The sequence below is a fragment of the Patella vulgata genome, chromosome 2, assembly GCF_932274485.2.
Source record: "Patella vulgata chromosome 2, xgPatVulg1.2, whole genome shotgun sequence".
NCBI classification, from domain to species: Eukaryota; Metazoa; Mollusca; class Gastropoda; family Patellidae; genus Patella; species Patella vulgata.
This window is the reverse complement of record NC_065880.2, coordinates 20,781,508-20,902,655: the sequence shown is the minus strand read 5'-3', so window position 1 is coordinate 20,902,655 and position 121,148 is coordinate 20,781,508. Positions and strand designations below refer to the sequence as shown.

The 121,148-nt window shown below is 33.3% G+C and overlaps 4 protein-coding genes across 18 annotated transcripts; all 4 read right to left on the bottom strand.

Moving 5' to 3' along the window:
* Positions 1 to 2,264: 2,264 nt before the first annotated feature.
* Positions 2,265 to 5,742, bottom strand: LOC126811887 (toll-like receptor 4). The gene is made up of 2 exons (XM_050537915.2): positions 5,605 to 5,742; positions 2,265 to 4,551 (listed from the first exon to the last, which is right to left on the bottom strand). The coding sequence occupies exon 2, from the start codon at positions 4,549 to 4,551 to the stop codon at positions 2,455 to 2,457; it is 2,097 nt and encodes a 698-aa protein (XP_050393872.1). The 5' UTR covers positions 5,605 to 5,742; the 3' UTR covers positions 2,265 to 2,454.
* Positions 5,743 to 11,015: 5,273 nt separating this feature from the next.
* On the bottom strand, positions 11,016 to 11,792 carry LOC126809662 (leucine-rich repeat-containing protein 15-like; the record flags this gene model as incomplete). The annotated part of the gene is made up of 2 exons (XM_050534331.1): positions 11,631 to 11,792; positions 11,016 to 11,381 (listed from the first exon to the last, which is right to left on the bottom strand). Coding segments are annotated over exons 1-2 (528 nt in total), but the record flags the coding sequence as incomplete, so codon positions are not given.
* A 1,194-nt stretch (positions 11,793 to 12,986) lies between these two features.
* Positions 12,987 to 13,605, bottom strand: LOC126809663 (toll-like receptor 4). The gene has a single exon (XM_050534332.2). The coding sequence runs from the start codon at positions 13,566 to 13,568 to the stop codon at positions 12,987 to 12,989; it is 582 nt and encodes a 193-aa protein (XP_050390289.2). The 5' UTR covers positions 13,569 to 13,605.
* Positions 13,606 to 18,607: 5,002 nt separating this feature from the next.
* Positions 18,608 to 119,233, bottom strand: LOC126811891 (calcium/calmodulin-dependent protein kinase type II subunit delta). Of its 15 annotated transcripts, none has more exons than XM_050537923.1 (20): positions 119,102 to 119,233; positions 118,668 to 118,762; positions 102,297 to 102,356; positions 77,979 to 78,033; positions 70,860 to 70,925; positions 64,272 to 64,344; positions 59,418 to 59,520; positions 58,016 to 58,099; positions 57,560 to 57,654; positions 57,180 to 57,302; positions 55,620 to 55,703; positions 49,661 to 49,703; positions 38,926 to 38,970; positions 35,328 to 35,408; positions 34,096 to 34,113; positions 32,215 to 32,290; positions 31,596 to 31,690; positions 28,474 to 28,542; positions 23,921 to 24,035; positions 18,608 to 22,334 (listed from the first exon to the last, which is right to left on the bottom strand). In XM_050537923.1, exons 1-20 carry the CDS (start codon positions 119,164 to 119,166, stop codon positions 22,214 to 22,216), a joined length of 1,566 nt encoding a protein of 521 aa, XP_050393880.1. In that variant the 5' UTR covers positions 119,167 to 119,233; the 3' UTR covers positions 18,608 to 22,213. The 15 variants fall into 15 exon arrangements, with proteins under 15 accessions (XP_050393880.1, XP_050393879.1, XP_050393881.1 ...); XM_050537922.1 differs by lacking the exon at positions 64,272 to 64,344 and adding an exon at positions 62,182 to 62,254; XM_050537924.1 differs by lacking the exon at positions 64,272 to 64,344 and adding an exon at positions 62,182 to 62,254 and having other exon boundaries at positions 55,620 to 55,700.
* Between the last annotated feature and the right edge of the window lie 1,915 nt (positions 119,234 to 121,148).

The window sequence follows — 121,148 nt, the reverse complement described above, 5'->3', positions numbered from 1 at the left end:
CATAGCACACTGTATGGCGTATGCCCGTCTTCATTAGCCCAGATGGAGTAAAATAGTTTTCATTTTAACGACTAGACTGTCGATAGTGAAACTCAAAATCATATAAAAACTAATAAAATGAGCCAAAGCAGTGACGTCTAGTCACTTTAATAGAAAATCCACGTGTAGCCCTTCTCGTACCACGTTATCGATGCATGTTTTTCAAACTCTGTGAATGTTGATCAGAACTCGCTTGAATATCAACATTATTTGCAGATCGTAGATTGCGGACGGGTTTTTCAAAGTTATTTTGTTCACGTTTTGACATTCAGAGAGAGAGAGAAAGAGTATAACGTCCACTCGACATAAAGTAGTTCATTTCGGGACTAACATGTGGTTCAATTTTATTTCAATAATTCGATTGCGCCTAGGGGTCTTTAGCAGTGGAACCCGGGGAAATCCCACGAGGCTGGACAGGCAACCCTACTCCTTGTCACGTAAAAGCGGAGAATCGAAACCACGACATTGACTCAATGACACACTTTCTGATACAACGCGCACAGCTCTAACTCCGCCCAGAATGATGCAATTAACTGAAAATTTAAACATTCCCTTTTACATTATCTATTTTTGTAGCTATTATAGCGAGAACTGTCAGCTCTTTATCTAAATCTTACATATTACATCTTTAAGGTGACCTATAAATAATGTTTATTCAATGAAATCCTTTAATTATATAAGGGTGTTGAAAGGGATATCATATACAGAGGAAAGATTTCATCTGATATAGTTTTTATTTAAAGATAGTTACTATTATAATCATGGTTGTTTAAGTCTGCTGCGACCATATCTATTTCCCTAACGGTAGATACCCCAAATTCCGACAACAAAATGGAAGAGGACCAATCATCTATAAAATGGTACGAAGTTGGTAAAAATCTGCCTTGTTTAATTGTTTATAGTCAAAGCGTTCAAAGTTCCTTAAAGTCGCTTGTTTTTATCTTTTTGGCCACTGCAGTTCTAATATTTGTCCCCATACATTTTCTGGTTATTTAGTTGGGTGTAAATTATCTTGGACTTCGGTTTGAAGGTTGGTTTTTATAAGAATACGACTCGCTGAATTCAATGAGATTGGGTATCCCCCACCCCTAAAGGTGACGGCGAATTCGCCAGAAAGTCAAATTCAAAATGGGGCCCCTTTTTGAGAAAAAAAATCACAAAGTCCCCTATATGGTTTGATCAGCCTGCCTCCTTTAAACATAAAATAAAAAATTGAAGTATGAAAACATAGTTGCTGCAATATGTCATTGTTGTCCAATAGGAAAATCTTTCTGAAATAACATTCACGTGACATAATTGCCAATGGTTATGATTTATTTATCCTTGACAAAGTTCATGTACCAAATTTTCCTGTTGACATGATTTCGTTTTCCTGTTAACGTGATTGTGTTTTCCTCGAAAAACAACAAGATGCGATCGTGGGAATACCCAGAAACCAAATTCAAATGCTGAATAATTTGTGTGTTTATATGGAAGGAGTAGAAGGCTACAACCGAACAATATATACTTCAACACAGAATTTGTGTAAATAGATTCTAATCCCCTTTGCCATTTTATGAACAGTGTTTGGTCTCTGTTAAAAGAACTTGAACTCTTTAACATATTTCAATTTTAGTTTAATTTTGGTTTCCCGTTTTACTTTGTAATAAATGTTAAAAGACATGAAACGAAATGGGGTTTAACGTCTTACTTGCACCATACAGTGTGCTGTAAGGGTAATATTGCTCGGAAAGTGGCGCTACGGCCTACTGTTCTGTTCCGACTTGGCTAATGAAGATGGGCATACGTCATGCAGTGTGCAAGAGAAAACAAATTTGACCGGACACAGGCGCTACACCCTACTCTTATATCGAATTCCAACGGCAAAGGGATCTGTTACGTGCACGCCAATATTTACACGGTGCCTCGGGTTTTCGTTGCCAGGCCCTATGTCCTGCTCCACTGACAAGGGGGAACCACACCGGAAAATGACGATGAACTTTGTGGGCCAACACCGGACCTCCAGGTCTTACTCACTGAGCCAGCACGGCTCTCTGCACCATAAAAAAGGAGAATCCAAGTTGGGAAATGCTTATAAACTTTCTTGGTCAACACCCCGCTGAAACCCCCTGGTTGGTGGCGGGCCAGCAACATACCGACTGAGTCACCATGAATATTGAGATATAAGAAACACAAGCAGATATTTAATGAATAAAATATAAAATTTATAAAACACAAAATGTAAATTTAACCCAAAATATAATTTCATATTTTATATACAGTATAATAAAGCAGATATTTAATGAAGAAAATTCGCAAAACACAAAATATACATTTAACTAATAGTTTCACATTTTATATACAGTATAATAAGCAGCGAACAAATGCCACACTAACTCTTTTATAATCCACTTTTGTATTTAGAGGATTGGCGATCTATAGACATTGAATCGCCCTTGAAAAATTATCCCAAAATATATCCATCTCCTCTGAATCATCGTCTGTATTAGGATATTCAATATAAGTATGTGATTTGATCTGATACATGACAGTTGATGGTATTTTATCATATTTAATATGTTTATATAATAATATTAATAACACATCTCGTCCAGTATGTTGACTTTCCATATCTGCCATATTCATTTCATACAGACACCAGTAACTTTTAATAAAATCTGGACTCATAACAAGAACTGTCTTTCTACTCGTCTTAACAGCAGTAACTATACCTTCAGCAATCGGCAAGGAAGGAAGAAAATCTCTGTTATGAAGACAAAGTTTCAATCCAGCTTCTTCTTCAACTTTTAATCTCATTGTTTGATCCACAAATAATCTGGCATCTTCCGAATAGGAAATAAAGGCATCAAATTCAAAGACGTCATGATGGAAATTCAACCTTCTGGAACTTTTGGCTGCATAATACAAATATCGTAATTTCCATCTAAATTTGTAGAAAATAGCCAAAAAAACAAAACTTAAAACCAAAATTGTTGCAAATAAACAAGACATTATCTGATCCATTACAGTGTCACATTTTTGGGATAACTTAGTGAAAATTAAATTCGACTGATTGAAATATATCGGGGTTCCGTCTGTGAAAATACACAAATACTGTTCAAAGTATTGAAACTGCACATAAGGTGTTGAATTAAGCCATTTGAGGAAAGCTAAATTTCTGCAATTACAAAATAACGGGTTTTCTCTGAGGTCAATAGTTAAATTTCCACTTTTCTTGCCAACTTTTTCTAGTTCGTTCATAAACTCAGAGCTAAACCATTGAATATGATTGAAAGTAAAATTTATATATTTGAGATGGTTCATGTGTTGAAGAGATATGAATAGATTTTCGCTACGTATTAAATTTCTACTCAGATCCAATACCTGACAGTTTTTTAAACCCTTGAATATTTTTTCGGGTAAGTATATTAAATAGGTTTCTTTCAGATTCAGATATTGTAATTTATTCAGTGTTTCAAATACCGAACCGTTCTTGTCACCAGCTATCACGATTTGTAAACTATTTTGAGCCATATCTAATGTTTCCAAGGAAGAAAAATTCGAAAAGAAATCCGAATTTATCCAGAAACAAAGGTTTTGAGAAAGATCTAAATGGCGAATATTTTCGACATTTAATACGGGTCCCTCCCACTTTGACAAGATATTGCCCCTCAAGGAGACATTTTGAATAGAGTTTGTACCAAGATCAATTTTAGTAACATAGTAGGCGAGAGCTGAAAATTTCATATTTAAAATTTTCAGGTTAGGAGGAAAGCGTAGCTTTTCTTTATCAGAGTTGGTAGATGTATCACATGCCTCCTGAATAAGCACCCAATCCATTAAAGGTATAGTACTATAAATGTTTGGTTCCTGCAAATTGCCACTCAAATCCAATTCTTCTAAGTTTATAAGATGAGCAACATCTGCCAAATACTGTCCTATGGTAAATCTATTGTTTTTTGCTGAAACCTTTTCAATTGATTGTGGTAAATATTGAAGTGCACCGGGTTCAAAAATTTCGATTCGGTTATTGTTAACATGAATCTCTTTAAGCCTGGTTTGGTTAAGATGTTGGAGCATTTCTTTAGAAATGCAAACACATACGGCATAAGGATGAACTAAACTGTTTGCTATAAGAACTCGGAGAGATGTCAGTCCATTCATTGCGATACCCAATGAGTAAAATCCTAACTCCGTGTTCTCACTAATGTCTAATGTGTCTAATAATTTTAAATTAATTAATGAAGTGCTTCCAATACTCGATATCTGACAAGACGAGATGTTGAGATATGTTAAGTTGTAAAATCTGGTAAAGTTATCTATAATGTTGTATAAACTGTTATTCGCCATGATTAAATGATTGGTCCAATCGGGTATATCTGAAGAAATATTTGTTAAACCTCTGCTGGAACAGTTAGCTATGAAGACACCATTTTCTTCCCGACAATCACACGGTCCACAACGATGTCCAGAAATACCATGTACCCCAAGATGCAACACGGTTATAATTAATACAAATGATTTCAAGCCCATCTGAAAATAAAATCAAATTAAATTTCAATGTATTGATATAGTTAATGAATTTCTATATCGTGCTTAACAAAACGCCATTATCAATTTCAGCAAGATTAATTTTTACCTCGTATTCAAAAATCTTAGCCCAAAATGGATCTTTACCTATAAGGATCAATTAACAGCTGACGACCAGTGAAGATAAGGGGGTGGGGGTAACCCCGAAAAGGAAGGTGCATACCGATAGAATAGACTCTATCGCGTTCACAGGATTTTGGGTAAAGGGGGGTAACACTGAAAGGGAAGGCTGAATATAGAGAGGGTTCTTCATCTCATGACCCCGATACTTCACACCAAATTTGGAAAAAATATAGATTGGAATCGACCTCTCGTGTCCCAAATGCTGCAGGCCATTCTTTGGGGGAATAAAAATGCGTTACAAACTGTAGCTTCTGTCCGTTCAAAAGGTTTTCGTCAAAATGAGTGGGGTTGGGTAATTCTGGAACGGACGGGCGCGGAACGCCGAATATTGAAAGACTTCGTCATGAACCTCACGCTGAATTGGAAAATCATTCTGATAAACTGTCAGGCCCAAAGGCAGGGTTAGGACCAAAAACCCCTATCCCCACCCCACTGACAGACGAGGTATATTTTACCACCTCCCCCAATTAGCTTGGAGATGCCGACTGCGAGAAAAATATATCATCATTTGGATAGCATATTTAGAACACATAAGTGCGAAAAAGATTATTTTTCAATCGATTATAGATCGTTTGACAAATCCACGAGCCAGAAGCATGCTACAAACACCACAACAAACAAATAAAATGGGATTTAGCATCCTATCGCTCTGCACCGACTGGGCTAATGAACAAACTAACAAACTGCCATTTGTATTATTTTGAAATATGACTACAGTTGTTTTTAGATGTTTTTAAATATATTTTTGATTCATGGTCCCCTATTATCTGAAAGTGTAGGAAAAAGTATTTGTGGTATCTAATTTTGATAAATATTATATAAAATAATCTTTCGTTTTGTCAGATATTTATTTTACCCATAAACACGACTTACCGTGAATATCAGCAGGAAATAGATCCTTTCATACAGTTGATTTGAGGTCGGTGTAATTACAGCTTGCTTGTTGTTACGCTTTGTGAAGGTTTGAAATATTTCCTTTGCATATAAATTTGTTTATAAAAGGGAAATAGTACGTCCTGACGTAAGATGAATGCACTTACACCTTACAATAATTTAAATTTAAAGACCGTTTCAACTCGCCATGTTGACAATGTTGAATTCATCATTTTAATGCGATGGCTCAATCAATAGCGTTTTATGTTGAGTTTAAGCCGAACCCTGCAGCAGATCACACATTAAAGTGATGCAAATAGTACATTAAAGGGCGTATAGCTCCATTCGTTGGAACCTTAAAATATACAAAAAGGGTTTTAAAAGCACATATTAATGTAATATGAATATAGAGTGATTTTCATTTTATTGTTATTTCTAATCAACGGAATTCGGTTACTTAAACAGTCCAAATTGAACGGCAGGTATTTGCGCTTGCATAATTCATTCTACACGTTATTTATTTTTTAATTTATGAATATTGGCCAATTTTAATTACTTCTGCAATTGCAATATCATGTGTGATAGCGCCTGAAGCCAAAGAGTACACGTAATCGTGTATTGAATTTAAAATGTACTCTTAAATGTTGGATGTGAGGATCCCATATTTGAACGGTGAAATAACAACATTAAAGGGCTAAATCGCTAATATTTGGGACCTAGAAACTGACACAAATGGGTCGCAAGGTATATAATAATGTAATATGAATGTATATAAACTGATATACATTCAATCATTTCCGATTTTACTCTAATTTCAAATCAGTTATGTTCGACGAAATACGCCAGAAATCTCAATCGAATGGCAATCTCTAGCATCTGGTTAATCCACTCTACACCGATAGTATTTATTGCGCATGCTCTCTAGATAAGAATATGCCATCACTGTTTAACATGACTTGTAGAATATGTCTAGCCTCGTTCTTCGAGTCCGTTGTTACAAATGGCATTGAAACGCATTATGATACACGATTCGTGTAACACTGGTAAAATGTTTATTTTGTCTTAAATATTGGATTTTAGAAGCCCATCTTTTCCCGCTAAGACTTTGAGTTAGAGACTTGGCTACTTTAATATTGATTGAAATAGACCAATATTGAATTCTAATTCGTGTTTCAAACATTATAGATAATATTGGATTAGAGGTTCAGCTTCTTTAAGTCTCAGACTAAAACATTTTGTTGTTAAAGCGGCGCATACACGATCAACTATATTTTCAACTGTATTGTCAATATTTTATATTGTCAATTACATTGATCGCGTTTGATGATATTGAGGCAATCAAAATATTTAGATTTTTTATTATGGATCGGCAACACTTGCACAATTGTGATAGATAGGCGCTGCGTCGGAGAAATTGCATCGCGCATTTGTCATTTCCGGAGATGAAATGATCCCGGGTTTTTTTCACTACTATTGTCAATAATATTGATATCGTGCATGGGCACCCAAAATCGGTCAGTTATATTGAGCAATATAATTGATCGTGTATGGGTCGCTGAATATGAATGGTACAAAGGGTAGAGGAATGATCATTTAATACATATCTTTTTTGGGGGGTCTTACTTTATTCGGGTCAAAACATGTGTCGAATGCGTATACGGGCTATAAATTATAAGGAAAACACAACGTTGCATCTGTGTACATTAAACAATAGATAGTAAAAACATCCTGTTACTAACTTTGGCAGTCACGTTATGTGATATTTAGGAAATATATTGCATACAATATGCAATACAATAGGCAAAAATTGACAATAAAGAACTCATAACGCGTGTGCATTACAACATATTGAAATTGTCGCCCTTTAAATTGTTCCTATGGCGATGCTCCATTATCAGCCCGGAACGTCCTGAATTGACAGAATTGCAATCGAGTTACGCGGAATTCAGTACTGTCACAGTTCCGTCATTTCCGACAAGGGAGGGTGTGTGAGTAGAATCGTGATGTAATTAAGCTAAACGCATCTATTTCAGCTGTCCTGGTTGGTTGAGCAAAATTACTTATGCACTCTACGCATTTCAGATTTTTATTTTAAATGGCGAGTAATTGAAATAAGTCTTTTGATCGGTGTAAACAATCGAAAGAAAAAAAACAGAACTAAATAGCGGTACAATGTTAATTCGACTTCCTAGACACGGGTTGCGTTGGTTACTGTTGATGATTTAAAAATGTCACATGAACCAGTTGTCTATGTTCGATACGCCGTATTACACACAGTGGACCTGAATCACGCCTGCTTGACAAACTGTTAATACCATTAAATTTTTCTCCCTTACCTGCTGCCTCTTCTACTTTCATTGTCGAGACATAGGCGTACGAGCTGGAGGTGGGAGTGCAGGCTCCACGCAGTGGGGCAAAACAATTTTTGTCTGGCGATCATCAAATTTTTGGGGCACTGGTTAAATGATGAAAACAAATTTCAATGGATATAAAAGGAATAATGTGAAAATTATTCCATCCCTCAAAATGTAGTGCGCGAAATCCAGGAGCCTTCCTGACTATTGTCGACGAGGAGTGAGTGGGGATGTGGGAGGGGGCGGAGGGGGTTCTCTCCATTCAGACTCGAAAACTTTTAAAAGATACCTGGTCTATAACGTCATGTTGTCGTATATTTGCTAAAACAGAGAAACTGAGATTTAGCACAACATTCGACATACCAAATGATGTAATAATAATCATATGTACACAATTTTAAGCATGCAGGCAACAATAACCGTGACCATCATACGCCTAAATATCAAAAGAAGAAAACCTTTTCATCACATAAACTATTCGTTATTTTTTTTTTCAATAGCCCAAATCATGTTGAACTGGATTCAAACGGATATCCTGACGATGACGAGAGCCAAAAGCGGAATGAGGTCGTGTCGGAGCCCAACGGCGCGAAGGCTGGGGCAGGTGGCTTATAGTTTTTAATTCACCAATTTTGCCAAAAATGTGGACTGACAGAACTCGATACTGACAGGTACCCACATTCAGAAAAGTCTAAGCGAACAGTCCCACACAATAGACAAGGCTCAATAAATGATGGTTCATTTTTTTTTATCCAATTCCACTGAACCAACATGTATTCAAAATGATCATCGATCAGTGATGTAGTTTTACCATTTTCAATGGTGGTCACTTTTATATTTCAATCAAAGTGGAAATGGGTCGTTCATTTTTTATGCTTAAAGGATGGGATGGGGGTTGGTTGGGGATATTCGCGGCTGATCGAATGTTTTCCTATATCAGTTGATCTGTTACGATATTGATAACGAGTAGATTGAAAGGTCTGTATTACAGGGGTGGGTTCTAAGAAATGGAAACGGGCTAGAAAATCCCACTGGAAACTATCTCTTTACCGTTTAATCAAAGGCCATTTCATAACAGACCTATAAAAATCTTCGTTGGTCCGCACCATTAGTTCACGATGTGCAGGCGATTTTTGACCTGAAGCACTGGGTGATCAAGTGGGTATTTTATGCTAATCCTTATAAAAATACACCTGTATGCATATCCAATCGTCCTAGAGTGGACAGAGGGATGAGGTGTTTGTTGCTTGTACATTAGACATACGACTTAAATATTTCAAATCCCTGCGGGCACTTCGAAAGTTGTTCTAGCAATGTAATATTTGCATCATGGACATATCTATATAATGGACATATCTATAAAAGACAATAGGGTCTCAAAGTGACATAGAAGGAAGAAACGCCACCATGATATTGTTTTGGTGAGATCTTAAATCTTCGTTTCTGATATGATAGTAAAAAATAATGCAACACTTTTATGAAAGAGAATACATGAAATGAATTTTAATCAATATTGTTTCTACAATAACTTTGTGTATCGGTATAAAGCACAACAAATTGAGCTGTTGGTTAGCGAAATATAATAGCGAATATAATATTACTAATATTAGCGAAGAAATAATTACACTATGCGATTGCCAGAAATATTGTAATGTGAAGAATGATTCGTGAAACACTGTTCACGTTTTTTGATCTGAAACAAGACTCTCTACACACACATCATGAATAAAACCCCAAAAAAAGCGCTACAGATGTTAGTATACTACATACATAAATTTTACAAATAATGAAACAAATACCCTTATAAGGCCTGCTCTGTTCAATAAGCAATGTCATCTTTTTGCTACACATCTTCTGTTCAATATGCAATTTTATAACTTTATGTATTGTTACTTGCAATTTCTCTACATATCAAATTTCCTGGAATTGTGTGACTATTCATAAGAAATGATTATGAGTTCTAGATCACGTATTTATAAGATTTTACTGTTCGTTTTTGACCAAGTATAAGCAGGAAAGCCAAAGGAAATTTGTAGTGACATATCAATTAATTTTCAAGTTATTGTCCTTGTTATCGAAACCTGTCATTATCTTTTGGTGAGATTTATAGATTTTTTTTTAATTTAAGTAGATGGGACAACCTTTATGGTCGGTGCGTTTTTATTATGATTTAATTGCCTTAGAAAAATTATCCCAAAATGTAACCATCGCGTCTGAATCATTGTCCTCATCAGGATATTCAATATAAGTATGTGATTTAATCTGATACATGACAGTTGGTGGTATTTTATCATATTTAATATGTTTATATAATAATATTAATAACACATCTCGTCCAGTATGTTGACTTTCCATATCTGCCATATTCATTTCATACAGACACCAGTAACTTTTAATAAAATCTGGACTCATAACAAGAATTGTTTTTCTACTCGACTTAACAGCAGTAATTATACCTTCAGCAATTGGTAATGAAGGAAGAAAATCTCTGTTATGAAGACAAAGTTTTAATCCAGCTTCTTCTTCAACTTTTAATCTCATTGTTTGATCTACAAATAATCTGGCATCTTCCGAATAGGAAATAAAGGCATCAAATTCAAAACTGTCATCACTTCCAGGTAATTGTCCTGTCTTTGCAGAACTTCTGGCTGCATAATATAAATAACGTAATTTCCACCTACATCTATAGGCGATTGACCCAATAATAAAACTAACGATTAAAATGACAGAAGAGCAAGCCGTGAATATTTCACTAAAATGACTATCGCAAAACCTTGAAAGGTCCCCCAAAATCTGTTCAGGTTGGTTGAGATATACCCTTGTACCGTTTGAATAATCACATGCATATTGGTGTATATTGTTAAACTGAACATACTGTGGGTGTAATAACCAACGTAGAAACTGAAGATTATCACATGTACAAGCTAAAGGGTTATTTGAAAGATCAATTGTCAAACTACCACTTCTCTTACCAGCTTCCTCGAGTTCCTTTCTAAATGTAGAAACCAACCACCCAAAAGTATTGTTGGAAAAGTCTATATAATGTAGATCATTCATAATTCTCAAATCTAAAATCATATCACGGATAATATTCCGACTCAGGTTTAGATGCTGTAAACTTGATAAGCCTGTAAATATTTTACTTGGCAACCATATTAAATTATTTTTGATTAAATTTAGATGAGTTAAATTATTTAGTGGTCTAAAAATAGATCCATTTTTATCATTATACAGCACCCATTGTAAGTTATTATACGACATATCCAATTTTTTAAGTGAGCGGAGATGTTTAAAGAAGTCGGTGTTAATGTGGTGGCAATAGTTATTACTTAGATCTAACTTAGTAATTGATTCTACTCCTTCCACGGGACCGTTCCATTTGCTTAAAACATTGCCTTTAAGATTAACTTCTTGAAGTGAATTCTTGTAAAGAACCAATGATGAAATAGAATAAGACAAACCTTGAAATCTTACTTTTAATACTTTAAGATTAGGAGGCAATGGGATGAGCATGATATGAGGTTGCATGGGTGATTTTTCTTCTAAATTGTAATAATGGAAACTTTGACAATGTTTTTCAATTAAATCAAAGTCTGTCCATGGTAAATCGAAAGACGGATATGTTTCGAAGTATCCACTTATATCCAATTCTTCCAGATTTATTAGGTTAACGACATCCAACATGTATGGTCCGATTTCGAATCTATTATTTCTTGCAAAGACGATTGTCAACGATGAAGGTAGCAATAAAAGCGCACCGGGTTCAAAAATTTCAATTCTGTCATTGTTAATTTCAATTACTTCCAGCCTTGTTTGACTGAAATGTTTAAGCATCTGTTTTGAAATACAAACGCATACAGCGTGTGGATGAACTATACTGCTAGCCCTGAGGATTCTTAATGGCGTATGTCGAAGACCAAACATTGCTTGTCCTAAAGTTTGAAAACCCAAGTTGTGATTTTGACATAAGTCCAATGTGTGTATGTTCCCTAACATGGCAAATCCATCCATTTCGATTGTTGAGATGTTACATGAAGACAAATCAAGTAGTCTTAGCTTGTAGAATTTGGCAAATGTATGGTTTTTGATGTGGTCTAAATTGTTGTTTCTCATGATAAGGTGAGATATATTATCAGGTATATTATATGGTATTTCAGTCAAACGCAGACTTGTACAGTTGGCTGTTAAATTTTTACAGTCACATGGTTTACAACATAAACACATTGTCTGTGATATCATCAAGCCTATCGTGATCAGTACTGGCGACGAAAAGCACCTATGTATCTGAAATGACAAGGCATAGTGTTGATTTTTGTATGAAGACAATCTTTCTTTTTTGTTTAAAACTTTACGTCTGTAGATAAAGAAAGTGTTGAGACATAACAAATTTTGTGCTCCACTGTCGACATGAGTGAAACTAAAATTAGCAAACTTTCATTTAATCTTTGAAAACGAAAATGTAATCTTTTAAAGCGTGCGACGTCACTACTAATCGGAATATCACATCGGATCAACGTCTTTCTATATCTTACTCTGATATAAATCAAAGAGGTCCAGCTACTTTAAGAATTTATCTCGTAAGCTTAACTTACCATGTTGATATATCGGTGAGTAACCTGACGCTGGAAACCAAATATCCAAACTAAGCTTTTTCTCAAGAGATGACAATAAAATATTTTCTGCTAATTTAGTATTAACCAATGATCTGTAACCCTAAAGTTATCCTGGTTGTAATGAGATAACTATTAAGATAACCATTAAAGCTCTTCTTACAGAATTAGATATGTATTTATACAAAGATTATTATTGTAATTTTTATAATAAATGGCATTGATTTTGAATATTTGATACAGGTTTTTTTTTTCTTAATCTAAACTTTAGATATAAAAGTACAACAGAATGTGTTCGCCATGGGTTTTATATAAGTCTAAACGAGTGTTTAGTTCGCGTTAGTGCATAAATCAAAGGGCACTGCGATAGGGGCATCCTTTATACAAAACAATCTTGTGGTATGCATATATATGTTTATTAAGATGTAATTGCCCTTGAAAAATTATCCCAAAATGTAACCATCGCGTCTGAATCACTGTCCTCATCAGGATATTCAATATAAGTATGTGATTTAATCTGATACATGACAGTTGATGGTATTTTATCATATTTAATATGTTTATAAAATAATATTAATAACACATCTCGTCCAGTATGTTGACTTTCCATATCTGCCATATTCATTTCATACAGACACCAGTAACTTATAATAAAATCTGGACTCATAACAAGAATTGTTTTTCTACTCGACTTAACAGCAATAATTATACCTTCAGCGATCGGTAAGGAAGGAAGAAAATCTCTATTATGAAGACAAAGTTTTAAACCAGCGTTTTCCTCAACTTCTAATCTCATTGTGTGATCCACAAATAATCTGGCATCATCAGAATAGGAAATAAAGGCATCATATTCATACACCACATCATTTCCATGGTGTATTTTGTTCGAACGCCTGGCTGAATAATATAAATAACGTAATTTCCATCTAAATCTGTACAAAACAGACCCAGTAAGAAAGCTTAAAATAGTCACTGCTGAAGAAACAGAGGTAATTATCATGCCGATTTTGCTTTGAAAACTTTCGAAAATTCTTCAAAAATACGAGTAGACTGATTAAGATAAACAGTTGTGCCATTTGTAAAAACGCACTGATAGTTTTCAACATTATGAAATTTTAAATGTTCTCTTTTCACTAATAACCACTGTAGAAAATCGAAATTTACACAAGTACAATACAATGGATTTCTCGTAAGATCAACTGTCAGGTGGCCGCCTTTTTTGCCTGACGCATCGAGAACTTCCCGGAACTGCGGACCGAACCATTGAAGACCGTTATAAGATAAATCTAGGTACGTCAAGTTATCAATACCGTCCAGAAGAATATAAAAGTTGGAGCTACTTAGTAAGTTTAAGCTTATATTCAATACTCGGCAGTTCTTTAGCCCATCAAAAACATTCCTGGGCAAATGCAAGAGGTCATTTTTAACCAGGCTAAGATGGGTCACGCTACGGAGGTGCTTTAAAAAAGAAAGATTCCCGTTTCCTATGACTCGCTGTAAATTATTATAAGACAGATCTAATTTTTGCAGTGACGTAAAATTGACAAAGAAGTCCGCCGTAACAAAGTGACAAAAATTGTAAGAGATATCTAATGTTTGTATGTTGTTAACACCACTTACGGGTCCTTCCAATCTGGATAAAACATTCCGTGAAAGATGAACGTGTCTTAAAGAATTGTGACCGAGTTCCAGTTTCGTTATTCGAAAAGCCTTTTCAGCAAAATCCACACGCAGAGTTATGAGGTTTGGTGATAAATGAAAAGGAAGCTGACTAACAGGAAGCGAAGGCCTATATTGGTGTAAGTGGTCGCCACAATCTTCATCTGCTATACTTGCCCAATTTAAAATGGCTTCGGGTATATCCAGTTCTGGGGAATCTAAATTGTCACTTAAATCAAGATCTTCGAGATTTGTCAAGTTAGCAACATCTTTTAAGTAAGGTCCTATAGTAAATCGATTGTTTTGGGCCTTCACGGTTTTTAAAGTAGAAGGTAAAAACTGAAGTGCACCTGGTTCAAAAATCTCTATACGATTATAGTTGACGTGAATTTCTTGTATTTTGGTCTGATTAAAGTATTTCAACATTTGTTTAGAAATACAAACACACACAGCATATGTAGAAACTATACTGTTGGCAATAAGAACTCGGAGGCCCGTGTTTTGGAGGCCAAACATTGCATTGCCTAGTGCTTGAAAACCCATGTTCTGGTTATGGCTCAATATTAATTTATCCAATTTGTAGAGCCTGGCAAATCCATTGGTTTCAATTTTAGTGATGTTACATAAAGATAGATCAAGATGTGTTAGGTTGTAGAATTTTCCAAAGGTATGGTTATGAATATGATATAAACTGTTATTCCTTAGAATAAGATGAGTCGTATCATTCGGTATTTTGTTAGGAATCTTTCTTAATCCAAGACTTGTACAATTTACAATCAACTTATGGTCTTTTTCAAGGCAATGACAAGGCGGGCAAGTCAACTTCATTTTGGTAGCCGACACAAGCACCAGCACCATGATCCAAATAGTTGGCATTAGAACCTATAGAAATAAATGACCATATAAAGATTATATATAAAATATATGCAGCCAGTAAAGTATATTGTAGAGTCAAAATTAATGATAACATAAATATAGACCAGATTATATCCACGACAGTCGATTACAATTTCGGAAAAGGTTTTAACCTAGTACACGAAAATTAATTAGAAATAAAGACAGTGACCGAAGGTCGTATGCCCCTTTATATCAATGCTTTATACTTACAGTCATATTGTATAATGCAGCAAGTCCCAATAAATTCGCTTATGTTTGATACATTCTACTAGATTATGGTATAAAATGGGTTTTTTAACAAGTATTTATATGGGTGTTAGTTTGTTTTATAACAGGATAATAAATAAAATTACATCGTGATAAGGGACAAGGAAAAAAAGTAAAAACGAGGATGATCCGTGCTCCATTCATATAGCTATATTTAAGAGCCACGAACCTAGCTTAAGACGTTGAGATATACCGATGTTTGTTTTTGGTTTTTTTATCTACAATCGGATGCCTTTAGTTTCAACTAGCAAACTCAAAATGTACCATCTTAAAAAAAAGAGATAATTTTATACCATTAGGACTAATTTAACATACTTCAAATCAAATTTCGCTTATCTGCAAATATGTGCCAGACTGCCAGTTAAGTTAATCAAACTGTGTTTTAACCGACTAGGAAAAGGACATTCATAATTACGGTGCATTACCCATGACCTTGTCTAAGTCGAGCATTTGATTGGCAGTTGTACACAACATAGACTTCGCCCCGCGTTCATAACGTCAATCAGGGGCCGTAATATCGGATAAATCGGATAAAAATTGTGACCTCTAGAAGAACCACAAGCGAAGAGCGCGATTTTTCGTACAATCAGGGGTCATAATTTAGGAAGGTAAGATCTTTGGGACATAAACATGCATTCCAAGTTTCATCAAAATCGGATGAAAATTGTGACCTCTAGAGAGTCCACAACCTTGCTTTTTACACTATCTGCGTACAAAGGGCGGCCCTTTTATCCGGCAGTTATGGTCCGATTTTCACGAAATTCGAACTCAACGATCATTAGGGTGTAACGTGATATACTAAAACGGTTTTTTAAATCGGATAAAAATTGTGACCGCTAGAGGGGCCACAAGCTAAAAATGATTTTTCGTACAATCAGGGTCCATAAATCAGGACGTTACGATCCGATATGAGAGAATATCGGCAGGATCCAAGATCATCGGGTTAAAAACATGCATTTCAAGTTTCATCAAAATCGGATCAAAATTGTGACCTCTACAGTGATCCACATGCTAAAAACGTGATTTTTCGTAAAATCAGAGGCCATAATCCATGAAGTTATGGTCCGATACATGCCAATATCGAAACGAACCGAGATCTTTGGGAGACAGACCTATATTTCAAGTTTCGTCAATCGGATTAAAATTATGACCTGTAGAGTGTCCACAAACTGTGGACGGACAGGGGCGACGATAATATACGTCCGCATTAAAATGTGGGCGTATGAAAATGGCATGTATCCTTGGACATTCAAGAATATTGTAGCCTATGATGAAACCATGCAAAAGAGTTCAAAATCAATTTACCACTTTAACAGATATTACAACTGTCGTCGACCATTGCTAAGCTGAAAGTATATGAATTGTACTTATTTAACGGAGCTAAATCGCTAATATTTGGGACCTACAAATTGACACAAATGGGTCGCAACTACTCGCAACGTATATAATAATGTAATATGAATGTAAATAAACTGATTTACATTCAATCGTTTCCGTTTTTACTCTAATATCAAAGCAGTTATGTTCGGCGAAATACGTCGCTTGTTTTGTCTTAAATATTGGATATCAGAAGCCCATCTTTTCCCAATTTTAATTAAAATTGACAAATTATTCGTGTTTTCATTGTCGAAGGTTTTGGGCGATATTGAGTTAAGAGACTTAGCTGCTTTAAAGCACGAAGATAGCAAAAATTAGATCTACGTTTGATGGTTACTAAACAGTCAAAATTCGCCACACTGATTTAAAAGTTCCTAAAAGGGGAACAAGTAAGTTCCTGCATGTAAACAGATCAATGCCATTCCGAAGGAGGTTTCAATGATGATGATGCACAGCTTATTTCAAATTCAAAGGACGATTTAGGAGGTTAATGTTATTCGAAATAAAAGAAGGCCGCAGCGCCGCTATCCAAGCAAAAAAATCACAGTACAGCACACTATGGCACTGGTCTTCATGGTAGTTTTCCCCATTTTCAGTCCACCCCTGTTAGAAGGTAACATTGCAACAGCTTGTCTATTTTCAATAATTATAACATGCGCTTGTTCGCTGGAGCTTTGTTGTAACTACTCCTAAATGAAATGGGTTTAATGTCCTACTGTTTTGCTCCGACTGGGCTAATGAAGACAGACATATGCCATACAGTGTACTATGAGGGAAATTTTGCGCAGGCAGTGGCACTTCAACTCTTTGATATAGGTCGATTTTAGTTTAATTTTGGTTTCCCGTTTTACTTTGTAATAAATGTTAAATGACATGAAACGAATGGGGTTTAACGTCTTATTTGCGTCATATAGTGTGCTGTGAGGGTAATATTGTTCAGAAAGTGGCACTACAGCCTACTGTTCTGTTCCGACTTGGCTAATGAAGATGAGCATATGCCATATAGTGTGCTATGAGAAAAAATGTGACCTGACACCGGCGCTACGCCCTACTCTTATATCGAATTCCAACTGCCAAGGCATCTTTTATGTGCACGCCAATGTATACACGGGACCTCTGTTTTTCGTCACTTCCGAATGACTAGACAGCTGTCCTTGTTAGGACCTCCATCCTGCACCACTGACAAGGGGAAACCGCGTCGGAAAAAACACCACTCCTAAGTCTTTTGACCCCCCAACAAGATAGTCAAATAAAAAAAAATCAATTCCGCCAAAGATTCAAGATCAATGATACACGGAACCTCTGTTTTTCGTCACTTCCGAACGACTAGACAGCTGTCCTTGTTAGGACCTCCATCCTGCACCACTGACAAGAGGAAACCGTGTCGGAAAAACCACCACTCCTAACTCTTTTGACACCCCAACAAGATAGTCAAGAGAAAACAATCATTTCCTCCAAAGATTCATGGTCAATGGCAATTTGATTAAAACACAGTTCCTATTTCATTTCTTATAGTTCAAAGTTTCGTTTTACTTTGTCTTCACAACACTAGGATCTGGAAGAGTTGTTATACGACAGACTTTCTGGTTGATGTGAGGAATTAGCCAATGAAACGGTCTGTTATGCAAGTTCTTGGCATACAGTGCACAGAACTGTGGATAACCCACTAGAAACGTCAACGCTGATTATCAATGTCTGACATCACAGGGTCAAAAGCCTCTCATATGACCCCTGACGCGACCTCCCACTACAACTGGTCAGATCTTCATGTAGTAGAGGCCATCGAAAGTATAACCCAATCTAATCAAAAAAGATTTAAAAAGTCAACTTGAAGTAAGGGAAATTTTATACACTTTTTTATTTTAAAAGATAAAAGGGACAACATATTGAAAGCACTACATTACTTCTTCCTGGAAGAAAGTTTGGAGTGTCAAATGTATTTCTATTACATGTAAAAAGACAAAGGTGTGTATGTTAAAATATACCATAACGATGCTCCAATCCATTTGCTTGAAAGTAGTCTAATTGTTATGCTCTCTTCAAATAAGAAATCAAATTATACACATCTTTTATTATTAGATCAAGGTTTAATTTTGTTAAGAGAACTTTGGTTGGACATCATTTTGACAATCAACATTTCACAACAACAGATTTTTAAGGGTGACATATTAATTCTGTGCAAGAAGAAATGTTTTAACACCACAATCACAAAAAAATTCACATGATCTTGAAAAGGCAAAAATTAAATATGGACAAATTGATTTAAAATAGTATTCTAGAATGAGGAGTTAAAAATGTAAAATGTTTTTATATGACAAATAAATAAGACTACAGAAAAAACAATATACAAGTGCTGTAGTGCTGTACACTTCTTGCACTTGTAGTTCATAGTTATAGTCCCTTTTCACATCAAGGAATTAATAAATCTTAAAAAGAGGCACAGATAAAACAATACCAGTGATTAATTTATAAAACCTGTTGTGAAGGGCAACATGTACATTGACACTGAAAAAATATTTGATCAAAATAATGGATAATAATTCCAAACAAAACACTAAGACATTTCATTGTGTGGGTGTGTGAGTGTATATATATTTATATATATATATATATATATATTAACTTAAGCAAATATAATATATTTCCAGTCTTGGACAAAAATAGATACAATCAAATGTTACACTACACAAAGGAAAATTGCATTAAAAATATAAATTATATTTATAAATCCTCCATGGTTTAAAATTGGGAATATTTTGTTAAACTAATTATTTAAAAAGGTTTATTAAAATTACTATTATAAAGAATTTCTGATGCAATTTTTGTCTTTAGACACAAGGGGTGTACAGTATATATATTCAGGAAACACAAGGTTTTTATTATCAAAATGAATAGAAATATTATGCATAAGGAAACTGATTATGCTAAAGTTGCTAAGAGAGGTTGGTTTGCATGATGACCTCCTCTTCTACTTTATCATTAACTATCTTTTTAATTAGTATATATCATTTACATATATCACCAACAGTCTAGTTACAAAGATGATGGGAATGTATGATGTGGTAACTTCAAACCAATTTAATTTCTCAACACCCTTCTTTAGTAACACTGGCAAAGAACACAGAAATGATTAAACAAACTCTTTACACAATCCTCAAAATAGTAAATAGTTCATACAAATAAATAGCTAAGCTCTTATTTAAATCATCGGGTTTACTGGGTTTCACAAAGGACAACTATTTTATATTAAATTATATGGAATTGAAGTACAGTCATATTCAACTTGGTTTAAAATCATTTCATGGATTGCTAAGGACATAGTTTGCTACGTTTTGCAGAGTGGCAAAGGAAAGACATATTTGTGAAACATCAAACTGCTTTAGATTTAGTTGTATGGTTTACCATATCAGACAAAACTTGTATGTCAGGTATTATATGGCATAGAACTAAATCTAATGCTATTAGGTTTAATATAAAGATGGCTTTAGCATTACTGTGTACTGTTTTCTCTAAATCACAGCAAAGTGCGGACAAAATCGACTAAAAAAAACCCCACATAAACCAACCCACCCTTTAACTTCAACTCTTCAATCCATTTCAGTTATCATATGATATCTAAACAAATATTTCCTCTAACCTTATGTCATACTCATGTAATCAACTTCCTTATTGAATCACAAGATTTGCTGATACATGTATTAAATTTACTAATTTTCTTTTTTTTTTTATATAAATCTGTGCTATTGCTATATATTGTAGTCAAAGTAACAATATTTACAATCACTTTGGTATAATACTGCTACAAAATATATATATCTGGGGAGCTGATTTTATGGGGAAAATTGTCAGATATTTTGTTGCTCTTTTGGTTAGAAGTACATATCAATCACTAAAGCTTAACAGAACAGAACTATCCAGAGAATTCTTTATGTATATGAAGAAAAGCTAAATAAAATAACAAACAATAATGGTAAATAAATACCACTTCTATACATTGTATTTCCTTTTAATTAAATAATTATTAATCTATTATGTATATACATGCATAATAAATAGTAAAAGTAGATTATATTCATAATTGATTTAAATAACAACTCCAGTCTCCAATTCATATTGTACTGGCATTTCTGTTTTAAATGGCAGTTGATATTCATTTATAAGGAATACTTCAATGTATATCAGTAATACAACCATTTATTAACAATATCATATTAGTTATAAGTATATAGAATATTTCATTTTATTATAATGGTTTGAGTTTCCTCTCTAAAATTTCTAATTAATCCTTAATCTTTGTGCTAAGATTGCATAAATTATATGAAAGTTTGGCATCTTAAATCATATTCAGCTAAAATTTATGTCTAGACTAGAGTACATTGCCAAAATAATGAATCTAATTAAAATATTAATAATTTTTTTTTTTCTTTTCTTTTTTTTTTAAAAGGAAAAATAGAATAATATAAAACATAAATCTTGCAGATCAAGAAAGAGAGAAAAAAAACCTTGTTAGATACCAATATTTCTATGTGACGGGTAGCATTAAAAATGAGAATGATTTAATGAATGAACAGTAATGCTAGCAAAATGCTGCCCAAATACTGCAATATATGAGCTTGTATATATAAAATATCTAGAACACATGTATATCATATTGATATACTTTCAAGGAACAGTTATTAATAGATTGACTAGTTCATATATATATATATTTTTCTATATATATAAACTAATGTGGTTTAGTTAATACACCTTTTAATTATATGTGTATAATATATAACAAAAGAAAAAAATAGATTTGATATAAAGCACTAGGTTTATCAGCGAATTTATCTATTTTTTGAAAAATATCAATTTCCATTTTCAGTTGATATACGCCTATTGCACTGACTAATTAGAATTAATGAGAGGATTTCAAATAGGACAAAATATAGAAAATATACAACAGCTACATGTATGAATAGCAGAAAATACAAAAAAAATGTGGACAATCACTTATCAAATATGGTAGCACAAATACCATGTGCCCAGTACAATTCTTTCCATGCACCTTTATACAGGATTTAAAACAGTGCATTATAACCCTTACTTCATCTTTCCCATACACTGAGCATTTATCTACCTACCATCACTGAACCTGTGTCATTATTCAATATTTATCATTACCACATAATATAATGCCAACTGTCCCCAAATCAGCTTAAAGTATAAAGTTGATTGCTGTTAATTCTCATAAAATTATTAAGAGGTCTGTACCCCTCCTGCATCAAAACCTCGATCCTGAGCCAGGACTGTGGATGCCTTTTGGCACTGAAATTGTTCTTAAAATAAGATGGAATAAAAATGTGTGTACAACAAACCATGCAGAAGAGGTCAGCTGTAAACAGCCAAAAGGCAGAATGCCTAAAGCTAAAAAAAAATTCCCAAAAGTAATAATTGGCTAAATTTCTATTTAGAATGTGGTGTTGAAGCACTTCCTGAACGATGAAAATGGACATTTTGCCATTTATTATCTTTCCTTTGCCATACTCTGGTTTCTTCAGATTGCATTGTCACGGGAAGGCCATTTCTGTAAATAAAAGAAAAAGCTAATGTCCCCCGCCGCAATCCCAAAATAAATAGATGACAAATATTAATTAATTGCACATTTATCTTTTTGAAAAGTATCGAGCAATCAAACTGATTGTCTATACTTAGTACCTGGTAGTCAAGGTAATGGTATAATGAAATTATACACCAAGTTTCATCATTCTCACTATTTAAGTTATCATGTCCAAAAGAATCAACCAATCAAAATGCTTATCTATGCTTAGCCTAAGCAGAAAACACTCATCTTCTAAATCTATCAAGGCATTCACCTAATAAACACCTTCAACCAAGTTTGAACATTCTAATAGTCCCATTTTAATAGTCCCCTGCTTTACTCGAAAGGTGACAAAAAGAAAAATTGAGTGAGTGAATGCAAGCTATAGGCTAAAATCAACTAACATGTGTCACGTCTTTAAAGAGAACCAACGGCTGCCAGGCATGATACGCCCACATTTTGCAAGAGATCGATAGAGAACAAGCTAAAAACAAACAGGATTTTTTGTACTATCAGGGGCAATAATCCAGAAAGTTATGGTCTGAAATGCACAAATATCAAAAGGGGCTGAGATCTTTGGGATATAAAGATATGTTTTAAGTTTCATCAAACTCTGATAAAAATTGTGACCTCTAGAGGTTCCACAACCTTCGTAGCAATCTTTTACACAATTTGGGTACAAAGAGCGGCCATTTTGTCAGGCAGTTTAATTTTGATTTTCCCAAAATTTGAATTCAACCTTCATTATGGTGGAATGGTGATATATCCAAACGGTTTTTAAAATCGGAAAAAAAAATTGTGACCTCGAGAGAATCCGCAATCAAACAATCAGGAGCCATAATCCAGGAAGTTACGGAACCAAGATCTTAGTGTGTAATGGTGATAGATTCACAAGTTTTTTTTAAATCAGATAAAAATTGTGACCTCTACATGGACTGCAAGCTAAAAACATAATTTTTTGTACATTCAAGGGCCATCATTCAGGAAGATACAATCCAATACGTGCGAATATTGACAGGAACCAAGATCTTTGGGTTATAAACATGTATTTCAAATTTCATCAAAATCAGATAAAAATTGTGACCTCTAGAGGGTCCACAACCTTGATATTGATATACCGATTTGGGCCGATTTTCACGAAATTCGAACTCTACCATCTTTAGGGTGTAACGGTGATATATTGAAACGTTTGTTTAAATAGGATAAAAATCATGACCTGTATAGGGTCTTCAAGCTAAAAACATGATTTTGCGTACAATCAGGGGCCACAATTCAGGAAGTTACAGTCCGATATGCGCAAATATCGAAAGGAACCGAGATCTTAGGGTTATAAACTTACATTTCAGTTTCAACACGATCGGATAAAAATTGTGACCTCTATAGGGTCCACAAGCTAAAAACGCGATTTTTCGTACAATCAGGGGCCATAATCCATGTGGACGGACGGACAGGGGCGACGACAATATATGTCCACATGAATATGTGGGTGTATAAAAATTCTGTGATACCATGTTGATCAGAAAAAGCATGTACATTTCTCCATTTCATATAAAATTTAATAATAACTTTACCTGTCAATGTATTGTGTAAGTCGAACATATGCAATACATGCAGAATCATCACCAAGTAAATGTACATGAGGATTCACCATGCTTGTATTCACAGCCTTATTATTTTTAGACAGCACTGAAATAGATAATGCATGAGCAATGAGAACTGAAACATATAAAAAAAAGATATCTAAATAACATAGTATAATCAATTATCTATACAATTAATCATAATGAAATTTTAGTTCTGACATTCGAACAATCTCAAAATGTTTAGAAATTACAAAGTTTTCAAACATTTATCCATATTTGGTCAGTCTGTTGATACCAACACGTCTTTAATCGCCTATTTACAGGTTGGATGAAAGGATGAATTTGTATGATTTCTTGTGTTAAATGATGGCAAGGGGAGTATCCTGTAAGACAGAATCACATAGTGGTCCCTAGGAAATACAAGAGACAAAACAGCCATTATTTATTATCATTAATTAAAACACTTTTAGTATTGTTACTAATACAAAAGGATAAATCATCTGTGACTAACAATCAATGTTTTAGCTCTAAGATACCAGGAGCTACTTGTGATGGGTCACCTAAATTTGCATTAAATCTATTAAAGATATATTTCTGTGATTGTACGTCAAGATCATATATATATCACCATAAATACTGCGGAAATATATTTGCCACTAAAAATAGACCTTTTGGGGTACTTGAAGAGAAGGTTATTTTAACAATCTTAAAAATTTAATACATATGTAGCCACGAACCAAGAGGGATGGCACTACATGAAAATTTATGCAAGTATTAAGATATCACTGGTAGACTTATGGTGATGTTCTGTAATGGGCCTGCAATCATATTTCTAGCGTGAACATAAATCCAAGAATTCCAAGAAAAATGTTTGCAAGATTCCGGGCTTTTTGAAAATCATCATAATTGTCAAGTAAATACTATATTCTAACAATTCTGAAGTTGGCATAAAATTAAATATTGGTGAAAACACCCGATGCCTTCATCCTTGGCAAAGAATTGAGTATTGGGTTAAATTTTGATATAAACAAAAATGCTGAAAACATAGACAAGGGAAATCCATTAACAGTTTATGAAAAATATCAATAACTATTGATAACAATATTTAGTTTAAACAATTTACCGGTATTTGATAAACCAAATAGAATTTAACAACAGACAAGGGCCAACATACAGTAAGTTCTCCCCCAAAATCATTTCTACTATAATATCTGTAAACCTTTATTTCAGTTAGGAGGCTAAAGTTCTAACAAATATTTAAACCGAAACAAACCATCTATAAATATTTAGTTTCCTCACTAAAATAGATATATGGCCAAAACTAAATAATACTGTAATGGGGAGTGACAATAATGTAATGAAGAGAAAAGAAATCAAATGGGGTTTAATGTTTTACCTTACTGTTCTGGAAAAACCCAGATAATGATGATGAGCATACACCATGCATTACAATTCTTTTTTTTTCTTTCTTTTTTTGGGGGTGGGGGTTGCAATATACATGTACAGCTAGTATTCCTGCTTTCCATGCAAGTGTCATCAGTGCAAGTGAGACACGGTCACTCAGAAAAGGGTTGGCTCACTTACTGTGAGGTCCAGGGTTTGATACTATTCCAGTGTGGTTTCCCCTTGTAAGTGGTGAAGGATGTAGGGCTCAGTGAGTACACAAGTACACAAAGCCGTCGCATAAATTCACTCATACTGAACAGTACACTGTGCCTCAATTCACGCCACATGGCTAATTGTTTACATCACGAGGTTTGATTGACAGCTTGCAAGTGACATGTATTTCATCTGCTTCAATGTTTTTGTGCTTGCTGACAGTGTTTTTCACCATAAACAGATCAAAATTATGGGCATGTGAGACATATAATATAGTGCATTTTCGCACATAATGTCGAACTGAACGTCTTTTTCTTTTTTCTTCCATTTCCTCTTGAGAATGACTGGGCTCGAAGTTTATACGGCATTACCTCTTCATCGAATAAATGAAGACAACAATTTATTCTGGAATATTACTGACGTGAACTTCAAGCTGGTACGTGAATTAAATATGGAAAATTTCAAAAGGTCGTTATTTTTGTGGTAAACACATAGGCCTACATTAAAATACGACATTTTCCATAACAAATTGCCAAGAATTATTTTTGTTGAAATCTAGTTATGTTAAAAGGGATGGAAGCTTATAATTAACAAATTTTCTACTAGGACCTCATTCGACCCAATTCTGAACAGTTCGTTTTAAAATGGATTAAGAACCCAGCATTATAGATCTATATTTCGTTTCATATACTTTCGATGACCTCTACTACATGAAGACCTGACCAGTTGTAGCAGGAGGACGTGTCTGAGGTCATACGAGCGGCTTTTGACCCTATGATAATCAGACATTTGATTAACCAATCAGTATTGATGTTTCTAGTCGGTTACCCACAGTTCCATGCAACTCACGCCAAAAACTCGCCGTAACAGACCGTTTCATTGGCAACATCCAGAACGCGGGTTATATAAGAACTCTTCCAGATCCTAGTGTAGTAAAGACAAGAAAAAAACAAAATTTTGAACTATAAAGAAACGACACAAAATCAAAATTTTTTGCCAAGGATGAAGGCATCAGTTGCTTTTGCCAATATTTAATTTTATGCCAACTTCAGAATTATTAGTATAACTATAGCCTTTACTTGACAATTGTGGCCATTTTCATTAGGTCCTAAATCGTGTTATTGCAAACAATTTTTTTGGAACTCTTGGATTTGTGTTCCTGGTGTGATAAGCTTTCCAAGAATGTATAGTTTGCTTAGCTACGAGGACCATGTAGCAGAATTGCATTTCTAAGCAAGCTAGAAATTTTGGCTGCAAGCCTAAAATAATCAATTTGTTTTATTTATTGTTGTATTAAAATCATGTCCATAATTTTTATCTTTTCTGGTCAATAAAAATATATTATACATACAAATTGGTTAAGTGGAATAATTAGTTAACATGTGCTCAAGTGAACATATCTTTATCAGTGTTTTAGCTTTACTTATATCACAGGAATCTGACCTTCTATCTGTATATATATGCATACACCATGTCGTACCAGACAATATATAATAAAAAAACAACAGGAATGCAATGCCTGTTGAAAACTCGATCTTACCTGCTCTCGCTTCGGCTCGGTTTTTTTCAACAATTCGTAATGTCAGGCAACCAAACTTCTGTCAATTCACACAGATATGTTTTTTCTTCAATCTAGTCGTTTTGATTTGCATAAATACTCTGACAAAACGATATCATCGCCACTTGTTTCCAATATTTACAGCGTTTTCGTCCATTTTCATTTTGTCACGGCCGCCATGCGCTGACGTCACACAAATAGACGCATTCGACAGACCTCGGTTTTTTTGTTGCTGGGGTTGAGGGATTCTACCGATATTCGCCGAATATGTATAGACGTTTCACTGATGCATGAGACGACCCTACTCCTTATTATGTGTTAATCATTCGGCCATTTTAGAAGTTTGGTTGCCTGACATTACGAATTGTTGAAAAAAAACGAGCCGAAGCGAGAGCAGGTAAGATCGAGTTTTCAACAGGCATTGCATGCCTGTTGCTTTTTATTATATATTGTCTGGTACGACATGGTGTATGCATATATATATACGGATAGAAGGTCAGATTCCTGTGCTTATATTCAACTAACAACAAACTATACAATTTCCGAAACATTCCACAAGATGCTATTTGTACATGCAATGCTATAGAAGACATTATTATTGGCCAAAATTTTACCTAGCATACATAGGTGACTTTATGGGTATTATTTCTCGTTTTTCTATTTGTTTATAAAATTCAAATAATCTATACTCTCTAAGGTGTCAAACTTTTATTTACACATCTCACAATTTCACTAAAATGTTATGGTATCAGTTTTCATTCAAATAATAAAATGATTAATAATCAAATTTAATGTTGACTCAAAAAACTTTGGCAAGACCTTGAAAGAATGTTAAATGTAGAGGTGACAATAATATATTGCTGGCTAGATACAAGACAAAATTCAAAACAAATTTATATACTTCCGAGGGAGAGAATCTGTACAAACTATATTTTACAAACTAAATGAAGATTTTAAGACACAAGACAACACTAAAACATAATGAAAGGGCAGAAATAAAAGATAAAGTTAAAGCCCCCGATCACCTATAAAATTTCATCAACTAGCTTATAATATTTTGGCTAATTATAACATCACAATACATATATTTGTACTAACCAATATCTTAAATTAAGATTGTGTTAAAAAAAAAAAAAAAAATCTCATTGCAAATTTGACCCAGTTCAATCTACTTTCCCATGTAAAAACAACAATAAACACTGAATAACAAAAATAGTTAAGAGTCAAGTACATAAACAAAAGTAAACAACTAAGGGAATATACTAAAGGTGAAAATTAGAGGAGAACTAACATCACAGTACAACGTCCAAGGAAATACTGGTTCTCAGACACTACACTTATTGTGTCATTAATTGGGGAAGAGAACAAGATATTAAAATAATACCCGTAGCATGACGAGAAAAAGTGTTGTCACTCTTCGGGAGGTACTGAGCCACTCCAGCAGTACAAGCTCCTAATAAGGAAAAAGCATTCCCAAAAACTATATAAATATCATAATATCACTCAAAAACTAAGGATAGATTTTCAAAGATAAAGTTATGTCTATGATTATATTACTATATGAATATTACACGATTAATTATCTACATATTATTAAGGATGGGTTTAATACAATCATTAAATATATTACAGACTGGATACTATATGATAATGAAGTTTGGTATTTATATGAAGTACAACATCAGAAATACATGTATATTATCTAACATACATATATCTATATAGGTGCCAAGACAATACTGCAAAGTGTTTGAACTGAATCTACTATATAACCTCCATATTTACATACAACTATTTTATATCTATATACAAAGTGGATACAATTTACATGGGTAGACATGATGGAGTGGCAATTTTCTACACTAATTTAAACTAAAAACATTTACTTATTCTACATTCCAAGAAGTGGGAAATACTCTGACATATATCTTCTAGACCAATCTACTAACAGAAATAATTCTATCCTGTAGGAGAGTGTCTGAGAACACAATTTACCCTCAATATTTAATTCTGGAAGCAACATAATAGAACAACTAAAAGATTTGAAGACCATGTCCCATACATTGCACAGTGAAGTAATTATAAAGTTTTGTGTACACTTTGATACATACAATTATATAATATTCATAAAGCTAAAAGGACAGTAGCTACAGTACACTTAAATTCTTCAGAATTCACCAATTGTATCTAAATTAATAATAGTTATTTCATGAGGAGAAACTTACTTAGTTTAAAATGGAAATCTAACTCTATTGGAAAAAAAACAAACAAAATGTGTTTTTGAAATTTCCATTCAAAAGGCAAATTACGCCAAATTGTTCACATACCGGTACATCTCATAAGTCAGAAATATGTACAAGTACATGGAAAGACATGGAGCATGGGCTGGCTTGTATGAATATTTTTATATATTTGAGTTTAAGACACATAAAATTCTAAAGAAAGTAAATTTTATATGGCAACAGCTCTTAATTTGTGCACCAACATGTTTTTAAAAACAAAAGTATTTTTGATTCTGTATAGTCATCTACTTGTAAGTTTCTCTAAAGCAAAAATTTGAACAGATTTTAAAAAAACTTTTTGACAAAAATTAAGAATGCCACATATAATAATTCTAACTGGAAAATTTTAAAGGGCAAATCAAGATATATAAATGAAAAATGCATGAAATGCAAAGCATTTTCATAACTGTCCAAAGACATAGTTGAAACACCAAAACAAGTTGATAGTTGTATGTATCAGAGTATAACATTGTTATTAGCAAAATAATAATGAGACATTACAACATTAAAAGAGTTACATGGTCTGCCATTTTAAACAAGAACCAATAATGGAAGAAGCCACATACGCACACAAATATATATGTATAACCATTTCGTTTCTCATCAATTCTTGGCTTCAATAATAAGAAGGGAAATAACTCTAATGTTGTAGTTCACTCAGACAGACCATTAGCTTTTAAATAATCAATAACCCATAAAACTAAAAGCTACTTCTACCAACTAATACAAATGAAAAAAAAAACAACAAAAAAACTAAATGCTCTACAAAAGAAATTGGAATAGAAATCAAGGGTATAAGATGCATGTATAGCAGTATTACAAGAAATGATGGTTATTTGTGTTATTCAACTTATAAATTTACTGATATTTTGATCAATCAAATCAAGTTATAGCAGTATATATTATGCTCGGGTTAGAGAGTCAATTCACTAAAACATGCAGTAGTGCTTCAGATAAAGGGCATAAGAATTCCAAATGTTTCTTCAATTATACGAACGCAGCAGATTCAGTTGCATTCTGTAATTATAACCTGCTGAACACTCAAACCTTAACCCAGAATTAAACTTTAACAAATACATAGATTATGTTTTAGCTTTCCATTGTATAGTCTGTTCAGTCTTGTAATTATTCCTATTTCAAGTATATTTTTTGGATCACCTAGTGGTAATAGAATAAAATGGGGTTTAACATGCTACTTTTCTGCACAAACAGGGCATAAGTCATGTAGATAGAAATTTTGAGCCGACAGCAGTGTTTCTGCATACTCTTCCTTAAATTCCATCTGTCAAGGGTTTCAACTAGAAAATGTGTCGATCTCTGTGATCCGTCCTATCCCTCCATCCTGCACCAATGAAAAGAGGGAAAACCAGCCTGGAAAATCCTGAGGACCTTTTTCTGCCAACATTTGGATTGAACCCGGACCCTTTTGGTCTGTGAGCTAGGGCTACACCCACTGAGCCATGATGGCTCTCAAGCTAAGTAGTATACCGTAGAGTAACAATATTGTAAAAGCATTTTTACCCTTTATCTTGAGCACTGTATTATGTGAGACATAAAAGTGACAAAGCAACTGAAATAACTTTCAAAATGTCAGGATTTCTCATTAATAAATACATTAGCTTATTTCGATTCAAATTTAAACAAAATGTAAATACTCCAACAAGCTTTGATATTCTACTTTTAGTCAAATATTGGACAATTTGTTGATTGGATATAGTCTGATGTGCTAACATATAATTTTATTTACATGTATTTTGTGAACTGTCAATTCAGACTTTGTTGTGAAGTGGCCATTAGCTCTTCAGCTATCAAATATTTGCAAAAAAACAAGAATTAAGTCAACTTGCACAATCACGTTTTCTCTTTAAAAAATGAAAATACATGAAACACATCAAATATAATCAAATCAACTTCTTCAATATATGCATATAGGATAATATACTTATTCCAGAAACCTGACATTTATAATCCAACAGACAATAAAGAAAGTAATTGTTAAACAGGCACATGCTTTTATGATATGATGATTATTATTAAGACATAAACACAGTAATAAAAATTTGATATATATGTAAAACTATATGGATGATTTTAAATATTACATAATTACAATCTAGTCTTAATAAAGCTCTTTATTAATAAGAAATTAGAACTGAAAAAATTAAAGTTATGAGCAAATTTAAACATTAACAAAGGGTGTTTTTTAAAAGTTAAATATACTTACCATGATCAAAATAGAATTTATGGAAGTCCATACCAACAATAAGATTTCCTAGTGCTTCAGGTTCAAAGCTGGTCAAATTAGGATCTATCAATTTTCTGAAATCATAGGATAAATGCATCAAGAAAGTTTCCTTTGAGTTTGACCCATCTAATTTAATGCAAAGCTATTTTTATAACAATTACAAGCATGTATACAAAATGAGATAATAGGGAAAAGATTTCATTACTATTATTGTTATGTGGTCAGACAAATAAAGATGGCTTTTTTTGATCAATCTGTTTTTAATAAGGGTACTTATGATTATTTTGACAAAGTTGAATTTTGACCATATCCAGTTTTATATTGTCTGCAGGGAATGCCAATTGTTTTGTGAAATTTGCAATTCACAATATCTTGGTAAATACTGAACAGAAATGAACCATTTTTGACTGATATTTCTTTCCAAGATTCAATTTTAATAATATAGTAGTTTTCTAGGAATCTACAATCCCTCAAATGATGTACCGGCCGGTACAAGACATCCTCCTTTATTTAGACAAACCAAATATCTGTGGGAGACAAACAAACACCAAATATTTATGCTCTTAAAGGGATAAGTAAGTTTTAAATGTAAACTTACGTATAAGTATCATAATCACCACCAGTTATAGCTTGTAACAATTGTTCTGTTAATTTAACTATTTCTTGTTTTCGACCTGAAAAAGGTGTTAACATGAGAATTACCAAATTAAGAGATCAGAAAAGTCCTTTTTTGTAATATTTATATATGTAAGTGTACTTTTATTCCATTATTATTATATTATCTGGGTTCTATCTTGTATTTTGGGGGCAAAAAATAGTATTTCTATATTTTCTTCAAAATTAACCTGAAAATAGATAAACATTTCCTTGGGTACATTTTAGTTCAGGAATGATAGTTTGTACATTTCTGTCAGTGGCTGAAGAATAAAAAGCTGATTAATGCCAATAGAACTCATCTTCTCAAGCAGGATTATACCAGATCCCAACAAAAACAAAAGTCCTGCAATAATTTGTTCTTTGCAAGACAACCTATTATACTTCTTCCATCTGGTCAAATAAAATCATTAGACTTAAGCGCCTGTAGTCATTATCATTCCTTTAATGCTGCTGACATCAATAAATCAATGATGGTAGAGATTACATAGAGTAAATATCCCATGGAAGGTTATTAGCTCTACAGCAGATATTTCTATTGATGTCAATTTAACACTTCTAATAGTTTGTTTTTCTCTACAAACAATGATTTAGTTTATAGTTTTGCTTTGTTCCATAAAAATATTACTAGCAGAATTATTTGAAATCAACTAAAATAAATGTGTTGTTTCCAAACTCCAGCTTCTCAATACAAGACACAATAAAACAAAACTGACCATTTAACAAAGTTAGTTCACAAAATTCAGATTAGTTAATTTGCTAATGTTTTAATCAGAAAAAGCGGAATTATATGGTACATGATATACACCACTTGTCAGGTAACTAAATCCATAAAATTAAAAAAAAAACCAAGAACTATTAGCCATGCAGATCAAACAACTACTGTTCAAGGGATTTCTGACAATTACATGTACTGCCCCTTTATATTTATTCATGCAAACATTATTATCTGATTACTCATTTCATGATCAAACTCAAATCAGCTTAAACAAAACCAAAGCTCTTTTTATATGCTATTTTACAATTTTTCTCAATCTGAATAAAATAGTTTGTTTTTTGTTTGTTTTTTTTTGGGGGGGGGGGGGGCACGGTTCAAGAGGTCATACCAGCGGCTTTTGACCCTATGATGTCAAATATTTGATTAACCAATCAGCATTGATTTTCTAGTGGATTAGCCACAGTTCCGTGCACCTGACGGCAAAAGCTGGCAGTAACAGACCATTTCATTGGCTACTCCCTCACATCATCCAGAACATGTCAATGATAACAACTCTTCCAGATCCTACTGTAGTAAAGACAAGCAAAACAAAATTTTGTACTATAAAAAATGAAACGAAATAGGATCTGTGTTTTTTAAAATATGATTGAATTTTGCTTGAAACTACAAAACTGTGATCAATATAAAGAGTTTTCACATACTTTAAAATTATTCAACTTGACCCTACTTAGGATAACCTTGATAACTTTAAATTCAATTTAAAAGAAGTTATTGTTTATTCCTTAAACACATATATCTTTTAAAAAATGAGGGGACGGGGAGGGGGGGGGGGCAAAATTTTGTTTTAATACAAATGAAACAGCAAAAATGAATGCAATATACTAATTGTGAACAGCATGGCACCACAGCAAACAGAAATACACAAAGTCATAGTAAGGGGTAGTAGCCCATGAGACTATATGATGTGATTCTGATAAATAAAACTGTGACTTTTAACTGATTGATTATGAAAATGAAGTAAGCATAGTTTGACTGGCTGTGTCTTGCTAGATGTGATTATATTGGAGGTAGGTCCTACTTGTCATCACACCACAAACCTATACTCACATTCTATTTCTGGTTTGCCTGATACAAGTAGGAATACATTAGTTTCATTTATTCTATATCCTTGTATTTCATATAAATGGTAACATTCAATATTCTAAAATCCATCACAATAGTATAATAAATATCAGCTTCCGTTTTACATATAGAGATCAAGAAATTATTGTGAGCACAAAATTAACACATTAATTTTAATATGCATTTTTATTCTTTGCATGAAGTAGATAATCAGTGGTATTGTCGAGCATGACACACACCTCAAAATCAGATGATGGGTTAATCAATGTCTTTGATAAACATGTCATTATCTAGCTGGTGTTTTATGTATGTTAAATTAGAAAAACTGACTTATTTAAGACGAAAGTAGGCTACGGAGGATTCTATTAATTTTAATACATGTATGCCAACACCCTTAGTATCTCAGTGAACAATAAGATAGGTTGCCAGGCAACGAAACATACACCCACAGCAGCTAAGTTGTCCGAGCAGTCAACAAGGGTTGTTGCATATTTTTTCTTTTGTCAGTAAAGAAAACTTTTACAATGTATGAAAATCTTATGAGTAATAACCCATTAAGTAATTATCACAAATCATTAGAATTTGTTTCAATTGTTTGTCTCATGACCTTGAACAATTTATATTAACTTTAGCCTCTAGAGCATTCACAAGATTTTTCAAAGTGGCAGTAATTATCGGAAATCTTTGAAAATAAACAGGATTCTTCATCTCATGATCTTTAACACTGTGTATAAATTTAAAGACAATTGGATATCAACTTTAGCCTCTAAAGCGACCACAAGATATATCAAAGTGATCAAGGGCCATATAATAAAAAGAGAGCCACTCAAAGCATGGAAATATGCCCACCTGCAGCTACGTTTCAAAACCAAAAGGCAAATCTCTATCTTGCTCACAAGTTTTTTGAAAATTAACAGGGTTCATCCATTCTGATATTAAGACTTCACATTAAAAATCTCTTAAAAACTGTAGTCTTTATCGCATTTGTTCTCTCAGAAAGACAGAGGGGATAACTCTGGAACAAAATGACGTAGAACACTGATAATCGATAGAAATCATCTTTTTAAGCTTTGCAATAGTCACATCCAATTGGGAAAATATCAGTCAAAAACTTTTGCATATATCACTGTAGACTGCGGATGGGCGGACATTGGAGATGACTATATATGCCCAAACTAGGTGTGGCACATAAAAAGTAATGTATTGTTTATACATACCTTTAGTATCTTCGTCTTCTATTGTACTACTGTCTGTTGATTCTTTTATAGCATCATTTTTCTTAACATTCAGACTACGACCTACAAATATATATCATAAGTATTACATTGAATGAAAAATTATATCCCCTTATTTTTTCATAACCATTACCTTAGATGCATGTACCTACAGAGTTTTCACAATGTATTAATATTACAGAATGTACGGTACATAAATTCATTATCCTGTTTTCCATTTCTAGTTTACATGTAGCTTCATTACAGCAATCAAAAAATCAGTAATTAGTATTGTCACTAAAATGATATCTAGTATGGTTAAAAAATCTAATCATTACATGAGAGACCAACATATAAGCATATTACCGGTACATGTGAATCAAAAGCTTATACTCCTAAATATGCAATAACATTTGATTTGATGAATCAGCTACCTTTAGTTTCCATTAATTTCACATGTAGAAAAAAAAATACACCCCCATCCCCAGCCCACCTTCACATAATCACAATATAAAAGGAAAAGAAATGGTCTGACATTAGAATTTTTGTGCGTGTTTAATATAGATAGATCCGTCTAGTATCAGTACCAATGAAAACAGAATACTAATTCAAAATTAAATAAACCATGATTGTTCTTAATAATTACCAAAGAATTCATAAATTTCAGACCCAAGGAATTATTATTTACCATTGCCTTCTTGTTTCGCAATGAGACCTGCATAGTTTTTATTCAAGTCAACTGATTCTAATTATTCAATGCTTCATCTACATGTATTTACATTCATGTGTTTAGGAACTAGTTCACATCATACAAATACTTATTGCTATGCTTTGGTATTTGCTTTACTTTCTCTTTTTCCATACTAGACAATTCTGAGTTATCCTTCTTCAAACACACAGTATTTTAAAACAAAACTCCCCCCAAATTACTGAGCTCAGTGTGTTCACATTACTGTATCATAATGGAACGACAATCTTGCATCAAAATCAGCACACAACCAAATTCTTGTTTTTCATGGAATTGACTGACTCGGTTACAAATTCTTAATAAACATTGCTAACACAACTTTTTGTGTTTTATGTTATCAACTAAATTTGTCTCTTGGTACAAGTGACTAAGAATTGAAATAGAAAAAAATCTAACAAAGAATTAAGGCGCAGTAATAGGAAAAGTAATAACAGAAAAATCTTTTAGCATATAAAGCATTAAAATATTTGAATATAATACTAATGAATTAAATAATAAATCAATATACATGTATCAATAGTTACTCTTCGGTATATCTATTTGATATATAAAACTGATATCAACACAGATATATGATTACCTTTCTTGTAGTAAGCATTTAACAATGGTTTATAGTTGATGTTTTGTCTAACAGTAAGAAAATGGTACTCCATGTTTTTGCTCATAGAATTAATTTCCTTCTTTAACATAAGATTAGACTAAGTGATAATAAGTGATAGATGGGTATAAATGATCAAATTAACACAACAAAAGATTCCTAAAAAGCCCGGTTATGTTCTATATCTACAGTAACAGTTCTACACATGCATTTTGTTCAATAAAATCAACTGCCACTGCCACTACATTATATCAATCATTCTTAGAAATCCATATCCTTTTTCTTGTTTATAGCCTAAAATAAAATTAGTTGTGTCAAGGCTTTAAAGTTGTGTTTTAAAATGTTGTAGAATAATGCTGATAATAACTTTAAGATCAATATAGATCTAATGATGAATCTGTATAAAAGTACTCGCTGCCTTTAAGCTCAATAATCAGGTAGATTATTGACAAGTCAAGCTTCTACAATATGACCATACCACGATAATTACAACCTTTTCGCAGCCGTCAACAGTCCTTATAGAAAAAAAATCCCTCTAATATTAGAAGACCGATATATTTGTAAGGAAGGAAAAATAGAAAACCAGATAATTTTAATGTGTGTGCAGTAAACCATATCTCATGTCATCAAAAAACCAAATATACTTCATTTCAGATTTGCATGAAAAGTTAGTATAAAATGAAATGAAAAATATCATTTTTTTTTATTGGATGACGATTGCAGTTACAAAGATAGGTTGCCAGACAGCAAAACATACACCCACAGCAGATATATTGTCCGAGTAGTCAACAAGGGTTATCACATATTATATCTTTTGTAGGTAATGGGGGGCATTTACCTGACAATTTCATACAGATCAAATTATAATTTTTGTCCTCTGAGGGTTCACAAGGTACTACAAACTGAACAAGGGCCTTAACTCTGGAAGTAATAAACAGAAATTGATGAAATTTGACAGCCTTTTTCTTCTTACTAATTTAAATAATGCACATACATTTCATACATATCGGATAATGATTTGTTCAAGCATTCATATTGTTCACCAAAGTGAAACAATGGCCATAACTCTAGACGTAATGAACGGAAATTGCTGAAATTCAACAGACATCTTCATTTCACTAATCTAAAGGATGCACTTAAATTCGTACCGATGCGATGATCATTTTTGACGTTAGAGCGTTCACAAGGTGCAATAAAGTGAAACACAGGCTATAACCCCAAAAGAGATAAAGGGAATTTATTGACATTAAATAGGCTTCTTCATCTCACTAATGTCAACAACATATATCAATTTGAAAACAATAAAATGATAAATGTAGTCTGTAGAGTGTTCAAAAGAAATGGTGGACGGACGGACGGGGGAGACAACATTATACGATCACATTTCCATGTGGGTATATAAAAATGCCCCAAATGGTTAAGTTGTCATACTGCCATCATTCCAGAAGTCCTTGAGAAATGCGTTTCTGAACATTAGGCCCAATTGGTAATTTTCGACATTCCACAAGAATTAAAATTTGCCAGAGAAAATCCACAGGGTTAGGCAGGTGATCCTACTCTGTAACATTTTAGACCATAGGCCCTATTTACAACCAGAAATTAATGTATCATCACAACCATTATGAACCTCATAAAAAAAGTTACCTATACAGTGTCATACTGACTTTCTTTACAGACCAAACAAGTTTCTACATTAAAGAGAGATACTGCTAAGAATTAATATATAATATTTTCAACTCATTAAAGGGGCATTATGTAAGATTTAGATAAAGAGCTGGCCGTTCTCGCTATAATATTTCAAAATGAGATAATATAAATATAATCGAATATAATCGAAAATTTCTTTTTAATTACTTTATTTTGAGCAACGCTATCAATGGTTGTAGTTTTGACAAGATGTGTGCATTAATCGCAACTACCGTACTGGTCATCTGACTTCTCCATTTTTCAATTAAATCATTAAATGGCCAAACTGTTCTAATCTACTTGAAATCTGTGTCATATTTAAGGCTCAAAGAAAGACCTGCAATAGGCAGATTTAGCTCTTACATAATATGCCTGTTTAATTAAATTTGTATTTTATAATTTAATATTTAAATTCTCAGCAGTGGTCTCTTTTAGTTTCTACAGATCAACTACGAAACTGGAAAGCTTATATAACACATTAAAGGTTTTCCATTGTTAAAATGCAGGAAAGGTCAAAGAACTTTCACCAACCAAAACCACCCCACACATCGCAAAACAAGTACCACTACCTGCTTGTTGTGCTCCATTACCAGTTTGCTGAGCACCACCATGACCTAAACAAAACCATTAACAGTTCATATTGCATCCAATTCTTATTAATCTTTTTTTTTATAATAAATGAAAAGCATTAAGTTAGAGACATATACAGATCACAATTCTATGGAATACAATTACTGCTTATGACTGAGCAAGGTTTTGAATAGGTTTTCTAGTCATTATCAAGCAGTAATTGTATTCCATAGAATTGTGACCTGTATAGTCCAGTTCAATTACTAAATGCCATTGAAACAATTTAAGTTAGAGATGGTCTGTGTATCAGTTCCTGATGTGTATTATTATGTGTATGTCTTTATATTATAGTAATGCATAATTAGTTCATCATCACAGCTTCAAAATTTATATCTGCTGTCATTTAATACTGCTGAACTCACAAGTCAGTGATATCATGGTGTAAAATACTAAACTAATTAATCTACAAGATATTCCACTAGATACAACTGGTTATGAATTTCGATTCCGATGATGAGCACTCAGTAAAGTTAACTGGTGTTTATCATTGTAGAACATGATTTTGGAATTCATTTTACATGTAGGATCAGAACATTGAGCCACCCGACCTACACTTTATAATGGATCCAGTAGACGTGGTACAAGGGTTAATCAGCGAACTGGATGTATGAGATGTGTTGTTGACGTTTGGGAAAGTAGGACGAGGGGAAATGTGTAGGGAGTGAAGTGCCGTAAAGGGATAGTTAGATGTATTATGAATGGTTAGAGTGGCTGTGGTGTTATGGTGAAATACTATGCCGCCACCGTAACACCACAGCTTTATCATTTGTTAGACAGGAGTGATGTAATGGGTGTCAACAACTGGGTATGCTGGTACCGTCGCAACGTAGCCTTGAAATATATATTGTGGGGGGGAGGGGCGGAAACGGAAAAATATACAATGTTGACAGTATGTGCCAGGCATGAGGCTGCGCAGACCGAGCGGCAGCTCGATAGGGAGTGTGTGGGAGGGTCACCCTCATAAAAATTTTTTTTTTTAAATTTCAGTTTTCTGTAAGCAGTGAAAACACTATTTTGGCATTGTTTGCGGGGTTAAACCTAAAAATCACATTAATACACCTATTGCACGATATTGTGAAACTAGCTGACGAAGACAGCTCGGGCGGCGATTGTTCGACTCGGGGCTGCTCTGTCAGTATCTAACAAACGCATTTAGTTCGCGTACAACTTTTAAAAACCGAATGTCAGTATGGTATTTCTCACATAATTGGTTATCGCAAAAACAGAGTAAACTGAAAGCGAGTAATCTCGACTCAAACCTATAGTCTATAGCCTACTTACTACACCGTCACTAGGCTTCCTATATTATTGTTTGTGGACGGTTTACTACTCAGTGATAAGCCTGCGCCGCAAAAAGAGGTCTCGCCTTTTATTATTAGTATAATGACTTCCTCATGTGCGGTAGGTTAGTTTGCTTCTAAAAACACTGTTTTCCGTTCCAAAAAATACAAAAGTAATTTTCTACCAGATGACCATGGTTCTTTTCACTGAGACTAGATAATTTCTCTCGGTGTAAGGATATAGCTATGGATAAGTTCATACAAGGTCAATAAATCCGCGGTCACTTCGGGTCACACTGTTGAGAAAATAAACCGATGGGTTTGTTTAGTAGCAAATCGAGCGTGAATCAACTGAGTTTGTACTGAAAAATTTTTGAGTGATATGTATGAACTGTCTTCACACATTCGGTTTATAATTAGCGATACACAGGTACAGTGGCAAGTGTTGTACTTCACAGACTGTTTACCTCGGAACTACCTCCGCACGAAATCCCCGATTTGGGTACTTGTTAAGAAATAGTACCTGTGCGCATGCCAGTAAAAAAAACCTAAGAGTTCGCGCATAAAAATGCCCGAACGTACCAGGCGACAGGTTATCCAGTAACTATTTACAAACTTCTCCTGTTGATAAAATTAACATATTGTGACATAAATGTATAGCTAAGCTGCCTGAAATTGTCTACAGTATTTTGGTTAGATACCTGCTATATGAAAAGAGTCTTTGTATATTAACCATTGCAAACTGTTGGTTGTGGTGATTAGAAGGTTATGTACAGAATATGCGACATTTTCGTGTGATTTATAAGAAGTTTTTGTTGAAATATAAAGTTTACCAATTTACGGTACTAAACAGGAAATGACAATTGTATATGTTTTAATAATTTCAATGTCTGTTACAGAGAATATTTGTTCATTCTAGCAAGAAGGGTGGCAAGGAAAGCCTCAAATTTATGGGGAATATTACTGTTAATAGCATCAATAACCCACGCTACAGGTCACAGTAAGTGATTGGAGTATTTGTGCTCCAGACAACATTGACCTTTTTGTATCAAGCTGACAATGTACAATATAAAAATGCATGTAAACCAAAACTAAAAGAACTTTTGACAGTATAATACGATCTAATCTAAAACAATATGAGACTATAACAAAGACATGGTTTGGGAGTTAGCAGAAGCTCTCTGTATACCATTTCAAGGCCTATTAAAACTTTATGAATTTTTTGATATCTATAGAAAATATTCATCATCGTAAAAAGAAGTTTTTGATATTGTACTTACTACTATGACTGGGCTGCATTAGATAGTAATTAGTAAGTTAATGAAGTAGTTAATACTTTCTTATTTATTTTGGTAATTGTGTTAATGTCTTTGATTATAATCCTGTGTATGTTTTCATGCCATCCTACCATATAACATTGCTAGGTTCTTTGATCTTATATTGACTGTCACTTATATATTACATATGTATGACAAACGATAACAATTCCAATACAATCTACATAAAAACTTATAGCATGTTAGTTTAACATAGGGTGGGTATTACAGAAAAGTCTGATGCACATTAGCATTTTTATATTCTAACAATTAATTATTGGATAAGCTCAAGTGTTGACATTAAAACATACTATACAGGAATATAACTCTGCTTCAAATATCTAAATATTTTAAGTCACAAAAAGCTTCTAAAATAGATAAATAGAAGAACTATGACAGAGCTTCTACTCTTATCATTCTTGCTTTTTAGTATTATTGGAATTTTCAACTCATATACTATGTTAGATTACTACCGAAAATAAAAATCAATAATATTAAAGAATATATAGATGGTGTTTAATTTGAATTTTTGATATGATAAAATAAGTACCCAAAAACCGAACTATATTTTCCTTTCTTGAAATGTAATTTATACACATGTAAGGTGAGTTATGTATATGTTACATGTGTATGTTAAGTTACATTACATGTGTATGTTATGTTATTGTTTTGTATATGCTATGTACATGTTATATTTATGAATATGTTATGAATGTTATATATGTATGCTGTGTATGTAAGTTATGTTAAATACATAAAAGGATTAATTGATATTAATTAAAACAAGAACCAAACTGTTATTAAATACACATATTGGTCAAGCAATTAAAAATTATATATAATCCAAGCCACCAGTAAAAGTAATATAGAAAATAGATACTAAAAAAATATATCCATAAAATTATGGAATTTTTAACTTGTGATATAAAATATTTATATAACTATAATACATCAAAAATAGATTATACTGAGCAGACCAGCAAGTATGATTCCCTTTTAATGAGGCATATGTGGAAAAAACTAAATACATGCTATAGAGAATAAAATTAAAAGAAAAAAGTGTTAAATAAACAAAATGTGAAAGAGACAGTCTTACCTTTATTTACTATAACCACACAGAGAGCACAAAAGAGAAACAACAAGTATACAAATTATCAACTACACATGTACCACAATTCAGTGCTTGGATAATAGTAAAAACAAAATAAGTTAAGAACAAGAGAAAAAAAAAAGAAGATATTGTGGAGAAAGGACAGATCTGAACAAGAGAATCTTTTAAAATGTGTGACAAGAGGTATAAGAAGCCAACAGTGAGACAGATGTCTGCGGCTGCAATCCCAAAACAAATAGATGACGCATATTACTTTATTGCACATTTATCTTTTTGAAAAGTATAGAGCAATTAAACTGATTATCTATACTTAGTCCAAGCAAAAAATATTTTGAAGTACCTGGTAGTGAAACTATACACTAAGTTTCTTCACTCTCCATCAGTTAAAATCAAAGTTATTTTGTCCCAAAGTATCAACCAATGAAATTGCTTAGCTCTGCTTCGCTTTGGCAGAAAATGTTAATCATTGAACTCAGTCAAGACTCAGTCACCTAATGAACATCTACACCAAGTTTAAAAAAAAACAACACTTCAATTAAAAGCTGAGTTATGTTACAAAGTCTTGACCAATCAATTTGCTTATCGCTACTTTGCCTAAGCAGAAAATTCTCATCATCGAACTTAGTCAAGGTATTTTTTTTTTTTCTTGATAAGTCAAGGTATTGATATAATGAATCTATACTCTTGAGTTTCATCACTCTCACACAATTAGAACCAAAGTTATCTTGTTTCAAAGTCTCAACCAATCAAATTACTTATCTCTGCTTAGCCTTAGAGAAAAATGTGCATGATCTAACACTGTCAAGGCATTCACCTAATAAACACCTACACCAAGTTTGAACATTCTACCTCAATTAGAATGAAGTCGCTACTTAGCCAGAGCAGTAATTGCTCTTCATCGAACTTAGTCAAGGTATTTATGTAATGAATAATGAAAATATTCACAAAGTTTCATCATTCTCACTCAATTAAAATCAAAGTTATCGAGATCCAAAGTCTGGACGATTCAAATTGCCTATCGCTCTGCTTACCCTGAGCAGAAAATGCTCATTATCGAACTTAATCAAGGTATTTATGTAATGAAACTATACACCAAATTTCATCACACTCACCAAAGTTATTGTGTTCCAAAGCATCGACCAATCAAATTGTTTATCTCTGCTTACCCTAAGCAGAAATGCTCATCAAGGCATTCACCTAATAAACACCTACACCAAGTTTGAACATTCTATCTCAATTATTGAACTTTGTCAATTGATGCAATGAAAGCTGACAGATGGACGGGCTGACCCAAACTAAATTATTTTGTAATGATGTAAATGTACTAATGTAGGGATGTGTACAGAAATAAAGGAAAGGGTGTCAACAACATCTACCAGTAGAGGAAATACATTGTTGCTATGACACAAACATTATTAATGCCAATAAACACATTAGGGTACTAGGGAACCAGTCGGTTTCCATAGAAAAATTTTGCTTAATTAAAATCCAGTTCAAATATTTTGAGGTCATATTTGACTAGTACAGAAATAAAGAGTTCTTGCCCTTGCAAAATTCAAATAGATTACATAATATGCATAAGACACTAACTATACTCATAATCCTGTTTGCAAAGTATGAATTCAATCTTTCAAAATCTTTAATTCTGAATATAATAAAGGAAATTATTATTGAAAATCAAATATGGGTTTTCCATTCAACAGAACAGTCAATCAATATAAATTTCAGAAAAATTGGTTAATACTTTTTTTTTTTTTTTATAAGCAATATTTTTATTCAGATTTCTATCTGAATAGGGATTGGGGAACAGGCATAGCCTATATTAAACCCTTCTCCCTGTCAGATATAGATACATGTATTTACATAAAGAAACATACAATGTACAAGTGCAGTTATTTTACAGTGAGTGTGTTATAGTTGTCTCTGGAATGGATTTACAGTTTAGTAATAGGCAAATAATGTACAAGTGAAAATATATTTACAATGAATGGTTATAATTGTCCCTCGAATCGTCTGGTGATTTCAAAAAACGAGTGAACAGTTTTAATACTTGCAGCCTCTTAAGTGCTAACAAGATTTCATAACAATCATTGGAAGTTATGGTTATTGAAAATTAATCCAGTTCTTCTTTTATTAGGATAGACACCCACTATAAGTTTCAGAACATAGGTTAGTATGTTGATCAGCAACCAATACATAAAATGCTCACTATAGGACTTACTAGGGTTCATAATCATTTTTGAAATGAACTGGCCAGAATTGGATCAAATGAGGTCCAGGTAGGAAATAGGGTAATGATAAACTTCTATTCCCTTTAATATAACCAGACTTCAACAAAAATAATTCTTCGTAATTTGTTATGGTGAATGTTGTTATAACGTATTTGATTACCACAAAAATAATGAGAAATAGGTATACATTTTGGAAAATTTTCCATTTTTAATTCATGTACTGGCTTCAGTAATATTCTTGAATAAATTACTGTTTTCATTTATTCAATGGATAAAGCTAAACGTTCGTGTATAGTTCATTGGTCGATAAAAATTAGGATTTTTCTACTACTGCCATTATCAGAAATTTATTAAATTTTTATATTATAAACTTGGTTAAACCATACATATTAAATTTGAAAAAAAAAGCAATTGAAATTACCTACAGTGACTTACGTTCCAACTATATCGGACCTTATACAGCAGCACATGTATATCCATGCTGTTCAAAATTCAGACAACTAAACAAAATACTTGCTGGTCAAACTACGGGTATCTATTTTTGTGTTTGATATATCAAGAATATTTGATTGACTTTTCTCTATTACCTTTTACAACAATACAGTTATAGTAACCCAGTTATTTATGTGGATGCATATGCATGCTGTTGTAGAATATTACCTTAGATATTTGACTAATAATGTAATAAATCGGCTTTCTACTTTCTGATCAGGGATGCAATTTCAAAATTTTGCATGTCAGACATTTCTAGTTGGGGTTAACAGAGTCCAGAATTATGTCACTAGAAGTTGTCCACTTCAGGAAATAAGGTCAATAAGTTTACATTCCCATTAATTGACTTCAACTAGAAACATTTCTTATGCAGCATATCATGTTCCGAACAATGCTTATGATTAGAACAAACCAACGGTTGCCAGGCAAGATACGCCCACATTTTGAGAGAGATGGATAGAACCCAAGCTAAAAACAAATGGTCTGAAATGCGCAAATATCGAAAGGGACTGAAATCTTAGCGATATAAAGATATATTTTAAGTTTCATAAAAATTGTGTTTTCTAGAGGGTCCACAACCTATCTATTACATACTTTTACACAATTTGTGTACAAAGAGCGATCATTTCGTTACGATTTTCACGAAATTCAAACTCTGCCTTCATTATGGTGGAATAGTGATCTTTGGGTGATAACCTATATTTCAAGTTTCGTCAAACTCAGATAAAAACTGTGACCTGTAGAGTGTCCACAAAAAAATTGTGGACGTCTGGACAGACAGGGGCAACAGCATAATACGTTCACATGAAAATATATGTAGGCGTATAAAAATTAGGTGCTCCTTGTAATTTTTCATATTTAATTCCCGTACTGGCTTTAACTTTACGTCAGTAATATTCCTCAATAATTACCTGCCTTTGTTTGTACTATAGAAAACAAAATCGAAACATTAGTGATAAAAATAGTTCATGATATCGAAACATTGTTTTCTTCTTTATACTTGTTAAAAGGCATATCCAACTTCCACGTATTATCACGTCTGTTATTGGCCTATGTGACCTTTTACATATAAATCATGCCAAAATCAACCATTTACTAGTTTCGTAGTAAGCAATACTTTACATGGTAAATGTTTATTTAAATGTGACAGTGAGATTGCTGGAAAGTGCCACTTTCATTATGGAAAATAAGTTAAAGTTGTTTATTAATAGCTAATAATGGGCAACGATTTGTATGGATACATTTTGTGTATATGTACAGAATAATTTGTTGTCAGTGAATGGAAAATGCTTAAAATATTGTGTAATGGCAAATGGGTTGCCAGGTGGGACCACGTGGCAATTCTTACAAAAAAATAGTTACAAATAAAAATTGTGTGACAGCACAGAACTTGGAAGTGGAAACAGCGGACCCAAGGGTTTCAGGATCATCACGTTTATGCCTGGTAAAGGATTGGGCAGTAGATAATAATTGTAGCATTTTGAAAGTTATGACTGTCCATTCATTATGGGTGTTATATACTAAGAGGATATGTGACATCTAGGACTAGTTTCTATATGCTGTTGGCTGACATCAAGGAGATTAAAATGTCCGACAATGGAGAAGCCACAAGGTAATCACAAAGATTAATTTTTTAATCACTCTTATTGGATTGATAAATAGTCTGACGATTGAAAAATCGCGTGGGAACATATCTGGAATATACAGGCCAAGTAGCATTCCTGTTTCTGATACAAGGCACGCACCAATTTTGACCTTGGATATATTTGTCTTATATTCTACTAAAGGTAGGCAGTACAGAAAAATTGTAATGTTGATGTTAACTTTTCAATTTTGATACTCTTCAGGTCTCTGATTTTGAGTTGAGGTATTGTTAAAGTTGCAATGTACAACATTGCAATGTTGAATCTCAGGCCAAAAATGGTTCGATTACGGTCAGTATTTACAAAAATATGACGAAATGAAAATTTGCAGCTTATACTAAGTAATGTAGGATATAGTCAATACAAGTCAGTCCCAACTATGATTTCGCTGAAATCATTTGATGGGCCTTTTTTTTTTTAAATACAAGTGTAGTTGAGCCAGGAGATTGTCTACCATAGATGTTCTGATTTTGTTTTCTTACTTAAGTGTTAAACAACCAATTAGAGTAAACGTTTGTGTGGATTAAGGGCATTGCGATGTCTACCCTATGGTAATTTTACAATTAATTTTATATTATTTTTCAAACTCTGTTCCACATAAATTTAGTATGATCATTAAATAGACATCTGAAGCTGTGATTTAAGTCATAGTTTGGGGACATATCTTTTCTGGATTTAGAGATATTAAATTTTGAAATCGGCTTAAAAATACCCAATTTTCGTCATAAATCTAAAAAGTTCTCAGTCTTGCATGATCAGAATTAAATAATTTTTGGCATGCAAATAGCTAAGCTAGTGTTTAATAAAATTACGAGAGTGTTTTTTCATGGTGCCATTAATAATGCCAAAATTCCAGAAAATCCAAAAATTTCATAGGTCGTTATGTAAACTGGTCTGAAATAAAATCTATTTCATATAATCTCCATTAGTCCCATAGAAATGTTCCCCCGAGTGTAAGCTTCAATTTGATGCCAAGTTTGTTAAAATCGGTTGAGTAGAACTTGTATTTTTTTCATCGTTTTCATTGGTTACAAAAAAAGGTCCTTTCAAATCGTGATGTATTCGTGTAATAAATAATACTATTTGTATAAAAATTAGACAAAATATCCTGAATTAGCAATGAGTAGACTTTGCCGCTCCTGTCTGTGTAGTTTATGAAAAATAATATGAGATCTTTGTCCCACAAAATAAAGAAAACGAATGGAGCCATTTTTTCGTTATTGGCATCTGTCAAAAAGACTGGTTATTCGAGATCGAATGAATTCCCCCCATGTCTAGTTTCTGTGTATCAGAAATGACCAAAACCAGGCTACAGAAGCATATTTCTATGCAGAAACAAAGAAAGACGAGCTACTATACTTATCGAAACTTTCAAAACAAATTTGGATACTATTTTTAGATCAACCAAGGTCAGGGATTTCCTCCCTTTGACCAACAATCCTGACCCATCAGGCGAAGTGAACATTTCTTTCTGTTGACTATTTGTGTTTTAAGGGGAAAAGGAGACAGGTACTAAAGTAACTCTGAGAAATAGTTTGACAAGTTAGTGCGAATCTTAAACATAGCAACACCCTTAAACTGTGAAAAATTTGACGTCTGATAAAATCAAAATGACGTTCATCTACCCTATATAGCCATAAAATCATTAAAGAGCGAGCCCAAAAGTAAAACTATTGAACTGAGAATGATGAAATTTTTGTCATAATTTTATTTGTACTGCCCTGGGCCTACTCATTTATCAACACTAACAAGACTTTTTGTTCATTTCACTCATACTTCACCTGCTGGATGAGTGATTTCTTTAGTCAACAAAGTCGGATAAAGCACAAAAGCTTCTTAAATGCAGTTTATTATAACAATTGTCCTGTTAAAGCTATATTCCCTTGAAGATAATGATTTCATGTAAAACAGGTTCAGATTATTTATCTAGACATATTCCTTAAACATACATTATGCAAGAGCTAAATCTGCCTATTGCAGGTCTGTCTTTAGGCCTGAAATGTTATCTAAATTATTAATTAGACATTAATTTATCCAGACTATAATTAACTCTAGATTTCATCGCTAGCCTGCGATATTTACTGGATTATGATCCCATTTGCTGCTCAACTTTCATTCATGATTTAATCATGAAATGGATAATCGGGACTATGTTTTTTATAGTATCGACTTTAGTAATGATGATCGAGGCTATGTCGAAATTTCAATTGCTTAATTCTCGGTTGAAAGTGGATCAATTGGACTGAAATTTTCAGCAAATTGCCTTTACATTATCTAGTTTTTAACTATTATAGTGAGAATTGCCAGCTCTTTATTTAATCTCCCATAATGTATCTTTATAGAACTAGAATAATAAAGTTTAAAGAAGCAAGTAACAACTCAGCATATATGTAAAACCAAAAATGCATAATTGGTCACTACAATTTCTAGATCTTTTTATCTGAAAGGCCTTTAATTGTTCATAGTTGAAAACGTTTTGAAAGTATGTCCTGGAGAATCCCCTTAGTTTGAAACCTATGCATGTAATACACAGGGAATGCTGCTTTAAATATTTCAAGTTAGTTTCTAAAGAAAAAAATTATTAACATATCCTGTACTTACTTGAAAAATTTCTTGTTGCCAGCATTGTGGTTAAGATGGCACCCTGGAAAATAAAATGGGATTATGTTAATAAAGACCACACTGAAACAAGGCATAAATCATCAACAAAAACAAATAACCATTTCTATACACTCAGACTAATATGTCGTCTCTCCACGTCATCAACTTTGAGGTTTTTATTTTATCAAAACTAAGATTGTTTGGATAGGAGTATGTTTATTAAAATTCCAATTTGGTGGTGGGGGGGATGATTTTGACCCTTTTACTGAAACTCTGCATGTGAGTGTTTTTGTTACTTCTTTCCAAACTTGCTGGGGTTGTTAGGCTAATAATCATTAGAAGGAACTCAATGAAAATTCAGACTTTCACATTAATTTTATGTGTAGTTATTGTCCCTGAAAAAATGAAAATCATCCTTGAAAATGTCTACTTTGATATTGTGCTGTTTTTTTGGAATCTCCAATAATAAATAACATCCAATATTAAACATACATTATGCAAGAGCTAGATCTGCCTATTGCAGTTCTTTCTTTAGGTCTGAAACTTTTTTCTAAATTATTAATTAGACATTAATTAACTTATCCAGGCCATAATCAACTCTTGATGGCATCAGATTTCTCCGATATTAAATAGATTAGAACAGTTCAGCCATATTTTGATTTAAGCTAAAAATGGAGGAGCAAGACTTAGCTTCGAACAAACAGTACGGTGGAAGAAAATTATTGCACACGTCTTGTCAAATCTTCAAAGGCTAATATCTTCACTCACAATGGAGTAATTTGAATGAAATTTTCAAATTATTCATTTTACATTATCTATTTTCGAACTATTATAGAAAGAATGGCTAGCTCTTTATCTAAATGCTACATAATGTATCTTTAATGGTGGGTGTATTTTTGTTGCCTTGAAATGTTACTTTTTACTTTATTTTATTCCGACACTATATAAGATATAACAATTTCTTTACTGGTCATTTTATCTCTACAATTTCTTATTTGAGTCACTGGATATAGTCTTTTTTATTGGCCAAATAAACAGTCATGTCAGTTCAGTTGCTAACAAATTAACTTATGGTTTATTTTTAATTCTTTCCGATGATATTTATTTCGGATGTGTTGCTGACTTTTTTGGATTGAAAGTCTAGAAAGTTCCAAACTGACAGAATTGCAATTGACCGACATGGAATTTAATCTGGTCATAGACCTGTGGTGTGAGCAGAATCTTATTCAAGCAGAACAAACATATTTCAGCTGTTTTATAGTTGGTAGAGATACATACGCCTGAAATCCTATTTTTCTTTACTCGACTGTCGTAATTTGTGAGCCTAAGATAATTCAATTATGGAACAAACGTTCATTTTAGTCATGTTCTAATATGGGTACTATGAAACTATCCCTGATACAAATACAATTATCACTAGTGACAGATATAAAAATATTACCCATTAACATGCCTCAAATGTGATGACAATTGATGTATGATGTAGATACATGTCACCGTTAGTCACGAGACAGTACTATTTTATCTTGGGAATCAAACACAACACAATGTTTATTAATATTAAAGAAATATAAATGGGTCACACTTTTCGCTAAGTTAAAAATACACAGCATTTATTAAGAACTTAATTATTAGTTGTTTGATTAATTAATAATTTATGCAGACCTGGAAATTAGGATTTTTCTAGATGATTGACATTCATGTACAACCCGACCTGTACAATGAGTTTCAGAGTTCAATTAATCCGCTTTTAATGATACTGTCATATGTATCAAATTCACAGAGTTTTGTTTGAGTATTATATAAAGTTGTCAAAATTTGTTTAAATTCTTTCTGTTAGATCAATCATTTATATATTTACCGTTCCCATTCCAGTAGCACACACTTATTACCATGTGCTCTATAGAAAACACAATGACCTGATAATTTTGAGTTGTAATACAAAAACTTTGAAATGAAGATAAATATTTAATTATCCATGGCTTACTTCTCACATTTATTGGTTTTAGATTTTTAGGGCATTACGGACTACAGAAATGTGACGTATATCCTAAAGATTAATAACTAAATAACTAACTTCACTGCTAGCGACACTAGGACCCCCTAGAATATCGTTGTGTATAATAAGACCAACCATATATACACAACATTTTAGCAGTATGTGGAATTATCAATATTGCTACACAATAGCACTGGAATATGTAATTTTCTTAATTTTTCGGTAAGCAAGTTAACTAATCTCTAGGTTTTATTTGTACAATTTCCACAAGACCGTAATACCACTATAAAAAACTTATAATGCATTTTTCTCCTAACACATAGGTTGTTGAGGTTTTACGTAATTTCTATACTGTTTTTATTTAATATGACAGTTGGTTGGATTAGAACAGCAGTACTCCATATCAATTGCCTTTTTTTCGAAGATCATAATAATCTTGTTTACATTGTGCGTGACTGTAACAGCAGTCAACGGCTTTGTTCTAGAAAATTCTTATGACAAGTAGACCATATGTGGGTGTTCAAATAGTGATTGACTAAGAATGGACAGCTTCACACCACTGATAAGATTCCCACATATCAATTAAAGTAGCCAAGTCTCTAACTCAATATCATCCAAAATCTTCGACATTGAAAACACAAATTATTTGTCAATTTAAATCAACATTGGTGTTGTGACCTTACGGAGAAAAGATGGGCTTGTAATATCCAATAATTAAGACAAAATAAACATTTTACTGTTGGTACACGAATGGTGCATTTCAGTGCCATTTTTAACAAGGGACTCGTAGAAAGAGGCTAGATATTTTCCACAAGTCATGTCAATCGGTGACGCCATATTCTTATCTGGAGAGCATGTGCAATAAATACTATCAGTATAGAGTGGAATAACTAGACGCTAGAGATTTCCATTCGATTGAGACTTCTGGCGTATTTCGCCGAACATAACTGATTAGAAATTGCAATAAAAACAGAAACGATTGAATGTAAATCAGTTTATATACATTCACATTACATTATTATATGCGTTGCGACCAATTTGTGTCAATTTCTAGATCCAAAATATTAGCGATTTAGCTCCTTTAACTTCTATTGTTCTACTACCAGACACTCATCATTAATTATCAACACAACACTCAGTATAATCTGTTGACGACTATGTACACAACTCTATGACACCAATCATGAGATTATGTGGCTTCCATACGTGCGCATTATTCTGCACTGGCCGTACAATTTTATAGTTACATAGTGGAGGTCGATCATAGCCATGTTTGAAAATTGGGTTTAGAAAAAAGGGCTTTTTTCCGGCGTGCAAAATGACCGATGGTTCAGATCTAGTTCCAGTCATTTTCTATAGCCCTCGGTCCAGACTGGCATATATGACCAGCGTGGAACCATGCTCTAGAGGGTCCACAATCTTGATACCATATTTTTACACTATGGGGCGGGCATTTATGGTCCGACTTTCACAAAATTTGAACTCAACTAAGTTACGATCTGATATGCGCAAAAATCGAAAGGAAACGAGATCTTTGGGTTATAAACATGCATTTCAAGTTTTATCAAAATCGGATGAAAATTGTGACCTCTACAGGGTCCACAAGCTAAAAACGTGACTTTTCGTTCAATCAGGGGCCTTAATCCATGAAGTTTTGATCCGATACGCGCCAATATCGAAAGGAACTGAGAACTTTTGAAGATAAAGCTATATTTCAAGTTTCGTCAAAATCAAATAAGAATTGTGACCTATAGTGTCCAATTAAATTATAGATGGACGACTGGACGGACAGGGGCGCAACAATATGTATCCACATGAAAATGTTGGCATATAAACATAATGGTTAGGGGCCTCTTAATTACATATAAGTGGGGCCTTAGTCTAACCACCTTACTAAAACTGACCTACATGTAAACTCTTGATGAATAGAAAATATACACATATACCATATAGCTTCTGAAGTAACTGACATATCATTATGTCTATAAATAAATCCAAGATGAACTTGGAACTATACATATACCTGAACACATTCTCAATGTTATTACTTTTCCATTTTCCTAACTAACAATATTACCAACCTCTTTTTCATCTTTGTGAACGTTATAGAAAATGACCAGGTCACATATGTACATGATGACCTTTGCTAAAACAGCTGAGGTGATAAAAATAAGAAAATAAATGAAATAAGAACATAGGCACCACATCCTCCTCTATCCTCTCTGTATACATACTTAGCATTTAGTCTTACTGTAGGTTAGCATATTGTAAGCCTACACTGTACAGCAGAAATTGGCAACCTATCGATGACTAACTCTCTTACAATGTAACACACGTATGCTGCCATTACTACAGCCAATACATGTTCTGTATGTACAAAATATTTATATAATAATGATAATCACAACAGGTAGATCATTGATCAGATTTCTATTTACTCATGTTTCATGGGAAACAGTTAAACAATGCACATTAATTTCCCTGGGTTATTGATTACATAAAAAGCTCAGATTTTATTTAAGTTACACAGTATGAAATTATAGCGTAAATCAATTGTACATTTATTTCCATCAATATTACAATATCCAATAACAACCCAATCAATTAGTTAATTATAAATACAGGTATTTCTGTTTAATTTACGATTTTAAAAGACAAACTGTTTTCAAGCACAATGTCATTTCAAATTTTCAAAAACATCATCCTACCTATATCCAATGCCATCTGTTCATTCATCCGACAATCAATTCTTGCGACAGGCAAGATATTTTTTCAAAATTAATTTCTTGCCCTTTCAAAGTACTCTTTGACAAAGAAACTTTATTGGAACAAATCTTGACAAGATTCACACAGACAGTATTTATAACAAGGTACAATTTCCAATATTTGTGCAATCAAGATGCCCCACACTCGCAAAAGAAATACAAAGCAGAAAATTACAATTTAACACTTGTTTATTCAGGGTTACATTGTCCCATCACCAATAAATAATTGTGACCAACAGACACAACAATCACTGGGATAACTAAGAGGGGAAGGAAGATTCTTAATTCTGGGTTTTAAATAAATTTCATATCTATAGAATGCTTTTACAAACTTTCAAAGTCAAAATATGACTGAAAAGAGAACTTGAAATTTATGGTTCGAAAATCTTCATTGTAACCTAATGAACAATCACAATTCGATATTAGTTTTATAAATATTAGGTTGAAATATGTGTGGACCCTGGTTATTTATTACTAAATAGGTCTAATATATACAGTACATGTAGTACACACTATTGAAATATATGTTCCTTTACATGAATTTGAGGAGTAAACAATTTGAAGTCAATAGGATTATAACAAGAATTTTAATAGTTATCAAAGTTATCAAGTAATTATCAGAAATTGTTGAGCATCAAAAAGGTTCTTCATCTCTTGAAAACACACATTAAGTATAACTGAATGTTCAATTTAACTTCTGGTGCATATACACAAGATTTTAAAAAATAATCAAGGGCAATAACTAAGAAAGGAATTATCGGAAATCACTGAACATAAAAGAATGGGTTTAAATTTCAAGTCAATTGGATAGATTTTACAAAAATATCAAAGGGGATAACTCTGATAATAATTATTACAAATTGTACGATGAAAAATATATACAAATTATGCTCTTAGAACCGACAGTTAGCATGCACTCTCATGGAGACATAAATAATATTCTCTACCGGATATTTATTTTAGCAATGTGTCAACTGAAAATATTGATGTCACTGGTAACAGCCAAATAAATAGATGGCACTCATTAACTGGTTGCACATTCATCTTTTTGCTTAATCTGAGAAGAAAATGCTCATTATCTAATTTTTTCAAGGTAATGATTTAAAGAAACTATACACAAAGTTCCATATTCCTCTCAATCAATTGTACTGAACTCTTAGAAGTCTCATTAAAACCTTATTTAATTTGGTCTTACCTTTAGTTTTCTTCTTGCATTAAATTTCTTTAAACAATCAACAGTTTCTTGGCGGTGTACTACAGAGGCAACTCTTTCACGCTGCTGAAAAAGGTAATTGTGCAACATCGTATTAAGATATTATACATGGACCTAAAAAAAACGTAAATGCTCTCAAATCGCCATAATCTCCATTTCAACACCTATATGAATAAAATCACAATAAAAATCCAAAATTAGTCCTATGAACAATGTAGACTTTTCCTGTAAATCCACTTCATTGAAACCACAATATCTTTATAGATGCTGTCCTCTGAATATATTCAATACATAATCATTATGTAGTTGGTGTTCATGTGATCAGTTATATACAATTACTTTTGATACCTAAATCAAATGCTAGATAGAAAGTTAATGAATACACATTATTAATATAACTGATATACAGGAGATCATTTTAACACAAACACATACACTAGTGTAATTTGATCAGTCTCCTGATCATTACTTTCCGTTAAGTCATATTTTCTGTTTCCATTATAAACCAATATAAACTGTTATTATAATCATTCTAACAATATAAGTTGGTTTTATAATTATATTGAGAAAAAGTAATTCCTATTGACCAAAGACAGTTAACAGGGGCATGATTATTTTGCTTCAAGTTAAAGAACTCATAAATAGAAAACTGTTTCAAGCAGTAACATATTGGGTTAGATAGGCACTTGACATTTTAAACAATGAATTTAGTTCTGCTGATGCTCTTATCAATGAGTATAAGATGTGATAATCAATCACTATAATGTTGCCTGTAACTAGGTACATGAAGTCTTTTTCACCCAATTCAAATTTCTAGCAATTATAATAATATAATATAGTTTTGTATGAATGTCAAATTGCCCATCCTCTAAATAGCCTATAAGATATGGTCCTGTATAGCTGCAAGGAAAATAAAATGAAATGGGGTTTAACATTCTAAATTAAGTCACATGGGAGGAGCGTGGTACATGTATGTTTATTTCGGATCTAATTTATATAATTTCATGACAACGTTTCCAAAATATAAATAACAGTCACCCTAGTGTTACATGTGGTAGGTGACTTTCAAGTGTACTAAGATTTTAAAAATGAAGGATAAAACTCTGATGTACGTCTGACTTCGAATTTTCACTCAGGTATTCAAACTTGCAGACATATAACATCACAACATAATATAACAGTCTGTCTTCAGACTCTTTATAAACAAAAATCTGGAAGTTTCAAAAATAATATAATATTAATAAATCTGGAATGGAAAAAAGGCTTGTTAGATGGATTTCTACTGAAACATGTCTAGTATAAAACCAAATCAAATCAAAAATGAATCAAATTACCAGGTAGGATGTTTTATATATATATATATAAAAAAGGAAGATAATGTACATTATTATTCTGAGATTGATTTTTGTCTGGAGAACATGCAATGTGGCCACAAAAAATAAGTATTTCAATGGACATATGGATGAGAAGAAGATAAAATTAAAGTATACAATACCTGCAATATGTTCTTTACCACACATATCAAAAGAATACAATACTTACACATATCCAGGGGTGTTTTAGTGCTTCTGATGCATTGATACGTTTTGCAGGATTGACTGTGAGCATACTGTTGATAAGGTTTTTGGCCTCAGGAGTGACTGTGTCCCATTCTGGAGAGGGATACTAAGAAAGAGACAACCAGACAGTATATACATGTGGATCACCGACCAGGTGCCCATTAACTCCAAAATTGTCCATACTATCAACACAAATTTCTTAACATGGGGATTTGCTATATTCATTTCAGATCAATTCTTAATGCAGCTGGCACATTCAGTCTGTTTTTCACAAAATAAACATAAGGTGTAATGGGTGATATATCATACTTCAGAGCTTTTGCATCCTTGCAATTATATATATCATGAGATTATGATACTTACATCATATGCTCCTGATTTAATCTGAGCATAAAGCCTATGTTGATCTTCATCCCAAAAGGGTGGATACCCGACCAGCAGAATGTACAATATAACCCCTGAAAAAAAAAAAAAGTGCTGTGATAAATATTGAAAAATATATATGAAATATTCAAAACATTAGTAATATAAATCTTAATCAATTTTAGTGAGAACATAATTTTCAGTTTGTGCTTCATTTTACAATATCTCCAAATGTTTTTTTGTACATAAATGTTAAAAGTTATGCTATGTTACATAAAAAAAAATGTAGTAGGATTAAAAACTTTGAAGAAGATAACCATGTGTACGTGTACTGCATCTACAAAGGTGGTAAATGCAATCAAAAATAAACCAGTTACTTCCCTTTGCTCTCTAAGCTTCGACAGGTTTCATATGTGTATAAATTTTAGAGTCAAGAATTTGTAGCATTCTACATACCACATGCCCAAATATCTACAGGTTTTCCATAAGGGTCCTTTCGTAAAACTTCTGGCGATAAATACCCTGGTGTGCCAGCAAAGCCTGTTAAAAAATATTTGTATCCTGTTATAAGTTATATATATATATTTTGTATTCTATTTTTTGTCTTATCACTTCAGTATTAAATTTTACTGGTCTTCAGACATTTCAAATGTAGGCTTATTACAGACAATGACATTAAAGAATTAAGACAGTTAAAGCATAAATGATAAAGTATACTTATGACATTCGTTTTAAATATATATCTACATTAAAGATACATTAGTTAAGAGTTTAATAAAGAGTTGGTCATTCTTGCTATAATAATTCAAAAATAGATGATGAAAAATGAAAATATTGAAAATTTCATTCAAATTACTTCAAGTGTCACTGACAAATCAATACCAATATTTTCAAAATGAAATGATTTTCAAAAAACTGTTTGGGTAATATTGTCTGTTATATTACATGAATAAATGTTTTTTTTAAAAAATAGATTTATAATCCACATTATTTCTAAAGAAAGATGGGAAAATGCCAGATAACCCACAACCTATATGTTCCAGCTGGAATTCAGCTATACCACCTGTAATAGTGCACTCTTTATTATGCATTAATACCCATAGTCTAATATGAAATGAGTTGTTCTCCAATCATTATCAGTGGAAGGTCATGGTCCCAAATATTTTAGCACCTTCCCACAAAATCCCGACATGAATACTGCCTATAGCTCACATAAATATTTGAATTTTTAGATTCTAAAACTATTCTAATTGAATTCCTGTCTTTAGTTAAAACTAATGGGAAACATTTAATTCTATTAATTAAATAAAAGCAACATATTCAAACATAAGTAAACAGATACCTGGAACTAACAATTTGAAAGATTCACAGTTTATAAAAAAACTGAAAATGAACCAAAATGGCCCTAAAATTGTTTTTGAGTACATGATTCTGACGTTAATAAATGTTTCAAGCTGGTTGGGTTAGGCGGATCCAAGTCAGAAATCTGATATAACAGGCTTTGATGATTACATTGTCCTGTATAATGTTGAACCATATGAAGCTTTCTATATTAAAGATAGGCACTTAAAAAAAGTTAAAATATGCTAGGTTCCCACTATCAGTCACGATTTGTGCTGCGATTGAAATCGTGGTTTTAAACGTGGAGTAATTGTGGTGATCATACCAGGTCTTACCATATAATGAGGTCATTCGTAGCAATCGTGTTGATCGCATAAAAATGTATCGAACGTATCTGTACATACCAGATCGTGGACTCAATAGGGACAATTCTATCGCAACACAACGCACGACTGTGGGAACCTATATAGCAATACAACAGTTACATAACATGGATAAGGATATACAGAAAACATACCAAACCATGCCTGTTGATCCCCTTGTACTTCAATAGCTAATCCAAAGTCAGCAAGTTTGACAGCAGCACCCTTAGCCTTACTAGCCAACAGCAAATTTTCTGGCTGTAAAAGATATCAAAAAAAGTTAACCCTACAGTTCTTATGACAGTACCCATTCCTTTCAGGAATAGAAAAAAAATCTATACCATTCTAATTAAATAATCATTTAGTCTTAACGACCAAATTTACATCTCAAAGTATGCTATTGTAATTGATGAAGTGGAAATAATCGCCTGAAGCTGTTTGTGAATGAAGGGTAAAAAATGAGATTGTTGAAATTTAATTAGTTTTATCAGGTTGATTCATAAAGATGTGCTTGAATGATTTCTCGCTTATCATTCATGACTTACTACTCGTGAAAAGCTTATTAATCAATAATATGTAAGATTATTAATATACAAATGTGTTTCAAAATGATGGCAAGTACCTGACTACTAAAAGCCAATATAGTTTTCATTATAGTTTTATATATCATTTACCTACAGGCAGAGGTTGATTTCTGAAACTGAATAATGATAACATTTTTAGGGGGATAATTTCTTATCTTACTAAATTAAAGCCATTTTTATTATAACCAAAATAACTATTCACAAATTCCTTTTTGTGCCAAAAAAATGATTCCCTCTTACATTAGCACAAACTTAGTATAGACTTAGCTTGTCAATCTTAACATGTTTGTTGATCGATTGTATTTAGGGAAACAAATGTTAAGAGCACATCTAAATTTCAGCTGTAATTACAAAAGACACCTACAGACACTATGTATCAGCTTCAAAAAATGGCAACATGTAATTGATAAAAAGCTTACAGCACTAGACATTAGAGAAGTAGCCTAGAGATCTTCTTTGAAGTGATAGGAGGAACTAAAGAGAAACGATTCTTAGAGCCTTAAGATGTCTTTCACAAGAAAAATTCACTTATGTAATGAAAATTCATGCTTTTGGTAAAAGCCACGTACCCGTTACATACTGAACAATTTTAAATAACCAAGTTTCTTCTAAATTTGTACCTAAAAAGGCCCTTGTCAACTTTCCTGATGACAATGTCATAATATCTAAATGTGCAAAATTGATATCAAGTGTTTTTTTGATAAAATTTATGAACTGCAAAATTCAACTGGAGATTATTTTAATATTTGAAGGTAGATGGAACTGCATATGAAATTAATTTCATAACTTTCAGCTCATCCAATTATTCGGTCTTACATTGATATCATGGGCTGCCAGAGTTGAATAGAATGGGCTGTATGTATCATGGTATGGCACACCTGACAAATGATCAAAAACACCTAAAATATTCTCATTCTTTTTACCCCCTCTATAGAAGGTACACTGAAATGACTTCAAACATCTTCAATAATGTGTGCATTTCACATGCATCTTTTGATAAATATTCACTGACAATTTTGGCAGTACTGCTACTTTTTTTTGTACACCACTTGAAGATATATTTTGAAATGCAATGTTCAGTATGTTGTGGTATTATCCCATTCATTTTAACCTCTGTCCTCTTCATTAAAACAGTAACGCCTTTTGTAAAGCCAAGAAAGCAGATTTGCCTGCATTCTGGATTATACAATTACAAATGCCTAATTTAACCTTGCCTCTTTAATATTCTAGTCACAATTCTACATGGTTTCCAACTTAACCATATAAATAAACCAGACTCTATTCACATTTGGTCTAGACATGTTATAAGAGGTTATATGATTGGGTCTATACAAGCTGATGAATTCCAACACTATTGATCTTTCCTTGAAACTAATTTAGGTTCACACAGTGTCTAATGTTTTCATTAGATGATAAACTAGTACGATCAATCTATTATTGTTTTCTCTTTAGTAGTGATTACCATCCAAATACTGTTGCACACATTCAGTGACTCTAAACAAAACAATATCTGTGTCAAAAATAATTTGGGATTTCCCATTAAGATAATCAAGAATAGATGCTTCTTCAAAGAACAAATTACTTTCTGGGAATCTTAATGATACTATTCTGAAATTATCTCTAATTATTTCACCATCTAGATGCAAACATTAAGTGTAATTTCCATTTTCTTCAGCCATGTGGGAAATGTTACAGAAGTAAATTCAGGAATAGCTCTTTTCCATTGCTTAGAAATTTAATGAGAATGGATTACAATAGGGGTTTTATACAGCAAAAAGACACTTACATGAAATGAAGAACGAGATTAAACTATATGTATAAAATACCGTATTTCTTTTTTTTTTTACACAACCAAACTTAGCTTTTCTAATTCAAAGATTAATTACACAAGAATCCTATTTAATATAAAGATTATTTGCTGAAGAACAAGTTATTGAATGTAACTTAGATAACTGCTTTGTTCTTTACTGATCTTATCTGAAAGAATGATTCTTACAGTTAACATAAAATCCAGTTTGGTCAATATTTTTTTCCAGGCTGCACATTGATAGCAACTTCTAACAATCTAAGAAATACACTATTATTCTAACAATTATCCTACATAACTACAGATGAGGCCATTCAACTTCAATTAGACTAGCATTCTGTTTCAAAATACGCACAAGTTAGTAACGTGTGAACATTCAGACGTTTTTTGCAATTCTGGATAAATTAATGTTTGTTAATATTAATAACAACACAACAAGCGAGAATTGAAGTTGAACTGTCTCTGATCCACAAATAGCATACACCTAGCCATTTCCACTTACCATAATCGAGTACATGGTTAACTTACCTTAAGATCTCGATGAACAATACCATGTTGATGACAATAATTAACACTCTCTAATATTTGCTGCATGCAGTGACTGAAATGTAACAGGTAAAACAACACATGAGCAAAGCTGATTATAGTAGCTACAAGTAGACACAGTTTTACACAACTACAGAACTACAGTTCATCTCCTGTTTCGTGCACTAGTAGACAGAAAGGGGTGAGCAATTAAGGCATGGAAGCTGCATCAGACCAATGTTATGATTTCATACCTAGATGCTACATTATTAGTTGCTAGTAGTGATATTTAAATGTTTTAGATAGTTTGAATTCATTTCAAATGAAAGTACATGGTTTTAGTATAATTCTGTAAGATGCATGCAGCACAGAAATTGTATCTTTCTTATAATAACAACCTTTCAAATCAATGTTTTAGGGTCAACTATAATACTCCAAATTCCATTGGTTCTATTAATGTAATCTAATCCATATTCATTTTAATGGAAATTAGAATTAATTGTGTGGACTTGATGCAAAATAGGTTTACATTTTAAAAAAGCAGTCCTGTTTGGGGCTTACTGACAGTGGAAGAAAGCTAGTGCCAAGCCACAAGGTTAGGGTGGTTATCCTATTCTTTGTTATATACAATTTTGGAATGAAACTCCTCATTGCAGTGGTCAGAGATAGACAGATTGATCACTGCAATACAATGGGATAAGATTTGATCAAGGCAGACCTTTCTGCTTTACCTCCCAATTCCCACTGTTTGTTCACTGGGAATGGATACCAGGCCCAAAAGGTACACCTTTGTTAGCCCCTTCCTCTGGTATCTCTGGTTTTACAAACAAAAGAGACGAAGAAAAGTACCAACAGAACCTGTGGGTTCCTGAGAATATTAAATTAATTGTTCAGTTTTGCATGACTAACTTTATATTTTCATGGTTATGTACTAATGTTGAGTTGTGTGTTTTTGTCCAATAATGAAATGGAAAGGTTTACATATTGTTGGTAGGAAAGTTAACAAATGAACTCAAGACAGAAGCTATTGGAAAGTTTTTGTTCAGAGCTCAATATATAAATGTAATGTGGCAATAATTCTAACCTATAGGAATCAATCTTTTCCCAGTTGAGATAAATTTTTATGAACAAATTTTAAACTTTTGTTTAATTCTGTCACATACAAATATTTTGATAAATTTATTATTATTATTATTCAAGACATGTTCCATTGGAGTTATCTAGGTTAACTATAGTACGATTTAGGCCGATATTTTTGAAAGTAAGACAATTTATGAAAAACAAAAATAAAATAGGCTGAAAGTGATTAAAAGGCTTACAATAAATAAAACATATAGCATAGATATCCTATCCTGTCATCTGCACCATTGGTAGTTTAAAGGTCAGAGTACATAAAGAGATACTATGAAACTGTTGCATAGGCTACCATACTCACAATGGATGTAATTGTAGATTTGAAATAAAATAGGATTCCCCAATCATTAATATGTGTTTTATCAACAAATATAGTTCTCAGTAGCTTGGATATAGTCTCCACTTAAAGAACAAATCATTAACTGTAAGTTCTGTGGTGATTGAATGCATATAAAATTTATTGCACAAAATTATGCACATGTATTAGAATATAATTTAGCTTCAGGTTGGCTGTCTTTTCAAACAATATAGTTTGTATCAAATGTATTTGGGTTTCTTGATATTAACGAAACTTCTGTTCATGGTAGGCTACATACATGTATAGCCAAATAACGTAAAATATAAACCGATCCGTTATAATTTTAACATAACCATGTTGCTACATGATGTATGCAGAGTTTTCACTAAATGCCTAAATTAGTTAATGAATTTCAGAAGTATCATATTGTAAAAGATACAATGACTGCACTGTAGACTGTCTCAATTTCAATAATTCAAACACTGCTGATATCAATACAATTTATAGATTCAACAAACTGGTTATGTAATTTGAGTTAAATAAAAAATATACAATTATATAGCACCCTAAGACAACAACATGCAGCTTTAAGGCCTAATATTTTACAGAAATCACAGTATTTTAGCCAAGTGCATAGCCAAACATTGCAGCAGAAACCCACCTTTAAATCTCGATGAATAACAACGTATTGATGACAGTGGTTTACCCCTTCTAGAATTTGTTGTATACAGTGACTGAAATTGCGAACAAGTTACACAGAAGGGGAGCAATACACATACATGGTTGCTTGAAGGAACTATGGCTGTTCAATAAAGCCAAATGGCATTGAACTAGATATTTTCACTGCTTAGAACTGCTTTTAGCCAAATCCTGATCGAAGCCATTACAATGCTCATCTATTGGCTATATAAATTTTATTAATATTTTGTTCTTCCCTTTAACATGCAAATAAGTCATTGATATAACACTCTTTTAAGAAATGTGACACTGTTATAAAGAAGTGTAAATTAATATAAATTGAAAATTCAGCACTAACGGACAGCCAAAGAAAAAGATGGATGGAGATATTTTTAAATAAATGTTCAATAATGATTCATCTTTCATAAGTCTCAATTTCTATCCTGTGACAGGATATTAGCTTCTCAGACAAATAGCCTGTAATCTTGAGTAATAAAACTTATTTTTTCCTGATGATCCTTGAGCTAAATATACAAACACTGAGGTTATTTACAGTATGGCAAAATAAGGGAAGAGTTCCAATTTTAACAATACAAATTAACTTAAAAGGCACTGAATCCATCTGTATAGGTAGAGAATTATAGAAAATATATAATACGCAATATTATGAATTGCACTGTTAATGTGTACCGACTGTTTGTTATTCTTACAATTTTCCGATAAAAATATGAAGCTTGACATTGATTTGATACACTATACATCTACCACATTCATAGATTTCATATCATCTGATTAAAATGGTGCTTCAGAAAAAGAATATATTAGGTCAATGTAACCATGTTTTGAACTTATTAGAAGTAGTGCATTACTTTGTTTCTTGATCCGTTACATAAATCGACATATCTTTAACCCAAAAATTTCAATTCTAGATCTGGAAAACTAGATAATGTAAAGGGAATTTGCTGATAATTTCAGTCAAATTGATCCACTCTGAACTGAAAATTTAACGATTGAATTTTGGGCCTAGCCTCGATCATCATTACTTAAGACAGTACGATAAAAACATAGTCTTTATTATCCATTTTCTTATTTAATCATGAATGAGTGTAGAGCAGCCGGTCGGATAATAAAGACATGAAAGTTGATTATGGTCTGGATAAGTTAATTAATGTCTAATTAATAATTTAGATAACATTTCAGGCCTAAAGAAAGACCTGCAATTGGCAGATTTAGCTCTTGCATAATCTATGTTTAATATTGGATGTTTATTGGAGATAACAAAAAAACAACACAATATCAAAGTAGACCCGCAAATGACATATGGAGAGTAATGTAAAAACCCATATTAATAATACTGAAAAACTACATTGGTAGCTGTGCTTCTTTTCAAGGGAATACAAATTTGAAACTTTGTCTTCTAGTTTTATTGCAAATATGATTGATCTCCCGATGAGATTTATGCCATATAAAGTTTTATCACATTCAGATAAAAATTCTGATCTCTGGAGGATTCACAACCTTGTATTACACACATTTACACTACTTGCGTACAAGGAGAGGCTATTTTGTCAGGCAGTAATGGTCTGATTGTGACGAAATTCGAAATCAACCATCACCAGGGTGGAAAAGTGATATAATTAAACGATTTTTAAAATCAGATAAATATAGGTTGCCAGGCAACGAAACATACGCCCACAGCAACTAATTCGTCCGGGCAGTCAACAAGGGTTGTCGCATATTTTTACTTTTTTCGGTAATGAAACATTTATAATACCCTAAAATCTGATTAAGAGCAACAACTCACGAAGTAATTATCAGAAAACTATTAGAATTTGTTCGGTTTTTATAAAGTTCTGCCCCATGCTAACATTTTGTATGCAAAGCTTTTAATATCATGGATTTAACTGTTCAAGTCATAAAAATTCATTGAAATCAATATACTTGTTCGTCTCAAGATATTAAACTCTGTGTATCAATCTGAAGTCAATCAGATGATAACTTTAGCCTTTAGAGCGTCACAAGATTTTGCAAAGTGATCAAGGGCCATAACTTTGGCAGTAATTATCGGAAATCGTTGAAAATCAATAGGAATCTTCGTCTCATGACCTCAAACACTGTGTATAAATTTAAACTCAATCGGATATTAACTTTAGCCTCTAGAGCATCCACAAGATTTTTTAAAGTGATCAAGGGCCATAACTCTGGCAGTAATTATCGGAAATTGCTGAAAATCAATAGGCTTCTTCGTCTCATGACCTCAAACACTGTGAATAAATTGAAAGTCAATTGGATATTAACTTTGGCCTCTAGAGCGTCCACAAGATTTTTCAAAGTGATCAAGGGCCATAACTCTGGCAGTAATTATCAGAAATCGCTAAAAACCAATAGGCTTCATCATCTTATGACCTTAAACACTGTGTATAAATTTAATGTCAATCGAATATTAACTTTGGCTTCTAGAGCATCCACAAGATTTTTTAAAGTCATCAAGGGCCATAACACTGGCAGTAATTATCAGAAATCGCTAAAAACCAATAGGCTTCATCATCTTATGACCTTAAACACTGTGAATAAATTTAATGTCAATCGGATATTAACTTTAGCCTCTAGAGCATCCACAAGATTTTTTGAAGTGATCAAGGGCCATAACACTGGCAGTAATTATCGGAAATCGTTGAAAATCAATAGGTTTCCTCGTCTCATGACCTTAAACATTGTGTATAAATTTAAAGTCAATCGGATATTAACTTTGGCCTTTAGAGCATCCACAAGATTTTTTGAAGTGATCAAGGGCCATAACTCTGGCAGTAATTATCGGAAATCGCTGAAAATCAATAGGCTTTTTCGTCTCATGACCTTAAACACTGTGTATAAATTTAAAGTCAATCGGATATTAACTTTGGCCTTTAGAGCGTCCACAAGCAATTGTGGACGCCGGACCGACGGACGGACGGGGGCGACGACAATATACGACCACATTTCAATGTGGGCGTATAAAAATTGTGACCTATAGAGAGACCACAAAGGAACCGAGATCTTTGGGACATAAACACATTTGTTAAGTTTCATCAAAATTGGATCAAAATTGTGACCTCTAAAGGGTCCTTAATACCTTGATATTAAATACTTTAACACTATTTGCGTACCGGTACATAGAGTGGCCATTTTGTCTGGCAGTTTTGGTCTGATTTTCATGAAATTCAAACTGGTGTTACTGTTACGGTGATATATTTGAATGATTTTTTAAATCGGATAAAAATTGTGACCTCTAGCTAAAAACGTGATTTTTCATACAATCAGGGGCCCTAATCCATGAAGTTATGGTCCGATACATGCCAACATGGGACATAAACCTATATTTCAAGTTTCGTCAAAATTGGATAAAAATTGTGACCTGTAGAGTGTCCACAAACAAATTGCGGACGGATATCCGGATGGACAGAAGCGACAACAATATATGTCCACAAGAAAATGTGGGTGTATAAAAAAATAATCCCTTTTGAGAAGGCTTATTTTCAAATAAATTTAAGATAAAAAGAAACCCATATAGAAACATTGTTTTAATGAAATATCACTGTGTTGGGTAAATACATTGTAAATATTCCAGGTTGATGCATTGTGTGATTCAAGTGCTGTACTTTATGAAGAACTGAAAATTTTAACTGTGTTGTACTAACTATTATCTATTTACCTTGGATTCTGGAGATCATAGAGGGGTGGGGGTGGGGGGTCTATATTATACAAGGACTTTTTCATTACTCTACTTTATTTTAATGAGTATTTGAATTTAATTATACAAATTCATATTGTGGTAGAAATTAACATATCAAAGTTAATTTATTCCATCTCATTACACTAGATATTGAATATATGATATATTTACAGCTGCAGGTAATCATGCCATGTGATACGGTTTTAACTGTTGCTTTTGTAAATTCAGATACAAATAATACTTTAAGGGTCCTGCAATATTTAACCGAAAAGCAAAAACATTTTAATTGTTTCTTCATTCAACTTGAAGAAATGTACTTGCATGCTCTAATCCAGTGCAATTCCAATTATTTGCAATGGAGTCATTTCTCCCCCAGTGAAGTAAATAAAATATCAATCAACCGGGACTGTCATGACTCTTGAAATTTGGGAGGGCATGAGCACTTACTCAGTTGAATATAGTAATTATCATTTTTTAATTATTTAACATACCGGTACAGGGTTTAGTATGCTGCTCTTTGTTTAAGTTGATTTTGGCTAGTTGAAATTGAAAATGTGAAACAAATACTATATATGTTAATTTACTTTTAAAAATATCACAATTTGAGATCCTGCAGTAAACTAAATACTGCATTGCATTCTTCGATATGAATAAAGTTCGCTACAGCTGAAATTTATGGCTCATAATATTGGGAGGTTTATAGATATTCTCAAAATAGTTTATGGAGGTTAGAGCACTTGTGTCCAATTGTGTATTGAATGACCAAATAAATGTTACTATGATTAATACCAGTGTTGGGATCCTCCCAAAAATTTTGTCAGACATTTTTACCGAAAATAAAAGGGTCATAACTCTTATCATTATTTAAGTAGGCAGCTTCAGACCCCAATTAAAAATCATGTGTCAACAAAATATTCAAATATGTACGTAATAAAAAAATAGATGCACCTCATTATTTTTCATATATAATTCCCGTATGATATTCAAATTTATGTCAGTAATATTTTTACAAAATTATGTGTTGTCGTAATACGAAAGAATGAAAGCATGCCGACTCGAACCTGTTTCAGATTTTTTTGGCAGTAACTACTTACAGTATTCCAATATTTGTCGACATTTCTTTTTTTAAAAACGTAAAGCCTATTCAAAATATTATTATAAATCTGAGAATATGGCATCAAAATAGAATCCTTTCTCCGACATCAGTCTGGTCGAGATTGTCACATTTCCATCTCTTAATTTCACGTTTCACGCGAGATTTCTACTTTCGTTTCAGTTATTGTATTATAACCACGTGCTTGCATTGTCTAGTATTTATCGGTTATGTGTGTGGGTGTGCTTTATTTAAAGCTACGTTCCCAGAAAAGTATTTATCAGGTGGTTATTTCCAATAAAAGTATGGCAATTTTGGTATATATGGAAAGTAGAAATATCCAATCTTACTAGAAAAATACTGGATTCCCTTAAAAAAAACTCATGGAGCTCATATAGCCTGACGATTAGGAGTGACTGCACGCGTGACGTCGAAGGTTGCATGCAGAGATTGAGCTCTCGATGTACATTTTGATAAACTTTATGAAGAATTAGATGTACAACACTTTTTGAGATAAAAATCATGGAAAAAGACGTGGGTAGTGGATAATCCGAAAATTTAATTAGGCTTAGATATTTGTAATAAATAGTGATTAAAGACACCATCGTCTTGTGTATGCAATTAATTCTCCTCCGACTTCGCTTGTGTTGATAGGTTCCGAGAGAGGTAAGTTATGTGACACAAATATGACCTCTTTTGATCGATTTTTTATAGCCAGGGTATTCCCTGACAATTGTAATGTTTTGAGAAGGATTTAAAGCAAAATTATGATAAATTAATTAGTTTGAATAGGTTTTTAGTCCAAATATATCATCAAATCACCCAGTTTGTACCTGGGATTGTATATTTAACGCCGCTTCCACCAATGTGATATCGCAGACAAGTTATCGCATATATTGATTTAGGGTGTTATACTCTTACAATACTTGACATCTATGACTAGTTTTTACATATTGTCGGCTCACAACAATGCAATTAAAATGTCTGACAATGGAGAAACCACACGGTAATTAAAATTATTAGATTAAAATTATAATAGTCCGACAAAGGGGAAGCAATGACTTCTGTTTAAGATTAGATTGATGAATTGTCCGACAAAGGATTAAGTCAGTCAATTAAGGCAGATTAAGTTGTTTATCAAGGTAGGTGTACGGTATAACACGATAAATACATTGATCACTTAATTACCTAATCAATACACTCAGTACACTATATTAATTTTGGAATTTTGAATATTGTTCACCACATCTTGATGTCCGATTGGGCATATTCCCCGGTCGTACAAATTAGGACGTTTGGAAAATAGCATCTGACATGTCCAGAATACGGGCGAAATCCCATCACTGATCAATACTCCGTGTTAACTTTCTATTAATTGATGGAAAAGAAAAATAACCCCAGAAAATGTAGCCATGAGCTGTCACTGCACATGCATATAAGTTATATGTACATGTACATGTACATAGGTTTATGCAAACACAAAGTGACTACTACTAATCAACTGCATCTCCAACTCCTCTGGACGTTTAAATTTATCGCACACTAAATTAGAATAAATGATTCTCGGATCCTTTCATACAGAATTAACCAGTCTTATTAACTGTAATATATCTACTGGTATATGTAGGATGTCTCCTTCAATGTAACCTGTGTCAATGAAATAGTATTTTCCTTAGAAAATCAAGAAACAGTCATTTTCTAGTAATGATAATAAGAACAGAGTATTACTACAACAAAAGAAGTACAAGCAATCATAAAATACTAACCTAGCATCTGCTTCACTGTAAAATTCCCTAGCAACTATATCTTCAAACAATTCACCACCTGTAACTCTAATAAAAGAAAGAAACAATACCAGAATAAAATCTTTGAATTTGAAATCTCTTAGTCTGTAATTGTGATATATTCACATGTTTTTTTTAAATCGGATAAAAGTTGTGACCTCTACAGGGACCTCAAGCCAAAAATGCGATTTTTCGTACAATCAGGGGCCATAATTCAGGAAGTTATGATCCGATATGCATGAATATCGCAAGGAACCAAGATCATTGGGTTATAAACATATATTTCAAGTTTCATTTAAATCGGATCAAAATTGTGACCTCTAGAGGGTCAGCAACGTTGATATACCAGATGTTATACACTATTTGCGTACAAGGGCGACCATTTTGTCTGGAAGTTTTGGCCCAATTTTAATGAAATTCGAAGTCAACCAAAATTACTGTGTAACAGTGATATGTTTGAACGTTTTTTAAATCGGATAAAGCTAAAAACCCTATTTTTTGTACTATCAGGGGCCATAATTCGGGAAGTTAGAATCCGATATGCGCGAATATCGACAGGAACCAAGATCGTTGGGTTATAAACTTACTATACAAGTTTCAACAAAATCGGATAAAAATTGTGACCTCTTTACAATCAGGGGCAATAATCCATGATAAACCTATATTTCAAGTTTCGTTGAATTCGGATAAAAATTGTGACCTGTAGAGTGTCCACAACGGATGGACGGACGGACAGGGGCGTCAACAATATACATCCACATGAAAATGTGGGCTTATAAAAATATCTTGCTAATTCAAAGTTAACAAAGGATGTCAAAATTTTCAAAATGAAAGCCTTGGTCACAAGCCTTAGTTATATAAAACACTGTAATTAAAGAATTCAAGAGTTACATGTAATATTTCAACTCTTAGTTAAATAATTAAATCTTTCCATATTAACATAACACTACATGTACATAATTATTTAGTGTATATAATTTAAAAAAAAAAAGCCTGATGTCCCCCGCCGAAATCTCCAAATAAATAGATGACACATATTAATTAATCACACATTTATTTTTTTCAAAAGTATTGAGCAATCAAACTGATTATCAACTATACACTAAGTTTCATCACTCTCTATCAGATAGAATCAAAGTTATTTTGTCTAAAAGCATCGACCAAGGTAATTGCTTATCTCTGCTTAGCTTTAGCTCGATATGTTAATCATTGTACTCAGTCAAGACAAACATCTACATCAAGTTTAAACATTCTACCTCAATTAGAAGCAGAGTTGTTATGTTCCAAAGTCTTGACCAATCAAAATGCTTATTGCTCCTTAGCCTAAGCAGACAATTCTCATCATCGAACTTAGTCAAGGTATTGATGTAATGAAACTATACACCAAGTTTCATCACTCTCACTTAATTAAAACTAAAGTTATTTTGTCCCAAAGCATCAAGCAATCAAATTGCTTATCTCTGCTTAACCTAAGCAGAAAATGCTCATCTTCGAACCCTGTCAAGACATTGACTTAATAAACACCTACACCAAGTTTGAACATTCTAGGTCAATTAGAAGGAGAGTTACTGTGTCCAAAAAAGTGTGACGGACAGACAGACAGACAGACAGACAGACCCATTTTAATAGTCCCCTGCTTTCTTCGAAAGGCGGGGGACAATAAAAAAGATGTCTGGAATTTTGAATAAGTAGTTCACTATACAGAGAAAATAGTTAAATGACAGCATTATTTTTACACAGGCAATCAATACCCTCGAGTATGACACATTTCTTCACAGTCGATATTCTGTTTTTACACAATTATCATGGTCTAACATTACTCTAGGGACAAAATATATTACAACTTGATTATAGTATACGCCAAGAGATACAAACAAAAAATTCTCAATGTAATGAACAATCAGTGATAATTCCAAAAAAAATCTGTGAATAACTCTTGACCTGTAGATAGGCAAATGCCTGATGATGATATACAAATATAAATACAATATACTTCCACTTTCAAAGCATAAAAATACAGTTGGATATATTTCTTTGTTATTAGATTGCAATGTTTTGAGTAGGGCAATTGCAAAAAAAAACTAGAACATGCTTACAGTGAGGCTAATGTCCACCACCTTAATCCAAAAGATAGGCTGCCAGGCAATGAAACAGACCCCCACAGCAGCTAGGGTTGTACGATATTGCAAAAAGGGACGATATTGATATTGGCATTTTTTTCAACAATATAGTTAATAAATATCACAATATTTAATAATGTCACTTTGCTATTAAATAAATTAAATATAAATGCATTAAAGCTGACTACAGTGTGAGTAAGAATTGTGGGTAAGATGTCTACTAGTACTGCTAGTACTAGCTAAGTTTTCCATAATTAAATTAAATACAACCGCTGATGTTTAAAAAGCGTCTGCTTGTGACCTTGGGTAAGAAAATTCTCAAATATCACGTGCAGCGGAAGTAAGTAGATTTGGTCTTCAAGCCTTGTATTGTAAGTTCAAACAGTTTAACAAATACTAAATGATCTGGACTATCTTCCATTCAAGCATTCGACTGGCTGCGGTATTCCTGGCCGATCTATTTATAGATCGCTTTATTCTTGCTTTCAGAAATTAAGTTACGTAGAGTTTTCTAAAAATATTTGTTTTTAGCCGCGGTAGTGGGAAATTTCAGGCGTTTAGTAGGCCTAAGCTTTACATGTAGTAACAACTGACAATTTATTGTCGACTCAAAACAAAGTAAAAGTAACGCATACACGATACAGTGAAAAACGGCTGCGGACACTGCACAAGTGTTTTCAACATTGAAGGATTCTCAAAACATTAGTTTTATTATAGTTTATTGCCGTCGGCAAATTTCCACTGATGTATAGTGTATTTTTTATCTATTTTTATGATAATTTTTTTTGGATATTTGAAGTTTTTGGTCATATTCGATAAACCACTATATCGACGATTTTTGGCCACATGATATCATAGTTGGGTCTGAAAATACCATATCGCGATAAATGACTACATTGTATATCGAGAATATCGTACAGCCCTAACAGCAGCTAAGTTGTCGGTAATGAAGACATTTACAACACATTAAAATCTGATTAAGAGTAACAAACAATTCAGTAATTATTTGAAATGATTAGAATTTATTTGGCTTCTAATTCTGAGCCTGCTCTTGTTTAGTATACGTAACATTTAATATAATGCCTTTAGCTGCTCAAGATTTTTAAAAGTAATTTTTAAGCCAAAACTCTGGCAATATTTATCAGAAAGCATTGGAAATAAATAGGCTATAAGTTTCATCAAATCAGGACCTTATAACCACTGTAAAAAATTAATCAAGGGCCATAACTCTGGCAGTAATAATTGGAAATTGTTGAAAATCAATCAGATAATAACCTTGATCTTTAGAGGGTCCACAAGGCTTCTTTTTCTTGTGACTTACCTTAAAGACTGTGTATAAATTTAAAGACAAACAGATGTTAACTTTAGCCTTTAGAGCATTCACAAACAATTGATGACACATTTAGCACTATATACTTGTACATATATCTTTTAATTAAAGCATCAAGCCATCAAATTACTTATCACTCTGCTTAACCCGAGCTGAAAATGACGTAATGAAACCATACACATGTTTCATCACTCGCACTCAGTTATCAACATCCCACGCCCTTTGAAAGAAGTGGGGGATCGTACACGGCTAAGTGGGTAAGACGCTGGCTCGCTAGCCTGGAGGTCGGGTGTTCGATTCCTGCATTGGCAGAGAAAGTTCATCCAGATTTTCCGGCGTGGTTCCCCCTTGTCAGTTATGCAGGACGGAGGGCCTGACAAGGACAGCTGTCTAGTCCTTCGGATAAGACGAAAAACCAAGGTCCCGTGTATACATTGGAATGCACCTAAAAGATCAATTGGCAGTTGGAAATCGATATAAGAGTAGGCGATAGTGCCGCTGCCCGGGCAAAATTCCCTCATAGCACACTGTATGGCGTATGCCCAACTTCATTACCAGTATAGGAGCAGAACAGTAGGACGTTAAACATCATTTCATTTCATCTTGAAAGAAGTACAGGGGTAGACATGGCAAGACGTATAGCAAATAGAATCAGGAATTTCAGTTTGCTACCTGGTTATAGTGGACTTAAAATAAGTTCACCACCTTTACATTCTTTTTTTTTTTAGAATTACACTACATGTCAGTATCAAAAGACTGAAAGATAGGTTGCCAGGCAATGAAACATACGCCCACAGCAGCTAAATCGTCCGGGCAGTCAACAAGAGTTATCGCATATTTTTCTTTTTTTCGTAATGAAACATTTATAATACACTTAAATCTGATTAAGAGCAATAACTCAGAAAACCATTAGAATTTGTTTGGTTTTATAAAGTTCTGCCCCATGCTAACGTTTTGTATACAAAACTTTTAATACTGTATCATGTATTTAGCTGTTCCAAGTCATAAAAATTCATTGAAAATCAATATACTTGTTCGTCTCAAGATCTTAAACTCTGTGTATTAATCTGAAGTCAATCGGATATTAACTTTGGCCTCTAGAGCGTCCACAAGATTTTTCAAAGTGATCAAGGGCCATAACTTTGGCAGTAATTATCAGAAATCTTTGAAAATCAATAGGATTATTCGCCTTGTGACCTCAAACAAATTATCGAAAATCACTGAAAATGAATACACTTTTTCGTCTCATGACCTTAAACACTGTGTATAAAATTTAAAGTCAATCGGATATTAACTTTAGACTGTAGAGTGTCCACAAGATTTTTCAAAATGATCAAGGGCCATAACTCTGGCAGTAATTATCGTAAATTGCTGAAAATCAATAGGATTCTTCGTCTCATGACCTTAAGCACTGTGTATAAATTTAAAGTCAATAGGATATAATAACTTTGGCCTCTAGTGATCAAGAGCGATAACTCTGGCAGTAATTATCAGAAATCGCTGAAAATCAATAAGCTTCTTCGTCTCATGACCTTAAACACTGTGTATAAATTTAAAGTCAATCGGATATTAAGTTTGGCCTCTAGAGCGTCCACAAGATTTTTTGAAGTGATCAAGGGCCATAACTCTGGCAGTAATTATCGGAAATCTCTGAAAATCAATAGGCCTCTTCGTCTCATGACCTTAAACACTGTGTATAAATTTAAAGTCAATAAGATATAATAACTTTGGCCTCTAGAGTGCCCACAAGATTTTTTTGAAGTGATCAAGAGCGATAACTCTGGCAGTAATTATCAGAAATCGCTGAAAATCAATAAGCTTCTTCGTCTCATGACCTTAAACACTGTGTATAAATTTAAAGTCAATCGGATATTAAGTTTGGCCTCTAGAGCGTCCACAAGATTTTTTGAAGTGATCAAGGGCCATAACTCTGGCAGTAATTATCGGAAATCTCTGAAAATCAATAGGCTTCTTTGTCTCATGACCTTAAACACTGTGTATAAATTTAAAGTCAATCGGATATTAACTTTGGCCTCTAGAGCGTCCACAAGATTTTTTGAAGTGATCAAGGGCTATAACTCTGGCAGTAATTATCGGAAATCGCCGAAAATCAATAGGCTTCTTCGTCTCATGACCTTAAACACTGTGTATAAATTTAAAGTCAATCGGATATTAACTTTGGCCTCTAGAGCGTCCACAAGATTTTTTGAAGTGATCAAGGGCCATAACTCTGGCAGTAATTATCGGAAATCGCTGAAAATCAATAGGCTTCTTCGTCTCATGGCCTTAAACACTGTATATAAATTTAAAGTCAATCGGATATTAACTTTAGCCTGTACATCTACATGTAGAACTGTTTTATACGCCCACATTGAAATGTGGTCGTATATTGTCGTCGCCCCCGTCCGTCTGGCGTCCACAAGCGGACGGGGGCGACGACAATATACGACCACATTTCAATGTGGGCGTATAAAAACAGTTCTACATGTAGATGTATGAATCATACAAGTGTGAAACAAAATTTTAAAGATATCTCAAATGGTTTCCCAGATGTGCTGTTGAACAATAACTCATTTCCATGAAAACACAATATTTTTTTAAATCCTAGAAATTTTTAATTAGCAAAGGCCACGTCTTAGGTTGATATTTGTTCAAAGTTTCATAAATATATCTTGAATGGCTTATCAGATATGCTTCAGAATAAAAATTGTATACAAAAAACTAAGCAAATTTTGTTTCTATGGAAACACACATATTATTACATTTGAAAAATATCTTATTAGCAAAATGCGGAATTACTATAATACATGTAGGTTGATGTATGTTTCATGAAGCTATTTTGAACAGTTTATGAGTTATGCTCTGAAAAAGGAAGGACAGACAGAGATCATTTCAATATCCCTTCCTTAACTGTGTTTGGTGCAGGATAATAAGCATTAACATGTTCCAAATTATCAACAAATCAAATGGCTTATCTCTGCTAAAGTATAACACTGACTGATGATCCCAAAATGCCCAGCCAACAGTGAGGCCGATGACCCTTGCCTTAATTCCAAAATATATAGATGACACTCATTTATTACGTGTATATATATTTATCTTTTTTTTAAAGCATCAATGAGTAAAATTACTTATCACTCTGCTTAAACTGAGCAGGAAGTGCTCTTTATCAAACTTGATGGTACATGTATTGATGGTATCAAGCTCACATCAGACTTATTATGTTCTAAATTATCAACAGTCAAATTCCTTATCTCTGCTTAGACTATGCAGAAAATGCACATCATAGAACTTAGTCAAGGTATTGATGCAATGAAACTATACTCAAAGTTTTACCACTCTTGCTCAATTAGAAACAAAGTTATCGTGTCCCAGGTTTGATCCTCAACTTAACTCAGAACTAGATTGTATAGTCTTGGTTATATAATAACCTTCTCAGATCCAGTAGTTGGAAAGGGATATTAGGCGAAATAAGAACTATTAATTTATTGATAGTTTTGCTTTTATTATAAATTAAAGTTGTAATATTTCACCACTGGAAATGGCAACGGTTTATTCTGTGATTCTATTTCTGGTATTAAACAATCATTCATAAAATTTATTGCAATATTTACCGAATAGTTGATAAACAAATATTTTACTTATACTTACAGGTCAAATACTAGATAGTGAAAACCGTCATCTTGTATATTATCATGTAAACGAACTGAAAAATAAAAAAAGATTGTGAATATATGAACAAATACTGAAACTTCATGAAAATGTTATTGCTGCTGTATGGCCAAAACGTTTGCAATATGGATATATATTTTTTTTTTAAATTTTTCCCAAAACTCTATAGACTAGGTCAAAGACAAGTATAAAGCACATTCTACACACAGAGATCCATCTACTTCATACTTCAAGAATAAATCTCTGCCCCACGTAGCTGTCATATGCAAAAATTAGTATACTGTTTTGTAATGTGGTTCTACTCTATTTCACATCTGTCATACACACAAAGACTAAATAAACTTTTTCAATTTCATCAAATGGAAGCAGAATAGTTAACAAAAGTAAATTTTGTGTTTACGACTAAAATCGCTGATTCAGGACTTAAAATGTTGGTCAACTAGCTTAGTGTCTCCCTCAAGTGGAGCTAACTGTAGACAGTTTAGTAAGGTATAAAGCATACACAAACAGACATCTTTTTTGTCATTGAACTGCAGCAGTTTAATCAGTATTTATTACTTAAAGGACAATATTGGTGCCAGTCATTATCACATGTGATAGAGCTGGTTAAACACATTCCAAATATAATTTTAACACAGAGATCATTGCTACGATAGCTGAGTAATACAGGATTCCTGAATTGGAAGTGACGAACGCCAAAGGAAACACGAGTCATCTCTCTATATAACTGACTGATGTGACGAGTGATAACAGATACACCCCCGAATTTCTGCTCACTAATAATTCCTTCGAAGACTAAAAGTTGTGGTATGGGACTGTAAGAGGATACCTGACAATTCAATAAAGTAGAATAGAAATAGTCTGTACATTCCCTTGTGTATATTCATTCTATACCTTATAAAAACATGGTAATGCACAGACTTTTTCTGTTTTTCTTTCGTGTTCACTTATCTAGTGGCAGTCAATTCTTTTTATGAATTGTCAGATATTCTCTCACAGTCTCACACATCTTCTGGTCCTCGAAGGAATTATTAGTGAGCAGAAATTCGCCCATATATCCGTTATCACTCGTCACATCAGACAGTTATATAGAGAGATGACTCGTGTTTTCCTTTGGCGTTCGTCACTTCCGATTCAGAAAACCTGTATTTCTCAGCTATCGTAGCAATGATCTCTGTGTTAAAATTATATTTGGAATGTGTTTAACCAGCTCAATCACATGTGATAATGACTGGCACCAATATTGTCCTTTAAGTAATAAATACTGATTAAACTGCTGCAGTTCGATGACAAAAAAGATGTCTGTTTGTGTATGCTTTATACCTTACTAAACTGTCTACAGTTAGCTCCACTTGAGGGAGACACTAATTCACGGCCATCAAGATAATTCAGATGTTGGATTTTTTAATTGATAACATCTTTGTTGAATTTGGAGGGGAAATATATCAGCAAGTGGTTGGCATCCCCATGGGCACCAACTGTGCACCTTTGCTTGCTGATCTGTTTCTCTATTCGTACGAAGACGATTACATACAGACGCTCGTAAAAACTAATAAACGATCAGTGAGACTTTTTAATTTCATTTATCGATATATCGATGACGTTTTATCACTTAATAATCCTAAATTTAGTGATTATGTAGAATTCATATATCCTGATGAGCTTGAAATTAAAAACACCACTGACAGTGACAATTACGCTTCCTACTTGGATCTGCGTCTCGATTTTGACAATTGCCATAAACTGAGTGTTAAATTGTATGATAAACGTGATGACTTTGACTTTCCGATTGTTAACTTTCCATTTATTAGTAGTAACATTCCAATATCACCAGCTTATGGAGTGTTTGTGTCTCCGCTAATTCGTTACGCGAGAGCTTGTTTCTTTTATTCTGATTTTTTAAGTAGATCGAGGCATTTGTCATCTAAGCTTCAACTACAAGGATACTTGCGCACTAAACTTATTAAAACCTTTAAAAAGTTTTATGGCCGTCATATTGATTTGATTAGTAAATATAACGTGTCTCTCTCGGCTATTATTCTAGATATATTTAATTGACACGTATACTATTACTATCTCCCTGATAATGTCTACTACATCGTTAACACAGTTCATAACGTGCATTTTGCATACCGACAGTTCATTGGCCAATCACGCTATTTTACCAACATTTCGCCTAATAGTTTGGAATTTGGATGCAGCTATGGCGGGTGTGGCGCCAGGCAGGGTAAGCTTACTCTTCCGGACACCTGTTACCACTGTTTGTCGTGTATTTTGTACACGAGGAGCAGTCCATTTGCTGATTACAGAGTTTGGCAGAGGTGTTTCAGGAAAAAATAAAAATGCATGGTTTAGGCACACCCTTCTCCAGCGCCTTGTGAAATAGGTGCCATACCATAGTTACCATACGTGATTCAAATACACCTGCGATCTCCAGTAACTGGGCAAAACTTTACTGTTTACAGTTATAATAATTACCGATATTTAGCTGTACCAAGCTTTATATATATTTCTTTATGAAATTAAACTCTATATACATTTTTTGAATTGCATAAGACTTTATATTAATTACACGGGAAAAGCCTGGATTCGCTTAACGTTATGTATTAGGCGCACCCCTTCTAGAAAATAAAATATTTGGTTAAAAAAGTGCGCCTAATACACCGAAAAATACGGTACACTATTTTGCTTGAATACACTATTTTGCCTATAACGTTTTTTAGGACTTCGAATTCTGTCTTATGGTTTGGATTGTTCGTACTTGGTTTTATTTTATTATTCACATCCATCTCAAAACAACTTAATCAAAAGAAAACTACCATACGCTGCGAGAATCTATTTTTATCAGCTTTGATTATCACGTGACTTGATTAAGGGAAAATCCATTTTGAGCTTGATATGTTGTTAGTCATTGTCCATAAATATTGAAATCCCAGATTTTTCCTCTCAACTACTTCTTTTCCCACCATTTAGTTGCAAAGTCTACTGGACATTTAATTATTTCAATGTTCTCACAACCGTTAACAATTAGATCAACACATAAGAAGCGCTCCTTGCATCACTCAAGGAGACAGGCTGCCTTTTAGGGATACCCTCACATTTTTGTCGTGTGGGTCCCATGGGTGTTTTTCAGGGAAACCAGTATTTTTCTAGTAAGATTGGGTGTCTATCTACTTTCCATATATACTGAAATTGTCATACTTTTATTGGAAATAGCTAACGGATGAATACTTTCATGGGAATATATCTTTAACTACCAAATACAAACAAGCATAAATTATCTTAGATGAAAAATATCTGGAATTCATATGATTCATAATGCTAAGTTACTGAGAAGCATAACTCTGAAATACTCAACTGAAAGTTAATGCTGAATATCAATATGATTCTTTGCCTTGCAGTTGTATACAATAAACATAAATTGAGTTATCACACGATATGATGGATGAGAAGAGAAGAATTTTGCCATTTAAATTGAACTATAAATACAAATTATCATATTATGTGCAATGCTGATTATATAACACAAGTATAGCTGTTCACAAAGGTATACATATATGCATATATAAATCTGTAAAGTAATCATTACAATTATAACCAAGCATTATTTTTATTTTGTATAATTTGTAATGCTTCAGAATATTTATTGTAGACAGTTGAAGTGCACACTTTTATTGTACAATGTAAAGGTTCTGACATCAGTTTAACAATTTTCACGAGGAAAACTTTATTTATTGACCAGATACATGTCTAGTAATTGTACAATAATTATACAAAAGACTGAATGCAGCCCAAGTCATGTATTAATGAAATTTATTTTTTTTCTAAGCCAAGGCAAAATAATTGATGTGTATCTAGGTTCTGGTATGTACATGTAACCTCTAATAGCTTTATTCCAGCTAGTTTGTGGCAAATAGAATCTCACTACTGTTTATATGCACTTGAACTAGTTGATGGACATGAAACCTACTGTATCACATGAAATGGAAGTTGTTTTTAAATACATGCTTTATTACAAAAGCATGATCTATTGTTATAAAATACATGTAAACTGACAAGTAATTGTCTGAATAAAACTGGATGTATAAATAAGGGAAATTGTTTCGGTATAGCTAGGATAATCCATGGGTTTGAAAGTGTCATGATTCCTTGTGTTTCATAAACCATCAGAAATCTAGTGTGTACAATGATTGCCTTGTTATAGACAATACTTCCTAATCAATCAATATGTGTCCTAATAAAATGATCAGTTTACAAGAATAATGCCAAGACATCTGTGTATTTTCTTCTACTGGAGGCTTCTGGCAAATTGAGGAGTGTGGAAGTCAGTGATCTCTGATTAACCTGGTATACTTCAGTAGCGCTTCACTGCCATAATGTTATTGGCCATCAACCTTCGATCATCACATTTAACAACGTCCTCAATGTTCTTTTATTAGCAAAAGGGGGATGTATGGTGATTTGACCAATCTTTATAAGAGCTCCGAGCTCCAATACACTTTGTTTTGATTGCTATTCTTAATTTTGTATTGATCAAATGAAAAAAGGAGGATAAAAACACACAATATGATTATTGGAGATAAACTCATTAAATATTAATCCTGTCCAATACACATTCAAGTGAAGAACAAAATATGTTTAACTTGATGAATGACTGACTAGCTAAAATATTCATAAGTTAAAGATCACTTATATGTACATATAACATGTATGTATATACACGACAATATCTCCAACAGTACATGTATACAATCTATGTATAGTGAGCATAAATGAATCACAGCTAAGACCATATTTTACTGGGTGTACATGTAAGTCAGTGTGGAGCATAAGTCGAATTGTATGATCTTTCCGACCTTCATCCATATATAAGTTGAAGCTGTTTATAAATGAAATGAAATGAACTGGGTCTAACATCCTACTTTTCTGCACCAACTGGGTTAATGAAGACAGGCATACACCATGTAGTGTGCTATGAGGGGAATTTTGCATGGACAGTGGCGCTACAGCCTCCTCTTGTATTGAACTGTCAATGGTTCTTTTAATTGTATGCCACCTCAATTTTTGGTCCCATCCGAATGACTACACAGCTGTCCTTGTCAGGCCCCCCATCCCGCTTCACTGACATGGGGAAACCATGTCGGAAAATCCTGAGGAACTTTAACGGCCAACACCGGGAGAGAACCTGAGACCTGCAGGCTGGTGAGCAGGCACATTACTCACTTAGCCACCACAGCTATTTTTAAATGATTAGATAAAAGATTTTATAAAAGGTGAAAGTGATAATCTCTCTTTAAGCATCATTAGCTACTTCATCAAGGGATGCTGTTATGAATAGCACGTATGCAATGAAGTAGAGCGCTTTGCTAAGCTATTGTCGAACAACTATACTAGCGTTCAGCAACTGTGTATTATCGGAATATTACACTATATCATCTTGACCCACTGAAGGTCTGTAATTCCAATAAGGGATATATGTCAAGAAAAGGTTAAGCCCTTATTTTGTAATCAGGGTGTACCAAATATACTTAAGACAACACAACTTGAGAGATGTTCAGTTTCGAGGTGGTGCCAATGCGATCAACAATATGTAAAGAGTTTTGTCTATTGCTCACTTCAATGCAAATTCTACTATTTATCAATATATTTGATGTTTTAACATAGGGTTAATCAAACTACATGCCATTTATATGAACTGAGATACAAGACTTTATGTACATAATGGACTGTTACTTACAGCCCTGCTACTACAAATTTCTATTTTCAACTTATTTATTAAAACTTTTAAGATGACTATGTTCATTCAGTATCACCAATGAATATTTTCTTCTCTTTTCGGATCAATCAAATTCAGAATTAATGTAATTTGGTCCGAAACAAGTAAATCATCTCTAGTGCGAAACTTCTGTTTGTTTCCTGGCTATTTTCATTAGATCTCAGAATTAGCAGCCACCATGGCAGATAATTTGGGGATTTTAGATTTTCACAGTAAAAGCAACTACTTGAATTTTGAGAGAGAGAGAGAAATGGGGTTTAACGTCCACTCGACACCAACTAGATCATTTTGGGACTAACATATGGTTCAATTTTATTTCAATAATTTGCTTGAGCATAGGGGTCTTTAGCAGTTGGAGGAAACCAACTGCCAGTTGACTAAAAACAGACCTTATGATACAACACACACGCACTAACCATTCGGCCATCCAACAACGCTATTTGAATTTTGAGTATATAAGGTGAATGAATTGTATCTTACTTAATTTGCACTCATCCTTAATATAGCCATATACAATCTTACCTAATTTGAACTCATCCTTGATATAAGGAAATGTTGACCAAGTGTAAAATATTTTGTGAAATGTGTTAGGAAACAAAGTTCTTATCCCAGATGGTTTACTTGTTTTTGCTTCTGCATAAAAAAAATTTACCCTCAAAATGAAAGGGGTTTTATTGTAGACTAGCTACACTCTTGTGCACAGTATTGATCGTCAATTTTCTGGCTAACAGACACCTTAATAAGAAGTACAAGATACTATGATGTGATATTTTCTATTTACAAACTGAACACAATAGCGACATACATACACACATTAATGGTTACTAGATTTATATCTAATCTGCTGTATGTCAATATCCATATGGATTCCAGCTATTGTATGTTGATGTAGTATTCTTTAAAATCAATAGTTGCAGTGTATAATATTTAATATCTGTAAATGGAAGCTATTGTCTTGAAAGCTGGATTCTTGATATTAAAGATTACAAAAGAACTACAGAAATTCAATATAAATAAAATATTATTAGGTTAAACAATTTAAAACATTATTCCACTGTGAAACTTTTCCAAGAGCAAAAGCAAATTTTTATATTTTGACATATTCATGTTAGGACGAATTAACCTATATTTGCGTTTTCTTCTTTGAGCGGCATTTAGCAATTGACATACGTAATACACACACAAAAACATAATATGGAACACAATTACTATTTTAATTAAACCCACAACGAAACGTCACTTTAATTAAAATAGTAATTGTGTTCCATATTATGTTTTAGTGTGTATTATATTTGTGTTGAAAAATGAAAGAGCTATGGCTACAATTAATTAAAGTAGCCTACATTTTAATACAATTAATATTATTGTCAAATTACTCAAATGTTGTAACTTTTGACTAGAAATGAAATAATATTAACTCATTTGGAATTAAATTCAGAATTTGAATCTATACAGGAACTCTAAACTTAAGAGATGAAATTGCTTGATTTTGGGGTACATAAGGCATTTATGAGTACAAAGAAAGATTTGAAAAAAATTACATGGTTTTTTTATGAACAGTTTACTTTGAACAGTCAGGAAATATTAAGCATATTATAGATCAATAATATACTGTTGAAGTCAGGTGTTATTCGCACCGAGATGACACTTACTGAAATAAATATGCTCTACAAGACAATACACAATAATAGTAGTAGCATATCTTTTTGTTATTCATTCCTACATTCTTTTGTTATCAAAATATCGATACCATACAAATTATGTAAATAACTTTTAGAGATAGAAATATACAGGTCAATACCTCACAGCGGTCGATATCAGTAAGATGGAATGAATGAAATGTAGTTCATAGAACATCTACATTCTAAACCTAGCTTATACCAAAATCTGATACAAAATCAGGTGATATAGACAGGTTAATATTTCCGAGGAGTGTATATTGGATATGTGTTCAGGCGCGTGCAAACCGCGCACCACAAACAAAGTTGTGGTTTGTAGTGTACAGTGGACTCTGTCCATCTGTCCATTCCGACATCATACGGGATCAATACAATGTGCAAGATTACACAGCATATCGGAATACGCAATTGCCTCAATACCGTAAGTATTATTGCACCTTCGAATACGGGAAGTATTATTATAATGCACCATCGAATACCCAGAACTTAAAATATGATAACGTTTTCTGTACATTCAAAATTCATTACATAATATCAAACAATTGCATAATAAGACATAAAAACATAACACTACATGTACATGTACATAACAATTTACTTTGAATATATATAACCTGAATAAATATTATAGCACTTGTCAACCAAGCCTTACGATTGGCCAACCAACTGACTGACTGTTTTTGTCCACACACGAGTAAAACTGTTTCTTACTGCTGTTAATGTTATCGGCAAACTTCTGTTTGAATTCATCTTTTCGCTTTTAAATGTTGGATACTGTAGTAACGGCCAATTGAATATTTAACAGCTGATTCCTTCTGTGTAGGTTGACCGCAGAACTTTCTTAAAATCTGCTATAATTTGCTGCTTTACATCCAATGTCAAATCTGTACGGACACGCTTTGCAGGACGATCACACATTATGAACACAATATTATAATATTAATGATAGTGATTGTTCATCTTGGCAATTTCTATATAATGTTACTGTATTTGGGTGCGAAACTTAAATCAAATACCAAGCGCTCTCTTACAATAGATTATAAAATTATTATATATCAAGGTAATCAACAAGGACTGACACCTGTTTTATGCTCACAGATAATTGTTTGGTGATTGCTTGTCGGTTAACACCCTGATTGAATGTCGGATTATCCAATGTTAATTCAATGCAAATCATGTGACAGGACCACTGATTGATGTCGTAATTCGGAATATTCAGAATCCGGACTACTCAAAACTTTTTTGGTTAAGTAATAAGGAAATAAATCGGGACAGAGAGAGCGAGAGAGAGAGAGAAATGGGGTTTAACGTCCACTCGACACAAACTAGGTCATTTCGGGACTAACATATGGTTTATTTTTATATCAATAATTCGCTTGCGCGTAGGGGTCTTTAGCAGTGGGAGGAAACCGGAGGACCCGGAGAAAACACACGAGGTTGGACAGGCGACCCTACTACCTTGTCACGTACAACCGGGGATTCGAAACCACGTCAGTTGACTCAATGACAGGCCTCATGATACAGCACGCACGTGCAAACCATTCGACCATCCAACCCCCCATAAATCGGGACATAAAAATGATGACGGATTTCACAGAATGCCTTAGTAGTAGTCCAATGTATATAAATTTGTCTGCTTTATTACATAAACATGTAATTTAATATAAAAGGTACAGACATGCACTGCATTAATCTACATACAGCACAGATATAAACCATTTTGGCAAGTGCATGTCAGATGGAAATTTTTAAAGGTTACCATTACTCAGATTACAATTATTGCAAAATCTGTGCTGAACACACCCATACTGTTAAATGTCTGGTTAAACGTACAACCTGTTAACTGATAATACACTCATTTTATTTTAGTCTTATGAAATGATACACAACTGAATGGTACAGGTCAGTCGTGCCAAGTATATATACATGTAAAGATACATGTAGACAAGTAATGTAAACAGCCATACAGGGACCACTGGTTGAATGGACATGGAATAAACCACATGTTTAGTAAGAATATGCATAAGTAGGAAATAGTTTGCTTTTTATCAAAAGAAGATGTATATTTATCACCGGAATCACTTTCACAAGTGTTGCTGAAGCTCTTCCAAATAAATAAAACATACTTTTGAAGTAAGAAAATGTTTGAAAGGTTATAATAAACATTAGACAAGATAATCTTATTAAATTAGTAGAGGTCTGGTACAGTTACATGTATTTAATCTCAAAAACAGTCTTATGACACAGGCCCAAGATAAGGTGTTGAACTCACATATGGTTTGGGGTAAACTGATTTTTTTTTTTAAGTTGTATCTTAAAGTGAAGGTAAGGGATGTTTCTATCCATCAGAAGTGTCAAATCTCAACAATCTTTAATATTTTTCAATAAAAAGATTGTTTTAATAGTGTGTAATGGATGTTACAAATTCTGTCCACCCCCCACCCCCAAAACGACTTTTTTTTTTTATTGCATTGAAAGTGTGGCTCACCAGCTGTATCTATATTTATGTTTATGTTACAAATGAAGAGGCATACTTGAGTGATATGATTTAAGTATTTCTGTTGATCTAGAGACATTTGAGAAGAAACTATTCGCATTTTTGATCGTCCACTCGAGATTCCATCAAAGAATCACGTCAGATATTTGCCTTTATGATGATCAATATTCCTGTCCTCTTTTAAATCCACAATTTTGTGGGTAATTAAGACCAGCCGACACAGAGACACAAAAAGTAAATTCCGTCCATAAACTTTTGTTGTCATCACATCCGTTATGCCAAAATCACGTTCGTTATATTTGGCAAAAATTGAGGATATTAGAGATGTCAAAGCCGCCCGCTTTGTGCTCAAAATGAAGAGCCATTCCACACCTTCGCGTGATCAAATAAAAACAAAAGAATCACGCAAATTTGATTGATAACCGTTTGACCTTTGGTTTTACGTGTAACGGATTTGTGATGGTGGACGAAATTGATAATGTCAAACATCACTACCGTTACACAAAGAAGCTAAGATAACCTAAATAAACTTTACTAGTCTGTATTAAATTGCATTAAATTACATAGATTGTCTTCTTTTAAAATGTCCTTGGATGAGATCATTAAACACCGACATTCTACTCAGATACATGTACACCTTGCTCTGTTAATTCGGTCAATAGTAATGTCCGTTACAAAAGGTCACCCGTTACATAGCAGCGAGTCACATCCGTTACAAATATTTTGTACAATATGGACAAAACAGTACAGAGCAGTAAAATTTAATAATAAAATAATCATTGCAACATACTGGCTGAGAATAACAACAAAATCATGCCCAAGAAAGAGTATGGAAGAGTTACCAGTTTGGAAATTTCACACTGTTCTGAAACCAGATGTCCAGGAAATATCCTTGCCAATTTATTGGGGTGACAAGGCATAAAGCCATAATATAGATTATCACACTGCAAATTAACTGGTATTTACTAGCAGATTATGGATAAATATTAATTGTACATGTAACGTCTGTTACAAGCACGCATGATCTGTAAAATGTGTATTTGCAAAAAAAAAACCCAGAATGATCAGTTATCTTTTCCATTACAAAATTTGAAAGATGAATTATTAATACAAGTTTTTGACTCCCCAAGAATTGGGAAAAATAATTTAAATTTTGCTGCCTTTTCATCTGAAGTTCTGCACCTTATTGTGGCTTGTGTCTTATATTACTACTTTTTCGAGATAAACTTCAGATTGATTTAGTTAAACAAAAATCTTCTTAATAAAATTTTTTTGTCCACCTTTTACTTTGTTCCTTGCTGTTCTCTAGGAAAAACTCATCTGAATTGTCCATTATCTTACCTGTATAAACTAGAATGGGAATGTCTGTGTGTGGCTATAGGCCACGGTTAATTAATTGTTTGTTTCTTATGATCCACCCCAATGTCTTTTTTCATCAGTGATAATTATACACTTTCTATAATTATTTGGCAAATGACCATCAAATATGAACAATTAATTGACACATTGAATCCATGACAGTGTACATTTAGGTGATAAAGTAGCCTAGAATATGAACAGCTGTATCATATCTGTCTTTCTAACCAAGCAATGGTAGCTACTACATTGTTTTCTTTTCCCAAAGACCACATACTTCATAATGCACTTGTCATTTGTAATAAATACATGGAAAGATATAAATTTCTTTCAATTCCTGCATAGGACTCTGTGCTCAATGGTCCCAAAACTAATGCATAGAGATAGCCTCGATCATGAGCTAAACTAGATTGACACGTGCTTTACAGTATTTTATTAACCACCACACTCATAAGAAAATAAAAACACTGATAAATTAAATAGACAAAACAGTAAAATTATTTATATTATCACACTCCCCCGATGCCATGTGCATAGGGGATGAAAGTTGAAGACAATTAACATACAGGTTATTGGTACTACGGTGAATTCTGGGAATAGCTGACATGTTAAATAATCAAACTAATGCTTTCAAATATTTATGTCATACAAATCATCAACCTGATTAGAGCAGGTATTTTCATGACCTTCAAACTTAGGACTATTATCATGATTATGTTTTTCTATGCCCAGCTATTAAAAATGTATCAAATGTGAATAAATTGTGTTTGTAACCGGTTGTGGTTTTGTTTTTAATGACCAAGTAATCGATTCAAAATTTTCTGAACAGTTACATTCTTGCTCAGATTTGTTTAAGCTGAAGAAGTTTTGGTCGAAAATGAAAAAGGCTGGAATGCCATTATCCAGAGTTTTGATGTCCCAAATCTCCACTGGCTATGAAAGTTGGCATTTTGTGAAAGAACAACAATGACATTAGTTATTGCTGAAATAAAAATATGCAAATTTTTTTAATACATGTATCATCTCAATAATTAATAATTATCTCATGTAGCATGTGCTATTTCACAAACACAGACCATGAGAAACAAACAATTATTTTTGTGCTGCCTTATTTACGTTACATCTAGTAAATCTTTGCTTGTCAAGCCTTGTTTAAATCTATTACATGTAGGTAAAATTTGTATCAATAAACGGGGTGGAATGGTGACTTATTTAAACGGTTTTTAAAATCAGATAAAAAATCGTGACCTCTAGAGAATCCACAAACTAAAAAACATGATTTTTCGTACAGTCAGGGGCTGTAATCCAGGAAGTTAGGTCTAATATGTGCAAATAGCGAAAGGATCCAAGATCTTTGGGATATAAAGATATATTTTGAGTTTCATCAAAACAGGATAAAATTGCGACCTCTAGAGGGTCTATAACCTTGGTATGACATACTTTTACAATATTTGAGTACAAGGAGTCGCCATTTTGTCGGGCACTTTTGGTCCGATTTTTAGGAGTCAATTGTCATTAGGCTGTAACAATGATAAATTTAAATGTTTTTTAAAATTGGAGGGTCCACAAGCTAAAAACATGATTTGTCGTACAATCATGGGCCATAATCCAGGAAGTTACATGTACAGTCCACTATGCGCTAATATCAAAGGGAACCACGATCTTTGGATTACAAACATACATTTCAAGTTTCATCAAACTTCTAGAGTGTCCACAACCTTGGTATTACATACTTTTACACTATTTGCGTACAAAGAGCGGCCATTTTGTCTTGCAGTTTCGGTCAGATTTTTTATGAAATTCGAACTCAACCTTCACTTGTGAGTAATGGTGGTACAGTTAACCAGTTTTTAAAATTGAATACAAATTGTGACATCAAAAAAGTGATTTTTCGAACAATCAGGGGACATAATCCAGGAAGTTACCTTCAGATATGCACGATTATTGAAAGAAACCAAGATCATTGTGATATTAAATTTAAATTTGATAAAAATTGTGGCCTCTAGGGGTCCGGGGGGTTGGATGGCCGAATGGTTAGCACGCGCGCGCTGTAACATACGGTCTGTCATTGTGTCAACTGGCGGGGTTTCGATTCCCCGGTTGTACGTGACAAGGAATAGGGTCGCCTGTCCAACCTCGTGGGTTTTCTCCGGGTCCTTCGGTTTCCTCCCACAGCTAAAGACCCCTATGCGCAAGCGAATTATGGAAATAAAATTGAACCATGTGTTAGTCCCGAAATGACCTAGTTTGTGTCGAATGGACGTTAAACCCCATTTCTCTCTCTCTCTAGGGGGTCCACAACTGTGATATACATGTACCATATTTTTACACTTTGCGTACGAGGTGTGGCCATTTTGTCAACCAACATTACGGTGTAACGGTGAAATATTTGAATGTCTTTAAATCGCATAATAATTGTGACCTCTAGAGGGACCACAAGCTAAAAATGTGATTTTTCGTACAATTTAGGAAGTTATGATAACATCTAGCGAGACAATCAGGGGCCATTATTTTTCAGAAAGTTATGATAACCTCTAGCGAGACAAGCTAAAAAAGCAATTTTTCGTACAACCAGGAGCCATAATTATTCAGAAAGTTACGATAACCTCTAGAGGAACAAGCTAAAAACATGATTTTTTCGTACAATTAGGGGCCATAATCCATGAAGTTATGGTCCAATATGTGCCAATATTTAAAGGAACCGATATCTTTGAGAGATAGACCTATATGTCAAGTTCGTCAAAATCGGATAAAAATTCCAGGTAATTAGATGGGAATAAACTAAATGATTTGGTGAAATTGCATCTATGGAGAATTTAGATGAGACTGAATGTAGTGATAAAACTGTCAGAGTTAATAAGTAGCACCTGATACAGAAACTGTAGAATAGTTGTTCAGTAATAAAATTCCCTTGAGATATGTTGTGTGTATGTTGTAGAGATAATAAAGAAAGGACAGGCAAGCTATTAGAAAGTTGTGAACTATACAGTACACCGAGTACAGACATTTTTATGCCCATGTAATAAGTGTACTTGTGGCCTAAGTATTTACACTAAAGCCTTTATAACATACTTTAAATACATTCAACATGCAAATTCTAGGTATCTTGGCAAATGCAAAATTTTGTTCTTACTGAAAAATGAAAATTATTTTAAGCATCAAAGATTTATATGATCTAGGTAAAACTGAGAAATGATCTCCTGAATAAAAACAGAGATATCAGTAAGTTGATTTCGACAGCAGTGACTTCCTCATTTTTAAAAAAACAATATACCAATCTGTGGCACTTATAATCTATCAAGAGTGTGAGTGTGTGTGTGTGTGTGTGCTGTTGCTGGCCTGCCTTCAATACCATTACCCGAGTCTATGCAGAAAAGTAAGATGCTACACTCCATGGAGTCCATTTCATTTCTATAAAACTTTTAAAAGGGATTGCAATCAATACATACTACCTTGTTTTGAATCATTTCCAAAGGATACATACTACAGTGGACTCTGTCACTATCGACATCTGAATACTACGGCATTCTGTGAAATCTGTTAACATTTTCATGTCCCAATTTATTTCCTTAAACCAAAAATGTTTTAGTCTGGATTCCGAATATTCCGAATTACGACACCCATCATGGCAAAGGTCCTGTCGCACGATTTGCGTTGAATTAACATTGGATAATCCGGCCTTTAATCAGTGGGTGTTAACCGACAAGCAATCACCAATCAATTATCTGCGAGCATAAAACATGTGTCAGTCCTTGTTGATTACCTTGATAATTTTATAATCTCTTGTAAGAGTGCACTTGGTATTGGTGTGATCGTCCTGTAAAGCGTGCCCGTACGGATTTGACATTATAGCAGATTTTGAGAAAGTTCCATGACCTACACAGAAGGATTTATCCCTTAAGTATTCAATTGGCCATACTACAGTTTCCGACATTTTAAAGCGAAAAAATGAATTCAAACAGAAGTTTGCTGATAACTTTAACAGCCGTAAGAAACGATTTTACTCGAACGCTAAGTTTGAAGACATCTTCAGAATGACACACAAGTGGATCAAGGGCGTGGACAAAGGTACAATAATACTTCTGGTATTATGTATTCCGACATGCTGTGTAATCTGACATATTGTATCGATCCCCTACAATGTTGGAATTTTACTAATTTAGTAAATATAGGAATACTGTATTTAATTACATCTCACAATTTATTTGTCATGATAAATAAACTGAATCGCTCTGCATGGAACTGAACAAAGACTAACACAGAGTAACTTTTTTTTCTGTTTCCAGACACTGTGAAAACTGGGCATCAAAATCCTGAACGATTTTCTCAGCGAATACTGGGATATAAACCTGAGATATCACCTAGAAAGAGCTAGAATTGACCATTTTGTCACTAAGAATTCTAATTATATTTCAAAATGAAGCTTAATGGTATTGGTCTAACGTTTCGAAACATGTTTCAGTGTTCTTTCACCCTATATTGTAGATGTAGAAAAATCAATAAGAAACTGTGCAAAGTTTTGTGTTTCTGGATCAAGGATATTTCTCATAAACAGTGATTGAAAGTTGAGTAAATTCTTAACTGAAGTCTGAGAATGCTTTGTGAACTCGGGGCCTGGCTTCAGCTCACACAATGCCAATTATTGTTTTGTTCAGTGGTTACATGTCTATTTATTACAGCTTTCATATGGGCTTCATAAGTATATATAAATTAGTTTATCAATATAGACTTTTTCTAGCCAGATGTTACTGCAAAGCTACCATTAATTCTTGACAATGAAAGATAATGATGAAATTCAATCATAAGTGTGTGCTGGCCTTAACCTGCCAACAAAATTGTGTTTCTATCATTTGACTATTCCCTTCAGTAATCAAGATCCTACTGTAGATTTTTTTTGTATGTAATGAAACTACTGATATATTTATAGGCTTAATGATGTCTTCTGTAAATTCTCCTATTTGATTATTTCAGTTTGGGTTATCGCTGTTTGGCACATTATAGAATCCCTGCTGATCTAGTTTCTGAGGGTAATTTATTGAAATTATGTTGATCATTAGTATTAGGTTTATTTTTACATATGTACTAACTTCTCAATCAAACTAACAATTTATATGATTTATTGTATGTAGATCAAGAACTCGTTAAACTAAATATATGGTGTTACGCTATATCACCAGGCTAGTATGTAGACTCTTTATCTTTTGTGTCAAATCAAACTGGTTTCAATAAAATGGGATGATATCTACAAGACGTCTACAAGATATGCAAAATTACTGTACCGGGATCCATCTTTGAAAGTGGCAAGTCAAACTGGGTTCAAAATGATTTAGTCCTGATGTGGGTAAAAAATAAAATTTGTGGATTGAAATAAACCTGATGTGATGATTTGCTGACATTATTGGTCTACATTTACAGTATTACTGTAAATTGTAGGTCAACAGCCAATTTTGAAATAAAACCTGATTTTGCTTTTAACTGTTGACCAATAAAACCAAATATTAAAACGAAACAGTATACAAACCAAATTACGCTTAATATATTTCAAAATTAATATTTCATTCTATAGGATGATACCTGTGGTTTCTAGAGCATCCACAGGATTTTTCAAAAAGATCAAGAGCCACAACTATGGCAGTAGATTTTGGAAATCGTTGAAAATAAATAGGTTTCTTAATCTCATGATCTTACATGTAAATACTGTGTAATGTATAAATCATAAGTCTGTTGGGTAATAACTTTAACCTCTAGAGTGCCCACAAGCAATTGTGGACAACAGATGCCAGCCAGAAGGACAAACACACACAAACAACAATATACGACCACATAACATAAATTTCAGTGTAGATCAGACCTTAAATATAATTCCTTTTATTAGCTTATTAGAGAATACTCATAGCTCACATAAGTGCAACCTTTGTTTGGTTAATATCATAACCTTTTCCCTTGACATATATAATACATATTTTGATCTTTAAATGCATACTGGGAAAAATCATTGCCTAGATCTGGCTGATATTTATCGGGTATATTGAAATAAAAACTGGTTCAAATAAACCAAGAATATAGTTAGTCTTACATTTATAAAGTGATTACTTTATAACAATTAATATTATGGACCAATTTTTCTTGGCGTACACCGGTACGGTATTAGACTAGGATAACAGTCCCGAAACTCGAAAATAGATTGCTACCATGGGGTTGAAAGACATTCGTCTTAAATAACGCTTCGACTTATACATGTATAAGGATGGAGGTCTGAGAAACAGTAAAATATGACAATTTGACTTATAAGTACTCCACATCGACTTGTACCCAGTAAAATATGGTATATAAACAAGAGCCCTGGTCTTGTGGTTTACATGTTTAACAAACACAATCTAAAACTCTGTTATCTTCATTTTTAAAAAGAAAGCGGTCTTAGCTACCAGTGCATTTATTATCATTCTTACAGATTGAGTTGCCCTTGACTCTAAGTAAATGACCTTGCCCTAAACGCAATCAAAAACCAGGTACTACATAAGTGAAAGCACTTTCAAACCTGTGAGCCAAACCTCTAAAATTAAATACAAACTATGACTTTTTTGTTTTTTATCTCTTTTATCAAGAAATATGTCTAATTAACTCAAACATTAGGAGATTCCTGACATAAAATTAAAATTGAATCACAAATATAAATAATGAGTAAAATAATCATTTTCTTTTATGTACATGGTCTGTGTATTCATTAAAGGCTAATGTGTATTCTAATGAGCATAATATTATCATCATGCCAAAAAATTATTACTAAAACCAACGGGAGAATAAGATGAAATCTTCCTCCCTAGTGCCTGAACACCATACACTATTTAGAATAAGATATTGATTTTTATAAACAGCTTGCTCTCTAACATTCTTTATACATGTACCAGGATAAACTCTGCACAGGAATCAATTATACTGTCAAAATTTGTTCTCAGATACAACATATCCAGCATTCAAGAAAGATGTACATGTACCTTTCTTATCCAACTTGGTATACAACAAAATGTTAACATTATATCATTCAAAGAAAAAATACTAGACATGTTACAGTCAAATAAAAAAGCGAATGCTAAATCTTTGGTCACTAAAAAACACTAGTTGAAATAACCTTTCAATCAGGTTCTTCACAATATCAAACAATTACAAATGATTCTCACGCTCATGAGATCCCAGGTAGGCAATGTACTTTATCAAATGAACCTTCTGTCTATTACAAGAAATGATTAATGCTATTCTATTCATAATTAACTCATTTAATGCCCCTGAGCTGTCCCTATACATGTACATGTAGGGCACATCAAGCTTAGACTTAGAATGCCTACTATTTTCTCTTGAAATAAACATTGATGTTGTGATCTTACCAGGTAAAGATGGGCTTCCGATATCCAATATTTAAGACAAAATAAACATTTTACCATTGGTACACGAATGGTGTACCATAATGTGTTTCAGTGCCATATGTAACAAGGGACATACAAGTCATATGAAATGGTGATGCCATATTCTTATCTGGAGAACATGCGCAATAAATACTGTCGGTGTAGACGAGAATAACCAGACGCTAGAGATTGTCATTCGATTGAGACTTCTGGCGTATTTCGCCAAACATAACTGATATGAAATTAGAGTAAAACAGAAACGATTGAATGTAAATCAGTTTATATACATTCATATTACACATTATTATATGCATTGTGACCCATTTGTGTCAATTTTTAGGTCCCAAATAGTTTTCTTTGAATTTGGAGGTACAATGTACATGGGTTCTAAATTGATGGAATATGGTAATGAGATTACATTTATATGAGCACCAGAACTAGGTTACTGGGGGCTTGAAAATGTATGTATACATTACAATGTATATTTGACAAAACTCTAGGGACAGTCAGTACTTGAAATAAAGTATAGAACATTTTTTTTAGCAATATAAAGTATTCATATGAGTCTGATCACCATCTGTCATCATTTCTCTATATACTGATTACTATAAAAACCTTATCAACTTCTAACTTGTAGAAAAATATTGATCTTCAGCTTGCAAAAAGCATTAGAGTTTTATGTTAGCAATCCAATTGTGAGCTTCCAACCACATTCTTTAATTCTAAACTATTTTCATTTCTGTTCCTGTCAGATTTTCTTCACGAAAACCTCAAGTGACTACCTCTATCCTTTACAACAATCCATCATTGTCAGCCAATAATCTTGATTTATTCCAAACAATTTATACCATGTGACCAATAATTTATTAGGATATAACATTAAGTTTTATCATATTCTCATCATTAACAGAGCCTGTATGGCATAACTTAAGTTTACACCAGTGGTATGTTAGGCTGAATAACAACAATAGCATAAAGCCTCGGACAGATTAAGTGCATTTTTTTGCCCAATTGCGCCGATTTTTAAAATCACTCAAAAAAACGTCTGTGTGCTCATTCACGGTGACGAAAATTCTGCTAGGCGAACTATTTGCCTGATCGATTGCCAGTATCTAGCATGTTAGATATTTTCGGCCTAACATTTTACAACAGCGAACAGTTCATCGGAAAATCCGCGTATATTGTTGAGGGAAACATTTTTATAAGCCAATCGGAGATATCATCGATATTATATGACCTCAAAATGGCTTTCACATAATCAACGTAATTTACTCGCAGAGTGGCGTACGCTCTCGAGACGATCACTACGTGTGCCCATTTGTGATCGGCCATAGAAAAATTCGCTGCGAATTTCAATCAGCGCAATCAGGTGATGAAATATGGTCATCTGTTCCAGGCTTTACACAAATGCATTGTCTGGAAATAGTCAATAAAAAATAAAATACTTCTATTATTTAATAACTGGAACTAATAAATACTACATCTTATATTGATCATTGTTAAATAGAGAAAATCTCATGGCAGTAGAACATGTGTAAAGGCCAATAAACTTAGCAATAAAATAGAGGAATTTACTGATACATCCCTGGGCTAGTATTGATTTTAGCTCCAATTTAACCATCTTATTCCATCCAACATTCTTCTTGAAACATTTTCCACTAAAATTAATTTATATTCGATGCATTCAACATGTATTGGAATTCACTTGGGTAAATTTCAAGTTCTTTACAGTTTTTGTATCAACTCTGTAGACATCTTATGAATTTTAAAGGAATTTAATTGATCTTTAGGGTATTATTTCATACATGTTCAACACTTCCATATGCCGTATTTTAAGGTGTATAAGTCGATGTGGAGTATAAGTCGAATGTTCATATTCTACTATTTTTCCAAAACTCTATCCATATACAAGTTGAAGCGGTGTATAAGACAAATGTTTTTCAACTTCACCATAGCAATCTTTTATCCAAATACAGGGGTTTTATTCTGGTCTAATAGTAATACTGTGATAAAATAAATAGTTTATAAATGCAGGACAAACTTGAGTAATATACAAAGTTTTGTTTTTGGTTCATTTGAACAACTTTTACTTCAATATATCCGATAAATACTAGCATAGACAATACGCACAGTGTTAGTGATCGCGCATGGTAATATCATTACAATAAATGTTACTAAAATTATAATAAAATTGATGGTGTCAATGTATGATTAGTCAATTTAACTGAAAGCTAAAGTAGAGCTCTTGCGAGACATGAGAAATTAGGAGAGATGGCAACATAAAAATTTCAACAGGAATAATGTCTGAAGAAGGATTCTATTTTGATGGAATTTTCTAGTGTTTAACTTTATGATTATATTTTGAATGTTGGGTGTATGTGTGTGATGTTTTTAAATAAAAGTTATACAAGATGTATTTGTATTGGAATAACATAAGTAGTTTTAGACAATAGCAAAAGTTTGACATTACCATATTTTGGGAGTGTAATTTTTTTATATTTTTTATCTTCATCCATATACATGTACATACGTCGAGGTGGAGTATAAAACGAAGGCCTGACTTCACTGGAAAAAAGTTTCAACTTATACCCCATAAAATACAGTACACAATGTACTGTAGGCGTTAAATGTTTATCCTAAAATTTCAAATAAATAATGTAAGTTAAATAGGCTGATTTCTTTAAGAGTAACAGTTCTGTACCTACATGTACATGTATGCTATACAGTTGAGCCAGATATCCCAGACTGCTATTACATCTAAGACTGGTCTTGATTTTTGACATAATTTAGCCTGTTATTGAAAATTCATGCACATGTGTTTATACATGTACTTGTAATTTATCTATGACCTGATCATTTATATTAATTCAATAAACAACATTTTCACCCTCATAGATATCCTTTGATTTTGTTTATTTTTTTGATGAGATACAAGTTATGTGTTTATGATATAACTAGCAGGATACCCGGCTTCGCTCGGGGGTCATAACTCCGAAACCGGAAGTGGTAGACTAACGCCACCTGGCCTATGCTACTCCTCGGTCCGAGCTACCCCAATACCCCAAATTTCAGACTCGGGGCAGACCTAGTGTAGCCGCCAACCCCGAACAGACAGGCTTCGCTTGGGGGTCATAACTCCGAAACCGGAAGTTGTAGACTAACGCCATCTGGCCTATGTTATTCCCCGGTCCGAGCTACCCCTATACATCAAATTCCAGACTCGGGGCAGACCTAGTGTAGCCGCCAACCCCGAACAGACAGACAGACAGACAAACGACAGTCACAAATATACATATAGATATCACAAGTTTAATTGTCACACATTTTCTGTTGATTTGATACTATAACAAAACAAGCAGTTTTCATGCAAGATACGACCATATTTTGCAAGAGATGGACATAGAATAAGCTAAACAGAAATGCGATTTTTTGTACAATACAGTATGGGGCCTTCATCCAGGAAGTTAGCGTCCGATTAGCGCAATTATAGAAAAGATCCCAGATCTTTGGGATATACACACATATATTAAGTTCCATCAAAATCAAATAAAAATTGGTATTACGTACTACATACACTACATGTATTTGCTTACGGGGAGCGGCCATTTTGCCGAGTAGTTTCAGTCGGATTTACACGAAATTCAAACTCAATTGTCAATATGGTTTAACAGTGATAATATATTCAAACATTTTTTTAAATGGAATAAAAATTGTGACCTCTAGAGTGTCCACAAGCTAAAAATGTGATTTTCCATACAATCAGGGGCCATAATCCATGAAAATCAGCTGATATGTGCGATTATTGAAAGGAACCGATATCCAAAATTCAAATTCAACCGTCATTATGGTGTAACAGTGATATATTTGAGCAGTTTTTAATATCAGATAAAATTTGTGACCTCTAGAGGTACCACAAGCTAAAAACGTAATTTTTCGTAAAATCGGTGGCCATAAACCAGGTAGTTGAGGAATGATATTCGCGAATATGGAAAGGTACCCTCGGGTTACAAACATTCCTTTTAAGTTTCATCAAAATAGGATAAAAAATGTGACCTCTAGAGTGTCCACAAGCTAAAAATGGGATTTTTTTAAATACACTCCGGGGTCATAATCCATGAAGTTACAGTCCAATACATGCCCATAATGTAGGAACCCAATATCTTTTCGAGATAAACCTTAGGGTTACAAACATTCCTTTTAAGGTTCATCAAAATAGGATACAAAATGTGACCTCTAGAGTGTCCACAAGCTAAAAACAGGATTTTTCTTAAATACACTCCAGGGTCATAATCCATGAAGTTACAGTCCAATACTTGCCCATAACGTAGGAACCCAATATCTTTTCGAGATAAACCTATAATTTCAAGTTTTGTCAATATCGGAATAAATAAATTGTGGACAGACGGATGGACAGGGGCAACAACAATATACGTCCACATCAAAATGTGGGCGTATAAAAATCTAACAATGATATTTTCCTGAGGGATATTTATACAGGTACTGGGTCTCCTAGAGACTATTAAAAAGCTGTTTTGTTGAAGATTATTCAGCCCAGAGAAAGAGAATAATCTGTTGAGAAGTATGACAGTAGGATTTACTAATAGATCTTGATGCCATCCACAGATTGACATTTGTATCCCTTCTCTGATAGGCAGTCAGAACACAAGACATACTTAATACATGAACATTGGAATCAGGCATCTGTTATTGGTAACTAGTAATCAAGCAGGCAATACACTACATTTAATAAGGTTATTCTTTAAACCACTGTAATCATCAGTAATCTTTGAGCTAGAGATGTGAGAATCTATACAGGGTCTTGACACTTGACCTCACTTTACACTTTAAAGAAGATGTTCTAGAAATATTCCAGTGAATAAAATTGGTAAGCGCTCAGTATTTCTTTGAGAAACAGATTTAGGCAATAACTTTTCCCTTGTCGGGATTCTTTTTTACTAGTTTTTATTTTTCATTTTGTCCATCTATTCCAGTCCAAAGCACTTGCTCACTCAATTATCAATCGAGTTATCAATAATAGGGTTATTTAATGTCTATTAATTAATCTGGGATTAGTGCTGATTAGTGTTTACGGTGAAAGAGCAATAATAACCTAATTCAGAACAAAAGATTTAATTATTTATCTTCCAATAGGTATCTATTCCTGGGTTTTCCGAAACACAGCCATCATCAACTCATATCATGCCATGGGTCATAATTGGAAAAATTCAAAATGAGCTTTGGCATCCAATAATAACAGATAGTCATGTACCTGCCAAATTTTCTTTTAGGAAAAGGAACAAGTTGGAGTACTCTTTGAAAGGGTAGATCTAGGTATTTTGAAAGATAATTCAAAATTTTCCAATCCTCGCGAAAGCTTTGAAAAATAGCTATGTAAAACCAGAAGAATAATTTTGTAACTATTGTATAACATGTACATGTATATTATATATTTATTTTGTAAAAAAGAAATTATGAATTTTTAATTGAATTAGTGGAATAAGATATATGGTATGAAATTAAAATTACAATTGGGAAGGGAAAAAATGAAACTAAAAATGCGCACTGATTAAAATGTACAAATGAACTTACCAATATTTGAATGTTTCAACAACCTACATATCCTAGCTTCTCTTTCTAATTTCTGGTGGTCTGCAAAAATATGAGAATAAAATTGTTTATAATACATGTAGCAATCACTAACAGATGTAAAATCATCATATTGCCATAAGAAAACTATCATACCTTTTTTTTTTTTAAACATGTAAGTAATATTGCTTTTATCCTAAAATGACATTTAGAAGTAGAGGTACATATAAATGTTTAATACTTTACAGGTAACAAAACATATATCCACAGCAACAAAGTCGTCGAAACAGTCTATAAATGTCACAGTTTTAATTCTTTTGTGTAGGTAATGGGAGCATCTACTTGATACTAAAAAGTTACTGTAAGTAACAACCCATGAAGTAATTATCAGGAATAGTTTGTATTAATTTAAATCATTAGACTTCTTATCACATGAACATAACCACTGTTAAAATCAGATAATACATGTAACTTTTTTCTCCAGAATCCAGAGTATCAACAAGACTTTTGTAAGTTTCAAGGACTTTAACTCTGACAGTAATTAGGCCAAAAAAAAAGGGTTGTTTCCTGTAACGGATGGAAAATAGGGTAGGGTCGGTAGGTAGGGTTTTTTTTTTTTTATACATTGTTAGATCTAGTACTATAGTAGATGTACCGTAGCATAATATTCTGTGCGAAAATCGGCGCCGAGGAACATGAAGCACGAATAGATTGGTGGATGGAATTATTGGATAATTGTTTAAAATGTATCAGAAGCTAGATTATGATTTAAATATTCTCTTCGGGGGCAAATGGATTTTTAATCGTTCTATGCTAAAAAAAAAGAAAAAAAAGCGTAGGGAGGCCATTTTGTTCAAGGGAAAGAACTCGCGATGAAAACTTAAAAAATCATATCGAGCCGTCGCACGAAATAGGTCCGTAATAATTTTATTTGCCTTGTTTTAAATACCAATTGAGCAGATCCTATCCACCCATTTGAAATATACATTAGCTTGTTTTTGTCAAATTGCGTGCTGTTACTTATTAGAACGAAGTTTGTGAGGATTATGGCTTTTCGGAATGTGTAGTGTTTAATCTATACGAAACCTGTAGTCTCGATTTTCACGTCAGTTAGCAATCTCGCGTCAACAGTATGGCAGTTCTTAATAATCGTTCGCTGTACAGTACCCACCTATTCCGATCGGTAAATGCAGATTCAAAGAACGATGACATTGATATTCATTTATAGCAACAAATAATAAAGCCATTTTCACCAATCCGGTAGGCTTAGAGTATTTCTAATTTTTAACGGTCGCTCGTTGAACAAAAAAAGGTTTTTTTATTTCCCTTGACACTAAAAAAAAATTGAGTCGGCAGGTTTTGTAATGGGTTGGCCGGGTTACCGGAAACAGAACATTTTTTTATTTTGGCCTTTTCAGAAAGTTAAAATTTGCATAAATTTATTAAGCTTCTTCATCACATGAACATTGAACACTGTGTATAAATATCCAGAGCAACCACAAGATTTTTCTACAACAGAAAAGGTTATATGACAGTAATTATCAGAAATAGTACTAATTTGCATAAATTTCAATCCTATTCTTCTAATGAATTTTGAGAACAATAACCCAAGACCCGCAACATATTTTAAAATGATCATGGGCCATAAATCCGATATTAATTATCAGAAAATCAGTATGATTCTTTATCTCATGAACATAAACACAGCAAATAAATATGTCAACAAACTTTATCCTCTGTAGCATCCATTATGACAAGTCGACCAACGGACATAGAGAGGGGTGGAAACAATAGACAACCACATTTCAATGAGGACGTTTACAGAGAAACTTTATGAATTGACCATATTTATTTCATTAAATTTTTCAATACTTTCGCAGGTATCTTTTTCAAGAAGTAATCCTGGAAAGTCAGCACTGTCAATCACACACAATATATGCCTGCCACCAATACAGAAATTATTTCTCCAAATTTATAAATAAGAAGCTGTGAACATGCTTAATATATGTAACCGATTATGACCTATTGTACTATTATCATCCTATCATAAACAATGATTTGAGATATTGAAAACAAGGTACAGATCCTTTCCATCTTGTATTTAAAACCAGAAATTCAGAATATTGATATGCTACTTTAAATAGAAAGTATGCACAAAGAATGAATAACATTGACTTCAGACATTCTGCTATCAGATGGCTGACAAAGGAAAGTCATTAAATAGGTAAGATAGCTACAATATACTAGATGGATCTGATTGAGTCAGATGACCTGAGCTAGATCAATAAGCTGAACAACACACTAATGATAAATTATATATTTCCACGGGCACCCAAACAGATCACCATCATATTATTTTCCAATCAAAGTTCTCTATATTACAATAGAACTATCATACAAGTACACTATCCATCAATAGTAATACAGTAGAAATTACTAATGAAATAAAATAAAACTGGACATTTACATGTACATAAATAATTGCTTAGCCTATGTAGACTTGCTGTCAGGATACATGTATGGTACATACATGTATAATGTTATACAGTGTATAGGGTCAGGCTATGTGAATTAATGTCAAATAAAATATTTCAAAAGAACAAAATTTATATCAGGTTATCGGATGCCTTGACTATATGAATACAACAGTACATTTCTGAATGTTTAAGACTATATTTTGATACTTGGGTGCAATTTGTTTCTCTAAATGTAAAAATATTGATTTTTGAAACAAAAATATAAACAAAACTTGAGGTCTATGATTGGACTATTGCCAAGCCAATTCTTTCATTTTGTTGATAAACTGTACCACTTCAATCAATGTAATATATTGATTTATTTACTGAATTACATACACTTCATTCAATATTTAAAAATACCCATTACACAAATTACATTTTGATGATAAATTTGAACTAAATCTGCTTTTGATGAGTACTAAAATCATGTTTGTCCTGATAGCCCACCAATACAAAGCAGTTTAACATTTCAGTAGCATACAATAACCAAGCATAAACATAGACACATTGCCAGGCATGAGAACGTTTGCCTTCAATCAATAATAAGCCAATCTTCAACAAGTTAGTTTAGCTAGCATAAAAGTCTGGATGATTATCCTGAGTACTGCATCAGCCAATATCCTCACCGTTAGCACTAGTATCCTTCTGCTTCCTGTGTAAATGACACAAAGATTGTAAGAGAAAGTGTTAGGTGCAAAAACAACCATCTACAAATTAGGTCAGCACATAAAAATACTTCTACTCTTGACTCTATTGTCTTTGCAAGTTGTTCAAGTTTTTGGACAACATGGTTATCAATAGACCCAAACTGTGCAATCCACCTTAGCCATGACTGGGAAACTAGTAGAAAATATACAGCCTCCTTGGGCTATTTGCAAGGACATGTAGATGCATTACAAATTCAAATAATTTAATAAATCAAATTACAAAAGTCTTGTCCCACAATTCATTTTGTTGACAAATGCTGAGATGTTGATTACAAAAGTATTACTGATATTAAAGTTAAACAAAGATTTAGGTTATACCTGTGTCCAGCTAATTATGTCAGCTGTGCTGTAAACAAGGCTTTGTACTGGGAAAAATGTTTCAGATGCATTTACATGTATGGCACAATAGTTTGCATTCATTGGATGGATGTATAGCAGGGATGTCACCAACATTTCAAGTAACAGGAAATTTTGTTAAAGGGCAAGCAAATGATGACGTCCGCAGGATGACCATAAGGTTAAAAAACATTTATGGAGGTATACAAATTGAATTTTGATTACCCAACCCAATTTCATACCTAAGTAAAACTGTATCCAATAAGAATAGAATATTAAATCTTTGAATTTGTAGGATAATGTGTAAATAAGATACATGTAACTAATGAAATCAGGTCACACCTGACAGAAAACAAATGACAGGTCAAACTTACTGTGGTTGTTACTGTCAACCTGGACCATTTTATTGAAGCTTTACAGAAATTAATTCTTTCTTACATGTAATATGCTAAAAGAAAGTTCTAGCATACATTTATATGTACATGTAGTGTAGAATTGTTATGTTAAATCTATTTCTATCTAACAACATGTAGATTTTAATTATGACTGGTTGAGGCACTATGATAGTTTCATATCTAAGTAAGATTAAATCCTAATTTAGATTCGGAGGCAGTATTAAGAACTTATCCTTATTCCATTAAAATAATCCTTGAAATCTTTCCAAGCTAAATCTTTACTCGAACACAAGAAATATTTACTATAACAACACATTTAGAAATGAAATTAAATGGGGCTTTGCATCCTACTTTTCTGTACCAATTGGGCTATGAAGACGGACATGTGTCATACAGTGTGCTGTGAGGAAAATTTTGCCCTGACAGTGGCACTATGACATACTCTTATTTTGAATTCCAACTGTCCAAGGGTTCTTTTACGTGCATATCAGTAGGCTTCTTCATTTTACTACATGAAATTGAAATAAAGCATATAAATTACATACAAGTCGGATAATAATTTTTTTGAAATAACTACATAATAACAAGAAAATCTTTCGAATGTGAATAAAGTATCACAATTTGCACAAACACACATTAATACATGTAGTGCTCCTACGGATAGCTGTAAACAGTTCGAATTGGAGGGTTAAACGGTTCGAATTGAACGTTACGGTTATTCGAAGATGTCCCCCATTACATACAGTTATGTCCCATTATATTCCTCTTTATAACAAAAGAGAGAGAGAGAGAGAAATGGGGTTTAACTTCCACTCGACACATACTAGGTCATTTCGGTACTAACATACGGTTTAATTTTATTTCAATAATTCGCTTACGCGTAGGGGTCTTTAGCAGGAGGAAACCGGAGGACCCGGAGAAAACACACGAGGTTGGACAGGCGACCCTACTACCTTGTCACGTACAACCGGGGATTGAAACCACGCCAGTTGACTCAATGACAGGCCTTATGATACAGCACGCAAGTGCTAACCATTCGACCATCCAACCCCCCCTTATAACAAAAGATGTGCATTCTCCTTTTGTATTTGATGTTTGAAAATCTTAAAATGTATATGTCGCTCTATGATGTCGACTGCTAATAAATAATACTATTAATAGTACTCATAGTCGTACGGCAAAGACAACAGACCTTGTTCTAACTTTTGCTATTGTTAATCCAAATACTTCTTGGCATTTCTATATTCTACCTAATTTATTTAAAAATGTAACCAAAATTCAAAAAATAATCATAAAGGCTAGAAAATGACAATATAGTACATTCGTTACGACATTCTACACGTCTCATATCTTATAATTTCTTGTGAGTATTCTACATGTACTTTAGTTTTTAGTTCAATTAACCAATCATAAAAATTCTACTTGCAAACGCGAAATTATTTCTTTAATGTCCAATCAATAGACGCCTTCCAGTTTACTTTATTCTATTCATAGTAACATTGTGTAATCGTAATATTTTGGCTATATATCACGACAGGAAACAAGAGTATTGTCTTGTATATTATCGTAGATATTGAATTAAAAAATGATTCAAATGACCCAAGTTAACTAGCTAATCAAATAACTATGGCCTTAGATAGTTTATATTTTCATTAAATTAATTTCTATGAAAAGTATCCAGAAATTTTTGCACGAGTAATACCTTTTTATGTTGAAAATTGACACCAAATGGTTAAACGGTTATTAACCGGTTAATAGCTATTATTCGAATAACAAAAAGTCCTAACCATATCAATAGGGATGGTAACGAAATGTAAATTTTTGCAATAAAATCACACCAAATTGTACTATTTTATATATACTTCATTATACGTTTCACCTAAATCAGAAAACCATTAGAGGGTCAACAAACCCTGTACACAATTCACATTTTGCGTAAAAGGCAAGGGCTATAACATAAGAAGTTTCTGCCTGGTACGCACCAAAATCAAACTCCTTCAAGATCTTTTGATCCTTAATATATATTGTTACATAGGCACATAATCTTCTCAAGTGGTCCAGTTACTCCAGTGATTAAAATTCTGTGAAAAAAAACAACAAACAAAAATAGCAGCCATCTTGGAAAATGACCATCATTTGAAAATTTTCTTAATAAATGACCCTAAATGGATACCCATGAAAATTTCAGTACTTGTGATTGTTACAGTTATTTGGCTCAATGTAAGTCAAGGTATCAACCAATCAAATTACTTATATCTGGTTAGTCCTGACAGAAAATTTTAATCATCAAACTCTGTCAAGATATACACCAAGTTTGAACATTTTACCTAAATTAAAAGCTATGGGGTTCCTAAATCCTTGAGCAATCAAATCCCATTGCTATACTTACTATTAACCCAAGCAGAAAATTCTCATCATCTAACTAAGTCATCCTATTAATGTAATGAAACTAGACTTTCATCACTCACACCTAGTTAAAATCAAACTTATCATGTTCCATAGTCTCAAGCAATCAAATTGAAATTCAATAGCATTCATCTCACTAATGTAAACAACATAACATTATGTAAATTTTAAAAAAAATAGATGATAAATGTAAATTGCAGAGTGTTCACAAGAAATTGTGGATGACATACAGATGTGGGCAACAATAATATACAACAACAATTCCATGTGTGCTGTAAAAATAATGGGTAGCAGTTTATACTAACAAGTCAAGTCAAATCACATTAACTGATTGCATGATTTTAATTTGATTTATTTGTACATTAGAACACAATGTTACAAGATTGACCTATTCCTCTGTTCAAGCATGATACATGTATACTGATCAATATGAAGCCTGCTATACATGTGCAGATAGGTTTGTTATCATTATTTGTACATGTATTTATCAATCTCTAAGATATAAACATCTATTTTTGGTAGTTCTTCTTTTAGAATAAACACATTCAACTAAGACCTGCTAAAAATAGAAAACTGTTACTGATTTCTTTTTAAACTGACAAGCTTCGTACAAATTTAGAATCTCGGGTGAAAGAAGATTTATTGCTTTTAATTTATATTTATGCACAATTTCAACAAAACAATAAATTTCTAATAAAAGAATCTCTCTTATGAACCGTTGACATTGTTGCTAAGATTAGAAAAATTTTGTTTAGACACGTTTTGGTACATGTACAATGAATGGTAATGTACCAACAAGCCAACAGTGAGGTTGATGTCCCCACAAAATCCCAAAATAAATAGATCACACATATTGATTAATTGCACATTTATCTTTTTAAAAAGTATTGAGCAATCAAACTGATCATTTATACTTAGTCTAAGCATAAAATGTGCAGAATCAAACTCAGTCAAGGTTTTGAAGTACCTGGTAGTGAAACTATACAGTAACAGGGATGTAGCCAGGATTTGCTGAGTGGTGGAATAAATAGCTTCCAAGCAGAGCGATGGAAATTTTTTTTTGGGAAGGGGGCGTGGTCTTTTATGAAATTTCAACCCTTCTTGGTGTATTTTCAAAGCATCTGCTGCCTTTTGCTTCAGTGCAAATCAAATTTCCATTTAAATATTCAAATTTGACCAAATTCACTTAATTTTCATCAATGATACAGAGACTCTGCCAGTGATCTAAAAACTTTTTGACACCAACCGACCGAGCATAAAATTGCCCCACAACCCTCTGTTTCTCAGTTGTTTTTTTCAAATATTACTTTATCATTTTGAGATTAAAAATTAAAAGGATTCTTAAAACGGTGTTTGTGTTTTATTTGAGTACAACGAATTATGACAACAGGTAGATACTGATAATTAATACACGTTTTATTTGACTTGTGTCTCACGAATAACGACACCATTTACAACATCTAAACCTTTAACATTGGGAGTGCCGTAAATTGGTCTGGGTGACCTATTTACAGCAAATATACATATTTAAAGACTGTAGAATTGAAAAATGAATAGACCTACACAAAATAAACAAAATACCAATACTTTTTTCTTTAAACTAATTTGGGATGATAGGGTCTACTAATTTAAATGATGCATATAAATTTCATACAGATAGGTTGATAACGTTTGTCGTTAGAGCGTTCACAAGGTGCAACAAAGTGAAACAAGGGCCATAACTCCAGAAGAAATTAACGGAAATTGCTGAAATTCAATAGGCTTCTTCATTTCACTAATTTAAATGATGCATATCAATTTTATACAGATCGGTTGATAACTTTTGTTATTAGAGCGTTCACAAGATTCAACAAAGTGAAACAATGGCCATAACTCTAGATGTAATTAACGGAAATTAATGAAATTCAATAGGCTCTTTGTTTTACTAATTTAAATGATGCATATAAATTTCATACAAATCGGTCGATAACTTTTGTCGTTAGAGCGTTCACAAGGTGCAACAAAGTGAAACAAGGGCCATAACTCCAGAAGAAATTAATGGAAGTTATTGAAATTAAATAGGCTTCTTCATCTCACTAATGCAAACAACATATATCAATTTCAAAACAATCAGATCATAAATGTAGTCTGTAGAGTGTTCACAAAAAATTGTGGACGATGGACGGACCGACCGACGGATGGGGGCAACGGCGATATACATGTACGACCACATTTCCATGTGGGCGTATAAAAATCGTAACGTTAAAATAAAACTGTACATTTATTGACCTAATTCCAACCGATGTCACGTGTCATTGGAATTCGACATTGAAGATTCTGTCAGGAAAATTATATTATTAATGACTATTTCTCTGTGTATTCTATGTTCTATCAGGGGATTATATTTAATGAAGATTTAAATTTACCTAACAACTGGTCAGTGAATTCATCATTACGCATTATCCACTTATTATCTTAAATCTAACGGTAGTTGGAATTCATACAGAGTGTTGAAGATGCGCTATTCGTAAACCATGCCAAGATCGCCTTACTTTCACGAAGGCAGCCTACTGAACCTGTTATGAATAATCAGTAACCTTGTTTTGTTTTTTTGCCGGACTATCAAAATTACCAAAATGTGCTAATTACTTGGATTATGAACCACATGGCCGATTCTCGATAAGGTATGGCTGTTGTAGCCGACAAGCAAGTTGATTGACTTCTTCATTAACAAGTATAATTAACCTGTTGTAATTTAGCTGAAAGTAGATTGATTTATGATACCACAGTAGCTGGTTGATTGTTTTACCAATCGGCTAGATTAAACATCAATCGGCTAAAGCCGACAAATAATAGCTATTTAAGAACAGTGATTCAGCATGCATTTAAATGGAATTGAAAGAGAGAGAGAAAAATGAGGTTGAACATCCGCTCGGGACTAACATATGGTTCAATATTATTTCGATATTTCGCTTGCACGTAGAGGTCTTTAGCAGTGGGAGGAAATTGGAGGATCCGTAGAAAACCCACGAGGTTGGACAGGCAATCCTACTCCTTGTCACGTACAACCTGGGAATCAAAACCACAGAATTTACATAAACAAAATTTGACATGGGCTTTTGTCGTATTGTTTTTTTTTCCAAGATAAATGATAATGAATGATCTGAACACATTTCACCAATCTTAAATAAGATATTTTTCATTTCAAAATGAACAACATGTTATATTTCTCTAAGTTTCGAAAAGACACAAAACAAAACATTCCCTTCTATATGAGCGCCACCCTTCTTCCTTTAGGGTATAAAACCAATAACTCTTCATAGGAATACAAATCTTTCGAATTTACAAGGCAAATCTTTAAAAACTCTCCTGTTATATCGGGGTATAAACAAACCAACCAAAAAAAAAGATAGGTTGCTGGGCAACGAAACATACGCCCACCGCAGCTACAGTACACTTCAGGCGGAAGTATGAAAATAGTCCTTGTGGGCGTTTTTTCCGCTCAAAAATCGCGGTGTTTTACCCATATACACTCCGCGGAATTAGAGACGGTCTGGGCGGAAAAAAGCCCGCGAAAATATAAAATTCGCGGTGGATTATCGCCCGCGAAAATATTAAATTCGCGGCGGATTATAGTCGGTGGAAATATCAAATTCGCGGCGGATTATAGTCCATAGTGATTTGAAATAGTCAGAGTAATTTAGTCCATATTGCCACAACGTTATTAGAAAGAAACACATATTTAATGGAACGATATCACGAGTATATTAGTCGTTTTAGTTCACCGGTAATTCATAGATATTCATAATACTCTTTTCAAATTCCGTTTTGATTATTAACTAAAGTGTACCAATGTATTATTGTATTCATATCCTAAAATGTCCGTTATGTTCTATTCATTTATAATGTACATCTACATCGGTATTTAATTCGTGAATCACACCATAAAGCACAGACACATAGCAATTTTCTATGTCATTAGTTGATCCGACAAGCAGACAATGAAACCATGTTTCGTGAATTCTGATAACAATGTCTGAAAATGGACGACAATAAACATATATAGAAGGCAGCGATTTGCACGTGGGTGTTTTAAAATATGCTGTTTTTTTATATACTGATTGATTATCCGTTTTAATTATGAACAACAATTTAACGATATTCGTAGAAATAAACGAATTAGCATAAATTGCTAGGAAGGAATATTTTCTCCTTTAACGGTAATTCAATTAAAATGACGATTCGGCTCCCAACGTTCAATATATACATGTACTTTATGTCCCCAAAATTAAAAGTCATATTGGATAGAAGCTGGAAGATTGTTTACTTATTTCAGTTTCGTATTTGACTTTACAGATTCCCCATTCCCCACACTGCAAAACAGATCAACACGTCAAATCGTTTCAGTTACAGGTATAAGGCTTAAAAATATCATGTCTTAAATAGCCCCTTCAAATATTTCTTTTTATACTTTAACTTATAAATGCAACACACAAACTGCTTACCGTATTTATACAGTTGACGATAAATATCCTAAATAATAATCCGGTTCGGTTTCTTTCCAATAATTATCAATGAACATATCGAAGAACCTTTAATAAAACACCTAACAACCAGATCTTATGACTGGGATCTTGTCCGGACAGAACTTAGATTAATAGTAACTGATCAAAGAGTGAACATCAAACAGAACAAAGGAAATTGCCTCACAAAAAAGCATGCGTTAGTTATAAGGGATGATTTGTGTGCCAAATTAAAAATATTATCACCGACAGGGGTTCACTAGTCCGCCGCTATAAGAAATACTATAATGTGGGTATCAATAAACCTAACCCTAACTCAACCCTAATGATAGATATCGGTGGACTAATGAACCCTAACCCAACCCTAACCCTAAATAAAGATATCGGAACCCTAACCTAACCCTAATTCATCGTAGCCTGTTAGTAATTTAGCCGTGACAACCGCACCTATTTAGTGTGAAAATCCAGTTTGTTGGCGACCCAATTGTAATTATTCTTTATTAATGAAGTCAACTATTTTGGGTAATGATTACTTACTGACAATTCAGAATTAAAGTATTGTCTACAAGACTACGACATGGTAACAATTTGTTGTTAAAGGGGCTTCTATTATAGTCAATTATCAATTCCCTTTGATGACACGTGCGAATTCACATAATTTGGAAACTTGATTGACAGTATGCATTGACTCAGACTCTTTGGTGCCGAAATGAATAGGTCATCATGGTATTATGTACATGTTTGCGTCAAGGTTGACGTTGACTTCTGGCGAGGTGTGCATTTAATTCATTTGTGATTTAAATCCGAAGATATAATACTTCAGGTGTGATTTACCGATTTACAATGCATTGTGAAACTTATTTGTCAGAATGGGAATGGATATTTTAATGGACAAAACCTTTCGCCCACGGTAAGACCAACATCTATGTGTATAAATTTTGAATGTCTTAAAAATGTCGAACATATTGATGAAGTAATGAATCGTACAGCCATAACTCTGTTTATTATATTATATAAAAGCCTGCCAATTTTTGATATTTGTTATATTTTCAATGTAAGACAGCAAAATCTGCGTGTCTAACCGTGTTAAATTAACAATCTTTTTTTGCATGCCGTATTAGCTGATATTCGACTACGATATGATGACTGCGGTGCAATTGCACTATAAATAAACCTAGCTATTTTAAAACATTTACATGTACGGATGTGCTGACTGTACATGCATGGAAAGTCCGACTTAAAGGGGCACGGTGCGATATAAGGGATGGTTTTTGTGCCAAATTAAAAAAAATATCACCACCGGTTCAACGAATGATTTTAACAGAATATGTCACCTGCGAATATGATGATTAAGTATTCTTTTCACACGGCGCATACGCTAACCTTTAAGTCTGTGCAGATTCAAAAATTGAATTATCTTTTATATCCACATTTTTAAATCCCGAGTTTTATCGTAAATAAAATTAATAGAAAGTATTGTTTACAAGAATACGACATGGTAACAATTTGTTGTTAAAGGGGCTTCTATTTTAGTCAATTATCAATTCCTTTTGATGACACGTGTGAATTCACGTAATTAATTAGGAATCTTGACTGACAGTATGCATTGACCCAGACTCTTTGGTGCCGAAATCAAGGTATTATCCGACTGATACATGTGTTCAGCAAGGTTGACGGTGACTTCTGGCTATGTGTGGTTGAAAACAGGAGATGAAGGCATATATTACTTGTTCGGGTGTGATTTATCAATTTAAAATGCATTGTGTGACATATTTGTCCGAATGGAAATGGCTATTTCGATGGACAAAACTTTCGCTAACGGTAAGACCAGCATCTATGTGTGTAAACTTTGAAATTTTCGTAATTTGAATGAGTTTGAAATAGAAGATCGATGCGCAAGTCTTAAAAATGTCGAACATATTGATGAAGTAATGTACGGTACAGCCATAATTCTGTTAATTTTATTATTTAAAAGCCTGTTTGATTTTTGTTATCTTTCAATATAAGCCAGTAAAATCTGCGTGTCTAACCGTGTTAAATTAACAATCTTTCTTTTGGCATGCCGATATTCGACTACGATATCACTGCCGTTGAATCGCACGATAAATAAACCCATTTCAAACCAGCTATGGATGTGCCGACTGTACATGCGTGGAAAGTCCGACTTTTTAAAATTTCGCGGTGGGCGGCGGTTTAAAATAATCGCGGAGGTCGGCGGTTTATTTAAATTCGCGGAGGAATTTTAGAGCGGAATTTTGAGCGTGGCCAGAGCGGATTGATTGACTGACGTCCGCGATTTTTCATTTCCGCCCAGGTCGGACCTCGGGGAAATTTAGAACTTCCGCTTGAAGTGTACTGTATATCGTCCAGGCAGTCAACAAGAGTTGTCGCATATTTTTACTTTTTTCGGTAATGAAACATTTATAAAACATTAAAATCTGATTAAGAGTAACAACTCATTAAGTAATTATCAGAAAACCATTAGAATTTTTTTATAAAGTTCTGCCCCATGCTAACGTTTAGTATACAAAACTTTTAACATCATGGATTTAGCTGTTCAAGTCATAAAGATTCATTGAAAATCAATATACTTGTTTGTCTCAAGATCTTAAACTCTGTGTTTCAATCTGAAGTCAATCGGATGATAACTTAGCCTCTAGAGCATCACAAGATTTTTCAAAGTGATCAAGGGCCATAACTCTGGCAGCAATTATCCGAAATCGTTGAAAATCAATATGATTCTTTATCTCATGGCCTCAAACACTGTGTATAAATTTAAAGTCAATCGGATATTAACTTTAGCCTTTAGCAATTGTGGAGGCAGGACCGCCGGACGCCTGGACGGGGCCGACAACTGAATATACGACGACATTTCAATGTGGGCGTATAAAAACTGGGAGATAAACCTGTGAATACTTTGTGAATTTTTAGTAGTTAATCATCCTCACGGGAACATAGCGATGGACGATGAAAAATCTATTCAACTGTGACACCATCCATTCAAGAATTTTCTAATTGGCATAATCTGAACTCATTTCCAGCCAAACAAACACAAAATATTTTACTTTTTAACATAAACATACTAATACATTGTTACTACTAATTTTAATAGCCAAAATATGTGTTCAAAAACAAACCATTATAATTTACATTCTTTTAAAAACAAAATGACTCCTCTTATAACACAATCACACACATAATTTGAAAGCCATCACTCTTCCTTTTGTCAAAGTTCAATCAATGATAAAAAATCCACCAAAAAAACTATCTAGAATATCCATTATCTGTTGGTCATTCCTATGGAAACCACGTCTGCCACCCACGGTTTTTCAAATAAATGTTTTAGTCCTGTATTTTGTTTTTTTACAGCAACTCATCAGGTGTCAAGCAGTAAAAACTATGACTGCCACGCAGGATTTTCTTCTTTATCATGGGAACACACCCAGAGACCTTGTTGGTCAATAGCACCATAACAAATACATGTAACTTGATGCACCATAACAAATACATGTACAGTAACACTTTATAGTGATAACAAGAGAGCAGTTCAGGAACATACATACTAACAGAAACATAAATTAAACAGGATTTACACCAGGAATATAAACAATTACATTAACACAGTATATGAATAGTTTAAGAACCATTCCACTCCTCTGCCACGGCAGCAGCTGAACTTATGTGAGTCCATACACCGGCCTCCGCTCCTCTCCCATCTGTCCTAACTACAGAAAGCACCGGGTCTTAAATACTCTCGTATAACTACATGTACATGTAACTACATGTATGCAAATTCTATTGTCACTACATGTTGAAATTGTTACGTCCGTAATTAAATGTGTGTCTAGTGGACAATATATCTCATCATATCATAGATCAAGAACGTATGGGGTTCAACGGATTCGCACATGTGGGGTTCAAATTGATTCTATGCATCTAAATAAATACTTTACATGCATACAATATAATCTTAATATGATACAAGTTATGAAGCACTTTGTCAGACATGTTCCACGACAGATATCGACTGAACCGAACACAAAATCGAAGATTTTCCCACATAATACATGTATTATGCTATGGTAGATCTAGACTAGATCTAATCTAATAAAAAAAAAAAAACTAGAAAAAAACAAACCTACCTACCCTATTTTCCATCCGTTACAAGAAACATAACCCCTTTTTTTGGCCTTACTAACTTAAATAACATATGTAAATCTAATACAGATCAGATGATAATTTTAGTCGTTAGAGCATTCACAAGGTTCAACAAAGTGAAACAAGGACCATAACTCTAGAAGTAATTAATGAAAATTGTTGGAATTCTATAGGTTTCTTCAGCTCACTAATGTAAACAGTGTATATATACATGTATATATACATGTATGTATATAAAACTCATCAGATAATAAATGTAGCCTGCAGAATGTGCCATAAAGTGACATCTCAATCATTTCAATTTTCAATCATAGATCAATTAAATCCATAGTGGGCAACTATTTAAACATATGAATTATCAATTATCACTTCAGGAACCATTTAATACTAAACATACATGTAAAACAATGTAAAACTATCTTCAAAACTGTGATTTAGGATAAAAAGTTAATATCAATTCAGTTTTTGATAATGAACTACCATTATTGTTGTCCGGGGATGAATTGTTCTACGGTACAAATAGTCATGAGACGAATTGTCTTTGGGGACGAATTGTCCTTGGGGATGAGTTGTCTGGGGATGAAAAGCCATAGGGGACGAATACATGTAGTCCTAGGGTATCAATAGTCCTGGGACAAATTGTCCAGGGGAACCAGTTGTCTGGGGAAGAATTGTGCAGGGACGAATTTTTTTTGAGGGGGGGGGGAACCGTCCTAGAGCCGTATGTCACTACAGCAAAATTGTTATAATATAGGGCAATACCGGTAGGGGGGCAAACAATATCACAATAATTGCATTTTTTAAGTCATACATGTATATGTTTGTTTAAAACAAGATAAAATAAAGCCTCAAAATACATGTCATTATATACCAAGTTCTAACATCGTAATTTTGTTACCATGTGATGTTTGTGTCAATCATGTGACATCCACGTTGGTCACTTTTGAAAAATGTTGGTCCATTGCGTTGAAATTTTTCGTTTGCGGGAAATTGAAAAAAGCTATAAAACACTTATTTTTTGTTAGATGCCAACAAATCTTAGTCGGGCTGCGCTTGGATTTAAACACAGGTTCAGAAAAAATTGCCTCAAAAAAAAATGAATAAAAAAAAGGAAATGGTGCACATGGTACATTACATGTATTTGCATATAAAATCATATTATAATATATACTGTGCTATATATATATGATCATAAAATATATTATACATATTATCACACATTGACATACAATGTATTGTGTATGTAATACAATGTATAACTACAGTACAAATATGCATCTAATTATTTTTGTAGTATTATGATATAAACTGGGTGGAAAAATCAATCATGCATTCATGTAGTTTTGCCTACCTCTTGCTGATAATTTCTTGGTATTTATAATTTTCGCAGCGAATTCTAATCCTGAAGCTTTCTGTACACATCGTCTCACGATTGAAAATGCTCCTCTGAAATAGTAGAACACAAATCAATAGAATAAACTAGGTTAATCCAGTTACAGAATAAGTTCCCGTGTTTAGGAAAGGCTTGTTACCGTTAGCACATAAAATTACACGATCCTAATAACGTGGAAACGGTTAAAAAACTACAACCCATTTCGTCGCCTGAATTGTCGAACGCTATATAGATGCCAAGACTGAAAGAAATCGACGACTGAAATCCTGTCTGGCTTGTTCGCACCATCACTCCTTTTATTTCATACATACATTCCCGTATATCCAGGCAATAGATAGAATAATTATTCTATGTTATCACCCCACAAAATGTTACCCTAAACATCCACTTACTTCCCTAATTCTTCTTTTAATTCATATATGTCGTTAAACTTTACTAACGACGTTTGGCCCGCCATGATGAATGCTAAATTACCAGCTTCGGTTACTCTCGAGATTTCTCGTTTAGGAAGAGCATAAACGAGACCAGCGAGCTGTTCATTGAAATAGCAGACGACAAAATAAATTAGGGATTCGGGGATTGTGAGCATGCTTGATTTATTTGTTGGATTCGCATTGTGTTCTGTCGCGGAGGTAGGTAAGCTATTAACTAGTTACTTGGTCAACTATCCATATCAGCCATAATCAGGTGAGACCCGAATATTGTGATACAAGTTGTCTGTTGTTACACTAGTATCGAATATTCCATGGTAGCCATTGATTGGCAGTGCAACAATGCCCAGCAAAACACAGCCCAGTCAATCCAGAATGTCACACTGCTTGGCTAAAACTTTTTAATCGAGACACTGCACATAATGCCAAATTAGAAATTAGATAGGCTAGAAAGTAACCCTCTTTATTTCCCAGAAATGTGATAAGCGAAGGACTAGCTATATCAGCCAAGGCACAGGCTATTTAGCATTAATATTCAAATAGGTCGCGCATTACTACGCTCGGCGATAATATAAAGATCTCCCTTATGAAAACACGCCTTCTCGGCCCGATAATGGATAACATACAAATTGGGTCGTTTGAATTAACCATGCAGGGACGTGTGAGCAATTATATAATTAATGTTGAACACCATATGAAATAATGTAGGTGCAATATTTTATAAAGAATTTATAGCAGGCCTTACGTTACAATTATGAACAGCCGCATGTAACAATTATAGACCTTCTGTGCATCCTTCTCCCACTTTACGTCCAAGTTAATATGTACTTAAAGTTAAATAATAATAAAAATAATTAGACCCCAAAACTCACGAAGTACAAAATAGAAGAGTGATCTCCCCTGATAATATTTCATGTTAAAACAATTATCTCATAACCCCTGTCACTATACGTATTACTTCTTAAGCCAGGGACGGAATACGACCCGATGCCCATGCGCCAGGCCCCGTGAGAGCACTCAAGGAAATACCGATGTTTTTTTTCTCCCCCAGGCGCGAGGCTGTGTTTGGAAAAATGACTAACTGGTGCCTTCTAGACCATATTCTGAGTAGCATACCGGTCTCCAGTGACTGCTTTTCTTACTATTTCAACAAACACCGGCGAGGGGGCGGGGGGCAACCTCCCCTGCCTGCGCAGAGAACATGATCATATTGGGGTTTTTTCCACCTACATGCATCGAAATAACGTCGAACAAACGTACGAAGCATTGCCTCACTCCGCCCCAGTCTTATAAATATATATGCACCTAAATGAGCAGAAACCATGTCCCAGAGCTTCTGATTTTATAAAATTCTCGGGCAATCCCTCAGACCACACACCAGCTTCATGTTGTCCACATCTTGTGTAAAGTTTATTTGACAAACGCTCCCTTGTAGATTTATCGAAGTCTGTTCAGAAACCAGCAGTCTTCGTAAAGACGTGCAGTGTAAAATGTTTCCAAACTGTTAATGTGAACATTTGCCAAAAATTAAGTGCCAGGCGATAATATTTAGCCATTTGTGTTTTTTAGAAAAAAGTCGAGATACATTTACTGTTTAATATTAGCCAGCGATTTTTTTTCTTTTAGAATATCCGTGCATGTGAACGTCTAAGGCTTACTTTAAGCAATCTTTTATATTTTATTAATAATATGCTATCTGACACATCTTTGAAAAACTAATTCCTTTAAATACAAATTTAGTCGTGTTATCAGACTATTTTGCTATTATACTGACACACTTAAGATGACCTTTCTGATACCTATTAGATTCATGTTTTTAAATGCAGCCCTCCAACGTTTCGCTCATCGCTTCGCTCGTGTCTGTGTTTCTAGATCAACTGCGTCTATTGATTCTTACTCTGTACAGATAACTGGCAAAAGTTATGCATGTAAAATAACATGGCATCAAATATATTTGATAACCGAAGATCCTTAACTGTATTTTATTCGTTATTCAGAAGATTTGTTA

Bases quoted from the DNA above. Each gene is read 5' to 3' on its own strand.
- LOC126811887 (XM_050537915.2), bottom strand. From the start codon at position 4,551: ATGGGCTTGAAATCATTTGTATTAATTATAACCGTGTTGCATCTTGGG.
- LOC126811891 (XM_050537923.1), bottom strand. From the start codon at position 119,166: ATGGCGGGCCAAACGTCGTTAGTAAAGTTTAACGACATATATGAATTA. The intron at 58,100-59,417 runs GTATGTTTTCTG...ATTTTTTAACAG, and splicing joins GGATCAACAGGCATGGTTTG to GCTTTGCTGGCACACCAGGG. The intron at 31,691-32,214 runs GTAAGTTTACAT...CTATGATTTCAG, and splicing joins GGTGATTATGATACTTATAC to AAAATTGATAGATCCTAATT.
- LOC126809663 (XM_050534332.2), bottom strand. From the start codon at position 13,568: ATGATAATTACCTCTGTTTCTTCAGCAGTGACTATTTTAAGCTTTCTT.